Consider the following 144,179-nt stretch of genomic DNA (forward strand, 5'->3'; position numbering starts at 1 on the left):
TCTGAAGGCATCATTAACATTCCTTCAGAGCACTTATCTCAGTTTAAATCTTCCATTCATTTATTTATTTACATTTACTGATTGATACACAGGCTTATTTTAGTTTTAAGTATACAACACAGTAGTTCAACAGTTTCCCATATTATTAAATCCTCACCCCAACTAGCACAGCTATTATCTGTCAGCATAGGAAGATGTTACAGAACCACTGGCTGTATTCTCCATGCTGTTCTACCATCCCCATGACCAACCTACATTATGATTGAGAACTTTTGTACCTCTTTGTATGTGGTACATACACACAATGGAATGTTACTCAGCCACAAAAAGAAAAGAAATCCTGCCATTTGCAGCAACATGGATGGATCTAGAAGGTACTATGCTCAGTGAAATAAGCCAGGAAAATACCATGTGATTTCACTTATTTGTGGAATATGAATACACAACAAGACAGAATGAACAAAACAGCAGCAGACTCACAGACACTGAGAAGGGACTGGTGGTTACCACGAGGTAGGGGTTGGGGTGAGTGGGTAGGGGGTGAGGGGGATAAAGGGATACAAAACTCATCTGTTCATTTATGATTATTAGCTTGATTTTGCCTTTCCCGCTAGTTTAGAATGTTCTTGTCATTTTATTCCCAAAGCTTAGGGCAGCAACTGACACAATAAATAGCTCAGATAACCAGATGGGTAAGTACAGATATCCACATGCTTCATTCCCTTATTACATGCAAGTATTTTCTCAAATGCCACCTTAGCTACACAATTTATTATTATGAGATGTACAATTTATAATCTGTGTGATAAAGATCTCCTTCTTCTCGAGTATTCTGTAAGAATTATTTCTTCTCATTATCTGGTTCCATGTTGCCTCCCCCCAACTCAAGAAATAACCCCTGGTAATTTCAATTATGTATTTATTTTTTACTATGGGCAAAATCTCATTCTAATTACATTGGTTTCGAGACTGGATAAGTATAAAAATATTTAATATAGTTTCACTTATCCCAAGGAGTTTACATGAAGACTTATGATATAATTCAATATATAATATGTCCTGAGAAATATACAAAATAATAGCTATAAAAGTTTAGTAAATGAAGAGCTTCTTGGCTGATGCAGTGAGCAAGACAGCTCCCTAGCAAAACCTGAATTTGACTAAGCAAGGCAAATGGGTTATGACAACCCTGCAAAGGGTGATCTCTACAAATTGAATATCACTGGAATTCATCTCCTGTTCCACCAAGAAAAAAAAAATGGATGGATCTATACAACTTCTTCAAGAGAAGTTAGACCATTGAAAGATGTAAGATCCTCCCCCTAATCAAACCTTCCTTTCTTCCCCTGCTCAAAAAAATGACAGACTGAATTGTTAGAACTGTATCAGGATATACATGAAGTATTCTGGAAGCCAAAACTCACTTCTAATAATTTCTGAACACACAGCAAATAAATAAATAGAAATAAGTAAATAAAACTGTAAACATGATACATTAGGATTGATCAATGAAAAATTTCAATTACTAAAATGTAATTTACATTTTTTAAAAGAAAAACTTTTTCTTAAACTTTCATGCACTTACAAAAATTAGAAAGAAGCTTACCAAGTACACTGTAGGATAAGACATAGTTATATTATAATTTTTTCCTTAGGAAGTAAGTTATATAAATATTGCTCTTAGAGTGCTCAAAAATTATTCTCTAGTAATTTTAAATATTTCCTTTATAATCTTTTATCTGAAAACAGTATCCAAATAAATTTCAGTGCAACTATCGCTCCTATAATTAAAATTCTGAATTTAAAAGATTTAAATAGCGATACTGTGGTTACATTTCATTCATGAGTGTCTTTATTTTTATCTGTAGAAATAAATTCCATAGGAGTTGCATATTAATGAAATTGTACTGTCACCAGAGTTTATCTTTTTTCTTCTAAAAATTTCTCAGTTCACATAGAAACATTGCAAATGCAGAAGCCATGGTCACATGGAGCTTGGCAAATCTTTATCAGTTGGAATGTGTCAGAAATAGAAGCTTATTTTAACAGAGATAAACCAGGCTCCTTTTAAAGAAGACTTTCCAGGCAATGGTGCCAGAAACCTGTGAACTCAAGCATCCCCAAGATAACTTTGACACTATACATTTTAAGAGGCAGCACTTTTCCAATTCCAAGGAATCAGTTATTTCATCCAATTTCATAAGTATGTCCTAATTTCCAAACAGAGGTCTTCAGGCAGCCATGACCCCAGGTTACAGCTCCCTCAGAATTTATGCCAAGCACCAGAATGACTCCTCATTAGCCAATGAGCTGAAGTATTTCCTTGGATGGAGTTAGTTTTAGTTGGAAATTAGGATTTATTATTTCCTTTTCTTTGGTCCAGCTATGAGTGGTAGTGCATTTAATCTCAACTTCCCTGGTTTGCCAGACATAAAATTTGCAAATTTACTGTCCAAATCCTTGTGCTTTGGTTTTATTATATTTATACAACTTATTTTCTGTTTAAATGAATGGCAAAATTATGTTCTTTGATGAGGAGTTAGGGAATTAAAGTATGGATGCTCTGAGAAAAAATTCTAATTTCTGACTCATATTTATAAGACTAATAAATATTTCCCCCAGGATGCATTGCTGGTGGAAATATACATTGCTATTACCTTTTTGCAATGCAGTAAAGAATCAATCAATTAAGACTTCTAGGATGTAACATCGTTTCTGGGACATTATCCCTTAGATAAAGTCATTGTTATAAAAGCTACATAGAAGTAGTCAAGATTAAAGATGGCAGTGCAAGAGGAGAGACAGAGGCTTCCTCCTAAAACTGGATACAATTAGAAAATTTAATTGGCGCAACTAATCCTGAGAGAGCAACACGAAAGAGGACAGGTCAGACTGCACACACCTGGAGAAAAGAGCAGACCTCACAGAACAGGGTAACATATCAGAGCTGTGGCTCCGTGGGACCCGAGCCCCTCCCCCACCCCAGCTCAAGGGCAGGAGGAAGAGAAACAGAGCAGGGAGGGAGTGGAAGGCTTGGGACTGCTGAATACCTAGCTCCGGAGATCTGCTCTGGGAGCACAAACCTACATTTCGTGGTGCTTTCATGAGACTCGCATGACTACTGGGTTGGAAAGTTAATACAGGCAGAGTTCCTGGGGAGACTGGGATTATGGCTGCTTGTGGAAAGCAGGGATCCATATCTGGCTGCTCTGGGACAAAAACTTATACCTGTGTGACCGGCCCACTGGCTCAGGCACTGGAGACAGGCACAGGAGCCAGGAGGCGGGGAACAGTTCTTTCCTACCCCCAGTACCGCCCCCTTGCGACCCCCGACATTGCTTCAGGGGCTGAGCAGCTCCAGAATAGAGCTTCTGGACACTAGAGGGCGCCATATACAAACATGAACAGCCAAACGAACCTTGTCCAGAGTAAATTGTTAATACAACTCCCAAGAAAGATTTAAGTGATATGGAACTCGTGACTCTTCCTGAAACGGAGTCCAAAATAAAAATGATCAACATCCTAATGGAGGTACAGAAAGACATCCAAGAACTCAGGATAGAAATCAGGTCAGAGATCCAATCATTAAAGAACACGATGGAGGGTATTAAAAGCAGGTTTGATACAGTGGAGGAGACAATAAATGAAATAGAAACTAGAGAAGAGGAATACAAAGAAGCTGAGGCACAGAGAGAAAAAAGGATCTCTAAAAATTAAAGAATATTGAGAGAACTGCGTGACCAATCCAAGTGGAACAATATTCGCATTATACGGATACCAGAAGAAGAGAGAGAAAAAGGGATAGAAAGTGTCTTTGAGGGGGTAGCTGCTGAAAACTTCCCCAATCTGGGGATGGAGATAGTCTGTCAGGCCATGGAGATCCACAGATCCCCCTACACAAGGGACCCAAGGAAGACAACACCAAGACACATAGTAATTAAAATCGGAAAGATCAAGGATAAGGACAGACTGTTAAAAGCAGCCAGAGGCAGAAATAAGATCACATACAAAGGAAAGCCCATCAGGCTAACATCAGACTTCTCAGCAGAAACCTTACAGGTCAGAAGGGAGTGGCATGATGTATTTAATGCCATGAAGCAGAAGGGCCTGGAAACAAGATTACATTATCCGGTGAGATTATCATTTAAATTAGAAGGGGGGATTAAACAATTTCCAAATAAGCAAAAGCTGAGAGAGTTTACCTCTCTCAAACCATTTCTGCAGTCTATTTTAGAGCGACTGCTATAGATGGAAGTGTTCCTAGGGTTGGATAACTGTCACCAGAGGTAGTAAAATCATGGTAGGGAGGGTGAAGCAGCTGATTGCAAGGCAAATGCAAAATTAAATTGACTATCCCCAAAGACAATCAAGGGATAGAGAAAAAGTATAGAATGTGAAACCTAATATATAAAGAATGAAGGAGGAAGAAAAAGGAGGAGAAATAGAAAAGAACCTTTAGATTGTGTTTGTAACAGCATACTAAGTGAGTTAAGTTAGACTCTTAGATAGTAAGGAAAGTAACCTGGAACCTTTGGTAACCACAAATCTAAAGCCTGAAATGGCAATGAGTACATACCTATCGATAATCACTCTAAATGTAAATGGACTGAATACACCAATCAAAAGACATAGAGTCACTGAATGGATAAAAAAACAAGACCCATCTATATGCTGCTTACAAGATATTCACCTCAAACCCAAAGACATGCACAGACTAAAAGTCAAGGGATGGAAAAAGATATTTCAAGCAAACAATAGGGAGAAAAAAGCAGGAGTTGCAGTACTAGTATGAGACAAAATAGACTTCAAAACAAAGAAAGTAACAAGAAATAAAGGACATTACATAATGATAAAGGGCTGAGTCCAACAAGAGGATATAACCATTATAAATATATATGCACCCAACACAGGAGCACCAGCATATGTGAAACAAATACTAACAGAACTAAAGGAGGACACAGACTGCAATGCATTCATTTTAGGAGACTTCAACACACCATTCACTCCAAAGGACAGATCCACCAGATGTAAAATAAGTAAGGACACAGAGGCACTGAACAACACACTAGAACAGATGGACCTAATAAACATCTATAGAACTCTACACTCAAAAGCAACAGGATACACATTCTTCTCAAGTGCACATGGAACATTCTCCAGAATAGACCACAGACTAGGCCACAAAAAAAGCCTCAGTAAATTCCAAAAGATTGAAATCCTACAAACCAACTTTTCAGACCACAAAGGTATAAAACTAGAAATAAATTGTACCAAGAAAGCAAAAAGTCTCACAAGCACATAGAGGCTTAACAACACGCTTCTAAATAGTCAATGAATCAACGACCAAATTAAAATGGAGATCTAGCAATATATGGAAATAAATGGCAACAACAACACAAAGCCCCAACTACTGTGGGACGCAGCAAAAGCAGTCTTAAGAGGAAAGTATATAGCAATCCAGGCATATTTAAAGAAGGAAGAACAAACCCAAATGAATACTCTAACGTCACAGTTATCAAAATTGGAAAAAGAAGAACAAATGAGGCCTAAGGTCAGCAGAAGGAGGGACATAATAAAGATCAGAGAAGAAATAAACAAAATTGAGAAGAATAAAACAATAGAAAAGAATCAATGAAACCAAGAGCTGGTTCTTTGAGAAAATAAATAAAATAGATAAGCCTCTAGCCAGACTTATTAAGAGAAAAAGAGAATCAACACACATCAACAGAATCAGAAATGAGAAAGGAAACATCACGATGGACCCAACAGAAATACAAAGAATTATTAGAGACTACTATGAAAACCTATATGCTAAGAAGCTGGAAAACCTAGAAGAAATGGACAACTTCCTAGAAAAATACAACCTTCCAAGACTGACCAAGGAAGATACACAAAATCTAAACAAACCAATTACCAGCAAAAAAATTTAAGTGGTAATCAAAAAACTACCCAAGAAAAAAAAACCCGGGCCAGATGGATCTACCTCAGAATCTTATCAGACATACAGAGAAGATATAATACCCATTCTCCTTAAAGTTTTCCAAAAAATATAAGAGGAGGGAATACTCCTAAACTCATTCAATGAAGCCAACATCACCCTAATATCAAAACCAGGCAAAGACCCCACCAAAAAAGAAAATTACAGACCAATATCCTTGATGAACGTAGATCCAAAAATACTCAATAAAATATTAGCAAACTGAATTCAAAAATGTATGAAAAGGATCATACACCACAACCAAGTGGGATTCATCCCAGGGATGCAAGGATGGTACAACATTCGAAAATCCATCAACATCATCCACCACATCAACAAAAAGAAAGACAAAAACCACATGATCATCTCCATAGATGCTGAAAAAGCATTCGACAAAATTCAACATTCATTCATGATAAAAACTCTCAGAAAAATGGGTACAGAGGGCAAGTACCTCAACATAATAAAGGCCATATACAATAAACCCACAGCCAACATCATATTTAACAGCGAGAAGCTGAAAGCTTTTCCTCTGAGATTGGGAACAAGACAGTGATGCCCACTCTCTCCACTGTTATTTAACATAGTACTGGAGGTCCTAGCCACAGCAATTAGACAAAACAAAGAAATACAAGGAATCCAGATTGGTAAAGAAGAAGTTAAACTGTCACTATTTGCACATGACGTGATATTGTACATAAAAAAACCTAAAGACTCTGTTCCAAAACTACTAGAACTCATATTGGAATACAGCAAAGTTGCAGGATACAAAATTAACACACAGAAATCTGTGGCTTTCCTATACACTAACAATGAACCAATAGAAAGAGAAATCAGGAAAACAATTCCATTCACAATTGCATCAAAAAGAATAAAATACCTAGGAATAAACCTAACCAAAAAAGTAAAAGACCTATACCCTGACAACTATAAGACACTCTTAAGAGAAGTTAAAGAGGACACTAACAAATGGAAACTCATTCCATGCTCTTGGCTAGGAATAATTAATATCGTCAAAATGGCCATCCTGCCCAAAGCAATATACAGATTTGATGCAATCCCTATCAAATTACCAACAACATTCTTCAACGAACTGAAACAAATAGTTCAAAAATTCATATGGAAACACCAAAGACCCCGAATAGCCAAAGCAATCCTGAGAAAGAAGAATAAAGTGGCGGGGATCTCACTCCCCAACTTCAAGCTCTACTACAAAGCCAGAGTAATCAAGACAATTTGGTACTGGCACAAGAACAGAGCCACCGACCAGTGGAACAGACTAGACAATCCAGACATTAACCCAGACATATATGGTCAATTAATATTCGATAAAGGAGACATGGACATACAATGGGGAAATAACAGTCTCTTCAACAGATGGTGCTGGCAGAACTGGACAGCTACATGTAAGAGGATGAAACTGGATCACTGTCTAACCCCATACACAAAAGTAAATTCAAAATGGATCAAAGACCTGAATGTAAGTCATGAAACCAAAAAATTCTTAGAAAAAAACATAGGCAAAAATCTCTTGGATGTGAACATTAGCGACTTCTTCATGAATATATCTCCCCGGGCTAGGAAAACAAAAGCAAAAATGAACAAGTGGGACTATATCAAGCTGAAAAGCTTCTGTACAGCAAAGGACACCATCAATAGAACAAAAAGGTACCCTACAGTATGGGAGAATATTTTCATAAATGACAGATCCAATAAAGGATTGACATCCAAAATATATAAAGAGCTCACGCTCCTCAACAAACAAAAAGCAAATAATCCAATTAAAAAATGGGCAGAGGAGCTGAACAGACAGTTCTCCAAAGAAGAAATTCAGATGTCCAACAGACACATGAAAAGATGCTCCACATCGCTAGTTATCAGAGAAATGCAAATTAAAACCACAATGAGATATCACCTCACACCAGTAAGGATCACCACCATCCAAAAGACAAACAACAACAAATGTTGGCAAGGTTGCGGAGAAAGGGGAACCCTCCTACACTGCTGGTGGGAACGTAAATTAGTTCAACTATTGTGGAAAGCAATATGGAGGTTCCTCAAAATGCTCAAAGTAGACTTACCATTTGACCCAGGAATTCCACTTCGAGGAATTTACCCTAAGGATGCAGCACTCCAGTTTGAAAAAGACAGATGCACCCCTATGTTTATTGCAGCACTATTTACAATAGCCAAGAAATGGAAGCAACCTAAGTGTTCATCAGTAGATGAATGGATAAAGAAGATGTGGTACATATACACAATGGAATATTATTCAGCCATAAGAAGAAAACAAATCCTACCATTTGCAACGACATGGTTGGAGCTAGAGGGTATTATGCTCAGTGAAATAATCCATGCGGAGAAAGACAAATACCAAATGACTTCACTAATCTGTGGAGTATAAGAACAAAAGAAAAACTGAAGGAACAAAACAGCAGCAGAATCACAGAAGCCAAGAATGGACTAACAGTTACCAAAGCGAAAGAGACTGGGGAGAATGTGAGGGTAGGGAGATAAGGGCGGGTAAGAAGGAAGGGGGTATTATGATTATCATGCATAATGTGGGTGGTGGGGGAAAGGGGAAGGCTGTACAACGCAGAGAAGACAAGTAGTGACTCTACAACATCTTACTATGATGATGGACAGTGACTGTAATGGGGTTTGTGGGGGGGACTTGGGGTAGGGGAGAGCCTAGTAAACATAATGTTCTTCAAAAAATTTAAAATATAAATAAATAAATAATTTTAAAAGCCACACAGAAAGGGAAATATAGCAACTATGTTTACAGTGTAGAAACAAAAACCTAGACCCAAAAAGCTAAATATCCATCACTAAGTAAATGGTTTGAATAAATGTGCATCCATCCCACAGTAGATTGTGTAGCTATTCAAAAGAGTGAGTTGTGTTCACATGACAGGAAAATAATTAACTTGTCAGCAAAAATGAAAAAAAATCTGCATGGGTCAAAAGCAAGGAAAAGGTGGAAAGCAGAGCAGCGGGCATGTTTGCTGATGATGCAGCTGCCCTGGGAAGTTACTGGAGCTAGCAGTGGGCTACAAGTGTAGGGTTCAATACCCCTGCAACTCCCAGGACAGGAGAGCTGGTCTCAGGCCTACATCAAGCAGGGTACTGGAACTCGGCTGGACCGTCGAAGGTCTACAAATCCAGTGCAAGAAAAACTCAGTCATTCTACTTACTGACCCATGGAAATGATGAGGGTAGTTTGACTTATACCTTCAACGCCCTGTCCGTGTCTCTAGAATTCTGACAGCAAATACCTGAGACTCTAATAAAACATTATTGTCTGAGGTATGGACTTTTGACTTGGTGAATAAATGGGGCAAGCTGGACACTCTGGAAACAATGTCCCGTAGAAGTACTCCCAACCCATGATAGGTGAGGAGTGAGTATATTAACATCTCACTATTCTCTTCTGCTAGGTAACCCTGGGGTAGGTTCCACATTATCCTCAGCAGGATTGCACTCCAGTTCCCCACTGGTAACCTGATTCTATATACCAAAAGTGAGCATATAGGAATTGAAAATAAAAACAATACCATTTACAGTTTTCAACAGACCTTGTTGGTTTCTTCCCTTTTTGGTCTCACTTCAGCCATTCCCCTAGAGGTGTTCCTGCAATAAATTCCCAAATAAATTACTTGCATCTGAATCCTTACCTTAGGGTCTCCTGGAGGAACACAAACTAAGATAGATTTTGGTCTGTCCTAATCTATCATTAAACCTAATATCACTTACATTTACATTTGTTTGGTGTTTGTTCCAGTAGTAATACAGGCTGTCTTTGGATTCTTAATTATGGTTTAAGGTCTCCCTCTCTCTCCTTCTCTGATTCCCCCTCCCTCCCTCTCTTCTTCTCTCCCACACACACATACACACACATACACACAATTCAATAGAGGAAGGTTAGAAAATTGTGACACAGATATTTACTTAATTTATTTTCAGAATCCCAGAGCTCTGTTTCATACCATTCCATGGGAAGACCAATTTACACATCATAAGTCACATGATATAGGCACCCAGATGAATGTGCCACATTCCTGATATATTCTAGTGATGTTTCAGAGACATCTATAGACTGGAACTGAGGCACCTGCTAGCTGGCCTCTCTCCTTTATATACCTTGTATATCAACACTTAACACCTACTTTAATTTAATGCTCGCAGCAGCACTATGGGGTAGGTGTTGTTTTACTCACTTTACAGATGAGGATACTAAGGCTTAGAAAGATTAAGCACCTTGCCTAAGGTCAGAGAGCTAAAATCTAAAAGCAAAAACTGACACACCCCAAATTAACCTAAAGCCAAAGGTCTCAGTTATTATGTAAAACTAACTATCAAATCACAAATTTATAAACTTTTATAGTTTCCTGTCTGTGAGGCAGTATTTCACAAGACAAGTATACACTCAAAGTTAAAATTTGACTTACTTGAAAACAAACCCATTTGGTAAATTCTACAAGAGAACTGATTCGTTTGCACACTTGTGGGTGCACCCTTTTGTAATGCATGTTTTACTCACCTTTTAAATTTAGATTCTGGCATATTATGCTTTCGCAAAGTATATTACCTCATGACCAGCTATGAAAATTCACTGGGGTCTCCTAAGTGTTTCAGATTGGCCTAAGGCCACCTCAAACCGCAGGAAGACGCAGAACAGTATCCTAAACAAACACTTGGTTTGTCACTTTAATGACAACCTTCCTTGTACTACTCACATCATACGTCTTGTCCCATTTTACCTTGACAATAACCTTTGAGGAAATTTTTATTATTCTCATTTCATTGGTGAAGAATATGATGTTTCAAGAATTCTTAAACATTGCCCAAGGTCACAAGAGCTCAGATTCCAGAGTCAAGTCAAGTAGTATCGCTCCTTAGCAGTGATTGTAACTACTAATGATCTCCTGACACTTCTGCCCTCTCTTAACTTCAGTTATTTGTGTCACCTCTCTAGGCTTCTGTTTGCTCATCTATTAAATTTCAAATTCCTTACCTAAAAAGTGTTTCTGAGAATTAAAAGAGGTAATGCATGTAAGCCACCTTAGAAAAAAATGTAGAATCTTCCCACCTCCCATCACTGCCAATGTAATTGCTAAAAAGTGTCCACCAATAGAGAAACATGAACCAATGAATTGACTCTAAACATATAAAAATAGAAGTATAAATAACACGTATTCCTCTCGGGGCTGTTAGAAGGGAAGCCAGAATGTTGTTCCTGGCCTGCACAACACTGGCTCTTTCTTTCCTGGCCCATTCCTACTCCCAGAGGCAGAAATTATGACAGACAGCTTTGAATGTGGGCATCTGTTCGCTCCCCCATCAGTCCTCACAAAGCAGCATGGGAGCTTACTGTTGCCTTAGTTAATCCCCTGAGCATGAAGAAAATTCCAAGGAGATTTCACTGGAGCTCCTTTTTTATGCAGGGAAGCACTCGCCCTTCTGTCACTCTACCATCTGGCAATACAGACACTCATGAATCTGTATTCATTGTTCTAACAAATATGCCTGCATCTTTGCATGGGGGATGAAAAGGAATAATCTGGCAATTCGGGTTCCAAACAGGAGGACTAATGAACGTGGAACAAAGGGGATATATACGTCTGCAATGACTCATCCAGGAAGACTGTGAGCTTTGGCCCTGCCATGATCCACAGAACATTGATTAACATAAAGAAATACAAATTGTTCTCCATGTATAATGAATGCTAAGAATGGCAGCGAGCAATTGTCTTTCCTTTTTCCTTAGGAGCGGTCATCTGGTTTCAGATGAACAGCCAAAGCTCAAGGTTCTTAGGTCTTTTCCTTTCATTTTATCTCGAAATTCTCCCTAACTTTCCTGTTCTCTCTATGTAACAGCTTTGGTATGACCTTGGAGAACTGTTTCCAGCTGGTGACCAGGATTTTTTACTACACTGCTCTGCCAATAGCCAGCACAATTGGATTCTATATAGAAAGCCAATTCAAGAGTTCACAACCAATTCAAATTTTTAAAACCAAGCACCACTCGTCTCCTTGACTGGCATCATTTTGCATATATTTATGTACATTCATTAAGGACCAGACACAGAATATTATTCAATAAATTTTGAAGTAATAAATGAACATGTCATGATGCCTCAGTCCATTCATTAGTAACTAGCCAATAAAACTGAATAATAAAGAAATGTGTTGTGGACATTTTTAGTTATAAATCAGGTAAATAATGATTTTTGGATTCACTAAGACTTAATTGAAATCTCAATTAGGATTAACTGAGTTATACTAGTGTTGGTGGTTTATAGACTAAACAATAAGTTAGAATGTGCCAATCTGTTGATAATTAATTCACATTAGACATAAGATGGTTGTTAAACTATGTTGGATATATTATTTTTGACTCAGAAACAACAATGAGTACATTGGTCATGATTTAACAATTTGTAGGATCCAAGTTTCCATTTTCTGCCTTAACCCAATAATTAAATCAAAATTTATAGATAATATATTTTATCAGTTTTTAATTATTTTAGCTATTAATATTAGTTACAATAGTTATCTTAACTATTAAAGATTTTTTGATATTTTATAGGGAATCTTAATTTATGTAAAATATAAACATTTAGATATAGGACATATTGGTAGTTAGAACTACTCAAGAGTTCAATATACAAGCTATTTTAATACCTTTGGAAAATGAGGAATAATTATTAGTTTTTTAAATGGACTTTCATTTATCTAATCTTCTTTGAGCATCCATATGTGTCAGTTACTGTTCTGGTTGTATGGATTCAAGAAAAAGTCTCTGTCTTTAGGGACCTTATATTCTATTGAGCAGGACAAGGAAAGGCAAGCATAAGCAAAATTTACCCAGGTTTTCACTTATAATAGTTACTTCTTTCTCTATATGGTTTGTATTATTTGTTCTGCAAATTGAAATAGCATTACAAATCAGAAATCATAATGGCATACCAAGGAACAGAAATCAATTTTGATTGAATTTTCTCTTAATTAAAACTGATCTCTAGTTTAAGAGGATATTTCGTTTCATTCCACTGGCTAAGGTGATTTATGTTTAGTTGAACCATAACATTAATAACAACTGCCAAACTTGATTGATAACTAAGTCAGCTATATTATAGCTACAGTCTAGTTCTGACAGTGTGGCATTTAATCACCTGCAATTATTTTAGATATCTTTGCACTAAATTTTTTTTAAAGGTTAATGTGCTATAAAACACATTCACTTGAAAATTAATAACATTTTTTTAGTTCATCACAACTTGACATTTGTTCTGATTGAGTACAGAGTCAAGTGTAATTTCTTCCTCGAATAGTTTGGTTTCTTAGCAGTCTCGTTTGGAAAATATCACCATCCAATTTAATGTTTATTTATGTTCAGTCATTTAATAGAGACTATTGTAAAACACTATATTCTAAAAACCCAAATCATTACCTTTCCAACCCTTCCCTGATGGCTTCAATAGAGCAAGATTTGCTAGAATGGTTGAATACCCACTTGCAAAGCAAAAACAGTAAAATAACATATCACAGGAGACCTACAATATGAAAATATTCATACTACATTTACCCATCTTCCCTTTTACTCTGTAACACACTACAGACTGTCTTATCAACTCAGAGTCCTTATATTTTTATATCATCTACTTCATCTCTCAAGGTCTAAAACAATAGGTATCACTATCAATTAAAAAATCAAAGTGGTAATTTTTTTTCATATCATTAATGTACAATTACAATTACTTGAACAACATTATGGTTACCAGACTCCCCCTCTTATCAAGTCCCCCCGACATATACCATTACAGTCACTGTCCATCAACATAGTAAGACACTAGAGAATCATTACTTGTCTTCTCTGTATATACTGCCTTTCCCGTGTCCCCCCCAGTGCTACATTATGTGTGCTAATCATAATGCCCCATTTTCCCCCTTATCCCTCCTTTGCCACCCATCCTCCCCAGTCCCTTTCCCTTTGGTACCTGTTAGTCCATTCTCAGGTTCTATGAGTGTGCTGCTTTTTTTGTTCCTTCAGTTTTTTCTTTGTTTGTATACTCCACAGATGAGTGAAATCATTTGATACTTGTCCTTCTCTGCCTGGCTTATACCCTGAGCATAATACCCTCTAGCTCCATCCATGTCGTTGCAAGTGGTAGGATTTGTTTTCTTCTTATGGCTGAATTATTTTCCATTGTGTATATGTACCACATCTTCTTTATGCATTCATCTACTGATGGACACTTAGGTTGCTTCCATTTCTTAGCTATTGTAAATAGTGCTGCGATAAACACTGGGGCGCATATGTCTTTTTCAAACTGGGCTGCTGCATTCTTAGGGTAAATTCCTAGGACTGGAATTCCTGGGTCAAATGTTATTTCTATTTTGACTTTTTTGAGGAACCTCCATACTGCTTTCCACAATGGTTGAACTAGTTTACATTCCCACCAGCAGTGTAGGAGGGTTCCCCTTTTACCACATCCTTGCCAACATTTGTTGTTGCTTGTCTTTTGGATGGTGGTGATCCTTACTGGTGTGAGGTGATATCTCATTGTGGTTTTAATTTGCATTTCTCTGATGACTAAGCAATGTGGAGCATCTTTTCATGTGTCTGTTGGCCATCTCAATTTCTTCTTTGGAGAAGTATCTATTCAGCTCCTCTGCCCATTTATTAATTGGGTTATTTGCTTTTTGTTTGTTGAGGTGTGTGAGCTCTTTATATAATTTGGATGTCAACACCTTATCAGATATGTCAGTTATGAATATATTCTCCCATACTGTAGGATGTCTTTTTCTTCTACTGATGGTATCCTTTGCTGTACAGAAGCTTTTTAGTTTGACATAGTCCCACTTGTTCATTTTTGCTTTCATTTTCCTTGCCCAGGGAGATATGTTCATGAAGAAGTTGATCATGTTTATGTCCAAGAGATTTTTGCCGATTTTTGCCTATATCTTTTTCTAAGAGTTTTATAGTTTCATGACTTACATTCAGGTCTTTGATCCATTTTGAGTTTACTTTTGTGTAGAGGGTTAGACAATAATCCAGTTTCATTCTCCTACATGTCGCTGTCCAGTTTTGCCAACACCAGCTGTTGAAGAGGTTGTCATCTCCCCATTGTATACCCATGGCTCCTTTATCGAATATTTATTGATCATACATGCTTGGGTTTATATCTTGGCTCCCTTTTCTGTCCCACTGGTCTAGGGGTCTGTTCTTATGCCAGTACCAAATTGTCCTGATTACTGTGGCTTTGTAGTAGAGCTTGAAGTCATGGAGCATAATTCCCCCTGCTTTATTCTTCCATCTCAGGATTGCTTTGGCTATTTGGGGTCTTTTGTTGTTCCATATGAATTTTAGAACTATTTGCTCTAGTTCGTTGAAGAATGCTGTTGGTATTTTGATAGAAATTGCATTGAATCTGTAGATTGCTTTAGGCAGGATGGCCATTTTGACAATATTAATTCTTCCTAGCCAAGAGCACGGGATTAATTACCATTTATTAGTGTTCTCTTTAATTTATCTTAAGAGTGCCTTGTAGTTTTCAGGGTACAAGTCTTTCACTTCCTTGGTTAGGTTTATTCCTAGGTATTTTATTCTTTTTGATGCAATTGTGAATGGAATTGTTTTCCTGATTTCTCTTTCTTCTAGTTCATCATTAGTGTATAGGAATGCCACAGTTTTCTGTGTATTAATTTTGTATTCTCCAACTTTGTTGAATTCAGATATTAGATCTAATAGTTTTGGAGTGGATTATTTAGGTTTTTTTATGTACAATATCATGTCATCTGCAAACAGGGGCAGTTTGACTTCTTCCTTGCCAATCTGGATGTCTTTTATTTCTTTGTGTTGTCTGATTGCCATGGCTAGGACCTCCAGAACTATGTTGAATAAAAGTGGGGAGAGTGGGCATACTTGTCTTACTCCCGATCTTATAGGAAAAGCTTTCAGCTTCTCATTGTTAAGTATAATGTTGACTGTGGGTTTATCATATATGGCCTTTATTATGTTGAGGTACTTGCCCTCTATGCCCATTTTATTGAGAGTTTTTATCATGAATGGATATTGAATTTTGTTGAATGCTTTTTTGGCACCTATGGAGATGATCATGTGGTTTTTGTCTTTCTTTTTATTGATGTAGTGGATGATGTTGATGGATTTTCGAATGTTGTGACATCCTTGCATCCCTGTAGTAAATCTTATTTGATCATGATGGATGATCTGTTTGATGTATTTTTGAATTCGGTTTGATAATATTTTGTTGAGTATTTTTACATCTGTAATTTTCTTTCTTTGTGGTGTGTTTGCCTGGTTTTGGTATCAGAGTGATGTTGGCCTCATAGAATGAGTTTGGGAGTATTCCCTCCTCTTCTACTTTTTGGAAAACTTTAAGGAGGATGGGTATTAGGTCTTCACTAAATGTCTGATAAAATTCAGCAGTGAAACCATCTGGTCCAGGAGTCTTGTTCTTAGGTAGTTTTTTGATTACCAATTCAATTTCTTTGCTGGTAATTGGCCTATTCAGATTTTCTGTTTCTTTCAGGGTTAGCCTTGGAAGATTGTACTTTTCTAGAACATTGTCCATTTCTTCTAGGTTATCCAGTTTGTTACCATATAATTTTTCATAGTATTCTTTCATAATTCTTTGTATTTCTGTGGTGTCCGTAGTGATTTTTCCTTTCTCATTTCTGATTCTGTTTATGTGTGTAGACTCTCTTTTTTTCTTGATTAGTCTGGCTAGGGGTTTATCTATTTTGTTTATTTTCAAGAAGAACCAGCTCCTGCTTTCATTGATTCTTTATATTGTTTTATTCTTCTCAATTTTAAATATTTATGCTCTAATCTTTATTATTTCCCTCCTTCTACTGACTTTGGGCCTCATTTGTTCTTCCTTTTCTAGTTTCTTTCATTGTGAGTTTAGACTGTTCATTTGGGATTGTTCTTCTTTCCTGAGGTAGGCCTGTACTGCAATATAATATATTTCCCTCTTAGCACGGCCTTCACTGTGTCCCACAGATTTTGTGTTGTTGAATTATTGTTGTCATTTATCTCCATATATTGCTTGATCTCTGTTTTTATTTGGTCATTGATCCACTGATTATTTAGAATCATGTTATGAAGCCTCCAGGTGTTTGTGGGCTTTTCATTTTCTTTGTGTAATTTATTTCTAGTTTCATACTTCTGTGATCTGAGAAGTTGGTTGTTACAATTTCAATGTTTTTGAATTTACTGAGGTTCTTTTTGTGCCCTAGTATCTGATCTATTCTTGAACATGTTCCATGTGCACTTGAGAAGAATGTGTATCCTGTTGCTTTTGAATGGAGTGTTCTGTAGATGTCCATCAGGTCCATCTGTTCCAATATGTTGTTCAGCACCTCTGTCTCTTTACTTATATTCTGTCTGGTTGATCTGTTCTCTGGAGTGAGTGGTGTGTCAAAGTCTCCTAAAATGAATGCATTGCATTCTATTTCCCCCTTTAATTCTGTTAGTATTTGTTTCACATATATAGGTGATCCTGTATTGAGTGCATGGATATTTAAAATAGTTATATCCTCTTGTTGGACTGACCCATTTATCATTATGTAATGTCCTTCTTTGTCTCTTGTGATTTTCTTTGTTTTGAAGTCTATTTTGTCTGATACAAGTACTACAACTCCTGCTTTTTTCTCCTTGTTAGCTGCATGAAATATCTTTTTCCATCCTTTTACTTTCAGTCTGTGTATGTCTTTGGGTTTGAAGTGAGTCTCTTGTAGGCAGCATATAGACGGGTCTTGTTTTTTCATCCATTCAGTGACTCTGTGTCTTTTGATTGGTGCATTCAGACCATTTACATTTAGGGTGATTATCGATAGATATGTACTTATTGCCTTTGCAGCTTTAGATTCATGTTACCAAAAGTTCAAGGGTAATTCCCTTACTATCTAACAGTCTAATTTAACTCACTTTGTGTGCTATTATAAACACAGCCTGAATGGTTTTTTTCCCCCTTTTTCTTCCTCCTCCATTCTTTTTATGTTATGAATCATATTCTGTACTATTTGTCTATCCCTTGGGTGACATCTATTTAGCCTTAGGAATACTTCCATCTATAGGAGTCCTCCAAAATGCACTGTAGAGGTTGTTTGTGGGAGGCAAATTCTCTCAACTTTTTCTTACCTGAAAATTGTTTAATCCCTCCTTCAAATTTAAATGATAACCTTGCTGGGTAGAGTATTCTTGGTTCAAGGCCCTTCTGCTTCATTGCATTAAAAATATTATGCCACTCCCTTCTGGCCTGTAAGGTTTCTGTTGAGAAGTCTGATGATAGCCTGATGGGTTTTCCTTTGTATATGATCTTTTTTCTCTCTCTAGCTGCTTTTAAAAGTCTATGTTTATCCTTGATCTTTGCCATTTTAATTATTATATGTCTTGATGTTGTCTTCCTTTGGTCCCTTGTTAAAACATCACAATTTAAAACAACATTTTTTAAAAATCTTTATCTATTATACCTTTGGTTTTTATGCTATTCCTTGTGGTTAAAAGCAACAAATTCAGAAGATTGAGAGTAGCAAAGGGAAGATATAAATGTCTAATCTTTAGGGAGCAGCACTGATGGAAATAGTGCTAGTACCCAGAACATTAATCATCATTTGATGTAGTTAACATTTAGTGTCTCAAATTGTCAGCAATTTTTCACAAGAAGCAACAGCTGACAAATGCCAGAATCCATTTGATTTGAACCTGTCAGTTTCATCCCAACATCAGCTTTGTAGAGGAGTTGGCAGGATCATTTCTTAAATATAAAGCTGTGTTTAATTCAGTTTGGCTTCAAATGTAAATATTTTTATGGATTTTTTAAATGACAGCCTTTCATAAAACCTACAGAAGTATACCAAATAAGTTAACACCACTAAACTAACATAAGAACCAGTAGAAAAATAAAAGCTTTGAAACAAGACTGTATATCCTCTCTTTTAGAGTGTAAGAATCTAAAAGAAAACTAAGAGAGTCACAGGAAAAGACCATTAAGAAGGACTGAGAAGCATGGCCTGCCTCCCTAAATGTCATTTGCCAAAGACTTTGGGTTATGTGTCTCACTAAAAACAGTAAGGAAAGGGTGAGAAGATCAATAGCTTAGGTACTCAGAATTTTTAATAAATAATTTACACTATTCATTTCCTTAGGAGCCTGAAAACAAATAAAAGAACTAGATTGCTAATGTATGGGCCTATTCATCTGAAGGCAACTGGCTTGGAGTTTGGGGGACTTTAGTAAGTCTTTCTTCATTACACCATTAGGTGATGACTTACATATGGGAAGCCTGAATCATCATTGCCAGCAAAAACTGGAGAAAGTACAAAGCTAATACTCCCCTCTCAAATTAAAACAAGTGATTTTAAATGCCTCTAAAAACTCTATGTGTTTAACTAAAGATATAATAGATTGCTAGATTGAATATATTATTTTGGTGAAAATCAGAAATAATATTTTTCTAAGGCTCATTTCTTGATAAAACACCAGTAACAACTTTTCCTGTATGTCAATGATTTTGCTTGTTTCCTTTTCTCTGTGCTTATGAAAGGGATAATGACTAACAGAAAACACAGGTTATGTTTATTTTATTCATAGAAAGAGTATATAATATACACAGGGGGTTGAGGCATGTGACTTCACATAATTGGGTGCTAAGTGGCAAGTGGGCTACCTGGACAATCCCTCCTTCCTAAAATTGTGAATCCCAAACTCCATCAGAGGACATGAAAATGTATTTTCTACCACTGATATTCTGGGAAAACAATTTATTCTGTAGGGAGATCTAAGAATTTCCTGAGCTGTAAAAAGGGCAAGGCTTAAAAAAATTAATTCATTTCATATAGCTGTGTCACAGAGTGTGAGACCAGGCTCCTCCTGATTTACCACAGTTGATACTGAGCAGTATATTATAAAAGATACTGATTTCCAAATATACTTAGAACCATATTCTTTATGTCTGGATGTATTTCTTTCAGTTGAAGTCAGCAAAATATGACATATTTCAACTGAAGAGAAGCCATATCCTCTATCAAAGACAAATGAATAAAGCAGCTCCCAGATATTCATGCAGACACAAATATTTCAGCAGACTTGCCTGGAATTAAGGTTTTTTCCCCAAACTTTACGAGGATAATGCAGGTGATCTAGTGACAGCTTTAGCTGAATCCAAGGCTTTATTCAAAAATAAAATATTGGGTGTTTTCATCAAGCAGATCCTGTTCCAATTAGTTGTTGTATTGATTTTGAAAATGAAGTAGGTACTGGATTTTATAGGATTTGTGTTGTTGCAAATAACAGGCATACATCTTGAACTGGCTGAGTATAGGGTATATTAATCATATGGGTGCTGTTTGCCTCAGAGAATCGAAGTTGAGGAGTGAGACAAGATCTCTGCAAAGAGCTAGAACTCAGGATTCAGAGCACTGCTGCAACTTTCCCTGCTCTTGTATGTACTCCTGTCTGTGAAAATGCTTGGGTCCTCTCCCCTCCCCACCCCCTTCCACCCACAGCCACTTATCTCTTCCCCACGATCCTCCCCTAGCACTGGGTCTTGGATTAATCCCTACTCCAGATTTAAATGCGACCCATCAATGCCTCTTTCACAAGTGGCAGCTAGGATTGAACCTATAATGTATAAATTGTGTGAGATTTAAGCTGATGATGCCATCCTTGTTCATAAAATAGTCTAGCCCTCATCTTAGGTGACCTGACTGCCAATGTGAACTGGCCAACTCCTTCCTCCTTTGTGAAATTCTCCACACCTATTTAAAAATTTAATTTAACATAAATAAGATTTGCATAAAGTAGTAGATGTCTCCTCAACCTTGATGGACCTATACATATAGATTTTGAAAGGACCAGAGGAAGTGGAAAGTGTTTGCATAACCCCTAATTATTATAGATATTTCCTCTTCCCAACTCCAAAGAGAAACACAAAACCACAGACTTGACATGACAAAAGATCCTCAAGGAAATTTGAAGGACCATATTTGCAAAGCACATTCCCATCCTGTAGGTTAGAGACTCAGGACAATAAGTGTGGAAGGACAAATAGATGGTTAGAGAAATAAACAAAAGCTTAATATGAAATGAAAATTAATGTTAAGATTTTAATATGAAAGCTTAATTAGCTTTAGAGAAAAATAGCTTTTCTAATATGTAAATATGTATATACTGACATGAAAAATGCACTTAAATGTTTAATTAGGAGTCAACTTTGTCTCACTGTCAATTTGGATTTTTAGTAAGTTCATATCTGGTTCTCATAAAAGCTCAGTAAAACAAGATATGATAAAACCAAATTCCTTGAAATAATAAAAGAATGAGAGGCAAATTAATGTTTAAATTTACTTTTACATATTTCTGCCCAGAAGTTTCCAAGTTTAATAATTAAAAGAATCACTGAGGTAATCCATATAAATGTATTCAAGATTTATCATTTAGGAAATTCTTGTTTATAGCTACCCAATTTGCATGCTATTCATAGTCTAATTTTTATTTAATTAAAATTTAGAAAATCTAAAAATTATACAATGAATATGCCTAAAATCCATCAACTAGAAATGTTGAAGCATACTACTGCCATTTTTGGAAGGTTCCTCCAGGAAGACATTGAGGATTAACTAATTAAGGGCAAAATTTTTAAAACATTAAGCTATTTTAAGCATTCATTCAGCTAACAAGATTTTGATAAATGTGACATTATGCTAACCTAACTGAAATTTTATTCAGGAATCAAAAATAAATTAGTATCTCCAAGGTAGTTAGGGATATTCTGTATAATACTGGATTTATGAAGTCTCTTAAGCAGCCTTTAAAAAAACATGGGTGTGAGATTAATATTTTGTTTTGCAAATATGAAAAACTCAGGAAGAATTTTTATCAGTTAGCTTATTATTTAAACCAAATGAAATGAAATGAAATCATAGCATATCTAGACAAAAGCACTTACAAAGTTTCTTTACCTGATAATATATACCAATGTCACTGTAATGTTTTAAGGCTCAAATGACATGTTTAGGAAATCAAATGAGTATTTTTCTCCCATGTGAGTCAGTGTGTTGCATTCTTGTACCTTGGCTGTTGCAAATAAATGCCTTATGGTTATCAAATCCATTTCCTTTTCCTCCTGGGCTTACAGCTAAACTGCATTCCCCAGCCTGTTCATGTTTGCATTCCAAAAATTGCAATTCTATGCTTGAGCTTTGCAAATTGATGGATTTTAGGAAAGTGCATTGCATACTTTAAATTTCCAACTTTTTAATTAAGTAACAATTGCTCTGTAAATAGCATGCAAACATGGTACCCATAAGCCTGAATTTCCTAAATGGCAATAATGAATATTTTATATGGATTATTTCAGTGACACTTTTAATTAATGAACTTGGACATTTCTGAGCTATAACCTGTGTAAGTAAATTTGATCTTTAATTCATCTCTCCAGTGAAATGTGAGTAGAAGTGATGTATGCCACCTCACACCTCTACAACCTCTTGCGTGAACTTACATAGTCATATGCAGAGGACCAGTGCAGGACTCCAAGGCCCCAGAGGACAGTGAAGCCACTAAATGGTAGGAACCCAGTGCCTAAATACCTATGGGGAGAAAAACCCATTGCAGACTTGGCTCTGGACTGTCCAGTAGGTGAGAAATAAAATCTTTTTGTATTAAACCACTGAGATTTGGAAGTTGTAACAACAGTTAGCCCACATTGATTTAAGAGCCTGACTTATTTCTGGTAAATGTATTAATAACACTAGGGGTTAATAAGCTGCAGATTTTAAGCAAAGAAATCCAAACCTACTACCTTTAAAGTGAAGTAACTACGCATATAAGCCCAAGAATATCATTGTCATATACTGACACATTTTGGTAATGTGACTTAATGAACTATAATAGAACACTAATACTTAATATATACTATGCACATAATATGTGCCACTGAGTCAAGCATTTAACATGTATGCTCTCAGTAAACCTTAACATGAAATCTATGATATAAGGAATATCATCACTCCTCCAACACAAATATTTAATGGGTAATCTTAGGAAAATCATTTATTTTATCACGTGGGCCTCAGATCTCTAAGATTTCTTTGAGTAATAACATTTTGTGACTCTAACCCAGAATTAGGATGTTTAAAACTGCTCTGATTTCAAGCTATTTCTAAATCAATTTTTTTCATATTTATGTGCTTTTTCCTGATATAGAGAATATTTTTAAAATTCTAAATTTTGGAATTGGGATAAAGATAAAGCTGGTAACCATACCAAGTGTGGGAATTTTTGTAATAGAATGTTGTTAATGGGTTTCTTTTGCCCCTTGGAAGAAAACAAGCAACAATATTGTTGTGTTTAGGATTCATAAGTTAAGTATCTTATGCTTACAATGAACAATGAATCAAAGATATGGTGAGACAAAGAAATGTGAGACCTACTAGAGAAATGACTTCATCTGTAAGTGGGTGAAACACTTGGACTGAATCTTGGAATAAAGGTACTGAAATAAGCTCATTTCCTTGAGGAGGAAGGAACTGCCAGAAGAAGACTGGACTCTGTCTGACAGAACAGGAGTGGGATTCATGCTTTGGACATCTTTCAGGAGCATTTTGCTCTTAAGAGGATTATTTGAGACCCAGCTCAACCTTAACATCTCCTATCAGAACTAGTCAAATAATGGGGTCCCAGAAGTAACCAGAAAGGCCGTCTATATATTGTAAGTCACAGACACCTCGACAAAGTAATCCCTTCCCAAGAAACTTCCTATCTGGGGTCAGAATATAAGAATAGGGATATAGATTATTGCTGCTACACTATCTTTTCCCATTTCTCCATAACACCCAACAAATTCGTTTTTCCTTTTTGAGGGTACCTAGTGTTGGCAAATTTTAAACTAAATACAACACATGAATAGACACAAGAAAATTGAAAAGAGCTGTTTGTATTATATTAGAGATAATCCAAAAGCAATTCTACTATACCTGAATATATACACTTTGTACACATACATATCTTTTGTAAAGCAAAGCATTTCACTGAAAATTTCAGTATTATTTACATTAGGATTCCCCTTGTTTTGTTTGTTTGCTTGTTTTAATATGCAGGCTTGACCTAGGGTATATGTAACCAATCAAAACTAGAGTCAGACACCACTTATATTTTATAATTTAATATGGTCTCAAATAGTCTTACTATATATTTGGTTTATAACAGCATTTAAAGCTTTCTATATTAAACAGCTGGAGTGTTTTTTAACCATAGCTTAATCAAAATTGTGTCTAACTCATGTTTTCTCATGTATAATAGGCATTTATAAAAAATAAACTGCTCTTTCATCACTGTCCTTCAGAACCAACTCTGCTTCTGATTATACATGAATAGTTAGAGTGCCAAGACAGGGAAAAAAAATGGAGAAACGAATAAAAGGGAGTTGCAAACCTACCTAGAAACTAACTTCTGTGGTTAAGAACACAATGTACAAAAGGATTCTCAAAGGAGTTCATTGCTTTATTTAATCACTCTATGAAAACATTTCAAGTACTATGAACAGCAGCATCCTACCTCAGCCTGCAACTGTCACACGTCCCACTTGCCATACACTTGAATTGTCTTCCAATGATGTTATTACCAGGAATATGAGATAAGGGCGCCAGCCAAGGCCACACCGAATCTGCCTTGGATCAAGCTGAGTGGCAGTAACCCCCTTATGATACAGAAAAGATGGAAAGAGGCTTTAACTTTCTTAATTGGACTAAACACAGAGGGAAAAAAAGGTATTTATCTTGCCTACCTTGCTTGTTTAAGCTAGTCAAGCTATCACTGTCATCAGTACTCAAGCTCCTTTCACAGCCTCATACAGACTGCAGCTGTTCACTGTTTGTGTTTACTGGGGCCACACTCTTGCTTAGAAATATATTTCAGAAAACACTTAGCAGTGTCACAGATTTGCCAACTGCTAAATGCTTACTATTCAGCTCTTCACTGCACTCAGCTATAAGGCACAAATGAGGAGTGGCTCATTTGCCCTCATAATTATTTTAAGGATCAATTCTCATGTTCCTGACACAGACTTTTTTACCAGCTAATAAAGTCCCTAGGTTTTTATCTTTACCCATTCATTTTTATTTCTATCACATCTGGCAGGTACATATTCACTCAGAAATTTCTCTTATTCCTATCCCACCAGCATATGTTCCATATATCCGCATGAACCTATTAAATTAATAAATATTAAACGCTGATGAGGAAAATTTAACATCTAAATAAATGAAGAGATTTACCATATCCATGGATTAGAAGAGTCAATATTTTCAGAGATCCATCATAATAAGGCCTTCTTTTCTTGCAAATATACCATCAGGAAAATGGGAAAGCATGCTATAGACTGGAAGGAAATATCCTCAACACATATTTAACAAAGGCTGTATGTAGGATATATAAAGAGCTCAAACACAAGAGACCTCATAATAAATTTGGGCAAAGGACTTGAATACAAACTTCATAAACAAGTTGCAAGTAAACACACAGAAAGATACTCAACATCATCACTCTTCAGGGAAGTTTAGTTTAAAGGCACAAGATATGGCTTCATACCCTCTAGAATGGTTGGAATTAAAGACTGATGACAGACAAGTGTTGGTAGAGATGTGCAGCAACTGAAGCTGGCATACATTGCTGGTAGGGGTGAAAAATGTGAAACAGTTTAACAGTATCTTGATTATAAATTTAAAGATATAGTCCATGTTACCTAGCAAATTCACTTCTAGATATTTACTCAAACTCAATTAAAACACAGACTCATACAAACAATTCTAGACAGATATTCACAGCAGTACTGTTTATCACATTCAAAAACTGAAAAAACAAAGTATCTTCAGGAGGGGTGTGACTTAATATATTTTGGTATATTCAAACAATGCCATACCACTCAGCAATAGAAGGAACTGCTAATAAAAGCAAAAACATGGATAATCTCACAGGCATAAAACCAAGTAAAAGAAACAAGAATTATTTTTTTAAGTGCTATGCAAGATTCTAGTTATATGAAAATCTATACTATGCAAAATTAATCTATGGCGATAGAAATCATATCAGTGATTTTTCTGGGGTGAATGCAGATGGAAATCACTGACTTCAAAAGGACATAGGAAACTTTCTAGGCAAATGGAGTTGTCCAATATACTAATTGTCTTGGTGACAACACAGCCAACATACACAGCCTGTACACTTAAATGTGTGAGTAGTATTATATTGTCCTGCCAATGGGTTTCAGTTCCGGAAAAGTTCACTATGGATTCAATGTGACCAAAGAAATTGACAGCAATACGTTCTTTGGGGTGAAAAGGTTTATTACCCGGCTTGTTCTCCCAGCAGTAGGTCAAGTACTAGCATCTCTGCCTCCACCCAGAGCACTGGGCCAAGCTCTCTATATAGTGCAATAATAGCTTATTGCCTAAAGGTGTGGAAGTGATAGCTTAGCAACAGATCAGTCACATCATCAGGTGGTTTAAATTCAGTGAGGATGCTGGCCATAGGAACCCCAACTTCCCCACATATATGTGGACTATAACTCAATTTTTTTAAATGTGTTCAAGGATAGACAAATAACACTCTCCTTGATTACTAGACCTGTGGTCAATTCCTAAGCTAACTCTATACTGTGAAACAGCTTCTTAATAGATTAAAACTGGCAACACCATAGTCATCTTTTAATGAGAAAAAGCTATTTTTTCAATGAAATAAAAGTAATTAATGCAAGGCTATTTCAAAGTCCCACTGCACTGATACCAATTAAATTAATGTATACTCTGATAAATGAAATCTGCCCAGCCATTTATTTATAGCTGAAGAGCAAATCACATAAGTTGGTTCCACATCATGAACATATCTTATAAACTGGGAATTACTGAGCACTTTTCTTTGTTTTATACCACAGACCAAAAGTGGCAAATTGGTGGTAAGCCTAGAGACATGTTGTATACAGGCTATACATTTTTGGCATGCATTATGTTTAAATTTTTTAAAATTATTTGCGAAGATTTAAAATTTGGGAGAATTACTAAATAAATCACATTTTTTTCCTTTACTTGAATAACGAACGCTTGGCATGCTGAGTTTACCCTCATATGGTATTCACCACACTGCCACAGTCCCTACTACTCCCTATTGTTTTGCTTCCACTGAAGGCAAAAATCAGGTGTTATTATTCCCATTTTAGTAGTAGAGTTAACAAGAAGGTGAAATAAATATTTCTTATAACCTATGTATCAATGTGGGGAAGTTGGGGTTCCTATGGCCAGGATCCTCACTGAACTTAAACCACCTGATGATGTAACTGGCTGTTGCTAGGATACTGCTTCCACACCTTTAGGCAATAAGCAATTATTGTGCTATATAGAGAGCTCGGCCCAGTGCTCTGCTCTGGGTGGAGGCAGAGATGGTAGTGCTCAACCTACCACTGGAGAACAAGGCGGATAATAAACCCTTTCACTCCAAAGAACATTCTGCTGTCAATATTTTTGGTCACATTGAATCCATAGAGAACTTGCCCAGGGCTGAAACCCACTGGCAAGACAACTGGCAAAAGTCAGCAGGGTTCACTGTTGACCAAGGAAAAAGACAGGCTGCCCTTGTGGGAGGGGTGCTTCAGCAGGCTGCCCCTGTGAATGGGGAGACAGTGGATTGTCCTCCAATGGGTATGTGGTCTGAGGTGGCTTGCCTCCTAGAGGACTGGGCCCCACCCCAGGACTGGAGGCACGTGGAAGTGACACCTGAGGCAGTAGGGGTGGCCCTTGGTATAGTAAGCAGATCTTTTGAGAAGCAGAGTGCCTGTGAGGCAGCGGGGACTGTGAGTTCACTGCTTCTCACAGTCTTAAAAAGGTCTACAGAGGAGACCCAAGAATTGGTGGCATGAGAACGTGAGCTGCAAACTTCTGTGGATTCCCTGAGGAGGGAAATGGCATTGATGCAAGAGGAGGTGGCATGAGAACACGAGCTGAACACTTCTGTGGATTCCCTGAAGAAAAAGATGGCATTAATACGAGAGCGCCGGCAGCAAGGTGCCATTGGAGATGAGATGGCAGTGCTGCCAGGTGTTCTGAAGGAGGAAGAGGCCATCAAGGAAAAACACGAGCTCCTGAGGGAAGCACAGATTGAGATGGTACGAGAATGTCAGCTGCGAAGCACTGAGCTGGAGGTAAGAGATCTTCTGAAGACTGAGCTGGCATTGCTGGGAGGCACAGTAGAAAAGGTAAAGGTTGTAGCAGAGGAGGCACTCGGGGGAGGGGAGAGAAAGGTGCCATCAGCCCCAGAAATGGAGGAGCAGGAGAAGGACGAAGAGGTGGTACTGGAGGCATTGGTGCCTCCTGTATTGAAAGCACGCCCAGTGGTTGTAAAGAAAATAAAGACCCAGCAGCTGAAACTTCCCCAAGGAGAGGAGCAGCCCCTTCCCCAGGTCGTGGGGCACTCTATGCTCCGCCCCTATACTCAGGCTGAGCTGGTGGATTTGGGCTCCCGGTTTAGACAGAAGCCCTCAGAGTCAGTATCAGCTTGGCTCCTGCGTCTGTGGGACTTAGGGGTGGATGTAATTGTTCTGTCAGGATCAGAGATGGGAGACCTGTCTTCCCTGACAGTGCAGCCTGCCTTGAGGCAGTAATTACAAAATGCACATCAGACCCCAGGGAGTCACTCCCTCCTTGATTGGCTTATGGCTGCATTTCGTGCTGTGTGGCCCAATCAGGGTGATCTGCCATCCTCTCCTGTTAGATGGCAGACATATGCTGAACTCCAACAGGTGCTTTGAGAGCTAGGCATAAGAAATGCCATCAATAGTCCAGAGAATTATGGCCCAGATGAAGACATTTTCACTACTGGGATGAGAAATACTGTACTTCAAATGGCTCCTAAACTCTCTTTGAGTCTCTAGTGGCCATTCTTTCCTCTCACTTAGGGCATCCCATAAGCCAGGTGACATGTACAGTAGCAGACTTAGGAGAGGCTGAAGCAACAAGAACCCAGAAAGAAATAAGACCTGTTACTCACAAGAAGAATTTACAGGGCCCCATGAACATTACAAGGACCCAGATGTGGGTTGATTTAATACAGGCAGGAGCAGATGGAAGAAAATTAGATGGAAAGTCCAATAGGATCTTACTAGAGCTATGGCAACAGCTGAAACCAGAGCAGCAGTTCCAGCTATTAAGACCAAAGAGGCAGAGGTCAGAGACAGAGCCACGAGTCTGGCCTGTGTGTTTGCAAGACTTCCTGCTGGGGAGCGAGCCAACCTCACCTGAGCCCACACAGGAAGTGATTGGGGAACACGGTTTGACTGAGGGGAAGGTCAAGGTATCTGCCCTGTGGGACCAGGTGGGGACTGGATGCCACATGTTGGAATAGCTATCCATTGGTCCCCAGTGAACATACAATGTATCCTGGCTCTGGTGGACACTGGGGCTGAATGTTCACTGATTCATGGTAACCCTGAGTGTTTCCCCAGGAGCCCCACTATCATAGATCAATATGGGGGGAAGGCTATCAGAGTGAAAAAAGCCCAAATCCCTTTGGAAATAGGGAATCTACCCCCAAAAGAGTATACCATGTATATATCTCCTATCCCTGAGTATATTTTGGGGATTGATATCCTGCAGGGTCTATGGTTGCAGACCACTGCAGGTGAGTTCAGACTGAGAGTACATGTGGTGAAGGCAGTTCTGAGGGGACATGCTAGGCACCCGCCCATAGCTTTGCCTGTGCCTCGGCAGGTGACTAATACCAAACAATACAAACTGCCAGGAGGGCATAAAGAGATTGGAGAAATTCTCCAGAAGCTGGAAAAGGGTGGGTATTATAAAGCCCACCCATAGTCCTTTCAATTCCCCAGTGTGACCAGTAAAAAAGTCAGATGGCTCCTGGTGTATGACTGTGGATTACAGAGAACTGAATAAGGTCATACCCCCTATGCATGCTGCTGTCCCCTCTATTGCAGGCTTGATGGATAATCTCAGCCATGAACTAGGAACATATCATTATGTGGTAGATCTTGCTAATGCCTTCTTTTCCATTGACATTGAGCAGGAAAGTCAGAAACAGTTTGCCCTCATGTGGGAAGGACGGCAATGGACTTTCACCATCCTTCCACAGGGATACCTCCACAGCCCCACCATCTGTCATGGACTTGTATCCCAGGACTTGGCTACCTGGGAGAAACTGCCAATGGTGTGGCTGTACCATTATACTGATGATGTCATGCTCACGTCTGATTCTCTTTCAGATCTAGAAGGTGCAGCACCTAGACTGCTGCAACATTTACAGGAGAAAAGATGGGCTGTGAACAGCACCAAGGTTCAGGGACCAAATTCTTGGGGGTCATCTGGTCAGGTATGACCCCAGAAGCAGTTATAAATAAAGTCCAGGCCTCTCCTACCCCCACAACTGTAGCATTGCTACAGGAGTTTCTGGGTCTTCTAGGCTACTGGAGAGTGTTTATCCCGCACTTGGCACAAATTCTGAAGCCCTTATACCGGTTGGTACAAAAGGGCATCAGGTGGGACTGGGATGAGACATGTGCATCTGCCTTTACAGCAAAACGGGCAGTCAAGGCTGTGCAGGCCTTGAAAGTGATAGACCCATCAAGGCCCTATGAGCTGGACATTCATGTCACTGAAGACGGTTATGGCTGGGGTCCCTGGCAGCGACTTGAACGAACTCACCAACCCGTTGGATTCTGGTCACAACTCTGGAAAGCGGCAGAGGTATGATACACTTTGACAGAAAAACAACTGGCTGCCATGTATCGCACCTTGCTGGCTACAGAACCCATCACTGGAATGGCCCCAATAAAGGTAATAATCACCTATCCCATCTTGAGGTGGGTACAAGACTGGACCCAAAAGCCAAGGAGTGGTGTGGCACAAACACGCACACTAGCCAAGTGGGGTGCTTACCTATAGCAGCGTAGTGCCCTCTCTAGTATCCCCTTGAGTGAAGAACTCCAACTCTTGTTGGGGCTGGTGACATATACTAGTGAAAAGCAGGAAGAACTTTCTTTTGAACCATTAGTAGCAGAGAGTCCCTATTGGGAGGGAAGAGCCCCTATACCTGAAGATGCATGGTACACAGATGGCTCCAGCTGAAGGCAGCCCCCAAAATGGAGGGCCATAGCTTTCCATCCTAAGACTGAGACAATATGGATGGAAGATAGTGAGGGGAAGAGCAGTCAATGGGCAGAGTTGCAGGCTGTGTGGCTTGTGATCAGCCAGGAGACCTCCCCTATAGTTGTCTGCACTGACAGCTGGGCTGTCTATTGGGGCTTGGCCCTGTGGCTACCAACCTGGTACCATGCCAACTGGCTGGTTGGTCACCGACCCCTTTGGGGGCAAGAATTGTGGCAAGACTTATGGGCCTGTGATCAGACCAAAATAATTACAGTATACCATGTGACAGGTCATTTGCCACTGGCATCCCCAGGAAATGATGAAGCAGATAAATATGCCCAGATACATTGGTTAGAAGGAAAGCCTGCCTCTGATGTAGCCCAATGGCTACATCAGCATTTGTTGCATGCAGGGCAAAAGACAATGTGGGCTGTAGCCCATCAGTGCAGCTTGCCTTTGACCTTCGAAGAAGTTAGTAGAGCCCAGCAGGAGTGTGTTGTGTGCTCCAAAAGGGACTTACACCGAGTTCCACAGAAACATGGGACAATAGCTAAGGGGCCTATACCCCTCGTCAGGTGACAGATAGACTATATTGGGCCCCTACCTGTGTCGGAAGTATATCGGTATGCAATGACTTGTGTGGACACAGCTACTGGCCTTCTGGTTGCTTTTCCTATCCGTTGTGCAGACCAGCAGGTGACCAAAAGAGGTCTGGAGAGTCTCTTTGCTGCCTATGGCTGACCACAGGTATTCCCAGGGAACAGAGCACCCATTTTACTGGGCATACACTGCAAGAATGTGTGCGACAGCTAGGAATCAAGTGGAAGTTTCATGTGCCATGCAGTCCTACTGCAGCAGGCATGATAGAGAAGCACAATGGTTTATTAAAATCCGGACTAAAGTCAGATACCACTAGTCTGTGGGGATGGTCAGTCTGCTTATGGACCATGCCACAGTGTTGAATGAGCGACCCCGAAAGGGAGCCCTGAGTCCCGTAGACATGTTAACACATATGGCTGCCTCCCCTGTACAACTGCAAGTACAAACCAAGGAAGAATCACTGAAGCCGAGGTTCAGCCACCAGAATAACATCTTGCTGTCAGCACCAACAGCCCTGAACCCCAGAGATTCCATTTAGTGGATGTGGCCTTGGACCTTTTGACACATGGACAAACGATGGCTGGCTCTCCTAGTACCTTGGGTACAAGGCCTGGAAGCTGGCCTCCTGTGTATACCTGGAATAACTGCAGAGTGGCCACCAAAGGTCACAGCAGTATATCCTGAACAGCCAGAAGGTAAGAGCATCTTACAAGGGAGTTTTGTTTTATCATTAAGGCCAGTATATGCACCTATAGTAGTACTATATATAGACCCTTCAGTAACCCCCACAGGGAAAGGAGTAAAAGTATGGTTGGTATATACTAGACCTGGAAGGGACCCTTTCCTGCTACAGTCCTATCACAGGACCACTCTCTTGTATGCATCCTACCTGATAGACAAGATTTGCCTATGTTGGTGGCATTAAAACATGTTTCTTGAGAGAACCAAGATGGCGGCATGAGTAGAGCAGTGGAAATCTCCTCCCAAAACCATATATATTTTTGAAAATACAACAAATACAACTAATCCTAAAAGACCAGAAGACACAGGACAACAACCAGACCACATCCACACCTGTGAGAATCCAGCACCTCGCACAGAGGGTAAGATACAAGCCGCAGCCCGGCAGTACCCGAGCGCCTCTCACCCCAGCTCCTGGCAGGAGGAGAGGAGTTGGAGCGGGGAGGGAGAGGGAGCCCAGGACTGCTAAACACCCAGCCCTAGCCATCCGCACCAGAGCGCAGACACAGTGCATATGTGAGGTGCTGGAAACTAGGGAAACGGGACAGTAAGACCTGTGAGTGGGTCCCCACAGCTGGCACCCCTGGGACAAAGAAAAGCGAGAGCTTTTTGAAAGTCTTAAAGGGACAGGGACCCCACAGCTGGACAGAAGTGCCCTGGGACACTTAGCCAAGCAGCTGGGAATCCCGGGGAACTCTGGGAACCCGAAACCCTGCAGCGCAGCTCGGAGGCCCCTCACTGCAATAAACAGCCTCCTGCCTGTTCCTGCTCCAATGTGGCTTCGCCATATTGGAGCAGCAGCCAGAGGCAGGCCACGCCACAGCAACTGCAGAGCTAAATAAACTCCATAGCGGCCAGACAAGATCAGAAGCCCTGTCTGCACGCAGCTGCCCAGCACAAGCCGCTAGAGGCCGCTGTTCTCCCAGGAGAGGAAGGCCACAAACTGGCAAGAAGGGACTTTCTCTTACCCAACACACGCATCAGCTCCCCACAAATATATCTATCACCATGAAAATGCAGAAGAAATTGATACAGACCAAGAACACAGAGGCAAACCCTGAGAAGGAGATAGACCTAACCAGTCTTCCTGAAAAATAATTAAAAATAAAGCTCATAACCATGCTGATGGAGCTGCAGAGAAATATGCAAGAGCTAAGGGATGAACTCCAAAGGGAGATTACAGAAATGAAACAATCTCTGGAAGGATTTATAAACAGAATGGATAAGATGCAAGAGGCCATTGATGGAATAGAAACCAGAGAACAGGAACGCATATAAGCTGATGCAGAGAGAGATAAAAGGATCTCCAGGAATGAAACAATATTAAGAGAACTGTGTGACCAATCCAAAAGGGAAAATATCCACATTATAGGGGTACCAGAAGAAGAAGAGAGAGAAAAAGGGATAGAAAGTGTCTTTGAAGAAATAATTGCTGAAAACTTCCCCAAACTGGAGGAGGAAATAATCGATCAGACCATGGAAGTGTACAGAACTCCCAACAGAAAGGACCCAAGGAGGACAACACCAAGACACATAATAATTAAAATGGCAAAGGTCAAGGACAAGGACCGAGTTTTAAAGGCAGCTAGAGAGAGGAAAAAGGTCACCTACAAAGGAAAATCCATCAGGCTATCATCAGACTTCTCAACAGAAACCTTACAGGCCAGAAGAGATTGGCATGATATATTTAATGCAATGAAACAGAAGGGCCTTGAACCAAGAATACTGTATCCAGCACGACTATCATTTAAATATGAAGGAGGGATTAAACAATTCCCAGATAAGCCAAAGTTGAGGGAATTTGCCTCCCACAAACCACCTCTACAGGGTATTTTAGAGGGACTGCTCTAGATGGGAGCACTTCTAAGACTAAATAGATGTCACCAGAGAAATAAAATCACAGCAAAGAAAGCAGACCAACCAAATACTAACTAAAGGCAAAAAATAAAATCAACTACCCACAAAAGCAGTTAAAGGAAGCACAAAAGAGCACAGAATAAAACAACCAACATATAAAGAATGGGGGAGAAGGAATAAGAAAGGAGAAAAATAAAGAATGACCAGACCGTGTTCAAAATAGCTCAATAAGCGAGGTAAGTTAGACAGTAACAGACTAAAGAAGCTAACCTTGAACCTTTGGCAACCACGAATCTAAAGCCTACAATGGCAATAAGTACATATCTTTCAATAATCACCCTAAATGTAAATGGACTGAATGCACCAATCAAAAGACACAGAATAATAGAATGGATAAAAAAGCATCTCTATGCTGCGTACAAGAGACTCACCTCAAACCCAAAGACTATAGGAACAAAGAAAGACTGAAGGAACAGAACAGCAGCAGAATCATAGAACCTAAGAATGGACTAACAGTTACTAAAGGGAAAGGGATTGGGGAGAAAGGGAGGGAAGGGAGGGATAACGGTGGGGAGAAAGAAAGGGGGCATTACGATTAGCATGTATAATGTGGGGGGGGCATGGGGAGGGCTGTGCAACACAGAGAAGACAAGTAGTGATTCTACAGCCTCTTACTACGCTGATGGACAGAACTGTAATGGGGTTTGTGGGGGGGATTTGGTGAAGGGGGGACCCTAGTAAACATAATATTCTTCATGTAATTGCAGATTAATGACAACAAAACAAATAAATAAATAAATAATGTGTCTTATCACCCCTAAAGTCTTTGTGGTTTAGGAACTTCCTCTGGCTTGAGGATTATTATAATTTTTGTTACCTGTATCTTAATTTTTTATTATCTCTAAGTTGTTGTTATCCTCTGTTGCTATTGTGGAATCTAGTTACAGTGCTCCAGCTTTCTCACACAGGGAACATTGTGGAACATTGAAAGCATGTAGATTGTAAGGCGAGAATCCTGGAGGGGTGGAGTGTGGGGAAGTTGGGGTTCCTATAGCCAGGATCCTCACTGAATTTAAACCACCTGAAGATATAACTGGTCTGTTGCTAAGCTATCACTTCCACACCTTTAGGCAATAAGCTATTATTTTACTATATAGAGAGCTCAGCCCAGTGTTCTGGGTGGAGGCAGAGACGCTAGTACTTGACCTACTGCCGGGGGAACAAGCGGGGTAATAAACTCTTTCACCCCAAAGAACGTTTGACTATCAATTTCTTTGGTCACATTGAATCCATAGCGAACTTTCCCAGGACTGAAACCCATTGGCAAGACAATCAAAAAGTGGAAAATGAAATCAAGAGTGTTCTTGAGAGATGGGAATGTGCACGTTTCTTTACAGTCCTACCTGTTTAAAATGCAAACTAAGCATGTTTATGTCAGAGGAGTAAACTGGCTGCTGTTTCCACATTTCCTGTTTCCACATTTCCTGTCTGGCTACTCTAACCTTGCTACAGAAAATAAACTGGAAGGAGTTGGTAGTTATTGCTCTCATGAACCTTAGCAGCAAGTAAAAACTAGGAGCTAAAAAATTACAGTATTTAATCAAGTACTAAACTAGATAAGACACATTTAAAATTTTTTCTCGGGGAAGAGAAAAAAATGTTAACCAAAAAGTTTGTGAAATTCATTGAGCTATGTTGAAAACTGTTTTTTAATTGACTATAACAGATTATATATGTTTCTAATATGCTTATATCATCTAAGTCCTTAATAAAAGTTCACTTACTATTAAAAAAGAAAATAACGTTCATGACATTAATTATATTACAGTAGTAATGTTCATGGAGAAAATAAATACATAAAAAATAAAAGGCACAGAACTAGTAACTTTGGACCTTTATTTAAAATGTCATATGTAACTTTATTTGATAATTCCCAATTATACTACCTGTTGGAGAATAAGAATATTCTGTCACCTCACATCATAACTGAAACTAAAAACCTGCTACCATGTCATAAATAACATATTGGTAAAGATGTAAATAGTTTAAATGACACATTAGTGTCAAAAGTCTATCTATTATATGTATGTACATGGGTATGTATAAATTCAGAATGCTTCTACAACCAAAGGAGAAATTTTAACCCAAAATAAATTATGATGGTGAAACAATCACTTAACTGGCCTTATTTTCATACTTCATATTATATTACCTATTGCAATTTATGAAGTCAACAAAACTCAATGATACGAAGAAACAAATTCTTTATTTTCTAACTATGAATCTATGAACTATGGGAATTAAAGATAACTTTCTGATCAAGAAAGAATGTAAATATTATATAGGAAACCATGTTAAGCATGACTCACTTTTTTCATTTAGGTTCTGGCAAGAGTATATACAGTTCAAATAAATACATATATATATGAATGTTTATATATATTTATATTTATATTTATATGTATGTGTGTATGTATGTATATATATATATATATATGAATGTTTACCTCCCCAAAAGACTATCAATTCTAAAATTCTAAATTCTTATACTGTTGAAACTCTTTTAAGTGAACTGTAACAGCAATAATTGTATTTCTCTGGCTCAGCTGCACGGTCAGTGGTACATGAGCCAATGTAGTGATATACACAATTTATCTCCGTGGATTCCACAAGAAATTCAAAAGCATAATTAGATTAACATGACTTGTCAGAAGAACAAAATAAATAGAGCTTGTTTCCTGAGAGATACAAAAAAATGGAATAAATATGGACCAAGGAGGCAAGGTGCTGGAATGGATGAAGGGAAAAATATTTCTTCAGAAAGCATTGGGAGCTACAGCACTAAAAGAATAATCACATCTTGTGTTTACAATTCTAGAGCTTGGATTTATAACTTGTATAAATAATATTGTAGTTATGTATAATATAAACATTTATGTATTTTATTGCATAATAGGTATATAATATATATACTTATATATTCCTACTATCAGACATATACTATATATAATAACACATATATATAGTGGGTATCATATGCATAGACTATGATTAGAGAAATACAAAAAAATTTAACAGTGCTTTGCTCTGAGAAGAGAAATTTAGGAAACTAAAGGATTTTTAACTCTTTACCATATAAATTTCTGGGTGGTCTGATTTATTATAGTAAAAATGAATTACTTTTGTAATTAAAAAAATATTTTTAAAAACCTATGCGTTTAAAAACACAGAAGAAAGCTACACATCAAAATGGAAATGTTTTTGGGTGGTAGAGTTGTAGGGAATTCCTAAACATTTTCCATCTATTTTTTTCTCTAGTAAGCATGTATTACTTTTAAAACTGTAAAATAATTAGTATGCATGTTTTAAATGTGCAGTCTGTGCTGCATTTTGGTGTATATACCACATTTGCTCATCGGTCCTTCTCTCCTGTCTGACTTTTCCTAGGCATCTGAGATTGCTCCTAGCCATACCATTGGTTTGAATGAGCTCTTCACTTTTCTGTTCCCCTTGGGGTGGATCTGAATTCCTGCCTCTGATATCCTGATTGAAGACACATCTCACTTAGTTCTTTTCTGTAATAATAAGCTCCACTGCTAACTGGTTCTATGTCTTCAAAGATTTTTTTTTTCAAATTTTGCTTATAAAACAAAAGTGTTTAAAAGAGTAAGGAAAAACTTCACATCCTTATCTGATAATTTTGCTATGTTTGCTTGCACAGTATTCCCATAATGGTAGAACCTGTCACTCAGCAGTAAATGTCTCCTGCTGGCATAAGCACTCAGGTTTCACATCTCAGTGTCTATGAAACAAGAGGAGTCTATTGCCTTACATATTATTTCCAGTTGTGCGATTATGACTTATAGCATTGACCTGTTTGAAAATGAGAGTGTGGCTCTTCAGAACCACAGGTGGGTATTTTTTGCAACAAGAAGAGATTCATAATATGAAAAGTGGATAAAAACCTTATGCTGAGCCATTAAATTAGTTTTACTGCTGGCCCCAGAGAAAATATTTCTTATTTAAATACTAAATATGAAAAGTAATAAGGAAAGATATTAGAACACATGAGAGAAGGTTTAAATATTTGTAAGGAACATACAAGAAAATTTCTAAAACATTTCAACATAGATTTATTTAACATTTTCCTCTTTTATGCTAGAATTTCTTTGTATTTATGTCATTCATAGATCTCAAAGCAAATAGGAGAGACTTTTTACTGTCTGACTTTACAGAGAGTAAAAGAGCTGCTCTGAATTCATGTGACATTGAATGGTGGTACTGACATGATGTAGTTTCTTTGCTTAAAGAATTTAAAATCATTTATTTGGAAAGATCCAGTTCATGTTTCCAAGAAAACGTGCCCCCCACCTCTGTGTTTTCATTAATACATTGTGGATGAGCATACTGATAAAAAATATTCCCTACTTTAAGTAAAACATAGGTTTCTTCCCCCAGTGGTCTAATATAAAGCAACATTATTTAGAAGATTTCAAATCAACAGAGGCCTGTCAGAAAAGAAAAAGATAAAATAGGAAAGAAAAAGTATCATTTGGTGTTGGAGAAGAAAGTACTCTCACACAAAGTTAAGGGGAGTTTAGTTTTCATTAAATGCTCATTAAACCTTTAATATGTACAGTTTTAACCACTTTTGACTCATCACTTACACTTCTAGGAAAATCATCCTAAGGAAATAATTAAGATGGGCACAAGATTTTAGTTAACTATTAAGAACTGCAATAAAATAAAACACCAGGATTTGTATTTTGCATAATTAGTATTGCATAAGTAAATAATGCTAAAGATATGCAACAACATAACATGCCATTATTTCAAACAATCTTAATATGTAGTGGAAGAGAGTGATGAAATGTAACTGAAAGTAGAAGAAACATATACACAGTACAGTTTTTTTCAGTATATATGCATAAAAAGATACACACAAACATTAACAGTAATTATCTCTGTCATAGTTTATCGTCATTGTTACCATTACCATCATTATCATCACATCTTCCAATTTTTCCTGAGGAACATGTATTGACATCTTTCACACTGACCTCTCTCTCCTGAACTCCAGACCCTATATCCATATGTCTATTTGACATCCAACTTGGAAATCTATTATTTTTCTTTCATTCATTTATTCATTCAACAAATATAAAGAAAGAGCCTATATTAAATGCCAGGCAGTTTTCAAGATGTTGTCAATCAAGCAATGAGTTAAACAGACAAAAATCTCTGACGTGATGAAGGATACCTAGTGGGGATCTATCCGAAGCTTACCATGACAGGAAGAGATGTCTTGACTGTCCCCTGATTTGGTACTCCCACAGTCTTCTCCATCTCAGCTAAAGACACAACTATTACAGAGTGGAACACACTAATATCTAGGATAAATTCTAACCTCCTTTCCTTGGTCCAAAAGCTTCTGAATGATCGGGTCCCTGTCTAATTTTTCAGTCTCATCTCTCTCATACCTCCCCTTTGTTCTCTATAATTCACAAGCATGCTTTCTTTTCAATAAAGAGAAAAAAACTTTATAGTTGAAGGCGTTTATGAATGAAATAAGCTGAAGATTAACACATTAGACATTGCCTTGAACTAAGCCAGGAGTCAAGTCCTGGAATAGCAAACCCAACATGGGAAAGGGGTCCAGAATGGCTCAGGTTCAAGGAGGGAAATGGGAGTTTAGCAATTGCTTCTGGCAAGTATCCCACCATTTCACTTTTCTCAATACCCACAAGCTTACCTCCACTATGTACCTTAAAAGCATCAGTGATGACTTCAGAATGTGCCTTATTCCTGTGTCTGCTACTTACCATGAAAAGTCCAAGACTCCCAAGCCATCCCTTACCCCTGGACCCTAAACCCATATGGCTGTGTCCATCCCTTTTTCTGACTTTACTGACACCCTCTCCAAAGTGCTTGAAAGACAAGGTCAGGCAACAACCTCTTCCTCAAACATTATTTCTTGTTTCAACATGACCCTGGTTGACTTAAAGACCTTTGCAGCCCTCTCATAACATGTATAAGTATCTCTTCATTGCTATCTGCTGACCATTCTCCCACTCCTAAACATGCCAAACTTTTGAACCTCATGCTATTAGACTATGCCATCACTATCCCTATTTGTCAAAGTCATCATAGCTCCCTGACTTGCTCCCTCTCACATTATTCTTGGGTTTCTGTACTTTACATATTTTAATATGTTATTACCTGTTATACACACAGATTAATGATATTCATACCTTCATTCAGTTATTCATTTACTCATTCATTCAGGAAGTATTTATTGAGGGCTAAGCATGTGTCTCTGGGGCTCCAAGGAGGAGACAGAGAACAAAAATAGGTAAGAGATCTTTTTGGAAATATCTGTCCTCATATAATTTATGTTGTAGTGAAGAGGAATAGACAATGTTTTAAAAAGTAAAGTGAAAATCTGTAAAAAGGTGGTAGAGTTAAAGAGAAGAATAAAGCAGGAAAAGTGGTGCAGGAGTAGGAAGATCGCTACTTAAAATAGGCCAGTCAAAAAAAACTCGTGCTGTTTGATTGCCTATTTGAAGAGGGAGAGAAATTATGAATGAAGATAGCTGTGAGAAAAGCATTTTAAGTAGAGAATATATATCTTTTAAATCTCTGTAATAGGGATAGGCTAAGTTCAGGAGCTCAGAGAACACACAGTGGTCACTGAAGGAGACTATGGCAGGGTTTATTTTTAGCTACCAGTTTCCAAGAACACTTGCTGGATCTGATTTTCCTTTATTTTCAAGACATCCCTCATGTATGCTTAAAAGCTCAGTGTGCTTGGCCTCTTGTCTTCACAGTGGGGTGATCATGTAGCATGCTGGCGTTTTGGTTGTGCGTGTGTTTGTGTGAAGAATAAGGGTCTCCTACATGAACAGAATCTTCCATGTACAATGGATCAGAAAAGCCCAGGTGTACTCACTGGAGCCACACAAACTTCTCTGGAACAGGTTCGTGTGCTGAAAGGTATATTCGAAAAGACCATGTACCCAGGTTGGATCACCATGAGTGAACTTATTTCAGTTACCCATCTGGATGAATCAGTAATAAAGACTTCATTCAAGAACCAGCGTGTCAAAAGGAGGAAACAGCAGCGACCCACTCAACCCAGTCCATCACTAGAGGCACCAAACAAAACCGCTTCCATGAAGGAAGAGGATATCCCCTCAGCCTAGTTCAATGAGTCCGACATTTCAGATCACTATGACGGTGAATCACCTAAGCCTTCTGGTATGGAGCAACCAGGAGGGGCTGATGCCTCTGAGGGGAATTCATCAGGGGATTCTCAGCCTCCTGATCTACAGCAGATATGTCTGGGGGGCCTCCAGTGCTCCTTGGGCCTCCATTCCCTACGACATAGATGGATTTATACAAGTATATCCCTTACCCACGGATGATGACCCCGGCGGTGTAGACCAATACCTACTCCCAAAGCCCCCAGGCTGGGCGGGTAGGGCTGGCACTGACCTTCAGTGTAATGGCTGACACACCCACAGCTCCTGAGAAAGGTCTGTGATCCAAATCTAGAGAAACTGAGAGACATTTCCAACACCTTTAATGAATTTACTCCAGTCTAAACGGATCAGGCCCCAGGAATTTATCTTCTTCTATAGGCAGAAAAAAAAAAATCACTCTACCTTCCATCATTGACTGCAACTTCTGTCCTCTGAGTGCTTCCTTAACCTAATTTCAGTATCAAGGACAGTTATCAGGTGCCTTTGGAGAACAGAGCAGAAATGAGCCAGTTTTCCTTGGGTCCTGGCTTGTCCCCGCTGGGCTCGCTCCATGAATGCAGCCCAACTAAAGACAATACCATGTAAAAATGTGTTCTCCATGGACCATCTTTATCTCTTAAAAAGAAAATTTAGGAGAATGACATCAGCAGATGGTGGACTAGGATGTCGCAACACTTGTGCCTCCACTGAAACAATGATTTAACAATCACGCACTGAAAAAAACACCCCTGAGCACTCTGGAGAACAATTAAGAAGCTGCAGCAACCAAGTGGAGCACAAATGCAAAGGTGGCTGCACAGAAATGCGTAGGAGGCATTTTACCTGTGACACCTACCCCCCAGTCCTCATGGCTTGCTGCCAAGAGGGATCCCCTTGGTGTGACCCCTCCTTCAGGAGCCCAGGAGAGCAGGAGGCCCCCAGCAGCTTCTGCCACTGGACCCACTCAGTCTTGGCCTGGGTTGATGCCAGCTGATGGAGTTGCCCAGAGTCCAGACCCTGAGCCTCTGCTGGGGGAGGTCCTCGAGTATACATGACCCCTGGTGCATCCGTGAGCTGGACCTCGGCAAGCAGAGGCTTCTCACCTCCTCCGCTGTCCTTGGAATGTGCAGCCTGCTTGCTTTCCTGTTCAGGGAAGCTGCCCCAAGGAAGTAGCCATGCGAGAGGTACTGAGACCAACTGGACCATATACATGACTGAGCCCAGTTAAGGCCTCTCTATACTCTATACTTATCTATATTCTTAAGATTCTGGAGGAAGTGTGCAGAAATGGATTGGTCTTGCAGTTGCCCAAGACAAGCCTTGTAGGAGCCAGTTTATGAACCAATAATTGGTGAATGAGCCAAGAGATGGAAGAAATGGGCCTTGGGAAAGAGGCATTGGTGGGGGAAATCCCTGGCTGGCTGTTGACTTCTGTGTGAGGACAGACTACACTTCAAATGCTTGTGGACCACAACAAATGAAGGGCTGCCCCCAGTACCTGGTATGGGATGCTGATATCCATGCTGAGCCTAGTTGTAGGAGGAGACATTTATGGTGTTGGACAATCCACTGCTGACAAGTCTCAGGAACAGGACGCTCTGCAGGCTTTGCTGGAACATCTGCTAGGGAGAGTAAGGGCGGTGAACCCCCAGAAAATTCAAGGCTTGGGCACCACCATACAGTTGTGGAAGTGGTTTGATCAAATAAGATACATGTCCCAGAAGCTGCGGTAGGTGCAAGCCTAGTAAGCCAGGTGACAAACAAATAGAAATGGAGGCAGCGTGGCTAAGGGAAACAAAAATGGAGCTGGGAGGCCACTAAAGAAATGGGGTCTGCACAGGGCGGCTGTCTCATGTCAGAAGAGTGCCCAACCACATTTCCGAGAGCACCAATTGTTAATGGACCTATATGGACACTTGCCTGATGTGCAATCAAAAACTGAATAATGTGCAAACTTCTCTGCAGGTTCCAAACATAAAATGTTCAAAACAATTTATGTAAATGAATTAACTTCTGTTGTTTACCTTTAAAACCCCTCAATTTTGTCAGCACTTGGGAGTACAATTTGGGGTGCTACCTCAATCTGTGCCTCTTTGGATTGCCATCCTTAAATTCTCAAATAAATGCAACTTACTGTTTTAAAAAAAAATCTCTGTAATAGGAAAGTATATCTAATTTATACTACTGACATTATTGGTCTGTTATTATCTAACATACAGAAAAATAATTGGAATGCTTGATTTCTTTTATTTTTACTGTTCCCCCCCCCGATAAATTTGGAAGAATCCAGTTTGTTTATAATTTTCCAAGTGATTGTTAGTTTAACTACCATTAATTTTCTTAAAGCTATACTTCTCAATTACCAACTTCAAAAACAAAGCACAACTTCTCATTCTTCCCTACCAAAGATGAAGGAAACAGTGTAATACATTACTGTACTCCCCCCACTCATTCTCTTTGCCAATTTTTTATTTGGTTTTTGGTCCAGTCTAGTTTAAAGATATTATCATCTTCATAACATGTAACTTTTTTTCAAGAATTCCAACTGTTACTTTGTTTCTTACATAAAAGTAATAGTTATTTAGATCTTACTTTTAAAAAGTAAATTCACCATTCACCATAAAATCTTTCAGGGTATGGATTTTTCAACTGTGTGTTTTCTTTTTAACTTAGATAAATCTTTATATATTCAGGTGGAATAGGCTATTAATGAACTTTTAAAGGAGGGAGCACTGGCTTTGTTTCTTTAATTTAGAACATCTTTAAATATTTCTGTATTCCCTTAATTCGTGAATGACCACAAACTTGTGTACAAAATTTTTGGCTCTTATACATCAAGCCTCAAAATTCTAGAGATACTGTTCCTCTTACCTACTAGAATTGGAAGTTACTGAGAAGCTGAGACCAGACTAATATTACATTTCCCTTTGTAGTTAGCAGTTTCTTCTTCCTGGTAGATTGTATGATTCTTTTTCTTATCCTGCAGTGTATTTTCAGTGTGGACTACTCTCTGGAAATTGTGAGAATTTTTTTCAAGCTCAGGTCATCTTTTATTCAAGAAAAATGTTATGCTTTTTTTGCATGCCTTGCATTGTAACATTCTCATTTATGTTCAATCCTTTGCATTTCATCCTCAATGTCCATTATTTTCTCTTTAGCAATTTTTAATCTTTTTTTCTCTATATGTTTTCCAGCCATCCCACAATGATGACCTGGTTTTCTCCCAGGTCAATTCTACTTACTGTTTATAGTGGGGTATTAACTTCTTCAGTGGCTTGAGTTTTCTTTTGCATTTCTTTTTTTAATCATACTAAATTCCTTCTTTGTTTTAATTTTAGTCTATTATCTTACTATCTCTCCTTAGACCTCTTGCATCTCTCACATTTAATTTTAATCTATTTCAGAATCCCTTTTCTCTTAAACTTCCTAAAAATGCACTAAAATTGTTCACTAATACATTCTTTATTTCTAAGAGTAAATTATTTAAAAGTTATTATTAACATGTCTTTTGCATGCTGCATTTCTCTGTTTTTTTTCCAATACTTTTTCATATTTCATGTATTTCATTTTCATGATTTAGACTTTCTTAATCTCATAATCAGAAACACATCATAAAATCATCCCCCAATTACCTGAATACAGTTTGGATTCCCCAATTAAAGATCTAGATAGACTTCAGGATAAGAAAGATTTGCATTCTATGCTCAGTAATTAAGTTTCTTGAAATGAACTGGGGAGGGGGATGAAAAGGAAACTGGAGCAGATAGCCATGGAAATCCAGGGATGAACCAGTTTTCCTTTAAATATGACTATCCCATCCAAGTTTTCATCAGGGTTCAATCCAGTACCTATAAATGACAGGACTCACAGCCAATTTGTGCAAAGGTCTATGCAAAGATTCAGTCTGAAGCCCAACCTTTTCTCTCTCTCAATTTCCCTCTTGTTTCAAAGTGGAAAAATCAGACTTAAGCAGGGGACAAGAGCAGAGTACTCCTCATTCTCCCATGATCAGCCCATAACCCCAAAGACTGTTCCTAGCTACAAGTGATTTGTATAGCCCTTCTGAAAGTCCTCACTCACCCCCTGCACGAACCACCTACTCATAACTAAGCCGATTGTATTGAATGTATGTTCCTCTACAGCTTGGTAAATAAAGTTGAGGACACGTGTTACAATGCTAAAGCTTTCAAATTTCCAACTGCTATAAAACAACTTGAGACATATGATGAGCCACAACTGGAGTGGAGCTTTAGTAATACTAAGGCAGGTTAATCATAAATACACTTTGAAAAACACTGATAAAGTAGAAAAGTCACTAGACTTACAGTCTGACAAGACTGGGTTCAAATTGGACCTACCATTTTTCTGAATTTAGACAACTTACTTTCTCCATCCATAAAATGGAAATAATAGATACACAGAAATGTTCTAACATTAAAAGCAATACTACAAGTGCCTGATGGCCTGACACACTACCTACAAAAATATCTTCCCCCACTCTTACCCAAGTTAGCAAATCTAAATTTAGAAAGTAGTAGCAAAAAATGGAACAGATAAATGGACATAATTTTATAAAGGGCGGGGACTTTTTTGCTTTTTCCCCTACTTGCTGCATGTTCAAGGTCTAGAAGAATGCTTAATGTATCATAACCATTGAATAAATACTTTTAAATGAGTGAATGAATAAAAGGGGAAGTTGATTTGGAATCAGGAGAGATGAATTAGAAAACCAGCCCTTTTTAAAATTAGTTGCAATTTCTTGGAGCCTTGATATCATTATTTAAAAAACAGAAATGAGAGTATCTACATTACTGAGTCTGAGTAATGTTTACATAGGATAATACATGAAAAATACATTAAAAATCAAATCTAAGTCATTAGGATATTTTTATTACATGAAAATATATGCATAAGTATGGCCTTTTATTAATCATAAGTAAAGGATAGTCTAAACTAAAGCATTCTTTAGTTTCTCTCTCAAATAATTCACTGCTCCCTGGATGCCTAATATATCTAAAAATATATTAGGTTCTATGAGGAAAATTAAAGAAGCAAAGAACTGTTCTGCTCCTTAGAAGGAAAAATTGGTAAAATGCACTGAAGATGAGACTTACAGAGAGAAGAGCAAGAAGTCTACTACTTTTCACTGGAAAATGTAAGTATCCTGAAAGTCTAGATAGTCATCGCTTGAAGTTACAATTTCTGACATATGTAATATGAAACAAAAGGTTGCAACAAGTCTGATTTAAAACAATATATATATGAGCTTCTGAGCATTATGATGTGCCTACTTGGACCAAAGTACGATTTAATTCATATTTGAAACTGAGTTGAATAGTGATACAGACCCATGATCTGGGCTTCCTTTTCATTTCTGAAAACAAATAGCCAAAGGGAAGAGTTGGTGGGAAGTATCTGCGCAAACGTGGCACTTCAAAAAAGTAATCTTGAGCATGTATTCGCTGCCTTCAAACAGGAAGCATGAAATAATAGCTTTTGTTTCTTAGGCACAGAATTTTTTTTAGTATTATTCAAAGGAGAAACAAACAACAAACATTACCATTTGTTTCTTTGAGTACTAGGAAGAATTCCTAAAATTTTTTTCGTAGCTACTGGCTTACGTCCTCCAAGCAAAACATATTCTATGTGTGTTACATATATATACTACTAACATGCACTTCATAAATACTTGATGAATTGAAATGACACAAACTCACATAAATTTTACTAATGGTCAGTAAGGAGGTATTGTTAGACTATAAAATCCTATTGAAACAAACAAAAACCAGTCTATCTATTTACAGAGCCCTGGAGTGACATATACCTAACTTTTATTTTCTTTTACTTACTGTTATCTTGTTTTACATACAAGCCTGGATATAAGCACAATTTTATCTTCATTTTACAGACAAGGAACTTCAGGTTTTAAGGAGTTAATTCTGTAACCTTAGAAAGTTAAATGACCTACTCAAAGTCACACAACCAGCAAGTGGCAAAGCTGAAATTCAAAACTGTCTCCTAACTCCAAACTCTGAAATCTTTCCCCTCAGTATCTGGCTGCTAAAGTAGATGTGCAGAGGAATGATTGTTTCCTTTCTGAATTTTAACACACTCATGTGACATTTTTCCCACTGTTTCACATTGATTTTGTACAAATATTCATTTTAGAGATTACTGAAAAACTGTAAGGTTATAATTGCCTTTATTTAAATATTGTAATGTTTTAGAGATAATACTTCTGCCCATGCTTATGGTTACATTTTTCCATAACTATAATGAGTGTCTTCTTAATCTTCTGAGGTCTGGTCTGTGCACTCAACGAGATTTTTATGCTTATTAATTTAAAATGTGTAGTGATAAAAAGTAAGGTCAATTAACTGTCAAAGGCAGCTTGCCCACTCTGGAAAAACTACCATCTCCTTTCTGTGTATTCTGTTGCATCAACAGAGACTCATCAAAAAGGGCAGACATTGCACAGACTCCAGATGGGGAAGCTGTAACTACAACATGGACCCCAGTGTTAGAGCACTCCTCCTAAAATTCAAGATGTACCAATGTGAGCAGGTGACAAATAGGAGACACCTCCCCTCTCCTGTCATTGCATTCAGGCACCACTTTATTTTTATTTATTTACTTATTTTTGGCTTTTTTTATACTGGCACATTTTTTTTAAGGTATCATTGATATACACTCTTATGAAGGTTTCACATGAAAAACATTGTGGTTACTACATTCACCCATATTATCAAGTCCCCACCATACCCCACTGAAGTCACTGTCCATCTTCAGGTACCACTTTAAGAACTGCAGTTGTTCCAAGTTATCCTAAACTGCAACATTTTACAAAAATGTCTCCAAAGAGTATCACTTGCAATCTTTAACCTATTTATTTCTTTTACAGGGATTTCTGTGCCTTAACTAGTGCTGGAAAATATATAAAAATTTGTATTTAAATTGTCACTAAAGCCTTTGAAATTATATTTTTGCTAGTAATTATAAATATTTAGGTTGTCCAGTACTTCTGTTAGAATGCATGTTGAAACCTATCATTAACTTTAAAACTAAGATTGCTAATGACAATAAAATAAATGCCATTGTTCACTTTTAAAGCATTGTACTCTGGAAAAGAAGTTAAAATATACTTGTACCACTGACAGACTGCTTTTTGCCTCTTTTTAGATTATTTATTAAAGTACATCTATTTATCAGGCTAGTACTTTTGTTAAAACACAGCAAATAAATTAAAACAAATATGTTTTGATGCCCAAATAGATTCTCAGTATTATGCTATGTTTTTTATAGGAAGGACATAAAAATCACAATACACTGTTTCATAAATTCTCTCAAATATCTTAAAAAAGATCTAGACACTATTTCTCCAGATGTCTCTTTCTACAGCCCTCTCTTGCTTTCTCTTTCATGCCAATCCTCTATCACTTGGAAATTGCATGTGACAGTGACAGAGGGTTGAAATACTATGGATTTAAAATGCTTTAACATGATAATAATCTCTAACTATCAAGGAAATTAGAAATATACTATTTCATTTCTTTTAGTAAAGAAGAATGGATATCAGTGAGGCAACTCTTTCTGCTCTGTTTCTTCTTATCTTTTATACTTCATCCAATCTTTCTACTCTGCATTTCTGTGTTGGTTCTATTCTGCTATAAGCCCTTTCTTCATAATTTGAAATACATGGCAACTAACCGGCATTCCCAGAGGATCAAAGTGTCTTTCTGCTAAGTATGGTTCAAATCCCAGAGTGCAGTCTGATTTGGGTTTGGGAGCTACCACCCTCCCTCATCCACTTCTGCGGCTAGAGGAATGAAGCACTCTGACTGTTCAATCTTAAATCAATATCTGTTCCTGAGGCTGGGAATAAAAAGCATCATATTAATCTCCTCCAAGCAACATGAACAAGGTGATCTTGGAATGGAGAGAGATGGCGATCAGCATGTTTCCAGACAGACTATGATAATAAATTGAGTATATAATATAATCAAGAATGAAACTGAATGCTTAAAGCAAGGAATATGATGATCAAGGAGAAAAATCAATTATGGAGTAAATGATTCAGGATTTAAGAAGGATTGGGGTATATCATTATTGACTTAGTAAGATTTAATTGAGAGCTGATAAAGTACTCTAGTTTCTCTAAACAGCATGAAGAAATGTGAGCCTAGAATATTTGGGTATTATGAATAAAAATCCCTCACAGAAGTAGAAATTACAAGTTGGAAGGTACAATAAGATGAGCAGGAGTGATATTCAACATACTTAACAACCATTAAGCAGAGCACCAAGCATTCCAAAATTTTAGCACTAAGGATACAAAAAAGGTAAAATTACAAAGAAATGGAAACAACATATACAATCAAAGAAATAATTCAATGAGTCTCCATATCTAAATGACCAAGTACCTGGGATAATGAATAGAAGTAGTATTTGCACCAAAGAACATCATTATGAAATTTCAGAACTCCAGGGATAAAAGGAAAATTTTTAAATCTTCCTAAGACAAAAAAAAATGATCTGATGTCATGAATAAGAATGAGATCAGACTTCTCAAGAGCAAAACTAGAAACCAAGGGAAAAATAAATAAATACCTTGAAAACCTTGATATTATTCCATACCCAGGCAAAACATCCTTCAAATAAGACAGCAGAATAAAGGTATCTCAGAGATACAATAGCTCAAATAGTGTGCTTCTTGGGAAATGCATGCTTCTTGGGAAATGAAGAGATCCAGGAAACAAAATGATGAAAAAAATAATAATTTCCAGATTAAAGGCTTCATGTTAGTCTAGGTTGGAGCAGGAGAACAAAGAGCTTCAAGACAGTCATGTCCAGAAAAAAGAAAATATGGAATAGATAATATAGCAGTTTTGACTGTGTTAAAATGTTCAAAAATATTTTACAGATTTATAAGATGTATGAGAGCCATAGGCTCAGAAAATGAAGCAAAAGGAAGTATTACCACTAGGTTAACCATATAACACTGCCATTTTGTAAATCAAAAATGGTCAAATATCGACAATTTCATAACCCTTAATAACCCCCTGCTGTGCCAGGGGAGAGAGTGGATAATGGACATATCTAAAATTTAAAAATCAAAAGATAAGAATATATAAAGCATTTTAGAAATAGGGAGTTAAACAGCAAAAGGAGTTAAACATGGTTGTCAAAGAGGAACAGGATAGGGAGGGGGAGACACAAGGGGCCTAACTTTTTTAAGAACTAATAGAACTATTTAATTCTTAAAACTATGTGCATATGTTATTTTGATAAAAAATTTTCTAAATAAAATAAAAACAGTGTGAGAAGTTTATATTTAATACTTATTTTATAATAACACAAAGTTCTAAAATATTCTACATATTCTTCTCTTTTGATTTATTAATTTTAGGTATGTCCACTATTCCTTCTCTCTACCTGCACAGACAAAAATTACACAAAAGTATTTTAAACTGTAAACATGTATCAAGTTCCTACTATTTAGCTTTAGTATACAGGCCACTAGCATAAGACATTAAATCAGACTTTTCCTTTGGCCTCAGATTTTCAACGGGGGCTTTGAAACTACAAAAATGGTGTTAACTGCCCACATATTCTAAAGAAAGGTGCTAGATCATCTAGACAAGACTTGCTAGGAGATGATCTAAAATCTTTAGAAAAAAACAAATTTTAGAAACTTTTGATAAGATGCCTTTTCAAATGTCTTAAAGCCCTTAAAAGCTTTTTAAATGTCCTAATGCCCTTAAATATATAAACTGCTTGAAGACATGCATAAATATTCTTTCCACTAAAATTACACCTAACAACATTTCGAGGAAAACCCTTTTAAAGGAGTAAAATTAGAAAATCTTTTTTTTCATAATCTGTAGCACCATTTTGTCACATCAGACAAAGATTGCCTACAAAATAATTTCCAGTTTATTTCCATTCTAATTAGCACCAGCCCAGAAGCCAAATGATTCTTTATAAAATTACATTACTGTGAACCACACAACCACTGAACAGCATAGTGATAATGTTCCATATATCAGAAATGACAGCCCATTTTCCATCCACTGTTATAAAAAGGTACTGGTGAAATAAAGCCATTGCATTTTCTGAGTTAATGCCACATTCTAGAGCTAACCTATCTCCTACTTGGTCAAATGAAACAAATAAGGCTGCCACTGGCTCATGCAGATAACAGCTTTAATGCTGGTCTATACATTTAATTATGGATGTACAAGGCAGTTCTCCCGACAAAAAAAAAGATTTTGCCTGTCACAGCTTACTAGGTTTTCCTCAACTGGTTTACACAGGAATTGTCTCTGCTTTCTGGAAATGACAGCTCTTATTGCCTCAAAGGACTCTTCCAAAATAATTGTTTAATATGAAGATAATTTTAAAACATACCACATAAACATTGAAAGTTTTATATGAAGCAATGCAAAACACTTTGTACAATGTCTAATATATAGCAAGTGTTCAATAAATGTTCCAAGTATACTTAAACTGGGACTACCATTAAGAATCAAGACCCTGAAAAAGGAAGGTAAAGCAAGGAACAAGAACTGAAGACCATGGGGCTTACCCTGCCTAAGGTTTGTCTCAAGGCATTAAAATAGGTAAAATGAGTAAAGTTTGAAGGACTTAAGCTACTTGACTTCCAAAATGAGTAAAGTTTGAAGGACTTCAGCTACTTGACTTCCAGAATTCTTATAAAGCTTGAATATTCAGACAAGAGTGGTATTAGCATAATGACTGAAAAATACAGCAATTGAACACAGTAGGGCCCAGTAATAGACTCACATGTATGCTGTCATTTGATATTCAAAGGGATTTGGGGGGCATCAAAGCAACCCAAAGGATAAAAGAACTTTTATTTCAACAAAATATACTAAAACAACTAGGTATCCATATGGGAAAATACAACGACCCTCCAACCCTTACCTCATACTACACACAAAAATTAATCTGAGGTAGACCATAGACCTAAACCTAAAAGCTAAATATATAGAGCTTTTAGAAGAAAACACATAAGAGTATCTTTGTGTCATGGGAGTTGGTAAATTCTCTTAGGCAGAAAAATAAAAAGGTAAACTTCATGAAATTTAAAATATTTTTTCTTTTTGAATGCTATCATCAAGATATTAGACTGGTGAATTACAAACTGTAAGAAAATATTTACAAAATGTATCTCTGACAAACATCTAGTATCCATAAAACATAAAGAATTCCTATAACTTAATAACAGAGACAAAAAAAAACCTCTAAGAGCAAAAGACTGGAATATACACTTTTCTAAAGAAGATATATGAATGACCAATAAGCACATAAAGTGCTTAGAGACTAGGGAAATGCAAATCAAAACCACAATGAGATATCTGCATATACCCATCACAGTGGCTGGAATTAGAAAAACAGATGACGGTGTGTGGTGGCTAGGATGTGGAAAACCAGAACATTCATACTTTGATGATAGGATTGCAATGATATAAGCTTTCTTAAAAAGTTTTGGCAATTTCATACACAAATAAACATACTCCTACCCTGTGACCCAAGAATTCCAATCTTAGATATTCTCTAAGAGAAATGAGAACATGCCCACAGATTTATACAAGAATGTTCTTAGCAGCTTTATTCATAATTGCCAAAAACTAGAAAGGACCTGAGGGAGATTAATAGGAGAATGTGGTATACACTAGAATACTATTCAGCAATAAAAATAAATAATCACCGATATATGCAACAGAGTAGATGAATCTGAAAAACTTGCTAAAGCCTCAAACAAAAAAGTACTGCAATATAATGAGTCGTAAGAAATACATATTTCCCAGGTATATTTGGTCCTCATCCATAATTCCTGAAAACACTTCAGAGCCTTACAGAAGAAATGGGTGTTTTGTCATGTTGATGAGAGACTTTGGACCCCCACCCAAGGTTGGAGGGGGGGCTCTGGAGGTTGAATCCGCCAATAAGCAATGATTTAGTCAACCATGGCTATGCAATTAAGCCCTAACAAAAACCCATGAGAAAAGTGTACCTCTCTCTTGGATCCAGCTTCTCTGCTGGAGAGAGCTTCCACACTTGGGGAACCAGAATGCTTCCATGTGCACCAAGCCAGGCCCCAAGCTCCACAAAAATAGAAGCTCTTTATTTGGGAATCTCACCCTATGTATCTCTTCATCTGACTGTTAACTTATATCCTTGACGTTATCCATTATTAAACTGGTAAACCTAAGTGTTTTCCTGAGTTCTGTGAGCTGCTCTAGCAAATCATAGAACCTCAGTGGGAGGTTGTTGGGACCTCCAATCTGTAGCAAGTAGGTCAGAGCACAGGTAACTTCCTGGGGCTTGTGACAGGCATCTGGTGTAGGGGGTAGAGGGCAGTCTTGTAGGGAAGAGCCCTTAACCTGGGGAATCTGGTGCTGTCTCCAGGCAGACAACATCAGAATTTAGTGAGTTCTTGGACACACTGCTGATGTTAGAGAATTTCTTTTTGGTGTTAGGTGTGGGAAAAACCCTCCCCTCCCTGGCCCACACACATTTGAAAGAGGAGTTGTACTATTACTGTTATATTCTAATATTATTGTGTGTATATAAAAAAAACAACACAGTATACATTATAGAATTTCATTTATAGGAAATGCTTGGCGAGGCAAAAACAATATATTATGTGCAAAAAACAGAAATGCTTGGCGTTGGGGGAGAATGAGAATGGGAATTGACTGGGCAGGAGGAAGAGGGATTTTAAAGAGTGATGGTAGTATTTTCTATCTTGAAAGGACTTGGATATAAATGAATGTTGTATTTGTCAACACTCAATGAATGGCACACATGACTTATGCATGATCAGAAAAAGACTATAAATAAATCTTGAAATTTAGTTGATGAGAAGCATGCTGAAGTATTTAGGTGGAAATGTATTGATTTTTGCAAATTAGTTCAAAATTCAACAAAAAGTAAGACAAAGATGTTGGCTAGAGGGGTGGTAGATGGTAAATATATGACAAAATAACTATAGAAAGTGTTAATGTTAGAATCTAAGTGGTAAATATTTTTGGAATATGAAATTATTGCAACTTTTCGGGATGTTTGAAATTTTCCACAGTAAAATGTTGGAGGAAAAAAATGGATTAAATGGATTAACCTAATGGCTATTGTAATCAAAGTTTTATGCCCACAATAGACAGTGATGATACTTGAAGATTATTACTGTGCATAAAATTGCAATATTTCCAGAATCTCTCGCCTGGCTTTAGTGCATCTCCATACCAAGGGTGTTTCCAGGGGATGAAGAGGAGAAGCCCATCTCCATACCAATAGATCATTACAAGGGCAAGAGAGGGCTTATCTGGACCAGAGAGGTTGAGTGGGGGCTTCTTCTGTAGCCTGGTCGGAAGAGACACGGGGGAGCAGAAGTAGACTAATGCTCGTAAGAAATAAACTTTATTTCTTCCTTTGGCTGATTTCAGTTTCAAATATATCTGCCCTGGATTTTCCCCCCCCATGAATTACAATTATAGTTGATACATTCATACATTTCCATAGACATGTTATAAAGATGATCATTCCATAAAATTAAAGGATGTTAATAACCCAGACGAGAAGTACTCAAAAATGTATATCACTCAGAAAACACATTCTTAAAATGTGGAAAACAAAACGTTTATACGATGACTATGAGAGTCATTAGAACTGTCTCAAACACTCCAGTTCTCCTCTTCAGAGAAGGATTATATTCTTTTCCTGCTTGAATTAAAGCAAAGCCAAGTAACTTGTTTTGGCCAATGAAAAATGAGCTGAAGTGGTATCTGTCACTTCCAGAAGAGAGCTTTGAAAACCAATGAATGAGAACTACATCTTTTTTTCTTTCATAAGCATTTGTAAGGATAGGGATGAGGTGGCTACAACAATCTGAGTCCTGGAGAGCAAATGGCATGGAGTAGAGCTCCCTCTGACCTGTGACGAACATGCTGTCTATCCAAGAAACAGCCTTATTGTTTCACTTTATTCTCCAACAGACTTTTTTTTTTCTTCAGAAAAGAATGGATTTTGAGGAGAAAAAACATGAGGCAGAGAGATATGAAATAGAAGATAAACACAAATATAAGCTATTTTGCTAACTGTATTATAACCACAACAAATTAGTACAGATAATGCTCTGTACAAAACAACATGATGTAATTTCAAAGACGAAAGCGTTCCCTTAGGCAAGGCTTTAGATTTCAGTCTGTGGCATTTGGAATGTAGGCTGCAGTCCTTGTTTTTAGATGGATCACTGGGTGTGCGGTACAGTCCATGCTTTTAACCAGATCTGAACAGGAGGAGATGAAGTGCTGGGTTTCCTGTGTCGCCTAACTACTGAAGTTCCTCCCTACCATGCAGTGCCAGGTAGGGTTGTACTTCCTTTCAAACTCCTTCTTAATACAGTCTGAGATGCCCAGTCTGAGATGTCCTTCTCCATTAGAGTTCCCCGGCACTGAGCACACCCTCTGCCAAGCCCTGTTGAGTCACCGGCATCAGCAATTTCGATCATGCCTTTCCACTCACCCGCAGACTTACCTGGAGCAGGAGCTGGCCTACCGCATGGGTCTCCTGCTGGAGGGGCTGGCGAGGCTCAGACCCTGCGGCAGCTGCCTCAACCTTGTTTTAAGTCACTCAGGCGTTGGGGATGTTCCTGCAGCAGAACCTAACGCATTCTGTTCGTCACTATCACAGAGTAAAATCTCAGGCTATTCCTTAAAAGTGCACTTTTCAAGTTGGAAAGTATTGTACAAAAATACATTAAAAATAGCCATTTCAAAACCAATCTCTAATGACCATTCAAGTTTTACACACACCATAACATAATGACTAAACAAGTCAGGTCAGGGGATTTCATAAAACAACATCATGAAGAAAAACTCAGTACAGAGTGATGCACAGGGACAGAGAGGAATTCAGCATCGTTAATGGCTGGAAGCAAAGACTGCAAGACCTTAGGAAAGATGGGGTGAGCACTTCAGACTGCAATCGATAGTGAGCGGCAACAAAAGGAGCTAAGATGGAAGTTTGGTTCAAAAGGCAAATTGCTCTTTTATTGACTGCAGTCCTCAGCTGTGACCAGTCTAAATAACTGAGGAAAGCAAGGAGATTGCAAAATTGTGGGAAAACACAGTCATCTCTGGGGATAGCATTTGCAAAGTCTTTTTATAAATAAATGGATATAAAAACACTTGAAGATCACAGGCTCCATTCTCAACAGGTTAATTAATTCCAAAATTATAAATCTATTTATCTCCCTGGCCTGGAAGGGTCACAGCAGTAGTGATTTATCATTTTTCCTCCCCAAGGACTCTTTTGGCTTTTGACTAAATTTCACAGCAACTCCCCTTGACTTTCTTAAACTTAACTTTGTCAACCTTCAGCAGGCCTTTCCAGAACCTTGTAGGTGTTGACATATTGAGTTTGCATAATGGTAAGAATACCTTGAAGCACTGGACTCGTGTTTTTAAAATTCCATGAACTGGTATGAGAAACTGTAAAGCACTTGGCACAACGCCTGGCACACGGTTGACACTCCCCCCCCCCACCCATACTTCACAAAATGTGTGTCATCCTAAGTCATAATTTCATATTTCAGACTTCAGTACAATAACAATTAACCTTCCACATAAATAAGATATGTTTAAGAAACAGCACTGCCACGTCCAAACTGACCTTCTTCTCAGTTGTCAGAATACATCTCTCCCAAACACATGAAGAAAATGAGAAAGCAGTTTCTGAGTCATTTTTTTCTCAGCTACGATCTCCCACTTTACTCAAATGTACTAATCAGACTCAGTGTATCTTCTTCCAAGGTTTATTTGTTTGAGACCCAAACTCCTGGTTTTTCATTCATGAAACACATATAATGTGCCAGTCATAGTTTGCTGCTTTTCAGTACTATGTATATGGAAAATCTCATATGAAATAATGCCGACGTTACCCACAGAATATATGTCTATTAGGCTTGTATTTCACAGCTCTTACCTTTTCAGTCGATAAGTCCTTCCTACAAAATGAGGTTTTATCTTCTGCAATGACAGGCATGAGAGTAAATTAAAAAAACAAGTACCTAGTTTCAGAATTCAGTTCCCATGAGCTAGTAGTTCATAGCACAGATGACAGACGAGAGATTCTTTGTTGATGTTTTTCACTAAGAGTAAAGTTTGAGTCAACAGTGATTTTTTTCTAAAAAGGAACTAAGACTGTGCCATCTACCATAAAATACTTAAGTCAGCAAATATTTATTGCATGAATAATTTGTTTCCTTTTGGGAAAAAAAACAGACTTGCAAATAGGAGACCCTCTGGCTTCAAATCCCAATTGCACCATTACTTGTATGACCTACAAACACTAAACATTCAAAATCCTCAGTTTCCTCATCTTAAAAACTAGATTATAAACATCTAACCCACAGGATTCTTATAGGAAACAACAGAAATAACATATAAATCTTCTATCACAGGACCTGGCATATAGTAGACTCACAAAAAATATTACTTTCTAGAGTAGTTATATTCCAGTTTTCTTCTCTCAAGAGCACAAATTAGTGTATTATCCACCCTTTTCTCCCGGAGGTAGCATCATGTGACTATTCTGATCAATAGGCCATGGGCAGAAGTTTTGGCTAAAACATGGACTAGTGGGGATAAGAGTTTAACTAAGTCTCTTCTCCTGCTGCTACAAATAAAGAAGCCTTGTGCACCAGAAGGTGCAATGACAAGATGGAAGAGGCTTTGTCACCCAGGATCCCTGAGCAAGCATGGGTGGCAGACTCCCTCTACATTCAACCAGAGGACACATGTAGACATGATGGAGAAATAAACTTTTGCTGACTGTGATAAGCCACTTAGAACTGGAGAGGGTTTCTAATCACACCATAAGCTATCCTGACTCATACAAAAATGGTACAGAAGTAGAACTACTGTGATTTTTTTTAAAAGCATGCCTTATGTAGTTATCAGACAAACTTACCCACTAAGAACAACTCAAAAAGCTGGGGAAGATATAAAGATAGAAAAACACCACAAAGCTGATAAGGGGACCAGAACTTGGGAAGACCACAGAGAGAAGGGAAATGCATTTTGGAGAGCCCAACATTCTGCACTGCATGTTTCTCAAAGCCTTTGTGAAGCAGTATGGACCAAGAGGCTGCCAGTGGCTGGAGCAGAAACAGAAAATCAGATACAAAGGGGCAAAAGAGTAAGGTAAATGTTCCATATCTTGATTGTGACATTACTAGCACAACTGTATATATTTGACAAAACTCATCAAACTGTACACCTACAAGGTGATTTTTCTCTATATAAATTATACCTCAATAAACATACCTTTTTAAAATGTTTGATTGGTTTTACTAGTGACTGAGAAATAGAAATTAAAACAAGATTAATTTTTTCACCTATTAATTTTATCACCTAATTTCACCTAGGTCAAATATTTGGCAAATATTTGAAATATTGATAATTTCCAAGAAGTCTGCCTTTATAACAACAAGGCTGTGGGTAAACAGACACTTTCATACACATTGCCGGTATCAGTATATACTCTCTAGAAAGCACTTCAGCAATATGTATCAAAATTTTTAAAAATCATTTCCTTCAACTAAGTATTTTCACATTCAGAGAAAAACTTAATATGTATTATTTTGCTTGTATGGCACTGTATGCATACCAAAGCTGTTGGAATGACTTATATTGCCTGCTTATGAGAGAAACTTACACATTGTCTGTGAATTCACTCATCATGGTGAACTTCTGGTATTACTGCTGGGGTTCACAGTACAGTTATTTTTAAATAACATTTTACAGAGAATTTTATTAGGTCTTAAACCCTTAACTTTCCTAGACATAAAATATAGCACTTATAAGTTTTAATGAAATTGCCACCTAGCTAAAGCTCAATGAAGGGAAATTGCCAACACAGGTCATATTAAAAGCTTCAGCATTTTAAATATAAAATTACATATTATCTCTAATATATGTTGATAACTGGGTTTTGTGCAGATGACACGATTTATATTGGCCAGCCATCAAATACAGACATCTTAATCTCCATATTTTGATCATTTGCAACTACAGTCAAGAAAACACAATAAATTATCACTCACAGAAAAAATTACCATAGGGCTTCTTGGAAAGAGGTATAAATTAGAAAAACTTCGTGTAAGTCACAGATGACTATAGCCAAGGTTGTAGAAGAATCTTTGTTCAGAAGTCATATTCCATACTTCCTCATTACTCCATCAAAAATTAAGATTAAATGTATTTCTCTTTAATGAAAACCAATTTTTTTTGGACTCTAGGATGGACTGTTGTGTTTTCCCAAATTAGTTTTTCCTACTCCATTCTATCTAGGCTTCAAATCAATCCTCGTTGTTTTTAACATGTATCAAATGTTATGCTTTTATCATGTTAGCATGACAGCACCATAACAGAAAAGAAGGATTCAGAGGTAAACAAGAATCAGACATTGGGCTGCCTGCCTTGCAGATCATACCAAGGAATTAGGACGATATCCTTTGGGTAGTTAGAGAGCAATGGAGGTAAACAGGGTGGCTATAGGGTCACATTCCTATCTTTGAAGAAATCTCATTTCTGTGGTATGAAGCATGGATTTGAGGAAGTTACACCAAAAACAGGGAGATACGTTAGGATTTTTAAGTAAAGTACACTTGAAAACCTATGAAGAGAACTGGAAAGGTGGAGTCATTGCCAACATGAGTAAGAAGGAGAATGGATGGAGGGCAGGACAGTGGTGAGGGGAAAGGAGCATATGGAAGGAGGCAGAACAAGAGGGAGCCTGAAACTGTGGAGCTGTGACACCACCCAGCCATCACTGGTCTGGGCAACTCAGACTGATCCTGCTCCCAGCCAGCTCAGCCTCAAGACCCGAGAAGGAAAGTGAAGTTCCCAGATCTGCCTTGAAAAAAATTATCCAGTAGAGATAAACTCACTGCAGTTTCTTAATTAAAATGTGTAAGATAAGAAGTTGCAGTCAACCAGCCAAGAATAGTTACAGTGTGAATTTCCCATTTTCAGAGAGCTTATGGAAAGAAGTGAACAGTCATCTACTAAGGCCTAAACTGCCTTCCATTCCTGGTTAGGAAATACATGAACTGTCCAAAGTAGTCACCAAATTAGTTTCCAAATTTCACGACCTATTACAGAAATTTCCTGAGGTACCCAATGTGGTTGTATCTGGATGCAGAATTATAATATCCTAGATTTCTACCATGCAATTTTCTCTTAAGAAAGAATAAAATATCATTACAGTGAAGGAGCGCTGAATTTGGGAGTGATCCTGGCATTTCTAGCCTATACAATCACACAACTTCTCTCAACTTGGACAGGCAGTCACATAATATTAGCTATCATGGAAGAGAAGGAGATAGAATGAATGGATGTAGGCCACACAGTCCCAGTGAGGGGCAGCTGCATGGTGATGAGTCCAATAATGAGCTATTTCAGAAGGAACCACTGGCAGCACCAACTCAGTTTCCCTAAGGCTTAAACTTTTTTAATTTTTCAGTACATCTAGTACCATATTTTGGATTTCACTTAGGCAGCAAATGGACACCTTGCCTTTCGCAGATGTAAACACATGGCAACTTTAGCCCCAGTATCCAAACTGGTCATAATACTCCTATATCTTTGCATATACATGGCATGCTTGCACTTGTTTTGAACAGGTCACAGGGAAAGCCTGTCTATATTAGGCCCCACATTAGCATACAGCCCAACAAACACACCACTGTCCTGGTTAGGTATCATTGTTTAATCCCACACGCCCTCAACAAATCTAGAAAATTTAGCAAATCTAGTGAAGTCTCTGAACTTCTTACCTTACATCTAATCCTTGGACAAACACTTCAAGCAAATGGACACATCATCAAAGATACCAGACCTTAAGAGCCACAGACCCATCAGTTCATCTATCACTCCACAACCTTCAATAATTTATTCATCTGGTAGCTGCAGTTTCCTTATTGCTTTAGAATATTCAACAGGGTCTTGAAAAACAAAAGAAATTAAACCTGAATCTCCATAAAAATCAGAATTCTTCAAATGCATTCCTTTGGACTTAAAACATCCAGAAGTTCCTCTTTGTCAAAAGTTAAATTTAAATAGAAATGAGCCCACCATTCCCACGGCATCCAGACTCTTAAGTCTGAAGTCCCATGTCCAACCTCATGTTTACACTTCAGGGAAGAGAACCACAGGAGATAAGAAGGTCATGCAGAGTCAGCCACACTCTTCATTTCAACAAGTTCTGAACCATCTGCTGCCTCCAGAAATATGCCTTTTTTCATCATCCCCACCATCCCTTTGGGCACCAACTGTGAAATTTCTCCTAAATCTCCTAAAGACATAGTCATTCAACCTGATGCAACATGTATTTTTAGAATTATATTTTCTTAAAATAAAATCCTTGCTTTACACCAGAAGTGCTGTCCTCAACACAATTTATAAATCGTCTAGACCAACGTGATTGTTATGCAGAAATAGACTATTCAGCACCTCATGGACCTGCTCTGCGTGAGTCAAGTGAGTATGAAACTGATGATGCTGCCTACACCAAGTTGTATTAGCCCCTCAAAAGTTCAGGATGGAATGACTTCAAAGAGAAATTAAGATTCAAAAGAAAAAGCTGGAGAGACTAAAATCTGAGGTCAAAGAAATGTAAGTTCATCAGTTACAGAAATGCAATATTAAGAAATGCAACCAATGAAAAGTTGCATTAGACGTATACAGAAGGCCCACATTTCCATTCCAGTGCTTTCATAACTTTTATGATGATTTTAGACTTGTAGATCCTATGTTCCCAAAATGCAAAGATCAAAGGCCCATTCTGAAAACACTATCTGAAGCAGAGAAGTACCATTTGAAACTTCCAGCTTTAACTCTTTTTGAAGCATGTAAAAAGGCAAGGCAATTTTGAGACAAAAAAAGTTCAGTATCTTCTCTAAAATGTCCAAAGTTTCAGAAATTGTCTTTAGGAAAAATTTTTTACCAATACACTGAATATTACCACACTGAAGATGTATCAAGGAGGGGCTCACAAATTTTTCTGTTAAAAATCCACGCACAGAGCTAGTAATACCTAGGTACATTGCCATTGGCAATTATAAACAAACACTGTATGATATCACTTGATGGGCAATCTAAAAAAAGCCAAACTCATGAAGACAGACAAGAACGGTGGTTACCAGGGACTGGGAGATGGGTGAAATGGAGAGATATTGATTAAAGGGTACAAATTTCGAGTTATAAGATGAATAAATTCTGGAGATATAATGCACAGCATGGGGATTATGGTTAATAATACTGTGTTATATCAAACCAGCATGATATCTACTTTAAATAACTTAAAATTATATAAAATTGTATATGTCAATCATACATCAATAAAGTTGAAATTTTTTAATAAAATGTTTTTAAAATAATAACGCTGTATTATACACATGAACGTTGCCAATAGAGTATATCTTAAATGCTCTTGCCCCAAAAAAAGAAATTAGAGTTGTGAGATGTAATAGAGGTGTTAGTTAATGCTGTGATAATAATCATTTTGCAACATACAAATGTTATCAATTCAATAGATTATACACCTTAAACAACTTTGAATGCCAATTATAGCTCAATAAAGCTGGAAAAAATAAAATAATAAAATAGAATTCATCACGTGGAAAGCAATCTGCTAGAAGACTCAGTCACCAACTGCCTGACCACGTACCCAGGTTCCAGTCCTCCACTATGCTTAACACTGTATATGTTCAATGCTCACATTTTTCCAACACTTTTCCAGCATATCACTACTAAATTTTGACAAGAATAATAAATCAGAATGATTGCTTTTTGATTTTTAAAGCTTTCAGTCAAACAATGCAAAAATGAAGAAAATAAACAAGGTTTACCTATTTAAACAGCTTTCAGCTGCCCAGAGCCAGTGGTTCGTGGTACTCCTGGCCTTGTCTTTGTCTTCTTCAAAAATGCCTCCCCTCTGTGAAGCCGGCATCTAAAATCCAAAGATGAAAAGAATCATGCTTTGTTTGTACAACACATGTGATAAATACCCTAAAGTTTCTCTTAGTGAACACATCTCTAGAGTCTGCTTCAAGTGAGTCCTTTTCAACTTTAGTATTTTCTTATAGTCCTGTATGTAGAGTGTAATTGTCTTTTGTGAACTGATTTTCTTTTTTCCTTTTTCCTGATGAAGCAAGATCATGTTGCTTTTAAAGCCTTATCTGAGAGAGGCAATGTCTTAATGTAAAGCAACATTAGGGAAATGAATGTTTCCTAAAATATGCACAAAATAACTGTCTTCTACTTACTCTGAACTTTCCCTTAAAGTGTGCCCAAGTTCTGTGAAGACCTGCAGATCCTGCCCAGTGAAATGCAAAAAATGTTTTACGAATTATGCTTCTAGGTCATAGTATTTACTGAGTTTTGCAGTGGTGACATGACACAGTGGTTTGTCTTCCATTGGGGAACCTTGAAACTTGACAGAGAAACAAAATTAAACTTACTTCATCTGTTCAGTGAACTTAAATTTTTCACAAGAGTTTACTGGAAAGTACAAGTTCAAAATCAGCAACAGTAATAGTCCCTACATCTCCCTGTTTATGAGAGAATTGTAAATGCTTTATTGCTTGGATAATTTATTTCTAAACCTGACTAAGTGACAAGATCATTTATATTTTTATAAAATAATGCTTATAATAACTAAAAAATCTGGAAAAAGGAAAATTGGCAGACTTAAACACTGAAGCAACCTCAAGGGTTTCTTTATTTGGTGATAATTTTATAAGGAAAATAAAGATTTACATGATGAGGCACTTATATATAAATGGAAACGAAAAAAAAAATTATATGTTTGCAAAGACAGCATGTGGGTATTGGTATTTCAAATGGGGCTGAAGAAAGAGCTGGAATGTAATCAGAGGCAAGAGTCAACGGAGGCTATCACCCACTGCAATACTTGCCAGGAACACTGAAGAATAAACAAGATTATTACAGATGACCAAGATGAATGCTAAAACCTTGACTTGAGGTTTAGCACTTTGAAAGTGGAAAAAAATATGACACATCTTAGGTAATTAGACAATAAACCCAAGCCTTGTATTTGGTGAATTTTGTTTTGTACAAAGCCTTTGTTCACAGCTTTGTCTGTGCTTCTGACTATTGATAAATCAGGTTTTATTTATTTTATTAATAAAACCAAATACAGATATCCTGAGTTTAATGTAAGCAACCTACCTTTGTAACAGAGAAATATTTTTATTTATATTTCATATTTATAAAATTAAAAAGTTATAGTCCAAAAGCTATAAAAATAAAAAGAAACAAGAATGAACCAACAAGGATATGGATGAAGCAATAGCAGTAACACTAGAGAGGTGAGGGTAAATGTACAAGATATTTAGGAGTTTAACGTCAACATTATTTTCTCATTAAGTAACTGCTGGATCACGGCAGAGAACTGAGAAAAAGCATGTGTCACTACTGACTCCCATGTATTTCACGTTTCCACCAACCAAATTCGGAGATGCACATTCCAAGTGGAAGAAAACAAATTTAAGATATCGCTAGGGTGCTATTTTGAAATAACAGTAATACAGACAGTTTCATAGATACCACTGCTAGTTATCTACTGTGGGCCAAGTCTGTACTAGATGTTTTACATGCAATATTTTGTATACTATAATCCTCACATTTATCATTAATTCCATTTTGCATATGAGGAAGCTGAGGCACAGGCAGGTTTGGTGATTTGCCCAAGGTCAAACAGCTAGTAGGTGGCAGAGCCAACATTTATACCTAGACAGTCTGGATCTAAATTTCATGTTTCAGATACGGGTGAGAGGGCCCAGAAGAGGAATTTTATAAGATGAAAAAAGCAAGGAGGACACTAACGCTAAAATAAGGGGCCTGGGGAAGCCATAAGCAAATCCCCTCAGGATGAATTTGTCCAAGAAGTGTCTTATCCAAACCAGGGCTGGTCCCATATTTGTTTGAGAGTCATATGAATTTTTGTCAGCGTGAATCTCCTGAGAATGACTTGCTAGGATGTGTAACCCAGGGCAAGTTGCTCCATCTCCCTCATCCTCGTTGGTTTCACATCAGAAAAAGGACATGGGGTTTCATGATCACTAAATCTCTTCCAGTTCTAAATATCTGATAGTTTCAAAAACAGGGACCTTGCTGAAAAGCCATAAGCAGTAATTTGCTATTGCACTTGCTAATAAGCAATAATTTCCAAGTTCAGAAGAGGACCTTACAGGGCAGTGTAGATTTATAATGTCAAGAGAGCAAATTGTGCCCTAAAGGTAGAATGTTCTTAAACCAATATTTAATTTGAAGTAAATATAAAACAAAACTTTTTATCATCCAACTTAAGGCTATTAAATTAATTTAAATATTTTAAGGCACTACCCAGGAAATCAATAAAATATTTTAGAGGGAAGCTTATTCTACTGAATCTGAACATTTGTCAAACAAACCAAGCAACTTTCCAGGACCTTGAGGTACCTTCGTGAGGGAATTAACATGTTCTTGAGGGCTAGCTTATGCTCATATATTCATAAGTTTCTTCATTGGGCTTCTAATAGTTAGTTGCTGATGACATAGTAATAGTGTCAAGTACTTATCCTTTTATCTTAGCTCTAAGCATCAAATAATTTATTTTACCAAAAATAATATTGTCCTCCTATTCACCCACATATTTTCATATCTAAGAGTAAAATTTTACAGAAAGAAAAACAATCTTCTCCATATCTACCTGTACCCTACTCACAAGTAACTATTGATTCCAGCATCAATAATACATGACATGAATTTTGTCTATGAAGTTATGCTATCTGATCTTTTTAATTTTGGTTGATTTTAAAGTAACCATCGAATGATCTCTAAAAGGTCAGTGTACTGGTTGATTAATGAATTCTCCCAGGGAGGTGCATTGTTTTCCTTAGATCATACAGTCAGCAGGAAACCATGTGTGGGTCTTTAGCACTGTGATGAAATATCTTTGCCCGTGTCTTGTCGTACCAGAACAGGAGCAGTCAGGACAATCTTTCGTTTGATGCTTCAAAGGACCTCTGGGATTTAAAGAAACTCATTTAGTGTGACTGGCATATTAATTGCCAAGACAGTAGTAAAAAAATCTGAAAAGCTGTGTTTGAAGGAATCATTTCAAAAGCTCTTTGTTCCAGATTAAGCTCAAAGGAGATTTTTAATAAACACTTCGCTGTTTATTAATAATAGAAACAAAGAATGCTATTGACACCTATTGTTTGCTCATATTGTTTTTTCATTATTTCTCCATGGCAATACAATGGCAGCAGCATTCTAAAAGATTAATATAACAGGCAGATTCTTTGGAAGGCATTTCAGTTTGGTATCTATTTGTAATAGGCATTTTAGTCTTATCCTCATACCTTTCTGTAAACATGAAGAAATACATGTGCCTTGTACTTGTATTTCCTCAGCTATAAAAAAATGAGATAATCGGGGTACCTACTTCTTAGGGTTGTTTTGTGGATAATGTATATAAAATACTAAGCACAGTGAAAATGGCAAATGCTCAGTGAACGCTATCTGTTATGCTATTAAAGCCATTATACTGAGTGCGGTAGGTAGGATAAAGGCCCTCCAAATATGTCAATGTCCTAACTCAAGGCATCTACAAATGTTAGGTTACACGGCAAAAGGAAATGAAGATTGGAGATGGAATTAAAACAGCTAATCAGTCGGATTTAAAAGAGAAAGATTATCTTGGATTATGTGGGTGGGTCCAATGTAATCACAAGGGTCCTAAAAAGTGAAAAAAGGAATCAAAAGATAGTCAGAGAGATATGACAATGGAAAAAGGATCAGAGAGATGCAACATTGCTGGCTTTGAAGATGGGAAAAAGTATGGACGGGGGTGTAAGCCAAGGAATGTGGGTAACTTTTAGAAACCAGAAAGATCAAGGAAACAGATCCCACCCAGAGACTACAGAAAGGAATGCTGCCCTGCCAGTATGCCTTGATTGTAAGCCAGTGAGACCCAAGGCAGACTTCTGTTTTACAAAACTATAAGGTAATACAAGGTAATTGTGTTAAGTTGATAAATTAGTAATTTATTACACAGCAATAGAAAACTAGTATACTGAGTCTTTTTTTTATTATTTTAAATACTAAAATGTTTAAAACATTGCATTTTAAATATTACTAAAATCTTAATCAATGATTTCCACAGTTACAATATTTTAATTAATAATTACTAAAAACATCAGAAATATTTCCCAGTGTTTTAAAAATTACAACTTTATCAAGGCAAACTCCAGTGAAAGTACACATAAAGTTAAATTTCCCTTCAGTATTTCTTCCCCAACTCAATGACTGCCTAGGTGATTTCCTTTCTTTTCTGGCATCTCACTCAGCACACACAATCTTCTCACTGCAGGCTGGCTTTTACCCTGGCTAATACCACAAGATGAGAACAGACACCTCTTTTTGACTCTATTTCAATTTTCTAGTCCAACACACTCCCTTTCTACCTAGTTGCTTCAGAACCACATTCACAGCTAGTATTTAGTTAGTTAACCTAGCCAATCAGTGCACACTCCTGTGTTCCTGGGTAACTTGCATTTTAATAGCATCTTTCAGAGGAAAATATCTTACCTCAAGAAGTCAACAATACCGTCACAGAAGACCATCAAGGCAGTGCACAAACACAGAGGGCGCTATTCACATCTGTGTGAATAGCCTTGCAAACTGCACAACCATATACTGCTTTCCTGTAAATGAGTCTAACAGTGGGAGTCTGTTCAAACACATAGCAAACAATTTGAGTTGCAAGCAGGCCCTCTTCAAATGAAATGGGCAAGGCAGCCATTTACTCTGACCATCCATAGGGCTAAACAAAGCAGTTGTGCTCTCAAGAGCTCACTGACACAGGTGCACTGAGAGAATATACAGATTCTCCTGGAAGGTCTTCTGAGGCCTTGAGAAAAATACTTAAAAGAGCAAACTTCTCCCTGTAAGCCATAGATGCTCATTAGTATCCCGAACAGTGGTCAAATCATGTCTTCACAATACTAAATTACAAATCCACTTGTTGAAATTTGTGCAATGGCACAAAAAAAAGGAAAACAAACAACCTTAATATAGAAAAAAATTGCCTATTTTTCTCAGGCTATAAAGTGGTGTCTGGAAATTATTTTCTTCTCAGAAGAATTGGTTGTTTTACTACCAGAAAATTGCATTTAGCTAATTCTGGAAATAAATTTGTGTAAGAGAGCAGCTTTTTTGCATGTACAAAGACCTTCATTATTTTCAAAAGACTTTAGGCGGCATGATGTTCAAAAGATAACAGAAAAAACACATCAATACAAGATGTTTTAACACAAATGAATATTGGTAGTTCTGATCTCTTTCAAAATATTAGTCAAAGTTCTGCCATCATTTGAGAAGGCAATATTATAGAATCAACAGAGCCCTTTAGTTTATTAAAACTTAGATGAAAAATGCTAGCTTTGAATTCAATGATAGAGCCAAATAGTATATCTGTGGTATTCAAAAAATAGTATTTATATAACAATGTTGAGATAGTAGGGATCAAGTATCCAAGATCCAAAGGGAACACTGAGACTCTTCAAGGCAAGAGTAACAGAGAAATAATAAGAATAATATTTGTAATGAAAATAGAAAATTAATAAGGAGGGAGAAATGAATGGCATAGTGGGATTCAGAAATAATCAGAAATAGACCAAATATAGAAAAGAGTGAGAGGTGGGTGAGAGTGAGGCAGTGTATCTCAGAGGCTCACACTCTGGAGTGAAACAGCAGCAGGGTGGAATTTCGCCTCTCAGAGTAACCAGAGAAAAGAGTGTCTGTTGAGATGGGGAATAAATCAGCTCATCACCAGAACCCAGGACATGAGCTGGGAGTCCAGAGGAGCTTGAAATCAACCACTGAAAAAGAAACTAATTTAAATAAAAACAAAAGACCTATATAGGACAAAAACAGTCTTGAGAGCAAGAATAAGTTAAGCCACCTACTGGCTTTGTGACTAGATCTACAATATTTCTATTATCAACTCAGGCAGAAATATAAAATGTCATTTAAAAACCCAATATCTGAACTGGGGCTTCATGATGCCAGTGAGAGAAATGGTGAGACTCTTAGAGAAAACGAGATGTATAGGTCATAAAGGAAATCACAATAGATTTCAAAGGAAAATCAGTATCATATAGACCACATTCTCTCACTAAAAAACAATTAAAGTAGAAATCAGTAATAAGAAATAATTTAAAGAGAGAGAGCTGGAGATTTTATAACAATCCCAATGAACTATAGAAAATTAAAGTTCTTCATGTCAATATTTGTGGGATAAAGTTAAAAAAGACATGGAAGTATTTGCTTCTGTTTAGATGTAGAATATTTCAGAAGACCATTGCTTCCACCCAGCAATGAAAGCAAGCTGCATAAGCAACAAACATCATAGTTGCTCTCACTCCTCAGAGGGCTTAAGATCCATTTGCAGTAAAGTAACCTAAACACATTACAATCAGATGACTCTGGCTGAGAAAGAAGAGACCCACAGTTGCTATCATCTCTCAAGGATCCACAGAAAGAAGAGAAATCTTCAATAGATGGGGATACAGAGAAGTCATTTATTTATTTATGAACTTTTAATAAATTTTTATCAGTAACATAAGGCACATATGTGCTAGTGTGATAGATTAGAATAATCAGCTTATAAACAGAGAATATTACACCTTATTAGCTCAGACCTGACAGGACTACAACCTTATTCCAAAGGCAAGTGTTACTTATTTCTGTCTCTCCTGATTCTACCTACAATCTGGCCTAAAATCAAAAGATAGGAGATATATGTGGAAAGAAGAAAATATAAGCCCTGGCAAAAAAGATAAAAGTCAACAGAAACAAACCCAGTGATGACACAGATGCTGGGTTGATAACACAGAGGCTTTAAAATAACTATCATAAATGCATGGACAGCAAACTTAGATGATGAGAAATTTCAACATAGATACAGAAATCACTTTTTTTAAGGAAAAAAAGAGTTCTTGGGAATAAAATATATTCAAAATGAAGAATCCATCAAGTGGACTTAACAGCAGACTAGAGAGCATAGAAGGAAGGATAAGAGGATTTAAACACAGTCAATAGAACTACCAAAACTGAAACACAAAGAGAAAAATAAGTAAAAAGTTGAACAAAGCATCCAAGGTCTCTAGAGCACTATAAATGGTCTTCAGTGTCCAGTAATTATAACTGGTGTTCCAGAAAAAACAAAGGGGAAAATGAGGCAGAAAAAAATGCTTGAAATGTTAACTACTATAAATTTTCCAAAATATATTGAGGCTATCAACCTATGGGTTGAAGAAGTTCTGAAAACCTCAAAAATACAAAGAACAAACATCTTACCACATCATACTCAAATTGCCGGACACCAAAAAGAGAAAGATCTTAAAAGCAGTCAAATGAAAAGCATTTTGTAAAAGATTTTTTAATGATTAAAAAAAATAACAACTAACTGTTAATCAGATACAATAGATGCAAAAGATATGATATTCTTAACAGGTTAAAGAGGAAAAAAGAAACTTTCACACAAGAATCTTATATCCATTGAATACAGTCTTCAAAAAATAAAAGTAAAATACATTTTCAGTGAGGCAAAATTTGAGAAAACTTTTCTCCAGCAAATCTATGTTATAAGAAATACTAAAAGAAGTAAATTAAATTAAAATCCAGAGATCCTTGGCATGTTTGGGAGGAAAATAAAATCATGAATTAATAATAGTCTTTGATAAACCAAAAAGTTATATTGTAATATCTAGTGTAATCACTAAGACTAGATTTTTAAAAATACACAAATTACAAAATTTTAAAGAAGGGAAAATTAAATAATAAACACTCAATCCAAAAGAAAGTAAAAAGGAATATAAAAAGAAAGAAGGAAAACACTTACTAGGGTGATGCATTTAAATTCTAATATATCAGTAATATTTTTACAATACATTAAAGAACCAATTAAAAGATAAAATGTAAAAAAAACAGACTTAAAAGATATATTCACTGGAAAACCTAGAAGAAATGGACAACTTCCTAGAAAAATACAACCTTCCAAGACTGACCAAGGAAGAAACACAAAAGTTCAACAAACCAATTACGAGCAAAGAAATTGAAATGGTAATCAAAAACTACCCAAGAACAAAACCCCCTGGCTGGAGGGATTTACCTCAGAATTTTATCAGACACACAGAGAGACATAATATCAATTCTCCTTAAAGTTTTCCAGAAAATACAGCAGGAGGGAATACTCCCAAACTCATTCTATGAAGCCAGCATCACCCTAATACCCAAACCAGGCAAAGACCCCACCAAAAAAGAAAATTGCAGACCAATATCCCTGATGAATGTAGATGCTAAAATACTCAATAAAATATTAGCAAACCGAATTCAAAAATATATCAAAAGGATCATACACCATGACCAAGTGGGATTCATCCCAGGGATGCAAGGATGGTACAACATTCGAAAATCCATCAACATCATCCACCACATCAACAAAAAGAAAGACAAAAACCGCATGATCATCTCCATAGATGCCGAAAAAGCATTTGACAAAATTCAACATCCATTCATGATAAAAACTCTCAGAAAAATGGGAATAGAGGGCAAGTACCTCAACATAATAAAGGCCATATATGATAAACTCACAGCCAACATTATACTGAACAGCGAGAAGCTGAAAGCTTTTCCTCTGAGATCGGGAACAAGACAGGGATGCCCACTCTCCCCACTGTTATTCAACATAGTACTGGAGGTCCGAGCCACGGCAATCAGACAAAACAAAGAAATACAAGGAATCCAGATTGGTAAAGAAGAAGTTAAACTGTCACTATTTGCTGATGACATGATATTGTACATAAAAAACCCTAAAGACTCCACTCCAAAACTACTAGAACTGATATCGGAATACAGCAAAGTTGCAGGATACAAAATTAACACACAGAAATCTGTAGCTTTCCTATACACTAACAATGAACCAATAGAAAGAGAAATCAGGAAAACAATTCCATTCACAATTGCATCAAAAAGAAAAAATACCTAGGAGTAAACCAAACCAAAGAAGTGAAAGACCTATACCCTGAAAACTACAAGTCACTCTTAAGAGAAATTAAAGGGGACACTAACAAATGGAAAGTCATCCCATGCTCATGGCTAGGAAGAATTAATATCGTCAAAATGGCCATCCTGCCCAAAGCAATATACAGATTTGATGCAATCCCTATCAAATTACCAGCAACATTCTTCAATGAACTGGAACAAATAATTCAAAAATTCATATGGAAACACTAAAGACCCCAAATAGCCAAAGCAATCCTGAGAAAGAAGAATAAAGTAGGGGGGATCTCACTCCCCAACTTCAAGCTCTACTATAAAGCCACAGTAATCAAGACAATTTGGTACTGGCACAAGAACAGAGCCACAGACCAGTGGAACAGATTAGAGACTCCAGACATTAACCCAAACATATGTGGTCAATTAATATTTGATAAAGGAGCCATGGACATACAATGGTGAAATGACAGTCTCTTCAACAGATGGTGCTGGCAAAACTGGACAGCTACATGTAGGAGAATGAAACTGGACCATTGTCTAACCCCATACACAAAAGTAAATTCAAAATGGATCAAAGACCTGAATGTAAGTCATGAAACCATAAAACTCTTAGAAAAAACATAGGCAAAAACCTTTAAGACATAAACATGAGTGACCTCTTCTTGAACATATCTCCCCGGGAAAGGAAAACAACAGCAAAAATGAACAAGTGGGACTATATTAAGCTGAAAAGCTTCTGTACAGCAAAAGACACCATCAATAGAACAAAAAGGTACCCTACAGTATGGGAGAATATATTTGAAAATGACAGATCCGATAAAGGCTTGATGTCCAAAATATATAAAGAGCTCACCCACCTCAACAAACAAAAAACAAACAACCCAATTAAAAAATGGGCAGAGGAACTGAACAGACAGTTCTCCAAAAAAGAAATGCAGATGGCCAACAGACACATGAAAAGATGCTTCACATCGCTAATTATCAGAGAAATGCAGATTAAAACTACAAGGAGGTATCACCTCACACCAGTAAGGATGGCTGCCATCCAAAAGACAAACAACAACAAATGTTGGTGAGGCTGTGGAGAAAGGAGAACCCCCCTACACTGCTGGTGGGAATGTAAATTAGTTCAACCATTGTGGAAAGCAGTATGGAGGTTCCTCAAAATGCTCAAAATAAACTTAATACTTGACCCAGGAATTCCACTCCTAGGAATTTACCCTAAGAACTCAGCACTCAAGTTTGAAAAAGACAGATGTACCCCTTTGTTTATCGCAGCACTATTTACAATAGCCAAGAATTGGAAGCAACCTAAGTGTCCATCAGTAGATGATTGGATAAAGAAGATGTGGTACATATACACAATGGAATACTACTCAGCCATAAGAAGAAAACAAATCTTACCATTTGCAACAACATGGATGGAGCTAGAGGGTATTATGCTCAGTGAAATAAGCAAAGTGGAGAAAGAGAAATACCAAATGATTTCACTCATCTGTGGAGTATAAGAACAAAGGAAAAACTGAAGGAACAAAACAGCAGCAGAATCACAGAACCCAAGAATGGACTAACAGGTACCAAAGGGAAAGGGACTGGGGAGGATGGGTGGGTAAGGAGGGATAAGGAGGGGGGAGATGAAGGGGGGTATTATGATTAGCATGCATAATGGGGGCAGTGGGAAAAAGGGGAGGGCTGTACAACACAGAGAAGACAAGTAGTGATTCTACAACATTTTGCTATGCTGATGGACAGTGACTATAAAGGGGTTTATAGGGGAGACCTGGTATAGGGGAGAGCCTAGTAAACATAATATTCTACATGTAATTGTAGATTAATGATAACAAAAAAAAAAAGAAAGGAAAGGGGGATTACTCCCTGATAGGATAAAACTAACTAACTGTAAATCAACGATTAATGCATGCTTTAAATATCCTTAATTTTGATCATTTAAAGGGTGTCAGATGATCAGCTATGGATGTACATTTTTCTGATAATATTCCTTTCTCTTAAAAAAAAAAAGAAAGCAGTTCCGGTGTGGTGACCTCCAATAAGTTCTTCACAATGGTATAAAGGGCATATCAAAGTGTGGCAGAGGGTCTGTTTTTGTTTATACAGAGGATCAAAGCCTAATTTGGCTACCCAGAAAACGAACTAAGATATGATATGAAGAAGAAGTTCTAACATCAACATACTCTGGAAGAGTCTATCCAGAAGATGATCATCAGAAAACTTCAACAAAGATCCTGATGCTGTTGCAGTTGTAGCTGCATTCATCCCACTGGTTCCTGGAATTGCCATTGGAATGAAGAAGGAGATATCTAAGCTGGCCTGTGCATACAGTAAAACAACAAATTTGACTGGATCTATACTGTTGGAACTCAACCAAGAATTAGGAGAAGTGCAAGTTGCAGCGCTCCAAAATCTTGAGACTACAGACTATCTACTGTTAAAAGAACATATGGGATGTGAACAGTTCCCAGGAATGTGTTGTTTTAATTTGTCTGATTTTTCTCAAACTATTCAAATTCAGTTAGACAATATCCATCATATCATAGATAAGTTTTCACAAATGCTTAGGGTGCCTAACTGGTTTTCTTGGTTTCACTGGAGATGGCTGGTAATTGTAGGTCTGCTTTGGTTATGTAACTGTATTCCTATTATGTTAATGTGTGTGTGCAATTTAATTAGTAGTTTAAAACCTATACATGCTGAAGTTACTCTACAAGAAGATATGTCAAAGAAATAACTAATCTTCCCATGTTTTCTTCCGTCTGCTACTTCTATAGCTTTTCTTCTTCCTTCCTAATTACAACCCTTAAATAGAATTTGTGCCTCATATCGAATTTACTGAGTATCATAATTCTTCCAAGTGGTAAAGATACCTCAAGACAAATGCTGGGCATAAAAGCCACAGGGCATAAACCTGCAAAGATGTAAAAAGCTAACCTTTTCAAACAATAAGGCTTCTCTCTCACTCACCAACTTTACATTTCCCTGTATGGCCCCGGAAGATGACTGGTTAGCCAGAGATGGGTAAGATTCCTCAACAGAGGAACAACCTAAGACAGGCACAGTCGCAGGGGGGCCATCAGGTGAGAAATTGGGGATCAACAGAGGTGAGGCTTAGAACCTCACCCCCCGTTTTGCAAGAAATCTTCTGCATCCGTGGATGTTTTGTTGCCCTTGTCTAGCTTGGATTAATACTTAGTCTATAGGCACACACCTGATCATCTACATTTGCTCTCTTACAACACTAAACTATGTTTTCTACCTTTATCTTGCATCTACCTACCACTTCAGCATTTTATTAAAATAATAATAATAATAATAATAATAATAATAATAATAAGGGAGAAATGTGGGATTCACATATAAATCAAGTATAAAAATCAAATGAATATTCATATTTGACCTGATTGTTTATAGTTCATAATGCGTGATCAAAACCAAAAGTTTCTGTGATGACTGCCCTTGCACTGTTCACCATGTAAGAACTTACTCACTATGTAAGAATTTGTTCACCATGTAAGAACTTGTTCATTATGCTTCAGAAGATCAGAGACTGATGAGAATTAGGCTTGGGGTGGATTAATGATAGTGCATTGAGTCCCCTATACAGAATTTTATTGTTGTTAACAACCATTTGGTCAATAAATATGAGAGATGCCCTCTCAAAAAAATAAATAAATAAATAAATATTGGCTCTGTTGTGTTCTAAAAAAAAAAGAGATATATTCAGTTTGAAACAGATTAATCTAAAACAAGGAAAGTGGGGGATTCTGAGAAATGACTCAGTAGAGAAAGCCTGAATCCTGAATCCACCTTCTCCCACCTACACACTGAATCTACACCTAGACACAGAGTATTTACCCCTGAAGAATAATGGAGAGAGACCTAAGTGAACACTTTCTATACAACAAGGGATGCAAAGAGCAAATGAAAAAGGCCCGCACAGCAGGAGAGACAGAGTCATGGTAACAATGGGAACCACACCCTCATCACAGCCACTTACAGAGGGGAGGGTGAAGGATATCACACCTGGTCTTGGCTGCCATGTGCGGTCCATGATTGCCTATGTGAGAATTCCCGAGTGATCTAGAGTGCTCAGGGACTGAGGGAGAATGTGCACAGAGTTTAAATCCATGCTACCAACAGAGCCTGGTGGGTTGTGTCCCTGACCTGCTGCTGGCCCACCACTCTCCCCCACACTAACACAGAACCCCATGGGGCTACCAAGGAATTTCTCCACAGTGTTCCCAAAGCTGAGCCCCTGGGACCACACCCTGGGAATCCAGGACCAGGAAATCCCATTTCACACTTACTCAGCTTCCAGCTTGCCAAAATCACAAGGCACATGCAGTATACACAGGGGACTATCCTACTCAAGGCCAGTCCTTCAAAATTGGGAGAGTGAACTTTTCAACTAATTCTTAGAACCAAGCACAAAAAGACATACAAAATTAGGAGATGGGGAATACACTCCAAACAACAGAAGAAAGAAAAAAACAAAAACAAAAAAAAACTAGATGAAACACAGTTAATAAATCTACCTGATAAAGAGTTTAAAGCAATGGCTATAAAGATTCTCATTGAACTTGAGAAAATAGTAGTAGAACTCAAGCCAGACCTCAACACAAAGAATGTCTAAAAAAGAACCAACCAGAAATGAAGAATACACTGGAGAGAATGAACAGCAGACTATAGGATGAAGAAGAACAGATCAGTGACTTGGACAATAGAGTAATACAAAGAACTCAAGCTGAAGAGTAGAAGGAAGGGAAACTTAAAAGAAATGAGGATAGGGTAAAAGAGCTCTAAGACAACATCAAACGTCCTAAAATCCACATTATAGAAGTCCCAGAAGAAGAGAAACAGAAAGGAGGGGAAGTTTTATTTGAAGAGATAATAGTTGAAAACTTCCCTAACCTGGGGAAGAAAACAGTCTACCAGGTCCAGGAATCACAGAGAGTTCCAAACAAGATGAATCCAAGATACATTGTAATCAAAATGTCAAAGATCAAAAGAAGAGAGGCTCTTAAAAGCAGCAGGAGGAAAGCAATGAATTACATACAAAGGAAACTCCATACTGCTATCAGCTGATTTTTTTGAAGAAACTCTACAGTCCAGAAAGGAATGGTGTGATATATTCAAAGTGCTGAAAAGAAAATAACCTCTAGTAAAGAATACTCTACCCAGCGAGGTTATCATTCAGAACTGAAGGAAAGATAAAAAGCTTCACAGATAAATATAAGGTAAAAGATTTCACCACTACTAAGCCAACCCTACAACAAAGATTAAAGGGACTTCTTTAAGAGGAAAATAAAAGACCCTAAACAGAAGCAAAGAATTTAAGAAAGAGAAAAACTTCTACTAGTAAACATATAGCAGAGGTATAAGTCAATTAACTTGAAAACTCGTATGAAGATCAAAAAGACAAAAATAACAAAAACAATTACATAAAAGAAGTTAAGAAAATCTCTTAATAAAAAGATGTTAAAGAAGATATTACATGCATGAGCAAAACCGAAAGTTTCTGTGATGACTGCCCTTGTACTGTTCACTATGTAACTTATTCACTATGTAAGAATTTGTTCTCCATGTAAGAACTTGTTTGTTATGCCTCAGAAGATTGGAGACTGACGAAAATTAGGCTTGGGGTGGATTAATGATTGTGCATTGAGCATTGACTCCCCTATACAGAATTTTATTGTCGTTAACAACCATTTGATCAATAAATATGAGAGATGTCCTCACAAAAAAAAAAAAAAAAAAAAAAAAAGGACAGACTTCCAATGGTAAAATAAATAAGTAACCGGGATGTAATGTATAGCATAAGGAATATAGTCAAGATATTGTAACAGCTTGGTAGGGTGATAGCTGGAACCTAGAATTATGTATATAAATGTTTTATCACTGTGTTGTACACTTGAAACTAATGTAATGTAATACTGTGCGTCAACTACCCTTCAATAAAAAATAATTATCTAAAAAAAAAAAGAAGATATTACATACATTAAAGGGGGAGGAGGATGAGTAAGATATATAGTGCTGTTAGAATGCATTTGAGCTTAAGTGACATCAGCTTACTAAGATTGTTATATTCATAGGATATCATATAAGAACCCCATGGTAAAAAAAAACCAAAACTTAAATAAGTTTGTTGCTGCTCACTATCAATTGCAGTCTGAAGTGCTCACCCCATCTTTCCTAAAGTCTTACAGTCTTTGCTTCCAGCCATTAACGATACTGAATTCCTCTCAAAAAGAAAGTCATAAAGCACAAATGAAGAGGGTAAGAGAGAAAGAAAGGAGCAGGGAAGAACAAAAACAACCAGGAAACATTTAACAAACTGGCAATAGTACATACATATTGATAATTACTTTAAATGGAAATAGCCTAAATGTTCCAATCAAAAGACATACGGTGACTGAATGGTTAAAAAAACAGGACCCATCTATGCTGCCTTCAAGAGACTCACTTCAGACCTAATGACACACACAGACTGAAACTGAAGGGATGGAAAAAGATATACCATGCAAGTAGAGATGAAAAGAATCTGGAGCTCCAATACTTATATCAGACAAATAGACTTCAAAACAAAGAAAGTAACAAGACACAAAGACATTACATAATGATAACGGGATCACTCCAACAAGAGGATATATAACAATCATAAACATACATACACCCAACATAGGAGCCACTAAATATAAAAAACAAATACTAGCAGACCTACAGGGAAAAATTGACAGCAACACAGTAATAGTAGGGGACTTTAACACCCCACTTACATAATGGATAGATCATCCAGACAGAAAATTAAAAAGTAAATAGAGGTATTGAATGACACGTGAGACCAGATGGACTTAACAGATAATTACAGAACATTCTACCCAAAAGCAACAGAATACACATTTTTCTCAAGTTATCCAAAATAGATCACATATTAGGACACCAAAAAAGCCTAAAAATTTTAGGAAGATTGAAACTGTATTAAACATCTTCTTAGACCACAATGGCATGAAATTAGAAATCAATTATTTTTTTAAAAACTGGACAAAAAACAAAAACACATAGAAGTTAAACAACATGCTTCTAAATAATCAATGGATCAAGGAACAGATCAAAGAGGAAATCAAACAATACATGGAGACAAATGAAAACAGAAACACAATGGTTCAAAATATGTGGGATGCAGCAAAAGCAGTTCTAAGAAGGAAGTTTGTAGCAATACAGGCTACCTCAAGAAAAAATAACAAGCTCAAGTATACACTCTAACACTACAACTAAAGAAAGTAGAAAAAGAAGAACAAACAAAGCCCAAAATTAGTAGAAGGAGGGACATAATAAGTATCAGTGCAGAAATAAATAAAACAGAGACTAAGAAAACAAAAGAAAAAAATTAATGAAACCAGGAGCTTGTTCTTCAAGGAGATAAACAAAATAGACAAACCCTTAGCCAGACTTATCAGGAAAAAAGAGAAAGAACACAAATCAGAAATGAAAAAAGTTAAGTTACAACTAACACCACAGAATTTCAAAGAGTTATAAGAGAATTCTATGAAAAATTATGTGCCAATAAATTGGACAGCCTAGAATGTGGGATTAATATATAATAAAGAAAACACATTAGAATGCTTGTTCTGTGAGGCTTACTCAAGAGTCTCCAGATCCTTGATGACATGACTCTTCTGAAAAGGGGAAAAACAAGACCAGAAGGCAAATGCACCCAAGTGTGTCCTGAACGCTGGACACACAATAGGTTTTATAACTCCCGTTGTTTTTTTCTACAATAAGTAAATACTTCTCAGGAGCATCACATCTCAATGGGCTGGAGACTGCATGAGAGCTAAACACAGATTCAAGAACTGATAGTGTTGAATTCCTGCTTGAACCCCTACCTGTATTCTATAGATGTTAAGATTTACTTGCTCAATAAATATGAGAAGTGCCTTCTCAGCATTACTCTTGTGCTACAACACCCTGAGTCCCCTGGCTGGTCCTTTCAGATCTTCAGCATTCCACTGCATTCCTCTAAATCTGCTGGTCAGAAGGAGGGACTGACACTAGAAGAAATAGATAAATTCTTAAAAACATACAATCTTCCAAGACTGACCCAGGAAGAAACAGAAAATCTCAACAGACCAATTATCAGTAATAAAATTGAATTGGTAAGCAAAAAGCTCCAAACAACCACAGGTCCAGGACCAGATATCTTCATTGGTAAATTATACCAAACATTTAGTGACAAACTAATACCCATCATTCTTAAAGTATTCCAAAAAGGAGAAGAAGAGGGAATACTTCTAAACTCATTCTGCGAGGCCAATAATACTCTAATACCAAAACCAAACAAAGACACTACAATAAAAGAAAACTACAGATCAATATTCCTGATGAACATAGATGCATAAGTCCTCAACAAGGTATTAGCAGACCCTATTCAAAAATATGTCAAGAGCATATATTCATCACAACCAATTGGGATTTATTCCAGGGATGCAAGGATGGTACAAAATGCACAAATCAATCAATGTTATATATCACATTAACAAAAAGAAGGATAAAAATCATATGATCATCTCAATAGATGCTGAAAAAGCCTCTCACCAAATTCAGCATCCATTCATTGTAACGCTCAGCAAAGGGGTATAGAGTGAACATACCTCAACATAATAAAGGCTATATGCGACAAACTTACAGTCAACATCATACTTAATGGCAAAAAGCTGAAGGCTTTTTAGAGGAATCTAAGATTGGGAATAAGACAAGTATGCTCACCCACCACTTTTATTCAACATAGTACTGGAAGTCCTAGCCATGTCAATCAGGTAAGAAAAAGAAATAAAATGCATCCAAATTAGTAAGGAAGAAGTGAAACTGTCACTATTTGCAGATGATATGATACTATATATAGACGTCCTTAAAGACCCATCAAAAATCTATTAGAACTAATAAATGGATTCAGCAAAGTTTGAGGATACAGGAACAATATACAGAAATCTGTTGCATTCCTATTGCTAACAATGAAATAGCAGAAAGAAATGAAGAAAAACAATTCCATTTACAATCACACCAAAAAGAATAAAATACCTAGGAATAAATCTAACCACAGAGGTAAAAGACCTGTAGTCTGAAAATTATGACATGCATGAGAGAAGCTAAAGAAGACACGAAAGAATGGATATCTATCCCAAGCTCAAGGATAAGAATTAATTTTTTCAAAGTATTTTAAAGATTCAATGCAATCCCTATCAAACTTTTTAAAATAAACTATATAGCAAAAACCCTAAAAGTTATATGAAACCACAAAAGACCCCAAATAGCCAAAGCAATCTTGAAAAAGAAAAACAAAGCTGGGGGTATCATGCTCCCTGATGTGGATATGTTTTTTCTGATCATTGTAAGGGGTTATCTATGGAAGACAAAGGAAATCAAAACTTTTGCAGATTCTAAATTTTCTGCAATTGACTGCGCACTGTACAGCTCCTACAAGATTTCTGCACTGAGTGGCGAGCAGCACTAGACTTGTAAGAAATGTCACTAGCGTTTCCCAATTAAAACCTATCTAACTGATTATGTTTCAGCAGAACTATCCATTGAAAATACCAAGGCAGGAGTGGCAACCTTATGGAACAAACTTTCCAATATGAATTTAGACGATCATGTGAAGAAGCAATCTATGCAATTTATCGGCTCATAGTTTCATGCCTCTAATCTGAAGAAACCAAAGAAGAAAAAAAGAAGTATATGTGAAGAAAAATAGTCTACTATATACTAAAAAAAATAAATAACTCTGATGCTGAACAAGTTGAAGATCACAAAATGTTCATCTTATGAATGGGGGCAGGGGACAAAAATAACATTTCTAAGTACAGAGAACCAGTAGGAAGCTCTATATTGAGTTGAAATGGATTATGAATTGAAAATATCTACTTAAGTATCAATTTATGACAATCTATACATGTAATCTATAAATTTAATAAAGAATTTGGCTGGCCTTTGTCTCTGGTTCTTGGGAGGTAAACTCTAAATTCTTGGAATTTTCCAAGCGATGAAACTGTCTTTGTTAGTTATGGTGGGCACCTAGGATCACATCTGCTTGTTTATACTAACAGGATGACTCAGGATTGGGGCTGGCCATACTAGAAGGATCAACTACATGATTAGCAAGTTAGGCTTTCAGCAATATCAGCCCATCCTATAGGGTGGGGAAAGAAAGTTGGGGATTGACTTTCACCACATGTCCAGTGATTTAATCAGTCATGACTACTTAATGAAGCTTCCATAAAATCTCCTGATGCTGAAGCTAAAGTGAGCACCCATGGCTGGAAATTCTCCTTGAATATTGTCACACTTCAGTGCAGAGAGGATAACGCTTCCCCAAGGATGATGGAAGATTCATTTGGATTTCTCTCAGACTTTGCCTTATGCATAGCTTTTTCTTTGGATGGTTCCAATTCATATGTGTTTGCTATAATAAGATTGTCATCTTTAAATATAGTGTTTCTTCACTTCTGAGTCATTATAGCCAATTATTAAACCTGAGGATGGTTATGGGAACCCCCAAGTTTGTGGCTGGTAACTGAAATGAGGGCAATCATATGGGGACTACTGGTTCAGACTCTGCAGTTTACCTAACTCCAGCTACTCTATCAAATTTGGTATAAACTCTAAAATATTTTTAATGGGTATTTTATAATGGAATCTTAACTTTTCTTTCTACATATATAGAGTCAAAAGAGAAGTCATATAATGACACCCATCAGTCCCAAATCCTGGAGGGGCTCCCATCCCATTCAGTAAAAGCCAAAGTCTATCCAGTGATCCGTGGTGCTATACAGTGAACAGGGTCCTGGGGTCTCATTTCTCTGACCCCATTTCCTTGTACTCTCCGCCTTTGTGAGGCTCACTCCCCTCTGGCACAGTGGCCTCTCTGCTGTTTGTGGAACAGTCCAGGTTGTCTTCATGGCTTTAGTGCTTGCTCTCTCATCTACCTGGACTCTCTTTTCCCCAGGGTCAACATAACTCACTCTGCCTCACCAATTTCTATCCTTTTCCTCTGGCTTCTTTCAGGATTTTTTTCTTTGACTTTCTAAAGCCTGAAAATGATAAATCAAGGTGTAGATTTATTGGTATTCATCCTGCTTGATGTTCTCAAGCTTCCTGGACCTGTGGTTTGGCATCTGACATTAATTTAGGGAATTGCTCAGTAATTCTTGTTTCAAATATTTCTTCAGTCCCTCTTTTTCTTCTCCTGGTATTTATATTACACATATGCTATGTCTTCTGGAATTGTCCCACAGATTCCTATTGATATATTCTCAAGATCAGAGATTCTTCCCTAAGCTATGTCTAATCAACTGAGCCCGTTAAAGGCATTCTTCATTTCTATTACTGTGTTTCTGATCTCTGGCATGTTGTTTTGGTTCTTACCTGGAATTTCCATCTCTCTGCTTACACTGCCCATCTTTTTTTGCATGCTGTCTTAACCATTAGCCTATTAACCATAGTTGTTTTAAATTCCCAGTCTGATAATCTCAATGTATCTCCCACATCTTAGTCTGGTTCTAATGCTTGCTTTGTCGGCATTTTAGCATATCTTGTAATTTTTTATTGATAGTGGGACATGGTGTACTGATAAAGGGAGCTGCTATAAATTGCCTTTAGTTACGTGGTGTTCTATCTTGCCAATGGGTTTCAGCCCCGGGCAAGTTCACTATGGATTCAGTGTGACCAAAGAAATGACAGTAGAACATTCTTGGGACGAAAGGGTTATACCCAACTTTATTTCCATGGCTTCAGGTGAATCACTAAAATCTCATCCATTCAGAGTGAGTCTGCATGCAGCAAGCTGGTCTCTGCCTCTAGGCCGCTCTACCTGCACAGCCGTCCTCTGGGCCTTTCTGCCCACACAACCATCCCAGTCTCTGTCCTCGGTGCTGCCACCACTCCAGCCTCTGCTCTGCTCTCCTGCATCTTTGCAGCCATGCAACCATGTCATCCAGAGTACTGGACAGAGCTCCTTATATAGAGTCAATAGCAACATATTGCCCAAACATGTGTAGTGAGCTAGCCAACCAGGGCCAGGTAAGAATCCTGGCCACAGGAACCTTCAATTTATCTACATGTTCCCATGTAGGTCTCAGTTGTTTAGTGAGCATATGCCTCTGGACCGTGAACTCCACCCATGCATCCAGCTCTACCTCGCCCACCCCACCTGGAAGTGGGAAGGATGGCTAGAGTGTTCTGGAGTCAGGTATTTCTCTTGCACTAGGTCAGTTACACTCTGATGTACCCCCAGCAGGCTCTCCTTAAATAGTTTCTACTGAGACCAAGTCTTGTTAAGAACAGATGCTCTGGTTTATTTCTAAACAATTCTTTTACACACACACACACATGAAGCATCAGGGGAGTTTCCTCTGATACTCACCATGAGAGCCTATATTAGAGCTTTAAGAAATAAAACCTGCAAAAATGTGGGGATTTCCCCATAACTGGATTTTTCTGGAGTTTTTATCTCCAAGACTTGCCCACAATGAGTCTCCAGCAATTTGTCAGTTATAGTTCAGGTGCTCCTACCACAGCACTGGCTCCTGCAGGGGTTTCTGTTCTGGTGGTTGTGATTATCTATATTCACCTGTAAGTCTCTGGAATTTGGAGGCAGTGGTTTGCCCTGTGACCTCACTTCTTTTACAACTCTAAGAAGAGTCAGTGATTTTTCCGTGGTTCAGGGTTTTGCTTGTTAGGACAGAGTGGTGACTTTCCATCTCCTTATGCACAAAACTGGGAACCAGAAATCTCCTTCTTCAATCTTTTCTTGAACCTTGAAAGTGAGGCATTCACTGACCACACAATGCCTACTCCTTACCGCTGTCCCCATCCCCTACCAGCTACACCACCCCCTGATGACTTCACCAAACCCTCTGGGAGTAGGATAATTTCTCACTTTTCTTTCCATGTATGCTTATTTGCCATGTGGCCCAAAATGCTTCAGTGATAGAGCCTTGGGTCACCACCAGTCTCCTTTTTTCTATCAAAGGGAAGCACTCACTCAAAATAATATAATGTAATGGAGATTCTGTCCATAGATCCCAAGAATGGATATTAATGGCTAATATGCCTCTTTATGATTCACCTGGACCTTGCAAACAGGGTAAAGAAAGCCAGAGTCCCTCAAAATGACAATGGGAACCCAATGACTCCAAGCACAGTGCAGATATCATCACAGTGGAGGAAATACTCTCTCTCAGTACAAAATAACACTGTGCTGTCTCCTAAAAATAATATTTGTCCTTGGAAGAGAGATGGTTACTTCCATATGTCATTAATTTAATAATAACAGTAAAGGACTAAAGGCCTGGAGCTTCAGCTAGAGGAAGTACTGAAAAGCCAACGTGAGAGATGGGCATTTTTTTGCCTGTGGATAAAATGAGGGTTCCTGTGGCCAGGATTCTCACCTGGCCCTGGTTGGCTAGCTCACTGCACAAGTGTGGGCAATATGTTGCTATTGACTCTATATAAGGAGCTCCACCCAGTGCTCTGGGTAACACATTGGCAGGGCTGCAAGGCTGCAGGAGAGTGGAGCAGAGGCTGGAATGGTGGCAGTGCCGAGGACAGAGGCCCAGAGGACGGCTGTGCAGGCAGAGGGGCCCAGAGGCAGAGACTGGCTTGCTGCATGCAGACTCGCTCTAGGTGAATGGGATTTTAATGATTGACCTGTCACTGTGGAAATAAAGTTGGGTATAACCCTTTTACCACAAAGAAACATTTTACTGTCATTTTCTTTGGTCACATTGAATCCATAGAGAACTTGTCCAGGGCTGAAACCCATTGGCAAGACAGCAGGTGTAGTTGGCAGGATTTATTGTTGACCAAGGAAAAAGACAGGCTGCCCTTATGGGAGGGGTGCTTCAGCGGGCTGCCCCTGTGAATAGAGAGACAGTGGATTGTTCCCCAATGGGTATGTGGTCTGAGGTGGCTTGTCTCCTAGAGAGCTGGGCCCCACCCCAGAACTGGAGGCAAGTGGAGGTGATACCTGAGGCAGTAGGGGTGGCCCTTGGTATCATAAGTAGGTCTTTTGAGAGACAGAGTGCTCTGAGGGAGCAGGGACTGTGGGTTGGCTGCTTCTCACAGTATTAAAAAAGTCTACAGAAGATAAGTACATGCTCCTGAAAAAGACCAAAGAAATGGTGGCATAAGAACGCAAGCTGCAAACTGCTGTGAATTCACTGAAGCAAGAAATGGCATTGATGCGAGAGGAGGCAGCACTAGAATGCCAGCAGTGAGGTGCGATCTAAGAGGTAAAAGATTCCTTATAGAATGAGACAACAGCACCGCCAGGTGCTCTGAAGGAGGAAAAGGATGAACTCCTGAGGAAAGCACAGGCGGAGGTGGCACAAGAATGTCAGCTGTGAAGCATTGAGGTGAAGGTAAGAGAGCTTCTGAAGACTGAGCTAGCATTGCTGCGAGGCACTGTAGCAGAGAAGGCACTCGGGAGAGTGGACAGAAAGGTGCCATCAGTTCTGGAAATGGAGAAGTTAAAGAAAGACGAAGGGGTGGTGCTGGGGGCACTGACCCCTTCTCTACTGAAAGCATGCCAGTGGTTGTAAAGAAAATAAAGACCCAGCAGCCAAGGGTTCCCCAAGGAGAAGAGCAGCCCCCTCCCCAGATCTTGGAGCACTCTATGCTCCACCCCTATACTCAGGCTGAAGCAATGAGAACACGGAATGAAATAAGGTCTGCTACTCACAAGAAGAATGAAAAGGCCCCATGAAGGTTATGAGGACCCAAATGTGGGTTGATTTAATACAGGCAGGAGCAGATGGAAGAAAATTGGATGGGAAGCCAAATAGGATCTTATTGGAGCTATGGCAACAACTGAAACCAGAGCAGCAGTTCAAGCTATTAAGACCAAAGAGGCAGAGGTCAGACACAGAGCAAAATCCGCTTGTGTGTCTACAAGACTTTTTGCTGGAGAGGCTGGAGAACAATGTTCCAACTTCCTTGTGCAGGGACCATTGCAGAGGACTGAGGGCATATAGATTAACAGGAGAGAATCCTGGAGGAGTGGAGTGTGAATAAAATGAGAGTTCCTGTGGTCAGGAGTCTCACCTGGCCTTGATTGGCTAGCTCATTGCACACATGTGGGCAATATGTTGCTATTGACTCTATATAAAGAGCTCTGCCCAGTGCTCTGGGCGACACAGTGGCACAGCTGCAAGGCTGCAGGAGAGCAGAGCAGAGGCTGGAGTGGTGGCAGTGCCAAGGGCAGAGGCCCAAAGGACGGATGTGTGGGACAACTGTGCAGACAGAGAGGCCCAGAGGATGGCTGTGCAGGCAGAGGGGCCCAGAGACAGAGACTGGCTTGCTGCATGCAGACTTGCTCTGCGTAAATGGAATTTTAGTGATTGACCTGCCACCATGGAAATAAAGTTGGGTATAACCCTTTCACTGCAAAGAAACGTTTTACTGTCATTTTCTTTGGTCACACTGAATCCATAGAGAACTTGCTGGGGGCTGAAACCCACTGGCAAGACACTGCCTCATTGGATGGGCATTGGAACCCAGCTTCCCCACCTCATCTCCACAATGCCCCATCCCCAATACCTGTGAAATGTGGGGCCAAACAACATGAATGATGGACATATTTTAAGACTGTGTAGTCCAGCTTTAGAGAATTATATGCACAAGGGTGTAAGGATCCTTCCAGAGCAGGTTTCTCACTGGGGAGAGGGACCAGAGTTGCACACTATGGAGTGTAAATAGAGGGCTGCTTAGGTGACATCTGCAACCTGAAGGCAGGAGAGCCAGGTCAGGAGGGAGCTTAGGTACCCCTGGAGACTGGCTTCCTGGGTCCAAAGGAAAGGCCAAGTTGGCTGGGACTTTAACTGGAAATTCTGATAATGTAACCCCTTTCTGAAATTGCTCCAGTCTTCAGGAGGAAAAAAGTGTGTAAGTATAACAAAAATAATTTTTGTCAAATGCTGAATGGTGGAGTATTTAAATCAAACATCAACCAAGCAAACACTGAAGCTAAATATCTTCATCACAAAATAACTTCTGAGATGAGAATATATCTTAACATATTTAAAAACTGAAATAATTTTGACTATTTATTATACTATTACTATTATAATGCAATCAACTGTTTTTAAATATAGTGGTCAAATATTAAAAGTTCACATTTAAGTGAAAGAAAGCGTCTCAGCACCATCACTGGCTAATTGCTTCTGCAGTCCCTAAACTGTGCATTTGCAATGCTAAATCTTTGCTCACTTCCAGTCAGGGTCAGTGGAAGAAACAAAGCATATCAGTCCTGCCTCTATTGCTTCCTATTGTGGCTGCTGACTTTGCCACCAAGGTCTTACATGATCCTTTTCCTCTAACATCTCAACTTCTGAACCAAATACTTACTGTTAGTGATTATGATGTTTAACTCTATGTGTCGACTTGACTGGGCCACAGGATACCCAGATAATTGGTCAAGATTATTCAAGCTGTTTCTGCGGGCGTGTTTTTGGATAAGATTAACATTTAAACTGGTAGCCTGACTAATGGAGATTGTCCTCTCTAATGTGGGTGGGCTGCTTCCAATCAGTTGAAAGCCTGAATAGAACAAAAGCGCTGACCCTTCCCCATCTAAGACAGAATCCCTCTACCTGACTGCCTTCAAACTGGAACAAGAACATTTTTCCTGCCTGTGAATCTGAGCTGAAACACTGGTTCTTCCTGGATCTTAAGCCTGCCAGCCTTCAGACAGGAGCTACACCATTTGGCTCTCCTTGTTCCAAGGCATTCAGACTTGGACTGGAACTAAACCACCAGCAATTCCCGGGTCTCCAACGTGTGGCTCCACCCTGCAGATCTTGGGACTCTCCCTCCTCCATTATTGCACAAGTCAACTCTTCATCATAAATCTCTTTATAGACCAGCATATCTCACTTTATTGTGCTTTGCTTTATTATACTTTGCAGACAATACGTTTTTTTATCAGTTGAAATTATGTGGCTATCCTGCATCTAACAAGTCTGTTGGCACAATTTTTTCCAGCAGCATTTGCTCACTTTGTGTATCTGTGTCACATTTTGGTAATTCTCTCAATATTTCACACTTTTTCATTATTATATTTGTTTTGATGATCTGTTATCAATTATTATGACTTGCAGAAAACTCAGACAATGGTTAGGATTCTTTAGCAATAAAGTATTTTTTAATGAAGATATATACATTTTCTTTTTAGCCATAATACTGCCACACACTTAATATTCTACAGTATAGTGTAAACGTAACTTTTATAAATTCTGAGAACCCAAAATACTCATTTGGTTTGCTCTATTTTACTGCATTATTTGCTTATTTCAGTGATCTGGAACCAAGCCTGCAATCTCTCTTAGGTATGCCTCAATGTATTATACACATACATACATATATCTTGCATATCATGCACGTTGTCTATGGCTGAAGAACAATGATAAAAGAAGAACATTATTTCTCTCAGCAATGACCAGTAATTCTAGAGTATGTTCTATGTTGCATTTGCTTTCTAAACACCCAAGTGAAATGAGTGGATAAACCTGAGAGTCCTCCCAAACCCTTCACAGCCCTCATCACATGTGTTGTATCATCAGTAACACTGCATGATGTTGAAGTCTACATGCAGTTTATTCAGCTTCCCTATAGCAGATGGCCATATAGCAGATTTGGGCCAATACTGAGATAAAACTAAAGCCAAAATTCAAGGCATCCCAAAAGTAGTCCTGTGAGACTAAAGGAATTAGGAGGTAAAAATATAGAAAGGCTGGCCTGCCCTATCTCCTGGCAAAGAACAGGCACTTGCCTACAGAGTAGTAATGGCTTGGAGCTCTGGGTGGTGATTAGTGTACTGGAGGTGAACCGCAGTTAATGCTCAACAAAAGTGCACTGGGAGGACAGTTGAGGGACTCAGCAGGCAAGAAAGAATCCACAACAAACCTTCTGGTTATACCCACAGGTAAAGGACAGTTTCCTTTACTGAGAGAAGGGCCAGCAAGATCAGATTATTTACAAGGGGCCTGACAAATGTGTTTTTATGTACACTCCTAATAGTCATATGTCACAACTTGGCAATGAAAGAAATGAATATTGATGGTATTGCTATGGCTTCTTTTTCAAATCTGTTTTTGCTTTTGGTTTATGAAGGAAAATGAACTCAACTTGATTAATTAAAAAATTAAAATAAGAGTTAAAATAACTACTTGTCATAATCATGTTGAAAAATTGTCTTTACAGGTTTAGACACGCCACTATCAGGGGAACATGAGACTTTTCCCGTGATGAGAAGTTGGCTTCCTTAATTTGGTTGTGACCAGAAGTAATCTGGAACTCAAATCAGGGCAGACAAATAATGAATCACTGAAATTTGCTAACCAACTGAGCCATTTAGATAAGAAAAAAAGAGAGCTTATCTTTTAAATGTTGCACTTATTTCAGACATTTTGCTTCACTGATTTTTGGGAGTAAGGCATTTATGTGCTTTCATGGGCTTTGTGATAAGACATTATATGAATGTGTATGATAGGCATTTGCTTTACTATGAGAACAGCTCTTATATCAGTGAAAGAGGACCATTAAGTCACAATTACCATTTCTTCCTACATGCCAAGTTTTCCGGCTTACTTTCTTTGAGAGACCTTAAGTCAGCCTGGCCACTGTTGAACAAGAGATCACTAATTCTATTAGAATCAATAGCTTAAGTTGAGTGTGGGTAAATTTAACTTTTCCTGGTACTACAAAATTCTCAATTGTTGATATAAATATTTATTGATTTATATATATATATACATATATATATATATACCCAAAAGTTTAGAAAATATGAATATATAAATTTAAAAAACAGAATGACTCAAATTCAACCAAACATAAACATAACAAATGCTAACATTTTAAACTTTTTCTAATCTCTTTGCTCTAATTATCCATACAATTTTTATTAAAAATGTAATATTTTTTATAAAATTTAGTTATTTTATTCATAACCTTTTTCATATCTTGCTAAGTTTAACTATTTAAATTACATATGGTATAATGTGATAATGGATATGTCAAAGAAAGGTGCAATGATATGATGATTCAAATTTTACTTTGGATGCATTTGAGCATTTTACTTCTAATTAACAAAAATCATAAAGATTTTAAGTTACCCACCAAAGTCCATCTCCCCTTCTTTCTGGAAACATAACTGGGTACCAACAGCATTCCCCAATTCCCCTTGGTTTTAAGTGTGCAATGTGATCCAAAGGACATGTGCCGCTTCCAATTCTAGATCTTAAAACATTGCATGTGTTTTTCTACATTCATCTCTTCCCCATCCCATACCATGTGTTCCTCAACTGAAACCAACAATTAGCAGCATCCCTGTTTTAGTCAAACAGATGACAACATAATATAGGATATAGCAGTGGTTAAAAGGAAACTGAGTCCCTGAATGACTAGGTGAGAAATAAATGCCTCACACAGTTGTGAGGGAGAGAAAATAATGTATTTGTTCTTTAAGTAATTTTTTATTGGCTCTCCTTATTAGAGTAGCAGTTACACCTAATTCATCTTCTACTTACCCAATGGTGGTTTATCTACAGTAAATAGTAATCCCATTTGAGCTTGGTCTGAAATTCATTGCATATTGGAACTTATTCTTTCTAAAGTCTTTAGATCTGTGCTCCAGGACCAACTCAATTACAATTTACATTCTGAATCTCTGGCAGTAGTATGGAATGAGCAACATCCCTTTGGCCACAAATCAGGAAGGTTCCCAACATTACCTGCTTGCCCTGAAGTTTGTTAAATAAGGCAATGCCCACCCTCACCTCAAGAAGAAGCTCACCCAGGTTAGGGACTAACCTTGTCACTGATATCAAATTGCCTTTCATATAATAATAATACAGGTGCTCAAAGAAACCCTAGAAATCCAATAAAGCAGAAACTGAAATCAAGAGAGGCTAGAGTGCTTAGGCTCGTCCAGCAGTACACATATGCAGATGCCTTTGAAGAACCAGAATTAGAATTCAAATCCTGATTTCTAACCAAGAATACTTTCCACTGCTCTAAAATGCAAAAGGGAGAATTCTTTTCCACATGTTCTGACTTGGAATATCCACCCACATTTTCTTTCTCCCCATGGCTACCCCTCTTTATAGGCAAATGTGCTACAGGCAAATGCACACTCTTCCAGGCTGAATGACAGTCATTCATTCTTCAAACAATTATTATACAACCACCATGAATTTAGCACTAGTCAGTCAGACACAATTCTATTCGAAAAGCAATTACAACATTCTGAATGTGAAGAGCTATGTACAATGGGGGAAATACAAAAAGTTCATAGTTTTATATAATTACAAACCGAACCCAGTCTTGAAAGTCATGGAAGGCTTCCTGGAAGGGATGCCATGAAGTTGATTCCTAAAGAACATGTAGATGATAGCCAGATGAAGAAGAAAGAAGTATAGGGAAGACTGGGACTACCACATAAAATGGAACTCTAGAAGAATCCCAATTTAACACCTGTTCCCATCGCCTTCAAATCCATTACCCCGTTACCCTCCACATACTCTTTTTCCCACATTCGATTTCTGTTCCAAGTGGAGAGACAATACTAGTCATAACCATGAAAAAATGTAAAACCCCTACAGATACCAGACTTCAATTTTTTAAAAATTGCTGGAAATAACTTTATTTTACTGCCAGTTTATACTTCCTCTTTACCATCACATTAATATTGTCTACAAAACTAAAATATATGATGCTGAAAATATTCAGGACTTTCATGCATGAAGGACCATGATTTTGAAACTTTTCTCTGTAGCTCCTTAAAAAATTGCTGAAGATAAAGTAATCATTTGTCTGCATGGAGGGGTCTCTGGGTCACGTGAGCATCTGCTTCTCTAACCTGTAGAGTTAAACAAAGAATGTTTCTGGTTGACAGCACAAGTACAGATTATTTTTTCCTACCACCAGCCTCCCAAATTCTTAATAAATGTGGGGTATTGTTGCACTTTATTAAATGTTTAAATAACTGTGAAAATTATTTATGTCCCATGTTTGATAACACAATGACATATTCAAATATCTATTAAAATATTACCATAGAACTTTTAAAACAGTTTAATATAAATCAAGGAATATGATACTGTATTAAAAAATAGACTGCAGAATATATACATATGTATACACACATATCCTATGCATTGAAAAAATATATATATATATATATAATGATGATGTACAAAATACCTAATGTGTCAATATAACAAAGTCTTCTTTTCAAGGATGTACAGATATCATGTTGAAAATTCATTAGTGATATCCTTTTGTGATTATACTGATTTTGAAAATCTAACTTGATATAACATAATTTTAAATAAAGATTATTAAAAACATCCAGATGTCCAACAGACACATGAAAAGATCCTCAACATTCACTAACCATTAGGCAATGAAAATCAAAACAATGAGATATCACCTCACACAAGTCAAAACAGCTAGTATCAACAAGAGAAGAAATAAAAAGTGTTGGTAATGATGTGGAGAAAAGGGAACCCTCATACACTGCTGGTGGCATTGCAAGTTGGTACAATCACTATGAAAAGTAGTATGGAGGTCGGTCAAAAAACTAAAAATAGAAACACTGTATGACCCAGCAATTCCACTTCTGGGAATCTACCTAAAAAAAAATAAAAGCATTAATTAAAAAATATTTACACACCCTTATATTATTGCAGCATTATTTACAATAGTCAAGATATGGAAGCAACCAAAGTGTCTATCAATAGATGAATGGATAAAATAAAGAAAGAAGAGGTAGCACATATACACCATGTAATATTATTCAGCCATTAAAAGGAATGAAATCTTGTCATTTGTGACAACATGGATGGACCTAGAGGGTATTATACTAAGTGAAATAACTCAGACAGAAAAAGACAAATACCATATGATTTCACTTACATGTGGAATCTTAAAAACAAACAAATGAACAAACAAAACAGAAATAGAATAAATACAAAGAACAAACTAATAGTTGCCATAGAGGAGGGAGTTGGAGAGAATGGGCAAAATAGGTAAAGAGGATAAAGATGGAGAGAAAGGATAAAGAGGCACAAACTTCCATTTATAAAACAAACAAGTCATGGGGATGAAAAATACAGCATACACAGGAATATAGTCAAAAATATTGTAATAACTTTGTACAATGCCAGTAAGTGCATTTATCCTGGTGAGCATTTTGTAATGTATACAATTGTATACCTGAATGTAATCACTACATTGTATACCTGAAACTAATATAATATTGTATGTCAACTATACTTTAATAAAAAATGAATTTAAAAAAGAATTAAATCCTTGATTTTACAAACAGTAAAAGGGCAATAATGGTGCTGTTTCCTTCATTATGAAAAGTGAAAGTCCTCAAAAGAGAATGAATGTTCTCCAGTGGGTTCTGCTATTCTCTTTTCTGTCTCCAACTGGTTCACTGTCACCTGCTTTGAGAAAATTAGTACTTACACAAGTTTAAGCATAGAAAATTAGAAAAACAATAATAAGCCACCACCTTACATGCTCAATGGTCCTGTAAAATGCCACATAATATTTATGTAAAAGTTTTTTTATTCACATTTATATGTAATCAGGTAAACCAAAGAGAAAAAAAAACCTTACTGTTTGAAGAGGTAGACTGTGAAATATCTCTTTGACCATAAGAACTACCTTCATCCTCAATTGTCTCAAGATGTCTCTCTCAATTGTATCAATTTCAAGAAGTATCCATTTCAAGAGTTCAATTAACAAAATGTTCCTTCTATGAGATTAATTTATTCCTTCAACCTCAACTCACCTTACTAAATCTCTCAATTTTATCTAGTGTTTAAGATTCAAACAAATGCCATTCCCATGGCACATCTACAATAATTTGAAGAACTCAACTCTATTCACCTCACAAGGAGATTTCTTATTCACATTAAAGCAATAGTTCTGCTTCTTGAGTCAAATTTGATGAGCTTCAGTAACAATGACACCAGAAAAAGCACATTCTTTGCTCTAATGACTAAATCCAAAAAAGGCTTAAACATCCTACCCAGAATGTTACACACTGGTTGCTTAGTAAGTACCCCTGTCAAACACACCATTTGCACAACAAGCCTTCAATGGCATAATTTGCCCTTTGGGAACTATACAATTTATTGTCAGACTTAATGTGGTTCACCTGCTTTCTTTCTGTCAGCATCAACCAGATGACTATACCCCTACCTGTCCCAGTGTCTCAGATGGTTAGGTTCTTGTGTCCAATCTTACTCCTGCCAACCAGGTGGTCCTATAGCTTGTTTATTCTCATTACCCAATTACCACCCTCCCTTTCTGACAATGCAACTCTTAGTCCAAGCACCTGGCTCAATCCACTACTCTCCTAATCATTTCACACACCTGATTGGATTCTTTCATGAATCTCAGAGCACCTAACTTGTGCTCAGCTGAGTAGTCAGTCCTGCCTGGAGCCATCCTGTGCATCTGGTCTTTTTTTGGTGATGCTGACACCTTTCTGCCTATTAACATGGAGATGGATAAAGTAATGATCTCCAGATGACCTATCTAAAATCTCCTACATTATTAAAGGAGTCATACAGTTTACAAGACAACAATGTATGTTAAAGTGAGATCACTGTTAAATCATAAATCTCAGACATTTTCTTTTCTTCTGTTACCAGTGACATATTTGTGGCATGCCAGCAATGACCTAGGACTAAGACCTCAAGGCATAAGCAGCTGGGCTATTTGCCATGGACTCTTGGCACATGGTAGGACTGCATTTCCCTGCCCTCTTTGAAGTTGGGCATGTATTTCCATTGAAATGGGAGTACAAGTGTCGATTCCTGGCAGTAGCTCTAAGAGCCAGTGTAAGACTCACCACCCTCTCTTCCTGCTACTGAGATAATCATGGAGGCAGGTGTCAAATGGAGTTGCTCTTGGCACAGTTGAGAGATGAGCAGAGACACCTGCTGGTCCTGGTTGGATATGTAGTATGAACAGGAAATAAAATTAAGTTGAGCCACTAAGATTCTGGGGGTCATTTCTTACTCCAGCATAACATTGCCAACTCTGTCTAATACAAGAATTAAAGGAAACCTAAAAGGAAGAACTAGACAGGATTGTGTATCTGACAGGATCTGTAATTAGTTAGAACTAAGAGAGTGAGTCCTTTTAGCAAGAAGCCATGAGCCAAAATTCATTTGCCATCTACTTAACTTAAATATAAATCGATTGGTATCTTCTCCTCATTTCAACTGAAAAAAATGGTAGTATTTAAACTCCAAACCTTCATGATTTCTTCTAAATTAATGACACAAGAAATCAAGGCCAGTCTTTTTATTCAATACCATCTGTCAAGACTGTAACTCTATAGAACATAATTAACTTTAGGGACATTACTCAATTTAGGGCTCTAATCACACATATATTAAATACCTATAAATCAGTTCATCTGTAGATTCATTATTTGAGGTTAATTTAAAAACTATAATACAGTACATTTTATGGAATTATTGGAAATATATTTTTCCTAAAAATAACATAATACTCTAAGTGTTCTTAATCATTAATAAAATACTAAAATATTTTACTCATTTTGTTTAAGTACACAATGTCATGATCAAACCACCCATTGATCAAATTCTTTTGAGTAACATATGTTATCTTTAGCTAAATACTGATCCCTGAAAATATCTATCAAGGATATTTAGTCAAAATGTACACATAGCTTGTTAGTGGTGTTAAAAAAGATAACTTTTGAAACTATCACCTTTTGACTATGAGGGACCTATTTAAGTAAATGAAAGGAGAATTACTTGGAGGCAGAAAAACATATCTAAATTCTCTACAGTGCTTATAATTGTAGCATATTTTCCTATTTTATATTTTTAGACTTTAAAAAGTGTAAGATAAATTCTAGCCAAAATAAGCAGGCAAAGAGAGGCAACAAAGGGCCAGGTAATTTATTTAAATACCCCCGGTGAGGTTCTGTGGCCTTATTGTCAGAGGCCAGAGAAGTTACACCCAGTTGGGGAGGTGGGGTGCTTATAAGGGATTAGGAGGGGGAGGAGTGGGCAAGCTATCCTAAGGGGGTGTTGAGAGGTATGATTGGCTAAAGGTGACATAATAGACAACTAGAAACTTTTTTCTTTCCAAGAGGGAGGAGGCTGACATCCAGGTCTTAGTTGGCACATCAGGATGGAATTCAGGAAGAGCTGTCCCCTGTCCATATACGGCACAGACTTTGGGGTCTGGTCTGTTCTCCCCCTATGGCATCTCTCTGTTCTGTTTGCATGTCCTTGTTTTTCCTTTCTTCAGCCTAACAAAAAGTATTTGCATCCAGTACTTCTATTTAAATAGTCCTTTACTGTCTTGCTCTTCTTTTCTATTTTTCTCCATTCAACTTAGTCATCACAGAATTTCATTTTATTTTTATAATATGGATTTCCTCTAATAACTGAAGAGTTTTTGTATAGTTTCTTAGGATGCCTATGCAAAATTCAGCTATGTTTATAATTATTGTTTTAATACTTTCATTAGGTGTTTGGAAATATATAGCATTCTTGTATTCGTATGTATGCTCTCTATAAGTTCAAAATAAATGACACTTCTATTAAACTTTACACATGGATGTGTAAACCCAATTCTAAAAGCAATAAATAAAATCTCAGAAATATAATATGATTCTTATAAAAAGTCAATATTTGTCATCTCTGGTATCAACTGATGTGATTTTCCACATGCTAACTAGATGAATTATTTTTTAAATGCATTCATACTAGAAGTGTATACTATTTAACTGTGCAATCTATCATTTCCATTAGATGGTGAGTTCTTTAAAGTAGATTATATTGATTCCTGAATCCTTTGCAACTGGCGTAAGTTTCACAGAAACTCTTTCAATAGAGTTATGCTCGCACCAGTATCACCACATTTGAGTATAATCAACCAAAAGAGTTGATTTTGAGAGAAAGAGATTTTGTCCTTTGATGACTGCCAGAGAGATTTTTTTTATCACTAGGAATGCTCATTCCCTACTTTTGCATGCATTCTTCTCAACTCACTATTCTACCTCCTTCTATCCACACTGTTGTTCGAGCTGGACTACATGGCCTTTCACACTGCCTTGCAAAGAAATGTGGCTCCACCCCAAAAGAAGGGAGTGCAGATCACTTTGGAACTATACACAGTGTGCTAGAGAGAGACACACACTCTATAGCAGGATGTCTCCCTATCTAACTTTCTAGGCACTCTTTCATTCAAAAACCAAGTCTTAATACATTTCTCTAGATTTTCCTATATCCAGATTGGGGCTGATCTAAATAAATCTCATTATACATGGGTGAGATTTACATTACTGAGTTTTCTCTATCTGAATAAATTTGAACTACCTTCCATGATAGAAAAACATATTTTCTAATTTAAGTACCTCCAGTAGGCTGAACATGGAGGATTTTTAGGGCAGTGAAATTTCTGTATAACAGTATATACATGTTATTATACATTTGCCAAAACTCATAGAATGTACAAAAGCAAGAATGACCTCTCATGTAAATCAAGACTTTGGACGATGATGTATCCGTGTAAATTCACTAACTGTAACTAATGTATTGCTCTGCTATAGGCTGTTGATAGTGTGAGAGGTTGTGCCTGTGTGAGTAAAGAGTATATGGGAACTCTCCATACTTTCTGCTCAATTTTACTATGAATCTAAAACTGTTCTAAAAAAATAGTGTATTTAAAAAAAAACAGCCCAAGTTCCACACTGACAGCAAGGACATATGGAGTCTGCCTCGTACCACCTCATTCAAACTTCCTCATCAAGGGAGCATTCAGGGAACCAGCGGCCCCAGGGAGATGACCTGGTGGAGGATGACAGGCCCTGCCCCACAGGCCCGGGCCTGACGACTCAGGCAGGTGCGTGTGCGTGTGTGCGTTTGCGTTACCCTGCCGACTGGGCATCCAGGTTCCCGGAGGCGGTCTGGGTCCAGGCATGTCGGGGAAGACCAGTCACAGGCAGAGACCCCTAGGGAACACACCAGGATTCATCCTGCTCCTACACAAGCTTGCCACTTCCCCTGGAGCCAGATCTCACGGGAACTCCTCTGTTTCGCCCTCCCGGGCAGGGCGTTGCTAATGAGGGAGGCCTCTCTCCTCCAGAGCACCTGTGTATCCCCCTGGAACAGGGCCATAATGGGTCTGGCTCAAACGACCTTCCCCTTTCCCTGTTCTGCAAAGAAAAAATGTCACCAGTATTCTAGAAGGCATTTGTATATGTATTAACTTAACCCAGATATCCTTAAAAGGCAGTGGTTACTAAAACAGGGATCAGTATAGCATGGGCTATAATAGTCAAAACAGCAATTAGGATTTATTATGGATTTTTTAATATTTTTACAGGGTGTGGGAAATAATGACCCTAAAGATAGGAATGATTACTGTCTTCATTTAACAATACTGAAACAGTTTTAGGAAGCTGAGCAATTTACCCAATACCACTGTAAGTAAGAGAGCTGGGAATTTATCCCAAGCCCATCTGATATCAAATCTATTGCTCTTAGCTATCCATTGATTCAATATTTAATGGAGAATTTGCTGTGTCTCGACCCTTTTCCAGGTATTGTAGACACAGTGGTGTACAAGGCAGACAAGAATCCAGTGTCCATGGAGGTGGTATTTTGAGAAGTTGGGGTAGGAATCAGACTAAAAGAAAAACATATATATATATATAGAAAGTTGATCTAGATATAAATAATTTATGTATTGTTGTGCCCAAAGTCGCGAATCCCAGAAGACCACCAAGGAGCCAACACCGATGCAAAAGCAAAGAGCCTTTATTCGAGCTAGCTCGAGCTCAATCTCTCATCTACACCAATGCAGTGGCAAGATGCCAGAGAGAGAGCACGTTTTCCCCAGAACAAAGGTTTTATGGGTTTCCAGGGCGGTTTGGGGGGGGTGATGGCCGTGGCCCTGGCTGATTGGCTGGGCCTGGGGGTAGTTGGGGGGTGATGAGTCGTGGCTTTGGTCAATTGGCAGGGTCTAGGGGTGGTGGGTGTACTTGCTGACTGGAGGGGAGAGAGACCAAGCTCCGATTGGGTGAAATAGGATCCAGGTCCCAATTGGCTGAGGTAGGATCTGGGTCTCAATTGGCTAAAATAGAATCTGGGAGCTTGCCCTTTCAGTACAAAAATGTATGTATATATATTTAAAACATACACAAAAAATTTTTTTTTCAAAAAGCATTAGAACTGAGCAGAGATTTGGTAGACAATGACTGGAAGGCCACCTCAGGCAGGTTTGTCAGGGAAGGTGTCCCTGAGGAATCTACATTTTTAAACTGAGACAGGAATGACAACCAGCCTTCTGAAGATCAATAGGAAGATCATCCCAGTGCAGAATTCCTAAGGTAGAAATGAAGTCAGTGTGCCTGAGCAACCAAAATAAGGACGGCATGACTGGGTATTGTAAGAATATAGTAATTTATCCTCCATTTGCCCCATGGTCCCAAGCACATAAGCCCGTGAGAATTATGCCTGGACTCGCCTGGGGCTTGCCTGGGCTTACCCCACCTTATCCCTAAACATCCCGACCCTCCCCCAAGGCAACAGGCCAAGCGGATCCGTCACAATAAAAGGCACAATGCTCTGCACCACGCTGCTGCCCTCTCTCTCTTTGTCTCTGTCTCTCTGTCCCCCTGCTCTCCCTGCTCTCTCTCTCTCTCTCTTTCTCTCTCCCTACCCCCCTCCCTCTGGGGCAGCCACTCTCTCTTTCAGATAATAAAATCTCTTGCGTGGGCCCGTGTCTCCTGAGTCATCCTGTGTAAGGAGGGTCGTGGCGAGATACCCTTTCAGGTATAATGGAGCAAGGAGGGAGAAGAAGGCAGGGGCCAGGGTAAGGAGTCTCAATTTAATTCCAGATGCAGTGGGAAGAAAACACTGGTGGTTTCAAGCGGCAAAGTGACATTTCAGGTATTATGTAGGGATGCACATGCAGATTTAGTCTAGTTAGGGACTGATTAGGCTAATGAAAGAAGGAAAACAATAACAGTTTGGATTAAGGTGCTACTGGTAAAAATGGAATTAAAAGGGTACAGTTATGCAAATAGAGACCCAGAGCTTATGAACCTGGCTCCCTACTGAAGGAACATCCTAAAAATCACCGTGGAGACCAAAAATACTATCACCTTCCATGAAATGGTCCACCTTAGTAGATTCAGCAAAAAGCTAATGTCCTGTTGAATTTTGGTTTGAGGTGGTGTAAAGTCCTTGGGGGAATTACTCCCACATGTCAACACCATTCTACTGTTTGCTGAGTTCATCAATGATGCCATACAATAATGGTAGAAATAAAATGAAAGTGAAACAAACCCTTAAAAAATAGTCACCTTAGAAAAAAGAAAAAGAAAAAAACTAGTCACCTTAGTAAACACATATTTTTAGTTCCTCCCTGCACTTTACTGCATGATTTTAAATATAACAGTAAGACTCAGAAACCAAACTATCCTTCCTTAAAATTGATGAAATGCATTTTGTAATATGAGAGTTCTGTAAATCTCATTAGATGAAATGAGAACTAATAAAGAATACTAACTCCTTATTCCTGAATGTTTACAGAGGTCCCATTTACCTTTACAGGTTCTTAATAAGTTTAAGCAAAGTGATTCCCAACAAAGTGAGAAATTGTCAGTACAATTTTGAATTTAAACGAGGGCATTAATTGGTTTTATAAAACTCAGGAAAAATACAACCACAGATAGAGCTCCTGTCATCCTCCTTAATAGGAATACCACAAAGATTACTTTTATATGAAGATTTTAATATGATTAGTGAGATCCTATAAAAAATCACAATTTAAATTGAAGATTACTACATTCTTCTCTTACTACCAAGAATAGTGAAGTAGGGTCAACAACTACTCTCATCACATCCAACTCCATGTAGAGTTCCCATATTCTTATATTCGAAAGAACATTTACTAAAATGTTCTTAAAATCGTGAAATAAAGAAAAGCTGACCACCATACTAGGGACCACCAAAAGAAATTTCTAAGAGCTGAGTACTGAATATTTCATTAACTCTGGGATTCTCAAAATGGCCGCCCATGAAAAAGTAAGAAAAAAAATCTGTTTATTAAGTTAAAGGCTAAATAACTGGCATCCACATTCTTGTTAAAGGATAAGCCAAATGTTTACCTTTCCCCTTAATTACCTTCAGCTCCAGATGCCTGCCAAGTTTTGTATTGCCCCCATCTCTATTATTTGCATTACATATCTTATTGAAATGAATGTTCCCCTTTGAAGTTTTGTCTCTCTTGTCTGCTTTCTCAAGGATATAAAACCTTTGTATGACTTGGGCTGTTTGGAACGTATCTTCTGCCCCACGTGTAGGAGTTATGTCTACCCAAGTCTAGATCCAAAAAAGTTATGAATCAAATAAGAATGTCTTTATTTTCAAGGTGATTTCAATTAATTTTTCAATAACAAAATCTTTCTACTTACTCTGCTTTCCTTGTTGTGCTTATTGTCATTTATCTTACAGAACTTCTGTGGTTCTCTTCCCTACTTGCTTGAACTTTTGATCTGGGCGGCCAATTTATAAACAGGTATTATTAATGCACAGTTTGCATTTTTGTGTCTCCATTCCTCTACTTCTTCTGAAACTTTTAACTTGCATAGTTCTTGATTTGAGAAATTCTGAGGTGATAAAGACATAAAGGTCCATTATGCCATCTTAATACCTCTTATAAAGGAGGAAAAATAAGTTTCCCTGTTCTTGGCTGAGACTCCCCTATAATAAAAGACAGAGTAACAGGAAAAGACAGAAGTTTACTCACATGCATACCTTCTGTAGACCCAGGGAAACGAGTAACTCCCCAAAATGGTCCAAGCCATGACCTAAATACCATTTCCAGCCAAAGACAAAAGAAAGATTTGGGGTAGGGGGTGGGGAGGAGCCAGTTATGGGAGGATCCAGTTATGGGAGGGGAGACGACCAGGAGAAGCACAGCACATGTAAGGTCATTAAAGTTTCTGAAGATTGTCATCCTCTTCCTAGTCCAGAAAGAAAGACACCCTTACACATGGAAAGTTCCCTCTAAATGTAAATGTCATATAAAAAGCTAACTTCTGCTTGGTTTTCAGAGCTTTTCCAGTGTCTGCTGTTTCTGAAAAACAATCAGTTTTAAATAATCCTTATGCCAAAAGGGCATATTTTTGAATATCAAGTTCTGCTTCCCTTCACTCTCAAAGTTTTAGTTTACGTAAAGTAGAACTCCAAGAAAAGAATGTCTAGCATTCTCCAATAAGTAGGAGACACAAGAAGTCTGGGTTCTAAATATATGAATCACAGAAAAAACACATCACACTGTAAGTGAAAGGAGAGAGAGCACTGACTCAAAGCTGCATAAGCTCTATTACTACACTGGGGTGTAGTTTGTCTTATACTTTCTTTATCCATCCCTACATTATCACCTTTCACCCAGTTTATGTTAAGGAAAAATCATAAGAGTTACTGGTTGTCTTAACTACTAACTAACACAACTATCTGTGTTATCGCCATCTTTTATGGACTATTTTACAATTCTATGGGCTATTTTCTAATTCTGTAAAAATAGAAGTTAATTTATAGAAAACAGAGCAATGTAAGTAGCTCTGGTCTATAAAAATGCAAAGTGTGTCCAGTGGGGTGCAATTGTCACTACCACACCATTGACCAGGTTTACATGTTTTGCATCCATTTGTTAATTTGTATTAGCATTCCTAATCTAACTATAAATATGCTGTGTTTTGAGTTCTTTTGAGTCCCTTATAACAATTCATTCTCTCATTAATGAAATAATAAAATTTTGTACGTTAAATAAAATATTTGGCATGTGTTCATTTGCATATTTGTATGAAAGTCTTGATCTTATCCTAGTTTAAATTCATCTTTTCTAATATTCCACCCACTATAGGAATCCTCTCTGCCACTTCCTTGAGAGAGGATCATTCAGTCTGTGCTTCAGCAAGTGAAAGAGAGTTCAATACTACACTGAGCCATTCATTTTTCACCTAACTGAACTTGTGTGGAAAATTGAGTCAAATGTGCTTCCCCATATTTTTATCCATTAATGTCAGTTCTAGATGGAGGGAACTCTCAGGAAAAAGATGTATGTCCTTTCTATGTGACAATCATTCAAACACTCAAGAACTGTGCTGTCCAATACACTAACTAGCACAGTTAGGCACTAGCTACCAGATAGTTATTGACCACCTACAATGTAACTGGTCAAAACTGAGATGGGTTGTAAATGTAAAATACACACCAAATTTGGAACACTTAGTACAAGTTTGTAAAATATCTCAACATTTTTAATGGATTTATGTTGAAATAATATCTTGAATATATTAGCTTAAATAAAATACACTATTAAAGTTAATGTCACCTGTTTTACTTTTTTTTTATGTGGTGACTAGAAAATCTAAAACCATATGTGTGGCTTGCATTTGAATCTCACAGAATACTTGTACTGGACAGCATTGCTCTAGAAATTTAATCCCCTCCTAGTAAGTCTCCCCTTACTCAGATCAAGCATCTCCAAATCCTCCAGTCATTGTCAAAAATCTGGTTTCCCAACTACTTGTGATTCCTCAACTCGGCATCTTTCACCTTGCTGAAATGTCAAATAAAGCATGTGCACAAGACCAAATCACCAGGGCACATGAGATTTCTTTATCAATTGACTGAGAACTTCTACTTCCCTTAATATAAACTTATATCACACTGTATTTTAACAGGAGAGGTTTTTTTTTAATATAACTAGTTTGTAAACCAAATCTTTCTGCATCCATTATCTAATTTAAATGTTGCTCAGTATATATGTATGTTTTGTGTGTGTGCATATTCTTAGAACCCATAATTTGCTTCACTCAGTGAAGAATTTTAAGTACCCCTGTTATCTTCTGCTGTCTATAAATAAAACATGCATACAGCTTCTATTCTGTCAATTTACCCACATTATAGAGCAGTACAATCAATGAGCCTTGCTACATCAGGGTATTATGAAATCTTCATAGGTATATCACCTAAAATGTTGATCACTAAAAATTTGCTTTTGCAACAAGCTGAAAAACAACCCTATATACTTGTTATATGGAACACTGAGCTGAGAAAGCAGAACTGATGAATATAATGAACACATTTACATGTAGCATTCAGAAGTTTAAAGTAGTATCAAGCAGGCACCAGAGACCTAGAACATACAAAAATCTTGCCTCACATGTGCATATGAAAGTGTAAAAGCAGGTAGGGCATTCAACAGTTCTATCCTAACAAGTCTAATAAGGAATTAGAACAAAAGAGTGAGTGACACAGTGAATAGTTGGATTACTATGGCTGCTGTTTAATTATTTCAATCATACTACCAAAAATTCTAGATTTGAAAGTGTGCTACAATTATAAAAACACTGAGAACTCTTGCTGCAGAATAAATTTCAAGGAGGAAGAAAACCAGACCAGATCCCCGGGCACTGGAGGACTTCTTTGAGGGTGACACTGAACTTTAATTGCTCTACATTCTGATTATAAATCCAGTCAGTCTGTCAAAAGCGTATCTATATGTTATTATCCCATCCATAATTGTATAATCTGTAATCAAAATCCATTTACAGTATTCATCCCTTCTACCGGTCTACAACACTCTCTTTATGAAACCAAGTTTAGCATTACCTATTTGTAATAAGCCAATGTTGAATTGTAATGGTTCTGTCTTTCTTTTATAAGTGTTCACAAAATATTTAATAATGAACTTAAATGTCTGTATCAATATCAAGTTCATGAGCTTCATTTTCGGGAATTCAAATTTTCCTTCTTTTTGAAACTGGAAATATTTGTTCACTTGTCAGCTTTTGTTAGATTTCCAAACAGCTTGGTGTAGTAGAAAGAGGACACCCTTCAGAGCCAAATTAGCTCGAGCTTTGGCACTGTCTGTAGACCTCTGAGAAAGATACTTCACTGCCAGAGCTTCAGTTTCTTCATCAGTAAAAACAATAATGAAACTACTTCCTGAGTATTTTCAAGGACAAGTAGAACTTAAAATTATTGGGTGTGAATGGACAACTTCTAGAAAAATACAACCTTCCGAGACTGACCAAGGAAGAAACAGAAAATCTACACAAACCAATTACCAGCAAAGAAATTGAAATGGTAACCAAAAAACTACCCAAGAACAAAACCCCCAGGCCAGATGGATTTACCTTGGAATTTTATCAGACATACAGAGGAGACATAATACCCATTCTCCTTAAAGTTTTCCAAAAAATAGAAGAGGAGGGAATATTCCCAAACTCATTCTATGAAGCCAACATCACCCTAATACCAAAATCAGGCAAAGACCCCACCAAAAAAGAAAACTACAGACCAATATCCCTGATGAACGTAGATGCAAAAATACTCAACAAAATGTTAGCAAAACGAATACAAAAACACATCAAAAGGATCATATACCATGACCAAGTGGGATTCATCCCAGGGATGCAAGGATGGTACAACATCCGAAAATCCATCAACATCAACCACCACATAAATAAAATGAAGAACAAAAACCACATGACCATCTCCATACATGCTGAAAAAAGCATTCGACAAAATTCAACATCCATTCATGATAAAACCTTTCAACAAAATGGCCATAGAGGGCAAGTACCTCAACATAATAAAGGCCATATATGATAAACCCACAGCCAACATCATGCTGAACAGTGAGAAGCTGAAAGCTTTCCTCTCAGATCGGGTACAAGACAGGGATGCCCACTCTCCCCACTGTTATTCAACATAGTACTGGAGGTCCTAGCCATGGCAATTAGACAAAACAAAGAAATACAAGGAATCCAGATTGGTAAGGAAGAAGTTAAACTGTCACTATTTGCAGATGGCATGATATTGTACATAAAAAACCCTAAAGACTCCACTCCAAAACTATTAGAACTAATACTGGAATTCAGCAAAGTTGCAGGATACAAAATTAACACAGAAATCTGTGGCTTTCCTATACACTAACAATGAACTAATAGAAAGAGAAATCAGGAAAAAAATTCCATTCACAATTGTATCAAAAAGGATAAAATACCTAGGAATAAACCTAACCAAGGAGTGAAAGACCTATACCCTGAAAACTATAAGACACTCTTAAGAGAAATTAAAGAGGACACTAACAAATAGAAACTCATCCCATGTTCTTGGCTAGGAAGAATTAATATCATCAAAATAGCCATCCTGCCCAAAGCAATATACAGATTTGATGCAATCCCTATCAAATTACCAACAGCATTCTTCAAAAAACTGGAAAAATAGTTCAAAAATTCATATGGAAACACCAAAGACCCCAAATAGCCAAAGCAATCCTGAGAAGGAAGAAGAAAGTGGGGGGATCTCGCTCCCCAACTTCAAGCTCTACTACAAAGCCACAGTAATCAAGACAATTTGGTACTGGCACAAGAACAGAGCCACAGACCAGTGGAACAGATTAGAGACTCCAGACATTAACCCAAACATATATGGTCAATTAATATTTGATAAAGGAGCCATGGACATACAATGGCGAAATGACAGTCTCTTCAACAGATGGTGCTGGCAAAACTGGACAGCTACATGTAGGAGAATGAAACTGGACCATTGTCTAACCCCATACACAAAAGTAAATTCAAAATGGATCAAAGACCTGAATGTAAGTCATGAAACCATAAAACTCTTAGAAAAAAACATAGGCAAAAACCTTTAAGACATAAACATGAGTGACCTCTTCTTGAACATATCTCCCAGGGCAAGGGAAACAAAAGCAAAAATGAACAAGTGGGACTATATCAAGCTGAAAAGCTTCTGTACATCAAAGGACACCATCAATATAACAAAAAGATACCCTACAGTATGGGAGAATATATTCATAAATGACAGATCTAATAAAGGGTTGACATCCAAAATATATAAAGAACTATGCAACTCAACAAACAAAAAGCAAATAATTCACTTAAAAAATGGGCAGAGGAGCTGAACACACAGTTCTGCAAAGAAGAAATTCAGATGGCCAACAGACACATGAAAAGATGCTCCACATCGCTAGTTATCAGAGAAATGCAAATTAAAACCACAATGAGATATCACCTCACACCAGTAAGGATGGCCACCATCCAAAAGACAAACAACAACAAATGTTGGCAAGGTTGAGGAGAAAGGGGAACCCTCCCACACTGCTGGTGGGAATGTAAATTAGTTCAACCATTGTGGAAAGCACTATGGAGGTTCCTCAAAAAGCTCAAAATAGAAATACCATTTGACCCAGGAATTCCACTTCTAGGAATTTACCCTAAGAATGCAGCAGCCCAGTTTGAAAAAGACAGATGCACCCCTATGTTTATCGCAGCACTATTTACAATAGCCAAGAAATGGAAGCAACCTAAGTGTCCATCAGTAGATGAATGGATAAAGAAGATGTGGTACATATACATAATGGAATATTATTCAGCCATAAGAAGAAAAGAGATCCTACCATTTGCAACAGCATGGATGGAACTAGAGGGTATTATGCTCAGTGAAATAAGCTAGGCGGAGAAAGACAAATACCAAATGATTTCACTCATACGTGGAGTATAAGAACAAAGAAAAACAGAAGGAACAAAACAGCAGCTGAATCACAGATCCCAAGAATGGACTAACAGTTACCAAAGGGATAGGGACTGGGGAGGATGGGTGGGAAGGGAGGTATAAGGGTGGGGGGAAGAAAGGGGCATTACGATTAGCATGTATAACATAGCAGGGGGGAATGGGGAGGGCTGTACAATACAGCAAAGACAAGTAGTGATTCTACAGCACCTTACTATGCTGATGGACAGTGACTGTAATGATGAAGGGGGGAGCCTAGTAAACATAATGTTCTTCATGTAATTGTACATTAATGATTTTTAAAAGGCCAATAACCCAGTAAAACAAAACAAAACAAAACAAATTATTGGATGTGAAGCTTTAGATGAATCTAATTCTTTACCTAAAATAAAGATGGCAAAACTTATTTTAATAAATAAGTCTATGTAGATATATGGTATATTGTCTTCTGTGCTTTTCAGAAAAACACATCATTTTTAACATATAAATGATTTAGCATAGTTGTCATGATGTTAGCAATCTGCTAATGATTTAATATAATTTATCATGGCTACCTCAATCATTACAAATTTTTCAAAACTTATAGGTAACAAATCTATATTTTTTTAAGCATAAGAGAGGTCACACATAGAGAATAGACCTTTAAGTCAGATAAATCGGTATATTGCTCCTGGTTCTATCACTAATTACCTGAGTAATGCTTGGGAAAATTTCTTCTCCTCTAGCTTTGTTTTTTAACTTGTATAATTAAGTTAAGCATATCTACCTTGAAGGGACATTGTAAGAATTATACATAATAACTATATACCACATATCTGACATAGTGTTTTCCTGAAAATTCATGGTTATTATTATTATTACTCTGAAATATGATTTTTCTGGACCTATTAATACAATTTATATTAACAATATACTTTTTCTTAATGCTTTTAGTTTTAAAGGCCTTTCAATATCTCCTAACTATTTATTTTTTCCTTTCCAGCTTAAAATCATTTTTATTCCTCTGGCCATATAACACCTGACTCCTGCCCCTTCCATAGTTCTCATATCTAATTAGCCAATCAACCCTATTCGATCAACCTAAGTTATGTTTCTTGCCACAATTTCCCCTCTCCTTTCCTACTGCCACATTTTGCTCAGATACTCAATGCAGACTATTGAAATAAATGCCCAACTCCTGTGTCTTCCCCATCCAATAAATTTCAGACACCAATGTCAAATTAATCTTCCACAGTTCAGAATAAGTTACTCTCCTGCTAAGAAACCTTCAAAGACTCCCCATTGCCTACAAAATAAAATTCTTACCCTCATTTTCCTACCTTTCATGAAATGGCCTGAACTTTCTCTTCCCATTTAATTTCCCACAGCTTCTTGAAGTATACCTTCAAGGCAAGTGAGTAAAGAACTACTTCAGGAACTCATGGCTGTTTCTGATTTTTCCAACTTATAGAAGTTATTTAAGATAAAAAGAAAGTCCATATGGAATTGATTGCATGATAAACAAACTCAATAAAAATATCAATTTATCAAATTATTTAGTTGAATTTCCTGGTTAATAAGTACTAAACATATTGGTAGAGGCCTGAGTTATTTTAACTTAAACTTTCTTTTAAATGCTTGAAAGAAGAGAGGGGATGAGAACTCAACAGTCCAAGCAGGTTTATTGCTGAACCTGAGAGGGACCCCTCTGTTCTGGCCAGCAGAACAAAGGAAAAAGAGTCTCTAACAGGTCAAGAGGCTTTTTATGGCCAGGGGTTTGGGCGGGCTTTTTGAGGGGAGGGGTCAGGGGAAAAAGTGGGCTTGTGACTTGCTGACATGTCCTCTGGAGGGCGCTTGTAGCCTAAGTAAGATGACACCTAGGTCTCTCTGAGATGGTGGGTGGGCTTATTCAAAAGGTGGTATTCAGGTCCAGATTCTATCAATGCTGAGGATATTTTCCTGCCTTTTTGGGTAGGAGATAAGAGCATTTCCTTTTTTGCTTATCCAGTGTTTGACAGGATGACAGGGATTATATTTTGAATCACAGAGTTAAAAGATGCATTAAGATCTGTTGCTCCTATATTACAAATGACAAAACTCAAGCTCACAGAGCAGCCATGTGAATTGCTCTGGGTCACCTTCCCAAGTAAGGGCACACAGGAGGTTGAGCTCAATGTGGATACTAAACACAAAAAGTTGTATACTACTTGATCCTGATTTTTGTTTGTAAAATGGTTTATACATTTGTTTGGAAATACTGCATATGTATGTAAATCATTCCCATTTTCCTGTGGGTTCTAAAAATCAAATACAGTTGAGTAAGGAGTAATGAAAAATTCACTATTTTGGTTAATCACATGCAAACAAAGTGTTGTTACAATAAATAGCTGCTAACATATGTACCTCTACTTGCAGTAAAGAAACTTACAGTAAAATTTCTAAAAATTCTTCAGTGTCAAGGTTGTTAATAAAATACTTGCTGATTTTCTCTGTTTTATGTCTCTCATCTTTCCCTCCAAATGAAAATCATTGGGCAGGGAACAAGTTAAAATGAGTTTTGCTTACAATTTTCTCAGAAACTCAGTGTGGGTAAAATTGAAGGATTTCCAGAATCTTGCGCCTGGCTTTAGTGCATTTCCATATTAACAGGCATTCCTAAGGGGTGGAGAGTGGTAGTTCATCTCCACATCAATAGGTAATTTCCTGGGCAACCAAGGGCTTATCAGAACCTGAGAGGTTGTGGGGAGGTCTTGCTTGCTTCTGCCAGAGCAGGAGAGAAACAGCCCCGACCACAGTTTATAAGCAATAAACGGGTTTTAAACTTTATTTCTCCCTTCTATTGATATCGGTTTCAGCTGGGTATTTTGCCATGGGATTTTCTCTCCCCAGAGTTATACTCAGGCAGTTATATAGTTAGTCACATCCTAGAAGATGTCATCCCTTGAGAATTGAGAAATAAAGATGCAAGTATAGTATGGTATACAAATGTCCCCTACCTTACAATGGTTCCATTTATAACTTCTTTACTTTCTGTTGATGCAAAAACAATACACATTCAGTAGAAATCAGACTTCGAATTTTGAATTTTGATCTTTTCCCAGGCTAACAGGAGACTAAAGGAAGATAAGAACTATTTTAACAAGGTCTGTTTGTGCCAATTTCTCTCAGCTTTGACTCTATTGAAGAATGTTATAATCACCTGTTTAAGGAGGGCATCTTTCACATGGGAGTTTTTTTTTCAGGAGTATTTTTCAGGAATAATAGCAAGATTAGAATTCCCGTGTCATATCTGCTCTCTTTTTTAAGTGCCTTTAGCTCAAAATAATCCTTATCCCAAAGTGGCATATTTTGGGGTGGCATATTTCTGCCATCCTTCATAACTAACATCTATTTACACAAAGAAAACAGTAAGGCACACAAGCTCTCTCCCAACTCTTAAATTCCAGACAGATTTGATAAAAACAGCGGCTTGTTTTATCCTGCCAAAAAGATGGATGGACTCCTGGCTGAGCCATGTAAAAGAGCAGGGAACCCTGATCCAGGTGTGAGAGCTTTGGGCCATGTTGCCTGGGACTTGCTCTTACGAGTGATGTTTGTATCACCAAAATAAGAAGGAGGACATTGCCTGTTAATGTTAGGTTTTCCAATAGGAAAATGAAAATGAAAATAATTTTACTGCTTAGTATGTAGCATTTTAGGAAGACAGGAAACATTTTATCTGGGTTTCATGTGTGAAGTCCTAAAGGCAATATAGCCTGCCTGGAGAAATGTTCATTTGGACCTGTAGGTTCATTAGCCAAAGAGTTGCAAACCATTTTTTAGTCAACATTTTTTAATCATCTCTTTCTGACATAGGGTATAATTCACAAGATACACCAGGTACAATGAAAGGCCCATCAAAGGGTCATATGATAAGGTGTTTTTCAAGGGCCAAAGGAAAGGATGTCTTCACAGACTGAATCACTAGTACTTCCTCTTACCACTAGGCTGCAGTGCTACAATTCTACAGCTTGTCATAACTTCACACTAGTCCAGGGTCCAGTTGAGTCTCCCCTAGAAATTTGCAGCAGGTTTTTAACACCCCATTGCCAACTGCCACTCTGACACCTTCCCTCTTACTCTCTCCTTCAGTGCACTCCACACAGTGCAGCCTAATGCAGTTTCTGAAGTACAATTATGATAATATTCCTCCCCTGCTTAAACCTTGTCATGGCTTCCCATTGCCCCTAGAACAAAAACCAAAGGTCAAACATCACTGAACAACTTTTTCTGTCCCATCCATGATCGGTCCTGTGGCCCCCTTTGGTCCTATGAAGCCAATGGACACGGTATCTAGAATCCTCAAGTTTCTCAGATGCCCATGGAAATGTTTGAAAGCCGAATAAAAAGTTCACTTCAAAATACAAAACAGAATCAATATCAAATTTAGCAAATGTTGCATGAAATTTCCACAAAACATAACATTTGTTCCCTATTTAACTGCTTTTCAATACAGTTCTTATGAACTAAACTATAAGATATATTTAATGTGGGCTATGCATACTAGACTTCGTGTGAAATGAGACCTTCAAGGTAAAAATGCCTAGGGACACAAATGTCTTAAAATCACACTGATACCTTGCCACTGTCCCACCCTCCACAGCACCCAGTCTCTTCACTCTAGCTAAACCAACCTCTTTGCAAAATATGTCATGCTTTTTTTTCCCCGAGAGGTCTCATCAACGCCACTCTTTCTTACTGGGTCACTCCTTTACACGTTTAGCCCCTATTCACCTGGCTGACTCCCTGACCTGCCCAATCCAGACTCAGTGGTTTCCCATCTGTCCCCATAGCAACCAGCACTCTGCTGTCACTCATACTTAGCACACACATCTGCACCTCGTCTTTCCCTCAGAAGTGTAAGTTCTGGATGGGCATGGACTATGTTTCTCCTTTTGTCCTCTTTGCCACCAAGTCAACAGAGCATGACATTTAGTAATAACATTTGTTGACTGAATATCAACAAAAAAATGTCCTCTGCCTCACCCAATCATAATTCCACTGTTCTGGTTAAGTCTTCATATTAAACAACTGATGGGTATTTTTTTTTAATTAACAGTTTGCTTGGTTGATCTTACTGGCCTCATGGCCAAGTGTGAGGACCTACTCCCTATCTCGTAAATCCAGTTTGTTTTTTATTTATTTTTCAAACATGCCCTTCCTTACAGGATATACTAATACTAAGGGTCTGAAATTTTCTTTTTTACTGCATATTATTTATACTAAATTATTACCTGCATTTGAATCATTCATATGTCTATAAATGAGGTTTTTCAAATTCTTTCCAAATTATACTACCACTGTTTCACTATAACCTATTTTTGATTGCTTAAATACATTTATTTCAATCTGAAGCTGAAAAGAATAATTGATTTGTATCTCAAAAAGCTAATAAAAGTTAGGATAAGTAATTTCTCAGTAAATCCTAACTGCTGTCATGAGGTTTAGGATTAAGTGTAGGGTGAGGATATGGTTACAGTTAAAGTTGGGGTTAGGATTTAATGTTAGGGTTCAGCCTAGGTTTAGGTTTAGGGCTATGGTTTAGGTGAGGGTGAGAGTGAGGGGATAGGAGTATGGGTAGGATTAGGGTTAGGTGTAGGGTTTGGTTTAGGATGAAGTTATGGCTAGGGTTAGAGTTAGGACTGGGGTTCAGTGTGAGGGTTAACATTAGCGTTAGGTTTAAGGTTATGGCTGTGTACGAGTGAGGGTGAGAGTGAGCACTGGGGATCAGGTGTAGTGTTAGGGTGAAGGTTACAATTAGCATTAGGTGTAGGATAAGGGTAGCGTTACGCTTAGTTAGATTTAGTGTTCAGTGTTAGTCTTAGGATTAGCTTTAGAACTAGGGTTGCAGTAAGGTATGATTGAAGGTTAGGGTGAGAGTGAGGACTTAGGGTTAGTGGCCAGGGTTAGGGTCAGGGCTAGGTTTAGCATTAGTTGTTGGGTTAGGATAAAGCTGTGGTGAGAGTTCAGCTTAGGGTTTAGTATTAGTATTTGGGCATCGGTTCGGTGTGGGTGAAAGTGAAGATGAGACTGAAGGTGTAGGGGTATGTGTAGGGCTAGGTTTAGGGATAGGTGTAGGATTAGGTCTACAAAGAAGCTTTGGTTACAGTTAGAGTTAGGTTTGGAGTTAAGGGCTTGGGAGCATTAGAGTTAGGTTTAGGGTTACAGCTCTGTGTGAGGGTGAGGGTTAGGGGTTAGGCATAGAGTTAGTGTTAAGCTTTGCATTAGGTGTAAGGCACGAATAGGGATTCAGTTAGAATTAGGTTCAGGGTTCTGTGTTGAGTGTTAGGTTTAGGATTAGGGTCACCAGCAGGTATGAATGAAGGTGAGGGTTAAGGGTTAGGATTAGGAGCCAGGATTAGGGGTAGGGTTAGCATTAAGCGTAGGGTGAGTATACAATTACAGTTAGAGTTAGGGTTAGGGTTTAATGGTAGGTTTTGGTGTAGGTTTAGAGTTTGGGTTACAGATAGGTGTGGGTCAAGGTGAGGGCGAAGGAGTAGGGATACAGGTAGGTGTAGGGTTTGGTTTAGGATGAAGTTATTGTTATGGTTAGTTTAAAGATTAGGGTTTAGGGTGAGGGTCAGTGTTAGAGTTGGGTTTAGCATTATGGTTCTGTGTGAGGGAGGGGGAGGGGGAGGATGAGGGGAGTGCTAGGCTTTAGGTATAGTGTTAGGATTAGGGTTGAGATTAGCATTAGGTGTAGGGTGTGGGTAGGGTTATGGTTAGAGTTAGTTTTAGGATTCAGTGTTAGGGTTAGAGTTAAGTTTAGGTTAGGATTACCATTAGGTGTGAGTGAAGGTAGGGGTGAGGGTAAGGGTGAGGATGAGGGATTAGGGGTAGGGCGTGTGGATAGGCAACAAGCAGCAGCTGCCTTCGTAGCCTTCCTCAGGGATGCCTGAGAACAGAGCCATGCCCGGACCAAAACAATGAAGTTACCAATGGGACCTGGCATGGATAGAGACCAGGACTACTGAGCTCCCCAGCCCTAAGGCCCACTGGTTGGGAAAACCCACCTCACTGGAGTAGGTCACAGCACACTGTGTACCCGGAAGACAGGCTCTGAGCATGGAGACCTGCCCTCTCCTACCCTACTCCCCCATAGTGTGGTTAGCTAGTGCCGCTGCGACTGGAGGCTGCATGAGTGGTGTAGTTCCAGGAACCAGGAAGGAGCCCACATGTAAGCTGTAACCCCGCCTCAGTAAAATTAGACCTGCACCACGAGCCTTGTCTCCCGTGCCTGCTTTTTGGGGGCATCACCGTCCTCACCATCCAGGATCCCTGACCTGACCACAAGGGGGCAGTGTTAGGATTAGGATTAGGGTAAAGCTAACCTTAACCATAACCCTAAGACTGACTCAAGTCTATGCTCACGCAGATCTGGAAACAGCCCTTTCTTCCAAAGTGGCAGGAAGAAAGCAATATGATAGAGTTTAAAAAGTGGTCAGACCTGGATTCAAATCCTACCTCTGACATTTATACTCCATGTAACTCTGCTAAGTTGCTCTAAGTGTAGCCAGTTTCCCCATCTGTAAAATGGAAAAATAAAGCCTACTTTTCAGTTTCAATGTGAATTACAGATAACTTGGACAAAGCATTGTATTCATTTAATAAAATTAGCATTATTTTAATTATACAAATTTAAAGACATTTTAACTGCGCAAATGAGGTGCCTTTGCAACTGTTTCTTATAAAGCAATATGTCTCCATACAAATTCCCTTCCTCATACTGCATGAATCACACTCTGTAATTTATAATTTTAATTTACAATTTGTAGCTTCACTGGGGGCAAGAAGAGGGAGGACTTCAAAAATGTGTCTTAAACCTTTTTTTAGGTCTGTAAAATTTTTATACCAAATAGTTCAGTGGGAGAAACATGATCATTTTTTGCTATGGAGAAATTTTCAAAGTCCTAAAAGCTTATACAAAAGGCACAGAGTAAATTTCATTTGGGGCACAATAGTTTAAAGTTTAGAACAAAATAGCTGAGAATAGAACTTTAGGCATACATCTCAACCAAGCACAGTGGACCAAAGTAACAATCACAACATGATCTGAAGAGATTATAACTGAAACTATTTAAAAAATCACTTAATTTTAAAAAATACAATAAACCATTGTGTTCAGATTGTCTTGCAGTAGTTTGGGGCCTTAGACTCCTCCTTTTTCACATGATAGATTTGGTTAAGATAATGTCAGTGGTCCCTCCAGCTATAATGTTCCCTGACTCACTCATCTGATATTGGAGAGTATGAGAAACATCAGGTTAGTCATCATAATCTTCCCACAAGGATAAAAGTTTTGCACCAATGCCAATAAAGTCAGCCTAAGTCGATTGTTCCTAACCTTTGGGAGGTCACAGAACCCTTTAAGAAGATAAGGAAAGCTATGCTGCCTCTCATGAGAATAAAATTCATAAGTCTGTGTAATGATGGAACTCATAAGTCCCAGATTAAGAACCCCTGCATCAGGGAGTGTCCTGCTTTTAGGGAATGTCTTAGCTCCAAGTGCTTTAACAAAATACCATAAACTAGGAGGCTTATAAACAACAGAAATCCATTTTTCACAGCTCTGGAGGCTGGAAATCTGAGATCAGGGTGCCAGCATGGTCAGGTTCTGGTGAGAGCACTTGTCTGGGTTGCAGACTACCAACCTGTCATACTATCAGACAAGGCAGAGAGTGGAAAAAGAAGAAAGTTCTCCTATTAATTACTCTTATAAGGGCACTAATTCCATTCATGAAGGCTCTACCTAGTGACCTCATCTAATCCTAATTACATCCGAAGGCCCCACCTCACAATACCATCACGTTGGGGAGTAGGATTTCAACATAAGAATCTGGGACACAAACATTCAGTCGATAACAGGAGAGTTCCTGGATGTTGCCCATGTAATCTCGAGAGAAGAGCAGAGTTTAGATGGACACCACTAGGCAAAACCACTCTTAGCTTTTAAAGGCAATACTGCCTCAAACCTTGAGATTTGCTTGAGGTTATTCACCTCATTTGTTTTGCTCAAATTTCTACTTACTTTTGCCCATTCTCAGATTCAAAATACCTTTATTAATTGAAAAGAAACACAGTCAAAAGTATTAAAACGTGTCAAAATAATTAAGAGGTATCTTATGAACTAGTTTACCATTTCCCTGTTATTTGAATGTCCTGATTTTTTTGACTCTCAGTTTCCCCATCTTTACAATAGGAATGACAACATATCCTCTGTCTACCACCTGGGGTAGCTGTGAAGATTAAGTGAGGTGATTAATGTAATAATGATAATGGGATTAAAAGTAGCTACCAGTTACTATGAATTCAGGGTGTGACATGCACTAATGAATACTTCATTCAGTCCTCCCAGTAACTATAAGGTGCCATAATTTTTATTTCTATTTTACATGTGATGAAAAATGGAGTCATAGAAAGATTAAGTAACTAGTGCAAAATGAAAGCGCTTGTTAGGGACAGAGTAGAATACCAAGCGTAGCTATATTATAACAGAATCCAAGGTTCTAAACTCTATACTCAACTGTTTTCTGTAAGAACTTCACATGCAAATTATATGTAAACCACATGAAAGCAATTATACCTACATGTGCTATCTGGTTTGATATCTCTGCTGCCACTGAAAATATAGAAGATAATGGGTTACATGGAAGAAAACAAGCAATCACCTACAAGGAATGTGGGCCAACAGACTTCATCTGAATCCCAGCTCTGCCTCTAACCAGCTATGAGGTCTTGATCTGGTACTTCATCTCTCTGAACCTCTGTGTCCTTGTCTAGTTTCTGTCAGAAGCAGACCCTGAGTAAGTAGTTTATGTGGAAGAAAAGCTCAAGAGACACTAGTAGGTAAGTGGGGAAGTGACAGGGTAAGTTACCAGCAGTTGTAAACTATAACAGTACCATAGGGATGCTCCAAAAGCCTGTGAAGAAGAGGTGCCCTAAGTTGACCATCTGAGGAATGGGGGAGCTGGGGTATTTATGAACCACCTTCTAGTGGTCTTTCAGTGAGAGCTGCTCTGGGGGACATTATTTCTTAGGCATTTCTGGGTTGCCACTGTACAGATCTGCAGCCTCCAGCTGCTGGGAAAGGTCCTCAAACAGAGATGGAGATGTTCCTAACAACTGGAAACCCAGCCTGCCTGCACTGATGAGGCCCAAAGGCAGATGTGCAGGACACAAACAGCATTTGCTACACTCTGTTCCTGCAACCATAAAATGTGGAAAAGACCTATCCTTCAGGCTGCTGTAAAATGAGCTATAGTATACAATACTTGCCTTGAAATCAGGACACCTCTAGGGTCTAGTCTATCTTCCCCAATAAAATCAACTGCACTTTTGACAGCTACTATCCTATCAGTTCCTACCCTTGTATGTAGGTAGACAAATACACATAGCTCATATGCATAATATGACAATCAATTTAACACATAACAAGTTTGGGTTTCTAAGAAAGAACAGTAAGTACTATTTAAATTCAAACTACTCTATTATATTTTATATTATAAGGGAATCAAAGGAAATAAATAGAAAAATCAACATCCTTGCCAATGGGTAAATGCTCACTTGTGTATACACTTCAAAACAGTGAATATAGTTCAGTGGGAATATATTCAATATAGCTTAGAAACCATCTGGTCATTTATGTTGTCTCTAGAGAGGAGGGGAGAACTGCAGACAGGTTGAATGACCTGTCCAAGGTCACACAGATAGTTCTGGTATAGCACAGCTCCTGGTCACTGTCCTTTCCCCTATACCATTCAGGCTTCAGTAGTTTTCTCATGATTACAGAAGTGAAACCTATGATTTCCTGGTGAGATTATTTGCTTTAGCCCTAATACTTATTTCCTGTCTGGAGAGCTTCACAAGGTCTTCTCCTAAACTACAATTTAAGCTAACACTGATTTTCAGCAAGCTCATCTTACAAAAGATTAGAAAAATGTCCTCACTGATGCCTACAATCAAAAAAAATCTCATCCTGAAAATAGTATACATTTTCCTAATTAAAATATATACTAACATGTGGATTAGCCTAACAAACCAGGATGCATTATTGCTCAGTCAAGTATCCATGCACGGCTTCTTACATGTGGCTTGAGTAAACAGCAGGTGTTAAACACCCTTCCAAAAGACTCTAAGTTCAGCATTATCTGCATATCTGCTTTAACAACAAAGAATAAAAGGAAAAGCAATTAATTAAAATTCCCTTTGGGTGTCTTTGGGACTGCCTTGACCCAAGGAAAACATCCTCAAGGAGTTGTGCACTGAGGTATATTTCTTCCAATGAGACAATAGTGCAGAAGTAATGTCACACTTGAGGAGGACTTCTGATAAGTCATAGTCATTTGTCTGCCTTGATAGGCAGTCAGACCTTGAAATAACAACAGAAGAAGGAGACTTTTATCTGGCCTGACTTAAAGGAGGAAGAAATAGCCAAAAGACCAATGGGATTTGGGGTTTGTACAGACAAAAACTGTCTTTACTAGGTGTGTGGCCTTAAGCAATTACTTGACTTCTCTGTACCTCAGTTGTCTTTGTCTATGAAAATGCAGATAAGACCTACTTGTTGAGGTATGAGGTTCACATGAGATTATATATAGAGATTAAGCATCACAGTGGTTGCCATGGAGTAGACATTTCTTGTAAAAGTTGTTAAGAAAAACTATCCATACTGGGGGAAAATATTAAAAGGTAATTATATGACTTCCACTGTCATGTTAGGGGAATTTTTAAACAAATCAGCTTCAGAGTCATCTGATGATCTAGGAGAATGTCAGTGTCCTTGCGTAACTAATTAGAATGCAAGCATTTTACAATTTTGAAAACTTCAGATATGTATAATGGGTTGAATAGTGTCCAAAATTCACATCTACTTGGAACCACATGGAAACAGGGTCCTTGCAGACTTAATTAGTTAAGATTAAGTCATGCTGGATTTAGGGTGGTCCTAAATGGAAGAGGAGAAGAATCCACAGAGGCAAAGAGGGAAGTGGCCATGTAAAGGTGGAGGCACAGCCTGGATTGCCGCAAACCAAGGATTGCCAAGGATTCCTGGCAGAAAAGGAAGACTACCCTGGAAAGAGGCAAGAAAGGATTCCCTAGAGCCTTTGGAGGACTCTGACTGCTGCACCTTAATGTTTGAGACTTCCAGCCTCAAAAACTGTGAGAGAATAAATTTGTGTTGTTTTAAGCCACCAAATTTGGACTAATTTGTTATAGCAGCTCTAGGAAACTAATAGGGTATGATTATTTTATTTTCTGTTTAGCAGAGAAGAAAACCCCAACAACACATTCTCCTGTAAGAAATGAACTAGTTTTGTTTCTAATTTGGCAAGCTTATCTCAGCATTCTTTTTTATTTCTACTAACTAAAGAAACAAAACAAAACCACAGTTTCCCCTATTCTCTTTTGAAGCGATCTTATCACGCTGCTGGTATTTTCATTAACGCATTAAATAAAAGTTGACATTATGCTTATGTAAATTCTGTATGAGCATTACGATTTTAACATTTTAGGAATTATATTTTGACAAAGTATTTATTGATGACAACATGATGATGATGATGATGATGATACCATCAGAGATAGAAAAGATGGAGACGATGATGACTCCCTGTTTTCTCGCGGTGGCAAGCCTTCACAAGGAACAGAAGAGAGGACACTGTTCAGGTTCGTGAGCCAGCCCCTGCCAACACACACAGGACAGGTGAGGGTGAGAGCTCCTCAAGCCATCAAGGATAGTGTGTAAAGCAGAGCATGACCTGTGTGACAACTGAGAAGAGATTATACCCCTGATTTTAGGAAAAGAATAACTTAAATTCCCACCAGCAACCTCTGAAAAGAGCCGCATCTCAAACAGGCAACTTCCCACCAGGCCTGATCTTCATTCCAGCCAAGGGCTCACTCTTGGTCTGGACCAACCTGAAGAGATTTTAAAGCAAGTCCAACCTGATTCTCTGGGTTATTTTGGGGGAGATAATTCAATGCAAACAGTCTCCAAATGTACAGAAGCTCTGTTATGTGAATATTAGTAGTCATAAATACAAATTGTATTATAGTTAAAGCCCATTTTTCCCTCTCTCTCAGAACAAAGAATTTCAAAAACCATGATTTTATCATCCTGATTAATGAAGAAATGAATGATTGCTTCTCGAAAACTCTAAAGGATAAATTTGTTACTGTGGAAGAGTTCTTTTAGGTTTATGAAAAACTACATATTTTTTCTCCTAAAAGAAGACAAAAACAAATGAATATATACAAAAAAATTAATAAACCAATTACCTTATTCTGTGTTCTTTGGACACCAAAACTACATCTGGCTGGGTCATGCTGAGTTTGGAAAAATAACCGTGGAAGGAAGGAGGATTATGTCGTTACAGCATGAACCTGTCACTCTCTACTGGTCGGCGGTGAGTCTCCTATTCCATCTCACTACCTGCTGGTTTCCTTAACCCTCCTGAAAGCAATCTGTGCTGATTACCTAAAAATTGGGATGTCCATCTTCATCTGTTTCATTTATAAACTAAATGGATGGTTTTTGGTTGTTGATCGCCCTGTGAAAAGCATTTTGTCCATTTCATAGCAATTAAGAGTAGTAATTGCTCAAGGCCATTTTTTCTCTCTTCATTTCTGAGAGTGGCTGGCAGCGTGACCTCCCTGCCTCTGCTGTCCACCAAGTCTCTGGGGGTTCAAGGCAGAGAGCAGCTCTCCAGAGACATGCTCCATTTTTTACAGCAATTTTCTCACTTACGCTTCCCCTGGCTGCAGGCTAAAGCACCCATCAGATCAATATCCCCCAAATGACAGTCTCTACAGAAACGCTCCTTGAAGGTATGATACAGGGGGTCAGCAGCAGGGGTTGTAGCTGGGGGCCCTGAACTGAGCATCACACACAGAACATGAGGCCTCAGTTCTGTTTTCAGCTCTGATCCAGCTGTGCTAGAAACCTAAATGGGACATATAACCATCTGCATCTACGTAATTTCATCTGATCTATTTTAACATTTCTTCTCCTCACATCTTGGAGTAGAGAAGTTCAATGAGGTGTTCCCAGAAACATAGGCATATGTTAATTTAGTAATCTGAATGAAAGCTTAAAAGTTATAGTAGATACAAAAGATGAAATATAATGTGGCCATTAAAAATGCTTATGAAGGATTTTTATTGACACAAAAATGCTCACAACATATAAATTGAAAAAAGCTGAGCAAAAACTTCATTTATATTATGTTCAGTATATGTTGAGAAGGAAATACATCAAACTATTAATATATGTGATTCCATCTGGTCTTTTTTTGTTGTTACACTTCTCTGAATTTTCCACAAGAAAAAGGTCTATTTTACTATTACCCAGTTATTGACACAGATGAAGAGATACAGCCAGATAACAGCTACAGAGCATCTTAAGAGTTATTCCCCTCTTACCAATCTCTAAATCTCCCACTATCTACTTCCATACCCAAACTAGCAGCTTTAGACTAGGTACCCCCAAAGAAATACTTTTCTTGAGTGTTACCCGAACAGAAAGCCTGAACTTGGTCACTTACAGAAGTACTAAAGAGAGAGAATATGTGTTTTCTATGCTCAAAGCAAGAAAAGAAGGATTTTTGACCACCATGGTACATCCTTGAGAAATTATCTTATCCTCTGAGGGACTTACAGATTGCCTTGGCCTTTACATCCAACCCCAATGACTTAAAATCCTACTTCAAAGGGGATTTTTTCTTAAGTTCAACTTTCAAAAGTTTCATAAATGGTGATGAAACTGTTCTCTCTCAAAACCCACTCCTATCTTTATTCCCATGCTGTATTCAATTGGATATTGGATTTTGATTGATGGCTAAAACATTGTATGGCTAATTACTATCCAAACAACATTCGGTAGTAACATCCTAAAGTGTGATCCACCAGCCTTTTGCTAGAAAGGCAGGTTTGGAGAGAAGGGCTAAGATTTCTAGGTAAACTTTCCAGATCAATTTTAGTTGGGAAACAACAAAGTTAAATAGACGGCTTTACTGCAAGCCTTCTGAAGCCCGTTAATATGCAAATGTACATTGCTAATAAAGAAAGTGAATATCGTACCCTGCATTCCCAAAAATATTTAACCACAGAAACCTTTTTTCTTCTCTTGAGACTCTGAAGTTCTCAGGGGAAAACTTTTTGAAGTCCTATTCTAAGTGTTGAACCCATTTGTGAGGCTTGACACATGAAGCCTGAACGAACCACCCCATGCTATTCAACATGTTGTACTGATTCAAAACGAATCAAGCAGCCTGGTTAACAACGTTCAAGTAAGTGGCCAATTGTGGATAGTGAAATGACAGACAACATGCCAAGGAGAAAGGAAAACCTCACCCTTCCCATTGTTTTATGCCTTCATAAGAACTGCTTTTAATGGAGAAATTCAGTGATCTTGATCTTTCCTGGAAGGACCCTAGAGACCCTACCTTGCACGAACTTTTTAGCATCCAGCCTCCCTTACCTGCAAGGATCATGGCAAAACTGCTTTGAACTGCGAATTACTGGCCACTTAAAAGAATCCTAGACTCAAGTATTTTTGTTGAGCTAGTAGAATAGTTGGAGAGGGAATTCATGCTGCACCTAAAAGCAGCACCTGTTCAGTTCCTACCAATTGCTACTGTGTGGGAATGTGGATCCAGGATGGCTAGTCAGTTTGGGTTTTTCAAAGGAAACTAAAATTATAGATTTGTAATAGCTTTACTAAATATAATTCATATACCATCAGTCCACTCATTTAAAGTATCTTTACACAGTATATTCACATAGTTGTGTCACAATTGCCACAATCTACCTTTACTGAAATTTTTTTATTTTTACATGTTAGTTCAAGTGTATTAGAAATGAAGTACAAGCCAAATAAAATACATATATGATCCATGTTCACCATGTGGACTACTAAGTGACAATATAGACAAAAAAAGGAAAATAATCACCAAATACCTCTGGCTCTTTCTGAAATCATGATCAGTAGGATAGAGCTGGGACACAAGAAATAAATAGTGTTGACTACCAGTATAGTTGGAAACTTATTTATTGTATAATTTGGGACAATTTTATATACATGTAGCAAGGAAGGAAAGACATGGGAATCCCACAATTTTATGGGTTATCTTTGAGGAATTTTAAAATGTTAAAATACAACAAGTATTTTACAACAACAACAAAGTCATCTTTGAGAGTGAAAACCCAGTCTCACTCATCTGGGCATTACTAGGGCCTAATATGGCATCTACACAGAGAAGATACTTGTTAGATGGTAGTATAACTCCATCCATGCAGTGATTTGCATATGAAAGCAGGATTGTTTTCCTTTCACTACACCACTTATTATCTTTCAACAGGAATATAAGAGAAAATATTCTGGGACTAGATGACAAGTTATATAAGAAAATCCTCGAACTCCATGATTCTACTCCCTATGAACATTTCCAAAATAATGACCTGGGGTTAATATGAAATATATGAAAACTTTCCTCATTTTTATTAATTCTCCACTAAACAGTGCCCCAACACTCTAAATGTTTGTAGGTCGCCTTGTTAACAAATACAAACATAGGAAGCAGAGGAGTAATAATGCCCTTGAAGCAGCGAAGCCTCCCATTTGGGGATAGGAACTAAAAAATCGGCTCTTAGTGAACAGGCCAGCAAATCAGCCCACAGGGGCCCAGGTGATCCGGGACTGTTTTTCTCTAGCTTAGCAGAGGCCTAAAAGTACAGCCAGGTAAGAGGTCAGACCCAGTTCAAAACAACCACAGATGTGGGGTTGATATCCATGTTAGGACATGTCCGGACTAACCACACCCCCTTAGGTACCAGGACCCTTGTCTTGACCTCTAGTAGACATACCCTCCCTTGCAGGCCACACACAGAGCAAGCCTAGCTTTCTGAAGGGATTTGGTCAAACCTCATTTTGACCCATTCCAGGTTGGGAAAAGAAAATCTCAAATTATTAATAAAGTTTGATGGCATTTCCAAGGCAATGTTAAAACCAAAACAACCTGGTGGGGTTGGGGAATTGTGAGTGTTGGCTGATCAAGATTTAGAAAGCCTGGTGAGAAAGAATAGAGAACAAAGAAACAAGTGCTTTCATCTTAGGCATTTACAGTCAATCCAGCAATAAGAGAATATAGAAAACACAAACAGAGCTGACATGTCTGAGTTCTATAGTTTATGAATTTTTATATTAAGGTCAAGCTAACATCTTTTGCAAAGTACCAAGAGCTTAAGAGTGGACTCCCATACTGACACTATCCAAAAGACAAGTAATCTACTTCTAAAAAAATCCCACCAAATACAAATATTTCCTCTTATAAAGAAAGCAAGTATTAAAATATTCAACTTCATTGACAAGTATATATTTCTGTCACAAAAACATTCTTAAATTATATCAGAGGATTTATAAGAAGGGTGCCTTTCAAAATAAAATTTTACATGCAAAAAAAATTGAACTACTTACATTTCAGGAAGCCTATATTCTGTAAATATAAATATTCTATTAATATATAAGTATAGTTTAAACATATAAATGTAAAATATATAAGTATATAAATACTCTATAAATATGCATATATAGTCAGAGGTATTACTAACTCAATACTTTTTTCCAGATATTTCCCACACACATTCCATTATTATGGGCATTTGAGGAGTGCAAAAAATTCCCACTTACTTTTATTCAGCATTTCCTTTGAAAGCTTTATAAGCCTAATGTAGAGAGTTCAAACAGTTTCTCAATCAACAGACCATCAGCCACCAGCAAATAGGAACACCTAATGCAGCATTTTTCTCCAAGCTAGTTTTCACTATCTTGCTCACTTTCTCCATTACTTCAAAGTCTGAACAACAGAAAGGGAAAGACAATGGGCCATTGCTTCTAGTCATCAACATGCATTCTCCAAGCCCCATCATCAAAGATATTAAGAACATTGAGAAATCAAAGGATTCAGGAAATCCTAGCCTGAAATAGATAGGACCCTTCTAGTATTCTCTGAGAAGTAACCTTTTCTCTGTCCATATCACTGTTACTGTGGATCATCGTTACCCCCCTGAAACAAGAGAGACAGTGAGTTATTAGAAGTTTGATTTAATTTTAGCCCCTAAACCCCTTTCTTCTCCATGACACTCACACTGACCATTTAAAGAAAATAAGTTTTGTGCAAAATTCTTCCTAGGGCAAAATTATCCACAGTTCTCAAGTGGAAAGTGAGTTTTATGACAATGTCTGATCATAAAATTTTGCTGGGGTTAAAACTGGCAGTGAGAAATACTTTCGGTGAGAAATAAATCAACATAGTTCAACTGCTCCACCCTACAATCTTGTGGTGTTCATTTATATTCAGGGTAATTTTACTTGTCCATTACATGTATATTCTGATACTTAAGACCCAGAGGGAACAAAAAGGAAGACTTGGACTCTGGAATCTGCGCATTAACATCTATCTGATTTTAGTCCTAGAAGCGTTATCATTTGTCAGGTAGCTCTCCAGAGCTGCTGCTTCACTTTTTGAATTGGTGTGATGAATTGGTATTATATTTTATCATATTGATTTATTTCATTTATTATTCCTTTGTTTTTTTTCCAAACCCTTTGACCACAAACAGATATGACTAGGAGAATATTAACATTCAAATTCACATAGGTGAGATTTTGATGGTCAGACATGCCAAAGTGACAAGACCTGTGGCCTTCATCCTTTCACAAGTAATCTGGGAATTTTCAGAAATACAGAATCGCAGGCCCCACCCATCCCAGGCCTACTGAAGCAGAATCTGCATGGAAACAATTCCCCAGAATTCCCCAGCTGATCCAAACAGGTGTTAAAAGTGTGAGAAGCACAGCTCTAAGCCACTTAATTGATATATGCTCTTTGCCATAATGTGTTGTTTTCTATATTTAAAGTCAGTATCATGATGGATTACATAAAATCAAAGATTTTTATAGTTGGAAAAAAACAGAGAATATTAAGTCTAGATATCTATTTATTTATGCAAAAGGCAAACCTTAATCTAGGTCCAGAGAGAGCAAGTGATTTGGTGACAGCCACACAGCATTTTAGTGGTAGAGCAAGGACAAGAAGTCTGGACTGCTGACTCACAGTCTAACACTATTTCTACCACCACCTTGCTCCGCATCAATCAGACCACACATGGACATTTATAACAAAAACAAAAAAAAGGGCTAATATTGGTCAATCACTTACAACATAACAATTTGGTACTTGCTCTACATGTATTTTCTCACTCAACCTTGACAATAAGCGTATGGTGCAAGTAAAATTATCATTTCCATTTCACAGATGAAAATTCAGAGACTCAGAAAGATTGAGTAATGTGTTGAAGATCATACATCTAGAAATGGTAAGTAAACTGTTTTTAGAAAGAGCGATTGCCTTGGGCCACCATGTTATTAATGTCTCACTTTTTCTGATGCAAATATTCACTCTCCATTAATCTTCAGTCCACAATATCAAGCATACTCACTAATATAACTTATCATAATTTACTTTAAAGAAGTGTGCTTTTCCACCAAGAACCCTTATTGCATTTGATTCCATTGTGATTATTTCCAAAGGTAAACAACCGAGAATTTAAATTCAAGAAAATTACCTCTGTACAGGTCTATTTTTTCCCAGGAATCCATTCTTCACATTCTAGACAAAGGAATCATGGCAGAATCACACAAGATGTTGGGGACCCTAACAGATTGCCCTGCCCTGTTGCATGAAGCGATGATTCTCATTTTCTTTAGTTGTCATATAAATGAAAATGGCGAACATCCAGCAGTGCCAGATTTATTTTCTTTGGACTATCACTTCACCTTAATTTTAAGACTCAAATAAAACAGGCCACAAGAGGATCATGCAAGGGAGGATGTGATAACTCCCATGCGGGGGAAAGGGGACAAGGAAGATGTGCTCCTTAATCAGGTAATTTACAAGGATGCACTCCCCTGAATATTAAGAAATATGGTCTAGTGGTCTAGACATAAAAGGTAAAAAGACAGTGTCTGCTTCTATATCTGGTACCAACTCCCATCCTTAACAAAGACTGCTCCTCATGGGCCCCCTGGGACTTTCATGAATAAGTCCATTATCTATAAACTTCTTGTATATCAAGCCATGAGTATATGGTACCTCTGAAATTTGGACTTTTGCACAAAAAGTATGTTACAAAGTAATACTGTCCTATACAGTGTTCTAGAATTCATCATAAACATTTGTGTGTATGCATTACACAAAAACTAGTGGTGATATTAATAATGGTTGTGAAAAAAAGTGCCTAAAGAAAGAAAAAGGAATGGGAAATTTAGAACACAGCCACAGAACACAGCCATTGGACCTTAAAGGCTCTGCCCAGTCCAGAAATCCCTTCTATGTAAACACTGTTAGAATACTTCGAGCCCCCAAGAGCCTCTCTGCTCACCTAATTGTTGAATAGATCTAATGCTTAGAGAAGTCTTGAATCCCCTTCTTGGGCATGAGATAATCTGTAACAAAAAACATTTTTTCCTTCTTACAGGAAGCAATAATTATTATCTAGTCTTCAATTAGATGTTAGAAACCTAAGTGCCCCTTCACAGAAGATATTCCACATATCTGCAAAAACTGAGATAAATACATACTGTCTGCAAAACCCCTGCTTAAATCCCTCCACTTTTTTAGAAATTATGTGTACTTTACTTTTATATTCCTGCAAAATAGACAGAAACATATATTGCAGTTTCCCATAGGGGAATTGTCTTTGATATCTTTATGGACACACAACCTGCACTCTGAATGAAGCAGTACAGGGTTCTGCATCCTCCCAACCACCCTCCAACCCAACCCCGGGAAGTGGTGGATGCTGATGAGCTCTGGTCACAACTGCTTCCTGTCTCCCTAGGACTTTTCCTTTTCCAGCTTAAGCATCCACAGTCTCCATGGCCCTCGTCTTTTCTGATTGTTCTATTTGTCATCTCTACTTTAAGAGTTTTAAATTTGTAACTGTAAACCCTCTGAAATTATGTGATTTTTTTTGTGACCATGTTTATATCATGGGAGAAAAGAGGTAGCCTTAAAAGGAGTCAGCCTGAGAAAGTTTAGGAACCACCACTTTAAATCTCCATTATTGCCTTTCAAGGGCCTTGCTTAGGGATGCAATAGTTTAACAATGGTCTGACCACAAGTGAGTACGATCCTTCTATTACATCTTATGATATGAATAAAAATACAGCACTTCTATGAAAATAGCCTAAGATTGCATTTAATTTTTTGACATAATACTGGACTAGGATGAATTTATGGGCAACTAAAACACCCAAGTATGTACCACCCAAACTGCTGTCAAGCCAGGTACTCGAATCCTGAGCTTACACAAACTCCTTGGAGTTGCTTTTAGTTATTTCTCTTAACCCTGTTCTCATTTCCACTCATTGCTTTGGGCACAAGGTTCACATTTGGGTAAATGATTCTGAACCTTAACTCTACGATTGAATATATTACTGGTGTTTTCTGACAGCCATCTATTATACAGATTCATCCATGTCAGCTACACGAAACACTGGGCAGTTCAGTGCAAAGGACTAAACTCCAGAGCATACCACCTGAGAGCTCCCTCCCGGATGACACCACTGTGGTCACCAGCATTGTGGGTCCTCTCCCTGTCTTGTATCTATTCCCAGGTTTGGCAGTCTTTACGAATGGGTTTATCCCCCTATCCTGGTACACTTCCCCTGCACACTTATGAGTGAGCAGATTTCCTGGTCCCATTCCACAATTTCTCAATAATAAACAAGTCCAGTTCAGGTATTTTTCTGTTTTTTTTTCCCCAAAATTTCCTTCACCTAAAATGTATTTTTTAATATTAATATTTTAATCACAACTTTCATACCAAATCTGAACTCAGGCAAGTTATTTAACGACTCTGGGGCTCATTTTATTTATTAGTATAGAGATGGTTGGACCAGAAATCTCACAGCCCCTTGTGGCTCAGAAGTGTAAGATTCTCTGAATTTTGCTGGACATTTTCATCTGAAGAGTAGAAATCTTCCCAGACAGAACTGCACTGAATCTGACAAAAAGAGAAAACTGGAGTATGAAGCAACGATGGGGTTTTCCAAATTGTTGTACGTAGTCATTGTGGAACCAGGAAGATAATCCTACTCTGTCTGTGCTCCCTCTAGAAAGACAGCACTTCCTCCTCTTGCCAGACAATAAAATGGCCATGTGTCACCTCTAGTAATATCTATCTAACCTTCGCTGATGCTGTCCATCAATTCACACTACTTTGGCCTGTTAGCTATAAAAAACCTTCCAAAGTTAACTGTCCAAGGATTCAATGCCATTTATCTCAGGATCAAAATATTATGATCGTAGTACAGAAAATAATATAGACGTCATACACTTGTTAGAGCTATTCAGAAAAAATAGAAAATTTACAGCTTATATTGCTCTGCCTACTCTTGTATGAAATATTTATCCCAACCAACCACTGTTCCCAGATTAATGCCACTGAATCTTATTTCAAAGGGTTGATAGTGGTGCCCCTACCCCATCACTAAGGTCCTACATGATAGTCACAATATTGCAGAAGGGCCTCTTATATTAAATCACTAGAAGCCATTCTACAGGTTTCAAGGAGCTCCCTTCCTTTCAAAATGAGAGACAGGACATTGGTTTTACTTACCACAGAAAATGCCATACTATATGCTGTAAAGTGCAAATGGATAGTTTAACTGCATTTCCTAATGTATTTGTTCTTAAGACATTATAAAAATCTATAAATAAATCCTATGCCTGAGATGGCCCAGCCAGCCACTGATACTACAGGGAAAACAGGAATTAGTTTCAGGAAGAAATTAAATTGATGGTTGTTTTTCTGCCTTATTGCCTCTATTCTCTTCACTTTAAATTCACATTCCCTTATAAAGTAATCTCTCACTAAGGGAGCTCTAAACACATCAAATAATTGTCTTTTACTTTGTTGTAAAAATAAGCAAGCTTGTTGTTGGTCTAGGTTTAAGAGGGCCACATTCTCCTCCATCTCTAGTGGCAATGAGGTCACTTTGAGTTGAGTACTTTTTGAACCATTTCCTCAGGCCCTTCATGGTGTCAGATAGAGCAAGTTGATCATTACAGGCCTCTGAACTAATAATCCGGCAAGCAAAATCTTTCTGGAACCAACTACCTCCTTCTAGGGAAATGGAAAAACACTCCTTGATAACCTACACAGATTTAAAGTCCTTAATTATCATTTTTACCAATCGATAAAGCAACAGCAGCTTGCATATTGAAGGTCCTCAATAAATTTTTGTAGATGTGTTGGCTGATGAATGTTTATTTATCAGTATCTATTATGTCTCCAGGACCAGAGAAAATAATTTTAAAGTATAAGACAAGGCATTGGGACTTCAAGGAATTTGTAATACATCTGAAGAGAGCAATACCATATTTAAAATATAATTAGAAATCATAGAAAAATGGACACTTTGAAAGACTGATATTTTAGACTTCGAGTCCTTTGTAGACTTTGAAAAAGTAAAAAGCACAAGCTAGGATAAACACTAAAGGCTTTGTAAGAGTGGACATTGAGCTTCTTTCCATTAGCTTATGCTGAGTTACAACACTAAAGTTAAATGACCAGAAATTTCAAAGGATTAGAACAAACACTTATTTCTAACTCACATACATAAGGAGTTGGCTTCAGCTCAGCTCCATTTCTTTTTTATTTAAGGATCCAGGATAAAGGAGCAGCCTTATTATAATTTTCTGGCACAGAGAATTAATAGAAATAATGAAACAACACAATGGCTCTTGAAACTTGGTCATGGCAGTGCATGATTTCCACCCAGATTTCACTTGCTGGAGTAAATCACATGGCCAAGCCTGACATCAGTCACGTAGCAAGTATACTTTTCCATCTGGGAGGAGCACAGTAAGTCACTAAGTAATCAGTGAGTATTACATAATCGTCTTAGAGAGAAGGCAGCAAATAATATGATAAAAATGCATTACTGTAATATAACAATACAATAACACAATCTATCAAGAACTGTTCCATAAAGTAGGAATGGAATGTGGCTTGGCAGAAAGAATAGAGGATCATGCTGTGGGTAGTAACAGCATAAACACCTGAATCAAAGGGTATATCCATATTGATTTTATTTGAGATTTCTCAAGAGCTCTCTAAAAATGTTGTAATAACTTATACTCTGACCAACACTGTACAAAAGGATCTTGCTAACCCTATATATTAATAGCATATTACTAATTGATATTATGTGTTGATATAATATATAATGTAATATTTAACTGAACATGCTAATTCATGTCATTTTCATTTCTCTGATTGTAAGTAAAAATAAGCATTTTTATATGTTTTATGGCTATTTATTTTTCCTATTCATATGCCTTTTAAAACTCTCTAGTATGAGAAGAGAATTTATGCAATTTGTTAAAATTAATTATATTCTGTTCAGAGTCAGACTTAGGCCTTGGCAAGTGAGGTCAAGACCATACACTAAGCAAAGTAAAGTGGTTCTAAAATTAGGGATTGTTGCTTGTGTACATATGTCAAAATTTGTTGTTTCCTTATATTACATACCTTTAAATACCACTTCACACACACTCAAGTAGTTAGCAGACATGGCACAAAGAAAAGATCACCAATTTTAAAAAGCTGAATTCTGGCCATCAGCAGAGTATATCTGATTCCTGAGATGAGAATGAAGTCCCATCTTCAGAGCTGCTGGAATGCCATGCTTCCACAATGGAAAATTACAAACCGTTCTGCAACAAACTCCACTGAATTCTCTCCGTTTGTTCTCTCTACTCAACATTTTCAAATCTGTGTCTTTTGGAACATTAATCCCATGAGATGTTACAGATAAAAAAGGATTCTGGAGGACAATTATAGTCAAATAAATTTGAGGAATACTGTATGATGATTCTGACCTCAAACTCACAAGCTGAGTGACCTTGGGCAAGCTACTGACTTCCTCTGGCATCATGTAATTCATTTTTAAAACTCAAGTTTTCCCTCCAAGTGCCAGTCCAAAGAAAAATTCCTGCCTCTTCTGAACTGAATTTCACCAGAAATACTTGACACAACCCACCACATGCAGTGTCAACCATTATAGTTATCTCCCTCCAGGACCACTTAATGGAAAGAAGAGAAAAAGAAAGCTTGAGTTCCTATCTTTCATGTTTTTCTTGTTATGCCAAATTATATCCCTTTCTGTGCACATTTTTGAAGAGCAAATAATCCTTCTGGAAGATTTCTAGAAGAGAGAGATAATTCTTTTCCTTGCCATGCTCTTGGTGTTAAGTAAGGCACGGACTGCTATTCTCCAAGGGCAAGATGGACTTCTTTTATTTTAATCCAGGGCAGCATGAAACCCAACATTTACACCCATAATATGAACAACAACTGCATGAAACTGCTTGTGCAGAAGCAGAACTGCTCTTGCAGTTTTAGTTTCCTAAAGAGTAAGCAAGCTTTGCCTTTAACAAAAAGGAGAGCATCTCAGGAGCCCCTCAGGAGGAGCCGCCAGGCTGCTCCCAGTGCTTTCTGTGTATCTGAGCTCACCTGACACCCAGGAGGCCTCCACTGCTTACGGGCATGGGGTGATTAGATCCTCGGTACTTTGGGTCTCCTCTGTTATTCAGAAAGGGTAATTGGGAAAACTGAATTTCCCTGAACCAAAAAACACACAAAAAATAAATTTAATAAAGGATTTTAATTTATCCAAGCTAAACAAATAAATTCTGACAAATCCATCTTTAATCTGATTTCTTAATAGTAAGTGAACATAGAAGGAATATTAGTATTATAATCGAAACCAGAAACTATCTACTTAACATCTGTCACTATTCCCCAAAAGTAGAGAAGTTCTCAACCTAATGTTGATAGTTGTCTAGTTTAAAATGAAAGACTAGGGGAAAGAAACAATAAATTAGACCAACTTGAAAAAAAATTTTTAATGAAATAAAAATTAGCATATTACTTTTCTGTTGTAGCTGTGACAACTGACCAAAAACTTGAGAGCTTTAAACAATGTGATTTCCAAGTTCTATAAATTAGAAGTCCAACAAGCCTCTCTGAGCTAAAATCAAGGTGTCAATGGAGCTGCATTTCTTATTGGGGACTCAAAGGAAAAAAACCACTTCTAAGGTGCGGGTAAAACTGCAGTATTTCCAGAATCTCTCGCCTGGCCTTACTGCATCTCCGTATCAATAGGTGTTTACAAGGGGTGGAGAGAAGTAGTCCACCTCCATATCAATAAGTAACTACAAGGGTGAGCAAGAGCATATATGGACCAGAGAGACTGGGTGGGTTCCCTTTAACTGCAGCTGGGTGGCGAGAGACATGGGAGAGCAGAAGTGGATGACTGCTGGTAAGCAATAAACGGATTTCTCACACTTTATTTCTCCCTTTGACTGATTTCGGTTTCAAAGGTATTTTGCCCTGGGATTTTCCCCCAGAGTTACAGAAATTCATTAAAGTTGTTGGCTAAATTAAGTTCCTTTTGGCTGTAGGACTCAGGTCAATTGCCTTATGGGCTGTCAACCAGAAGCTGTTCTCTCTCCAGTCCTTACAAGTGACCCATTCCACCTCAAAACCAGCCAGCAAGTGTTAAATTCTCATGCTTGGAATCTTTCTGATTTCCTTTTCCTTCCTATCACTCTCACCTCAGAGAAAGTTTTCTGCTTTTAAAACCCTGTGTGATTACACTGGGATTAGATAATCCAGGATAATCTCCCTATTTTGGCATCTGTAAACTTCATTATGTTGGCAAATTCCCTTTGGCCATTTAAAATAACATATTAGCAGGCTCCTGGGATTAGAACATCAACATTGGGGAAGGCAGTGATAGGGAGGTAGCATTACTTGTCTTACCACAACTTGTATCAGTTTAAAGTAAGACTGTTCTACACTATAAGAGGAAGTCCTTTTACTCTGGAAGAAAGCACATAGTTTTGTTGAATTAAATAAAGATTACATTTCTTCATTTATTTGGACTCAGTACCAATGGAAAAGGCCATGCCTTAAGTGTTGACCTCCCTTACTGAGTTTTCTAATCACCAAGGCTGCCTCTACTGATGGCAGCATTAGTGGACATAACTTTTAGGGAGGCAGCATTTATTCTACTACATAGGGTAATTACTATTTCCATCCTGAACTCCTCTGGGAATCCTCCAATTCCTTGGAGCTCAACTCTACCAAACATTATTTTTCAAAGTCTGTGACATTCACATACTCATCACACACCTTTCTTCACTATTAGATGGAAGGTTTATGATAGCCAGTTTTGTGTCTGTCCTATGTACCATGAATCATCAGTGCCAAGTACAATGACTGGTCTAAAGACATGAGAAATTTTTGTTGAGGAAGATAATGAATGAATGAATGGGAGAAACAATTTCAAGAAAAACTCAGAATTGATAAAAGCAAACCGCAAGTAAATATTCACAGATTATTTGATCATTTAATATACTGAAAATGTTCTCAAAGTTTTCAATCAGATCTATAATTTGCTTAAGGATAAGAATATAAACTAATTTGGATGAAACTTGCATTGCAGAAGTTTTAAACTTTCATTTCTTTTACTTTTTTTTGTAGATAATTATTTTTTATTGAAGGGGAGTTGACACACAGTATTACATTAGTTTCAGATGTACAAAACAGTGATTCAACATTTATATACATGATAATTCTAGGTACCAACTATCACCATACCAAGTTGTTACAATATTTTGACTATATTGCTTATGCTATACATTACATCCCGGTCACTTATTTATTTTACAATCGGAAGTGTGCACTTTTTGTAGTTGTTGTTGTTGTTGTTAGGGCATCTCTCATATTTATTGATCAAATGGTTGTTAACAACAATAAAATTCTGTATAGGGGAGTCAATGCTCAATGCACAATCATTAATCCACACCAAGATTAATTTTTGTCAGTCTCCAATCTTCTGAAGCATAACAAACAAGTTCTTACATGGAGAACAAATTCTTACATAGTGAATAAGTTACATGGTGAAGAGTACAAGGGCAGTCATCACAGAAAATTTCAGTTTTGCTCATGCATTATGAACTATAAACAGTTCAAATATGAATACTCATTTGATTTTTATACTTGATTTATATGTGGATACCACATTTCTCTCTTTATTATTATTATTTTAAATAAAATGCTGAAGTGGTAGGTAGATACAAGATAAAGGTAGAAAACATAGTTTAGTGTTGTAAGAGAGCAAATGTAGATGATCAGGTGTGTGCCTGTAGACTATGTGTTAATCCAAGGTAGACAAGGGCAATAAAACATCCACGTATGCAGAAGATTTCTCTCAGAACAGGGGGGGTGAGGTTCTAAGCCTCACCTCTGTTGATCCCCAATTTCTCACCTGATGGCCCCCCTGCGACTGTGCCTGTCTTAGGTTGTTCCTCCTTTGAGGAATCTTACCCGTCTCTGGCTAACCAGTCATCTTCCGGGGCCATACAGGGAAATGTAAAGTTGGTAAGTGAGAGAGAAGCCTTATTGTTTGAAAAGGTTAGCTTTTTACTTCTTTGCATATTTATGCCCTGTGGCTTCTATGCCCAGCATTTGTCTCGAGGTATCTTTACCACTTGGAAGAATTATGATACTCAGTAAATTTGATATGAGGCACGAATTCTATTTAAGGGTTGTAATTAGGAAGGAAGAAGAAAAGCTATAGAAGTAGCAAGTGGAAGAAAACATGGGAAGACTGATTACTTCTTTGACATATCTTCTTGTAGAGTAACTTCAGCATGGATAGGTTTTAAACTACTAATTAAATTGCGCACACACATTAACATAATAGGAGTATAGTTACATAACCAAAGCATACCTGTAATTACCAGCCATCTCCAGTGAAACCAAGAAAACCAGTTAGGCACAATAGGCATTTGTGAAAACTTATCTATGATATGGTGGATATTGTCCAACTGAACTTGAACAGTCTGAGAGAAATCAGAAAAATTAAAACAACCCATTCCTGGGGACTGTTCACATCCCTTATGTTCTTTTAACAGTAAATAGTCTGTAGTTGTAAGATTTTGGAGTGCTACAATTTGCACTTCTCCTAATTCTTGGTTGAGTTCCAACAGTATAGATCCAGTCAAATTTGTTGTTTTACTGTATGCACAGGCCAGCTTAGATATCTCCTTCATCATTCCCATGGCAAGTCCAGGAACTGGCGGGATGGGTGCATCTACACCTGTAGCAGTGCGTGGATCTTTGTTGGGGTTTTTTGATGATCATCTTCTGGCATGAGTCTTCCAGAGAGTGCTGACGTTGGAAGTTCTTTTTCATTTCGTATCTTAGTTCATTTTTGGGGTAGCCAAATTAGGCTTTAATCCTCTGTATAAACACAAACAGACCCTTTGCCTACACTTTTATATGCCCTTTATACTCTTGTGTAGAACTTATTGGAGGTCACCACACAGGAACTGCCTTCTTTTTTTTGTATCATTAATCTACACTTACATGGTGAATATTATGTTTACTGGGCTCTCCCCTATACCAGGTCCCCCCTATAAACCCCTTTACAATCACTGTCCATCAGCATAGCAAAATGTTGTAGAATCACTACTTGTCTTCTCTGTGTTGTACAGCCCTCCCCTTTCTCCCACCCACCCATGCATGCTAAACTTAATACCCCCTTCTTCTTCCCCCCCTTATCCCTCCCTACCCACCAATCCTCCCCAGTCCCTTTCCCTTTGGTACCTGTTAGTCCATTCTTGAATTCTGTGATTCAGCTGCTGTTTTGTTCCTTCAGTATTTCCTTTGTTCTTATACTCCACAGATAAGTGAGATCATTTGATATTTCTCTTTCTCTGCTTGGCTTGTTTCACTGAGCATAATACCCTCAAGCTCCATCCATGTTGCTGCAAATGGTAGGATTTGCCCTTTTCTTATGGCTGAGTAGTATTCCATTGTGTATATGTACCACCTCTTCTTTATCCATTCATCTATCGATGGACATTTAGGTTGCTTCCAATTCTTGGCTATTGTAAATAGTGCTGCGATAAACATAGGGGTGCATTGGTCTTTCTCAAACTTGATTGCTGCATTCTTAGGGTAAATTCCTAGGAGTGCAATTCCTGGGTCAAATGGTAAGTCTGTTTTGAGCATTTTGATGTACCTCCATACTGCTTTCCACAATGGTTGAACTAATTTACATTCCCACCAGCAGTGTAGGAGGGTTCCCCTTTCTCCACAGACTCGCCAACATTTGTTGTTGTCTTTTGGATGGCAGCCATCCTTACTGGTATGAGGTGATACCTCATTGTAGTTTTAATTTGCATTTCTCTGATAATTAGTGATGTGGAGCATCTTTTCATGTGTCTGTTGGCCATCTGTATTTCTTTTTCGAGAACTGTCTGTTCAGTTCCTCTGCCCATTTCTTAATTGGGTTATTTGTTTTTTGTTTGTTGAGGCATGTGAGCTCTTTATATATTCTGGACATCAAGCCCTTATCGGATCTGTCATTTTCAAATATATTCTCCCATACTGTAGGGTACCTTTTGTTCTATTGATGGTGTCTGTTGCTGTGCAGAAGCTTTTCAGCTTAATATAGTCCCATTTATTCATTTTTGCTGTTGTTTTCCTTGCCCGGGGAGATATGTTCAAGAAGAGGTCACTCCTGTTTATGTCTAAGAGGTTTTTGCCTATGTTTTCTTCCAAGAGTTTAATGGTTTCATGACTTACATTCAGGTCTTTGATCCATTTTGAGTTTACTTTTGTATATGGGGTTAGACAATGGTCCAGTTTCATTCTCCTACATGTAGCTGTCCAGTTTTGCCAGCACCACCTGTTGAAGAGACTGTCATTTCGCCATTGTATGTCCATGGCTCCTTTATCAAATATTAATTGACCATATATGTCTGGATTAATGTCTGGATTCTCTAGTCTGTTCCATTGGTCTGTGGCTCTGCTCTTGTGCCAGTACCAAATTGTCTTGATTACTATGGCTTTATAGTAGAGCTTGAAGTTGGGGAGTGAGATCCCCCCTACTTTATTCTTCTTTCTCAGGATTGCTTTGGCTATTCGGGCTCTTTGGTGTTTCCATATGAATTTTTGAATTATTTGTTCCAGTTCATTGAAGAATGTTGCTGGTAGTTTCATAGGGAGTGTATCAAATCTGTATATTGCCTTGGGCAGGATGGCCATTTTGACGACGATAGTAATTCTTCCTAGCCACGAGCATGGGATGCGCTTCCATCTGTTAGTGTCCCCTTTAATTTCTCTTTAGAGTGACTTGTAGTTTCCAGAGTATAAGTCTTTCACTTCTTTGGTTAGGTTTATTCCTAGGTATTTTATTTTTTTTGATGCAATTGTGAATGGAGTTGTTTTCCTGATTTCTCTTTCTGTTGATTCATTGTTAGTGTATAGGAAAGCCACAGATTTCTGTGTGTTGATTTTCTTTCCTGCAACTTTGCTGTATTCCAATATCAGTTCTAGTAGTTTTGGGGTGGAGTCTTTAGGGTTTTTTATATACAGTATCACGTCATCTGCAAATAGTGACAGTTTAACTTCTTCTTTACCAATCTGGATTCCTTGTATTTTTTTGTTTTGTCTGATTGCCGTGGCTAGGACCTCCAGTACTATGTTAAATAACAGTGGAGAGAGTGGGCATCCATGTCTAGTTCCCGATCTCAGAGGAAATGCTTTCAGCTTCTCGCTGTTCAGTATAATGTTGGCTGTGGGTTTATCATAGATGGCCTTTATTATGTGGAGGTACTTGTCCTCTATTCCCATTTCGCTGAGAGTTTTTATCATGGATTGATGTTGAACTTTATCAAATGCTTTTTCAGCATCTATGGAGATGATCATGTGGTTTTTGTCTTTCTTTTTGTTGATGTGGTGGATGATGTTGATGGACTTTCGAATGTTGTACCATCCTTGCATCCCTGGGATGAATCCCACTTGGTCATGGTGTATGATCCTTTTGATGTATTTTTGAATTCAGTTTGCTAATATTTTGTTGAGTATTTTTGCATCTCCGTTCATCAGGGATATTGGTCTGTAGTTTTCTTTTTTGGTGGGGTCTTTGCCTGGTTTTGGTATTAGGGTGATGTTAGCTTCATAGAATGAGTTTGGGAGTATCCCCTCCTCCTCTATTTTCTGGAAAACTTTAAGGGGAATGGGTATTATGTCTTCCCTGTATGTATGATAAAATTCCGAGATAAATCCACCTGGCCCGGGGGTTTTGTTCTTTGGTAGTTTTCTGATTACCGCTTCAATTTCGTTGCTGGTAATTGGTCTGTTTAGATTTTCTGTTTCTTTCTGGGTCAGTCTTGGAAGGTTGTATTTTTCTAGGAAGTTGTCCATTTCTCCCAGGTTTCCCAGCTTGTTAGCATATAGGTTTTCATAGTATTCTTTAATAATTCTTTGTATTTCTGTGGGGTCCGTCGTGATTTTTCCTTTCTTGTTTCTGATATTGTTGATTTGTGTTGACTCTCTTTTACTCTTAATAAGTCTGGCTAGAGGCTTATCTATTTTGTTTATTTTCTCGAAGAACCAGCTCTTGGTTTCATTGATTTTTGCTATTGTTTTATTCTTCTCAATTTTATTTATTTCTTCTCTGATCTTTATTATGTCCCTCCTTCTGCTGACCTTAGGCCTCATTTGTTCTTCTTTTTCCAATTTCGATAATTGTGACATTAGACCATTCATTTGGGATTGTTCTTCCTTTTTTAAATATGCTTGGATTGCTATATACTTTCCTCTTAAGACTGCTTTTGCTGTGCCCCACAGTAGTTGGGGTCTAGTGTTGTTGTCATTTGTTTCCATATATTGCTGGATCTCCATTTTGATTTGGTCATTGATCCATTGATTATTTAGGAGCGTGTTGTTAAGCCTCCATGTGTTTGTGAGCCTTTTTGCTTTCTTTGTACAGTTTATTTCTAGTTTTATGCCTTTGTGGTCTGAAAAGTTTGTTGGTAGGATTTCAATCTTTTGGAATTTTCTGAGGCTCTTTTTGTGGCCTAGTATGTGGCCTATTCTGGAGAATGTTCCATGTGCACTTGAGAAGAATGTGTATCCTGTTGCTTTTGGATGTAGAGTTCTGTAGATTTCTACTGGTCCTTCTGTTCTAGTGTGTTGTTCAGTGCCTCTGTGTCCTTACTTATTTTCTGTCTGGTGGATCTGTCCTTTGGAGTGAGTGGTGTGTTGAAGTCTCCCAAAATGAATGCATTGCATTCTATTTCTTCCTTTAGTTCTGTTAGTTTTTGTTTCAGGTATGTTGGTGCTCCTGTATTGGGTGCATATATATTTATAATGGTTATATCCTCTTGTTGGACTGAGCCCTTTGTCATTATGTAATGTCCTTCTTTGTCTTTTGTTACTTTCTTTATTTTGAAGTCTGTTTTGTCTGATATCAGAATTGCAACACCTGCTTTCTTCTCTCTGTTGTTTGCATGAAATATCTTTTTCCATCTCTTGACTTTAAGTCTGTACATGTCTTTGGGTTTGAGGTGAGTCTCTTGTAAGCAGCATATGGGTGGATCTTGCTTTTTTATCCATTCTATTACTCTGTGTCTTTTGATTGGTGCATTCAGTCCATTTACATTTAGGGTGATTATTGAAAGGTATGAACTTATTGCCATTGCAGGCTTTAAGTTTGTGGTTACCAAAGGTTAAGGGTTAGCTTTTTTACTATCTTACTGTCTAACTTAACTCGCTTGTTGAGCTATTATAATCGTGGTCTGATGATTCTTTATTTCTCTCCCTTCTTATTCCTCCTCCTCCCTTCTTCATATGTTGGGTGTTTTGTTCTGTGCTCTTTTTAGGAGTGCTCCCATCTAGAGCAGTCCCTGTAGGATGCTCTGTAGAGGTGGTTTGTGGGAGGCAAATTCCCTCAACTTTTGCTTGTCTGGGAATTGTTTAATCCCTCCTTCATATTTAAATGATATTCGTGCTGGATACAGTAAGTAGTCTTGGTTCGAGGCCCTTCTGTTTCATTGCATTAAGTATATCATGCCATTCTCTTCTGGCCTGTAGGGTTTCTGTTGAGAAGTCTGATGATAGCCTGATGGGTTTTCCTTTGTAGGTAACCTTTTTTTTCTTTCTGGCTGCCTTTAATACTTTGTCCTTGTCTTTGATCTTTGCCATTTTAATTATTATGTGTCTTGGTGTTGCCCTCCTTGGATCCCTTGTCATGGGAGTTCTGTGTACCTCTGTGGTCTGAGAGGCCATTTCTTCCCCTAGTTTGGGGAAGTTTTCAGCAATTATTTCTTCAAAGACATTTTCTATCCCCTTTTCTCTCTCTACTTCTTCTGGAATACCTACAATTCGTATATTGTTCCTTTTCATTTGGTCACTCAGCTCTCTTAGAATTCTTTCATTCCTGGAGATCCTTTTATCTCTCTCTGCATCAGCTTCTCTGCGTTCCTGTTCTCTGTTTTCTAGTCCATTAATGGTCTCTTGCATCTCGTCCATTCTGTTTTGAAGTCCTTCCAGAGCTTGTTTTATTTCTGTATTATTCTCCTTCCTTAGTTCCTGCATATTTCTCTGCAAGTCCATCAGCATGTTATGACTTTTGTTTTGAATTCTCTTTCAGGAAGACTGGTTAAATCTATCTCCTCAGGTTCCTTCTCAGGGGAAGATGTAGCAGATGCCGAAGCTGTCTGTGTTAGTCTTGTCTGGATCATTTTTTTTTGCCTTTTCATGTTGATAAGTGCTATTGACTGTC

The sequence above is a fragment of the Manis pentadactyla genome, chromosome 8 (genome assembly GCF_030020395.1).
Source record: "Manis pentadactyla isolate mManPen7 chromosome 8, mManPen7.hap1, whole genome shotgun sequence".
Taxonomy (NCBI): domain Eukaryota; kingdom Metazoa; phylum Chordata; class Mammalia; order Pholidota; family Manidae; genus Manis; species Manis pentadactyla.